This window comes from Xenopus tropicalis, chromosome 7 (genome assembly GCF_000004195.4).
Source record: "Xenopus tropicalis strain Nigerian chromosome 7, UCB_Xtro_10.0, whole genome shotgun sequence".
Classification (NCBI taxonomy): Eukaryota; Metazoa; Chordata; class Amphibia; order Anura; family Pipidae; genus Xenopus; species Xenopus tropicalis.
The window spans coordinates 108,847,700-108,991,878 of record NC_030683.2 but is presented as its reverse complement, the minus strand read 5'-3'; the positions used below and the strand labels follow the sequence as shown (position 1 = coordinate 108,991,878).

General features: G+C 41.9%; 5 protein-coding genes across 9 annotated transcripts; all 5 read right to left on the bottom strand.

The window, feature by feature from the left end:
- Positions 1–2,566: 2,566 nt before the first annotated feature.
- bcl3 (BCL3, transcription coactivator) lies at positions 2,567–43,766 on the bottom strand. 2 transcript variants are annotated; one of them, XM_031906017.1, is made up of 8 exons: positions 41,917–43,766; positions 19,625–19,799; positions 13,753–13,861; positions 8,692–8,887; positions 6,387–6,475; positions 4,797–4,874; positions 4,038–4,205; positions 2,567–2,734 (listed from the first exon to the last, which is right to left on the bottom strand). In XM_031906017.1, exons 1-8 carry the CDS (start codon positions 42,284–42,286, stop codon positions 2,594–2,596), a joined length of 1,326 nt encoding a protein of 441 aa, XP_031761877.1. In that variant the 5' UTR covers positions 42,287–43,766; the 3' UTR covers positions 2,567–2,593. The 2 variants fall into 2 exon arrangements, with proteins under 2 accessions (XP_031761877.1, XP_031761878.1); XM_031906018.1 differs by having other exon boundaries at positions 19,625–19,796.
- Positions 43,767–56,614: 12,848 nt separating this feature from the next.
- Positions 56,615–68,545, bottom strand: LOC105946065 (carcinoembryonic antigen-related cell adhesion molecule 16-like). The gene is made up of 4 exons (XM_031906425.1): positions 68,440–68,545; positions 64,252–64,599; positions 62,718–62,844; positions 56,615–56,758 (listed from the first exon to the last, which is right to left on the bottom strand). The coding sequence occupies exons 1-3, from the start codon at positions 68,459–68,461 to the stop codon at positions 62,729–62,731; spliced, it is 486 nt and encodes a 161-aa protein (XP_031762285.1). The 5' UTR covers positions 68,462–68,545; the 3' UTR covers positions 56,615–56,758; positions 62,718–62,728.
- Positions 68,546–81,578: 13,033 nt separating this feature from the next.
- On the bottom strand, positions 81,579–98,183 carry ceacam19lz (carcinoembryonic antigen-related cell adhesion molecule 19 like gene Z). Of its 2 annotated transcripts, XM_004912005.4 has the most exons (5): positions 97,926–98,183; positions 89,213–89,560; positions 86,500–86,624; positions 84,416–84,489; positions 81,579–82,978 (listed from the first exon to the last, which is right to left on the bottom strand). In XM_004912005.4, the coding sequence occupies exons 1-4, from the start codon at positions 97,972–97,974 to the stop codon at positions 84,436–84,438; spliced, it is 576 nt and encodes a 191-aa protein (XP_004912062.1). In that variant the 5' UTR covers positions 97,975–98,183; the 3' UTR covers positions 81,579–82,978; positions 84,416–84,435. The 2 variants fall into 2 exon arrangements, with proteins under 2 accessions (XP_004912062.1, XP_002942506.1); XM_002942460.5 differs by lacking the exon at positions 84,416–84,489.
- Positions 98,184–103,559: 5,376 nt separating this feature from the next.
- Positions 103,560–117,624, bottom strand: ceacam19ly (carcinoembryonic antigen-related cell adhesion molecule 19 like gene Y). 3 transcript variants are annotated; one of them, XM_031906457.1, is made up of 7 exons: positions 117,480–117,624; positions 113,516–113,866; positions 111,133–111,368; positions 108,097–108,237; positions 106,579–106,640; positions 105,916–105,948; positions 103,560–104,263 (listed from the first exon to the last, which is right to left on the bottom strand). In XM_031906457.1, the coding sequence occupies exons 1-7, from the start codon at positions 117,499–117,501 to the stop codon at positions 104,224–104,226; spliced, it is 885 nt and encodes a 294-aa protein (XP_031762317.1). In that variant the 5' UTR covers positions 117,502–117,624; the 3' UTR covers positions 103,560–104,223. The 3 variants fall into 3 exon arrangements, with proteins under 3 accessions (XP_031762317.1, XP_012813368.1, XP_004912060.1); XM_012957914.3 differs by having other exon boundaries at positions 111,102–111,368; positions 113,759–113,866; positions 117,480–117,623; XM_004912003.4 differs by having other exon boundaries at positions 111,102–111,368; positions 117,480–117,621.
- A 3,777-nt stretch (positions 117,625–121,401) lies between these two features.
- Positions 121,402–141,395, bottom strand: ceacam19lx (carcinoembryonic antigen-related cell adhesion molecule 19 like gene X). The gene is made up of 8 exons (XM_002942461.5): positions 141,133–141,395; positions 138,180–138,530; positions 134,617–134,892; positions 132,883–132,978; positions 131,593–131,669; positions 122,713–122,745; positions 122,470–122,499; positions 121,402–121,504 (listed from the first exon to the last, which is right to left on the bottom strand). The coding sequence occupies exons 1-8, from the start codon at positions 141,191–141,193 to the stop codon at positions 121,439–121,441; spliced, it is 990 nt and encodes a 329-aa protein (XP_002942507.1). The 5' UTR covers positions 141,194–141,395; the 3' UTR covers positions 121,402–121,438.
- Positions 141,396–144,179: the final 2,784 nt, after the last annotated feature.

Genomic DNA, 144,179 nt, shown 5'->3' with positions numbered 1-144,179 from the left:
ACAACCGGCTGAAATAGTATTTAGTGTTAAACACTCAGCAGGGTACCAGGGAATATCCTGATGGGTCCAGATGTTATTGGGCCTCCTGTTCACCCAACCAGTTGGCCTTGCATGCCTATATCATGGCTAGTGATGGGCGAAATGATTCACCAGACGTGGATTTGCCGTGAATTTCCATGTTTTGCCATTAGCAGAATTTTTTGCGAAATGGGCATCAAAATTTATTGTGGAAAAATTGTCACCCGTGTAAAAAAAATTGTCACCCGTGTAAAAAAATTGCTGTGCGTCAAAAAATGTAACAATTTTTTGGAAGTGTGACATTTTCAACATTTTGCACATTTTTCACTGTTTTGCAAACCTTTTGCCAGATTCGCAAAATGGGAAAGATTCACTCATCACTTATCATGGCAACTACTATTTCTGTGTGAGAACAAAGAAAAGAAATGGAGGAAAGGAATAGATGCAGGGGCGTAACTACAGAGGAAGCAGACCCTGCCCAGGAGGGTAGGGGGCTCAGTAAGGCCATGATTAATGAGCAATTTTAATATATCTTGGTAAAATGGATCAATTTACCAATTTTGTGGGGCCGTAAATTAAACTTGTTGTGGGGCCCAATGACATCTAATTACTCCAATGGATACATGAGAGTGTGTAAAGAGAAGAAACTAGGAGAATAGAGGGTGAGTGAGGAGAGGAAGAAAAAAGTTATGTATTGGGCAATATTTTATGAACACCTTATAGAACAATAGCAAACAGCACCTTCTTGTCCCCATTAAAAAAGCCTTTATTTGATATACATGGCTTTTGGATATAGCAATGTTTCAGGCCTACATCTGGCCTACATCTGAACACCTATAATTTAGTAACATTCTCATGGGGAAGCCCATTAATACCTAATCATCCAGGTGAAGCACTATGTAGGGCAGTTGCCCCCAGCAGGTCTGGTGAATTATAGTAACCAATCAGATGTTTGCTTTCAATGATCCCCCTACTAACCTGCTGATTGGCTGCTATGGGCTACTAAAACTTGGATCTGCTATCACATTCTCTGTGATGTTATTCGTGAGTGCAACCAAAGAACCTCTGCAGTTTCGTATTGTTCCGAGGGCATTGGGGGATTCCCCTGGAGCAGCGCCAGCAGCTCATTAAATAGTACGTTTGGCGGCAGCAACCACAGAATTAATCGCTATAGGCAGGAATGTACACGGCTTTGGGTACGGGTATAAAAAAAAACAGTTCAGGTTGCACCATATCCAGACAATGAACTGATTATGGAAAGACCATTCAAGTGGCTTGAACTTCTCATTCTGATTCTTTATTGCCTAAAGAACAATAAAAAAATGAGGGATAATTTTCCAAAACAGGGACTCCATGTCCTTACTAGGGATGCACCGATTCAGGATTCTGTTCGGGTTTAGGCCAAGATTCAGCCTTTTTCCGCAGGATTCGGACAAATACACGTGAACTGAATCCGAATCCTTGAATCATGTCACGTGACTTGAGTCACATAAATACGGAAGTTGAACATTTTTTTCCATGTGCTGTTCTCTTTATAATTTCCGTGGCCTAATTTATATATGAAATTATGGTTCAGATTCACCTCGGTATTCGGACAAATCTCTTACAAAGGATTTGGGGTTCGGCCAAATCCCAAAACAGTGTATTCGGTGCATCCCTAGTCCTGTATTCTGGCATTTTTTACGGATTTTAGGATAGGCCAAATAGTTTTTTCTGTTTAGTAAATCCAAACAACTTCTGGGCCATTGCCCTTTCATGCAGAGGCTACAGAGAAATATTATTGGGCGGGGGCGAAACACTCTAAATAAGCACAGAATTCTGGGATACAATATAAACACAATGGGCTATTAATCCTTGTTGAATGGCTCTTAATTTTGGAACTTCCATTTCCCTTCTAAACATAAAACTGGAGTTCATTTAGTATAAAAAATATTTATTTAAGACAAAAAATATTAAATAACGTTGTAAATGATAGTCATTGCATCACCTGACACACCACACACAGATCCGAAAGGGTTTTCTTTAACATGAATTGGATATAAAATGAATAGAAATACAATGCTCTTGCTATTGGTTGTAGTAGTGGAGTTGGTGTCCGTGCAGTTCTGGAGAGATTTCCTTGGTGCATTTTACAGGTGTTGGTACAGAATCACTGGCACAAAAGGCATACCACCTTGTGTGAATTTAAGGGTCACCTCAAAATCCTTGGGATTCAGATACAGGTCTTAGGAGTGGTGCATAGTGCTGGAATGGGCACTAAAGCCCCAAGAATTAGATAATTCGGTTCAGCAATGGAACTCAAGGCAGGATGGATGGGAGAACAGAGTTCCTTGTGGGTGGTGACCAGTCTTTTCCTTCCCTTTACTTGTTTCCCATGATTCCCACACTCTAATCCATCATTGTCTTTGTCACCATTAAATACCAGATAACAACATTTGATGGTGAACCCTCATCTAAAGGTCTCTCCACAGTGTTGGAGCCCCATGTACTTGGTGTGAGGTGGTCCCGCTGGATACATCAAGCCATTTCCAGGTTTTGAATGTCTTTCATATATGAAGGGGGATGAAAAGCTTCCTCATGTCGGGGGACTGAGCGGCTGATATCCTGGTGTTGCTTTTTGTGGAGATGAGGAAACAGCACTGTCTCTGTATTCTCCCCTGAATCTCTCGTTCATATCATGAGGGGAGGAAGATTTGCCCTTTACTATATCTGAAATCTGAGAAAAAAGAATCAGAAACAGTTGGTTGGTAGGAAGTTTTTTGACATTAGATGGCATAAAGGAACATTCTACCCTACTTTCAGGCTAATGATTTTGCTAATTGGTAACTTAGAAAGGGGTCTTTAGAAAGCCCAACCATGGTTAGTGCCAGGTTATTGCATAGAGGAATAATCATATGATATCTACCTGTACCAATGTGAGCAGATGACAGTTCAGTATGGGGGGAATGGTTTCTGGGGCACCATTTTTACCTTCCCAAACCTGGCAGACTCAGGTAGGATACCTGTTTATTAGGGTAGGGCTACATGTAGGAAAAGCTGTGAATATGAAAGCTGGTGGCAACCGGCTGATTTTCTCTGCTGTTCCGGTTATTCAGGTGCGGCAGCTCCGTGCTATCATCAAGTAGGGGAAGGGCCTTATTATTGGGCTGTCACTAAGTATTTTAAAATGGCACAAATTTGTACTCACATGGATTTTTCAGGTTTTTAGACAATCGATCAGAACCTCATAAAAAAAAAATTAACTTTTAGGGCTGCGGCAGATGGGGAGACTAGTCGCCCTCTCAAGGCAACTTCTGAGATTTCTGGGAAGTCGCGGTGCCACGTTTGCCATCCCACCGGCGATTTACATACTCGCTGGTGGGATGGTATTTTAGGGAGATTAGTCTCCCGCGACAAATGGGAGACTAGTCTTCCCGTCTGCCACAGCCCTTAGGCTAAAGACACACATAGGTTAAAAATATTGGAAGGCCAATATTTTTTTCCAAAAAGGGTGACAACCCTACTAGTGTCTCTTTAAGGTTTTTATTACCCTCTGACATGTTTAAAAGCCCACTCTGGTGCCTACCCATGCCCTGGTGCCTAATAATTGTATTTCTGGCTTCGAAAAACTGACCAGGGCAGGGGGGTTCAGACAGGGCATAAGGTCAGATAGAAGAGAAAACTGAACAACATGAAGTTGGGGGTGCACACTGTGCTACGTGATGCAGAATAGCTTATTCCCCAGTTACCATCCTACAGTTTTCATTAGCACAGGAAACTGTAGTTCTATTCAGCGTCAGACTGGGGGCCCTGCCGTGGCCTTCAAAACCCCCCCCCCTTCGGGGATCAGGTCCACAAGGGCCTACTGGGTTTTTTCCCGGTGCCCTACTGGCCAAGTTGTATTGTTTGGCTGCTTTGTGCCAGGGGAATCACCACTAAAACACTGTACATACTGGAACTTGGTCATTATGCCAATGGCAACTTTAGATGGGGAAATAAAATCAGAAGAATTTATTCAATCACAATTTATTTGTCCTCACCATTCTATCCTTTGCCACTGTCACAGCAGTATCATTGTGACAGTTCTTTACGGTACCATCAGCTCCGCTCCGCAGCAGTAGTCGTGTGATCTCTACCAGGCCTCGTCCGCTGGCTACATGCAGTGCTGTGTTACCGGCATAGGTCTGCGCGTTGACTTGGGCACCCCGCTGTAAAGCGACCACACAGTAAACACACAGGTTACTATGGCATCACACACACAGGTTACTATGGCATCACACACACAGGTTACTATGGCATCACACACAAGTTACTATGGCATCACACACACAGGTTACTATGGCATCACACACACAGGTTACTATGGCATCACACACAAGTTACTATGGCATCACACACACAGGTTACAATGGCATCACACACACAGGTTACTATGGCATCACACACACAGGTTACTATGGCATCACACATACAGGTGACAAAGCTCTCTAGTTACTTCCATAATACTTCCCTGCACACAACAATGTGCAAGGCATTGTGGGAAAGTTCTCACACTATTATTATATACAAATTTAGGGATGACATCACTTTTGTGAATTCATCCCTGTAGCTGAGGGTCAGTTGGTCTTATTTAGTAACGCTGGAAAAATCTGCCCCAGTGCACTAACCCATAGCAACCAATCAGCAATTGGCTTCAACCAGTCGACTGCAGGTAGAATGATGCTAAAGGGACACAGACCTGAGGCAGGCATTTTGCAGGCATTTTGCAATTTTGTATTATTGATACACTACACAGTTACCTGTAGGAGAAGGGAAACCAGTTCCTCAGAACCACCTTCCACTGCTTGGATCAAGGAACTGCGGCCGCTCTTTATATCCTGGAATAAAAACGTATATAGGAACTCACTATGCATGCTCAGGTGTTGCCATTTGCTGCCCTTTGTCCCTGTGTCACATCTAATGAGTAGCACTCACGGGTAGAGATCCGAGAGCTGCACTGCAGTCCCACACTCAACACTCCCACATATAACATGGAGGAAACAATAGTGTGATATAACAGTATCTTTACTATGCTCATAGGACACAAATACATTGAGCTGCAGTTGGTTTTAAATTGTAAATCATTATGATAACTATGAAGGCAAAAGAACAACAGCAATAATATGACTGGAGCTAGAAGGGTCTAGGGCACCCGTGGTATCCTGTAAGGGAGATACCCTTATCTATGGGTCTGACACTGAGGTATTGACCCCACAGTAAGTAACTGCGGAGCTTAGGTCTGCCCAGCTACCTACAGCATTGCTAATTAATTACAATGATTCATGAGCAGCCCAGCAGTGAATCCAACCCTAGACTGGTTACTGGCTACAGGGTCACCCAACCCAGCCTCTACTTCATTTGGGCCCCATAGCCCAACACCTACATTCTCATGGCCAAAAAAAAACAAAACTGTAGACCACTCCTCTATCCTTGTACAAACTTGGAGGGTCCTATGAAAAGATGTCAACTTTCCCTGTGTCATAAGGGTGATAATTTTTATACCTTATTTCATTTAGAGTGACATGAAATTAGGTTTAAAAAATCCAGAACTGTACCATTACCCTGCCAATAACATGGGGTTAGTTGACATGTCTACATATTAAGTTCTAACTCCTCTACAGTTGTATAAACAACAGTACCTGGCCACCCATCCTGGTGGGTTCGCTCCACAAGGAGGCTGAGTATGGGAGTGCTGTGCACACCAGATTTTTTTGGTGGGGGCCTAGCATGGGGTAGTTACACCACTGCATTATCTAGTGACACTACTTTAAGATCTTTAAGGTTCTCTCTCTTAGAGATGGCACATGGGGCGGCGTGATTTTGGCAAATCGCCAAAAAAGCCTCGTGAGGCAACTTCGGCGATTTGCCGAAATCGCACCGCCGCGTGTGCCATCCCACCGGCGACTTACATTTTCACCGGTGGGATGGCAGGTGATGGCAACTCCTGGAGATTAGTCACCCGCGAACAGGGAGTTTTGTCGCGGACGACTAATCTCCCCGTGTGCCAGAGCCCTTATACTCAGTAGAGGGGAAGATGGTGGTACTAAATAGGACACCTACACTGGCTTTTAAGAGTCGCTTGTGTGACTTCTTGAACAAACATAATATGCAGTTAGTTTAGTAGAGTATTGGTATATATAGTTTATATGAGTGAGTGCATAGTTAAGTCTGTATAAGTATGTGTATACTACATATATATGTGCTGCAAGTGTAGGGGTTGAATCCTAAAACTGGAATTCAATTCCACATTCTGAATAAAAAAGTATTTTTTGAAACATAAGATTATAAAAGTGTGTGTGTGTTATTGGTGCTGTATCGGTGCCCTATTAGAAATATTCTTGGCCTCATACCACAGTATCCACGTCTGCTCCGCTATCCAGTAAACAGAGTGCCAGGTCCTTGCGCCCAGTATTCATGGCCACATGCAGTGCTGTCATACCTGGGGGAAAGGGAAAATATCTCTATTATTTTATACAAAAAAGGAGGAAAGTCATAACCAAATGACAAGACAAAGACAGAGCAAACATGGCTCTCAAGGCACAACAAAGACCCAATCATTTTAATGGAAAGGAGTGCAGTAATATCTGTTCAGTACAATGACATGGTGGGGATATGGTGCACTAGATGTTTGCTCCATCTGCTGAATATTTGGAAATAACTAATGCTAAAATGACAGTAGCTCTGGTCACAGGTACATGAGGAGCCATGCAGCACAACACAAAACTGTACTAGCGGCACCCCATGTGGAATTCTGGCTCTGTATGAAAGAAGGATTGTTAAATTAATTAATTAAACATTTGCTGGAAAAAAATAAATGTCACCATGAAATAGGATGAATGTGCGCTACATTTGCAGCAATTGAGTCTTGCCTTGTCTGCCGTTAGTTGCAATTGGTGATCAGCAGGAGTGAGCCTGTGTGAGCATGAAGTGTGCATTTCTGGTAACAGACTGAACACTATCGTTTATGGTGCATTTCCCACAAACAGTGATGGTGTGTCTCAGCCTTCACAAGAAAAGCATTGTTTTCCTCCTTGCTATCTGGCTGCTAGTTGGGACATGCACTGTAGCACAGATATTTCTAGATCAGTCAGATGTTAATTGCATGGTGCATCCATTTCCTTCCCAGCACGTTCCTACACATCTAGGGCATGGGCCGACCAGGTGTGGGAGAAGGAAACATACTACAAGTTGCTTTTCTTACAACTGTACATCTGCCATTTTTTAAATTATTCCATTGTTTTAATATTAAATTAATATATTATTTTATTTAATGGGATACATAGATCCAATGAAAATACATTATTAATTTAGAATTTCAGACCTTTTAGTCTAGAAACCCTCCACTTTGGGAGTTGTGCTTCAACTGAAGGACCACAGTTTGAATAACACGGATGTTACTTCTTATCCCCCACTTTTGCTGCTGCTCTGTAGTGCCCCATTATTTGTGGGTGCAATAACAGTCACCCCCTCCAGAGATAGCTCAAGGTGAAGGCATTTATGGTTGCTGCCAAAAAGCTTATATTCTTATTTTACATTTGCAGATTACTACTGGTGACGTATATATGTATATATATATATATAATTACGACCTGGATGCTGGGTGCAAAAGTACAAAACGCAGGTGGAATCTGCCATGTTTTTGCACTAAGCACCCTGCATTCCACCCTAAAATTTTTATCTGGCATGAGGTAGAGAGTGCAGTCAGATGCAGGATAGAAATACTCCTCCTCAGTCAGGGGTCTTTGTATGTGACCGCTAAGGTTTTGTAGACTCCTCCCTATCATCAGGTGCAAAACTTCATTAAGTGCTTTTGCCATTGTGGGATTCAGCCCGTGCTCTGCAACTTGACCAGGTAAAATAACCAATTGCAAGGTGCAAAATATAGCTCTGTTAGGTGTAAGAAACCCTGCACTCACAACCTGCCATCCACCCACCACACCCTTTGCATGTAGTAACACAAGACATAGGCAGTGCAACATACAGAATGAGGTGCAAGTCACTGCACTCCATCATGAGAGCACAAACAGTTAAACCTCAAGGTGCAACATGCAGGGCAATGTGCAAAGTGCAGAAAACAAATCCAGAAGTTTGAAGCAGGATATAGATAAGCTCTTCGGGACAGGGACCTCCATCCTCTTGTATCTTTGACTCTTATCTTATTGCAACTATATCTTTTATTTATTTGTATTTATTGTTTTAACACCCTGTTTGTATTAATGTATTCTACTGTACAGAGCTGCGTACAGAAGTAGCGCTTTATAAATAAAGACATTCATACATACATTAGCCATTCTGGCTCTGGTGGCAATCTGGCTTGGGTTCAGGGGCCAAACACCTACAGCATCAAAATCGTTGTTTTTTGTAAAAGATGAAATGACGCAGGTTTCCTAGAACCACAGGTCTGAACAAAAAGTCCCTAGAACTCATTGTTAAGGCAAGTAATCCAACTGTAAAGTGCCCAACAACAAGCACGGACAGTAGAAAAGGAGAAGCTGATTAAGGGAAAAAGTAAAAACCCCCATTACTGGGGGGAAGCGGCTTGGATTTTTGAAAAAAACTAATGGAGGCCAATCCCTTGGGTTCCCTTTGTAACGTGGCAGGGGGCATGAATGTTGGGTTTCAGCGTGCATCCTTTTTCTTGATAGCGCTGCATACCCTGGTAATTTGTTGCCTCCAGGTCCCACTTTCTCCCTCTCAGCAGGATTTCCAGGCATCTCATGCTCTCGTATTCACAGGCGAGGTGAACGCAAGTCTGCCCATTGCGGTCTGGAATCTGAGGCGTGGCGCCATTTTCCAAAAGGAGAGAGACCATGGCTGGCTGATCTGTAATCACTGCAAGGTGGAGCGGGGTCTGAGATTGGGTGAAGGAAACAAAATCAGAAAGTGAATGAGAAGTAATCAGTTATAACTATACAAAGTACTATAAGTCGAACCTGTGCCCCCCTTTATTTGTATCTAGCATCTTCCAGCCCCCCTCAGCTTTAGCAACTTCAGGTAACCGACAATTAACTTTAATGCTGGTGGGCAGCATTCACAGGAGACTAGTTGCCCATGGAAACGAAAATCTATTACTGGTGATTAATCTCTTGGTTTACCAGTATCCTATACCACCAAACAGTGTAGGTCTCTATAAAAATATATTTCATAAACAAGCTCATATGTAAAACCCTGCTTCACGTAAATAAACCATTTTCATAAAAATATACTTTTTTAGTAATATGTGCTATTGGGTAATCCTAAATAGAAAACTGCCATTTTAAGAATTAAGTGCCGCCTCCTGGGATCATAGGATTCACAGTGCACACAAACAAGCCAAGGCACACATACATGCTAGGCCCCATCAGCCAATTAATGGGCAGAGTTCTGCCTTTTACTCCCACACTACTTCCTGTTACAGTTAGAGCTGCATTATTTCCTGTCAGCTGATCTCTGAGGGAGCACACAGCCCATCACTAAATGGCGGCTCAAGGGAAAGGATGTAAAAGGGCAATATTTACTGATATATATATTCCAGTTTGGCGAGATTCTTTAATAGGTCACTTAATATGATATAAAGTATCTGTTGGTTAGGTATTCATTCTGGGGGGTGTAATTTTCCTTTAAGGCCATGCTAGAAGGTGTTCAACTACATATGGACAATGCTTGTTGTACAAAACCCAATTACATAGAAACAGGAAAATGTGTAAGTAACAAAGAGGTGGAGAATTTCCTGCTGAGCAAAGACACCTGTGGGCTCCAGTCAAAGCCAACTCCTATATATATTTCACCAATGACATTTATCACTTTTTACTGGATGGCCCTGAACGTTTGGTTCTATGATCATGTGATCTGAGTCCTGGATGCCTAGTTGACTCCTGTAGATCAATACAATATATATCGTACCTATTCTATGATTTCTGAATGGAGGTCTCCAAAACCCTATTATTGCTCACCAGTTTCACCAGTTTCGGTGTTTACAGGGAAACCCTTTTGAAATAAAAAATAACAAAGTGGTATAAAGGTGATACCTTTATTGGCTAACTAAGATAACCATAGCAAGCTTTCAGAACATTTTAGTAGAGATGTAGCGAACTGTTCGCCGGCGAACTAATTCGCGCGAACATCGGGTGTTCGCAAGTCCGCAAGTTCGCGAACTTTCCGCATATGTTCGCAATTTGGGTTCACGTGGAGTTTTTCCGCTGCATTTTTTTCTCAGCCTAAAAACGTCGCACAAGCCACACATGACGTTTTTCAGCAAATCCCGTTTCCATGGTGCTTAGTGCGAAATAGCAAAAAACACCGCGTATTTCCGCTAGAATAGCTTGCGTTTTTGTGCAACGCTGTGTCAACAAAGTATTTTTCAGAGAAATTTTTGCCCTTGATCCCCCTCCTGCATGCCACTGTCCAGGTCGTGGCACCCTTTAAAAACTTTAAAATCAGTTTTCTGGCCAAAAATGGCTTTTCTAGGTTTTAAAGTTCGCCTTCCCATTGAAGTCTATGGGGTTTGCAAAGTTCGCGAATATTCGCGCTTTTTGGCGTAAGTTCGTGAACATCCCTACATTTTAGTTCCTTTTTCAAGCTGATCACCAGTTAAGGTGGCCACACGGTGTGATCTACTCTTTTAGTGAGGTTGCCGAACAAGTGGATCATCTCATGATATGCACCATGTAGGGTCAAACGATTGCATTAAATCTCCAGGTAAATGGGTGTTTGGACCGAGGACCATTTCAAAGAGCCGATGCGATCCCTAATCCAGCAGGAAAAGCAATCCTGCCCGATTCAAATCTGCCCAATATTAGGCCAGATATTAGTTGGGTAGGCCAGTCAGGGGTGCCCAGACACGGGCAGATAAGCTGGCGAATCGGCATCGGCAGCTGAAATTGGGATGTGTCTGGCCACCTTTACTGGTGGTTTTGAGAAAGATAAGCATTCTAACATGGTCATGGGCAGACTTGCTTCCAAAGCAAGTCCAAGGCAGTCAGACAGTTAGCTAATATGAGCCATGTTGTGTAAATCAGCAGCAAAATTATACATGGTAATGCTCAGGTCTTGTGTCGCCATGTTTTGCGCCAAGCAACTTGTTTATGGCAGCGGGAACTTAAAGTTGGGTCCAAATTTAAAGTGGCATATCAAAATGCAGACGGTTAGAGATAGCAATATACGGCCAAAGGTGAGGCAGATAAAAGGCAGGATATAAGAGAATTAGTGCAATAATACAATGTACCTCTAGATAAGGTCTCTTTGTGTCTGTTAAAAGTATCCTTCTGAGTGTGTGAGTGGTGCCTTTTTTTATGACTTCTAGCGAAAAATGGCTTGGAAGGAAATGCAGTGAGAAGAGAAAGGGGAAACCCCTGGCGCACATGATTTCCCAGCAAGGACATGCCTTATACAGAGACGTAACACAATATTTATGATGTTAAGAGCAGGAGTCACAGGGAGAAGTTACAGTAAAGCTAATGGGGAAATAGTGGCACTTAGCAGTGGCTTAAAGGGGAACAAAACCCTCCCTCCAACCCCAGGTCCCCTTGAAACCATAAGTCAGATGACAGTTCTACAGGCCTGTTAATAAGATGCTGCTTTAATACAAAATAACTTTGAAGTGAACTAAATTCTTTAATGAATGTACTGTATACTGAACTCATTTTCTTTCACTATGGAAAAATCAAGTACTTGGGTAGAGTTCCCCTTTAAATGTATTGTTTACTTTTAAATTAACTTTCAGTATAATGCTTTTCTGAGACAACTTGCAATTGGTCTTCTTTTTTTATTAAGTGTGGTTTTTAAATGATTTCTCCTTTTGTTCAGCAGCTGTCCAGTTTCGAATTTTAGCAGCTATATGGACGCTAAGGTCCAAAGAGAAATTGGAATATGAATATGAGAGCCCTAAAGAGAAAGATAAGTAATGCAAAGTGACAATAAGGATAAAATTGTTATTGTAACAATAGTTTTTTGGCTTCCGGGGTCAGTGACCCCCATCTAAAAGATGGAAAGAGTCAGAAGAAAAATGGAAATTAATCGAAAACTATAAAGAATAAAAAATGAAGACCAAGACATAATAAAAGTGAACTAACTCTTTAATGACATTGGAGATGTTATGAGGGTCACTGTATAAAAGGTAACTTCTAATGCACAACACTTGCATCACCTATTTCTTGCCCCCTCCAACCCTGAATGTTATGAAGTGCCACTCATTCCCCCTTCCAACTCAGTGCCGCATCACATTAAAGGGATTTTGTCATGGGAAAACATGTTTTTCCTTCAAAACGCATTGACTTGGAGACATATTCTTACTTTTCCAGGGGTCCAAGGCCATGTGACCTGAACTTCAGTTGCTCTTTACTGCTGCACTGCAAGTTGGAGTGATACCACCCCCTTCCACTACCTGATTAGCAGAACAATAGGAAGGTAACAAGATAGCTGTTACCTGACCCCATCATTGCTAAAAATGCTCCCATGTCCCACTTAGTGGTAGATATCAGAATAGCACTCAATAGTAAAACTCCAAGTCCGGCTTGGGACTCCTCCAGTTACATTGGAGCAAGAGAGACAATAGGTTTTCTGAAAGCAGTTCTAATGTGTAGCGCTGGCTCCTTCTGAAAGCTCAGACCCAGGCACAATGTACCGAGATGGCTCCTACGCCATCTTTTATTGGTTCTAAAATAAAATTTTAAATGGTAGAATAAATTATTTGCAATAAAAAACTATACCATAAAAATCATGGCTAGAATCCCTTTAAACACCATTTTCTCTGTTCTGCTCTGCCCAGGGGAAGGAGCACAGGAGCTACAAGAATGGTCAGTTTTATAGTTTTCAAGTCCCTGCTAACTGTCTGATTGTCAGGTTACTTAATAATCATTTCCATGGCGAATCAGGTATCTAGCAGTCAGGGATGTGGGAATTGTAGGCTCTTCTGCTCTCCCAGGGTGACAACGGACACATCTGTGTAAGTCACATTAAAGGAAAGCATGCTTAGCCTGAGCTATGGGGCTTGTACATAAAGAAAAGATGTTTCTTTTTAAGGTGTGAAAAGGGTATTTTACAGTAAGAGCTGTGCAGCTATGTAACTTTCTATCAGAAGTGACTGTACCGGCAAATGCATTAGACAGTTTCTAAAAAAGGATGGACTCCTAAAAGCAAATGAGTAAATACTGGCTTCCTGGCATTAAAGAGGGTCTAAATTCAGAAAAGTATGTTTAAATTGTGCTTCTCGTAAGCATTATCTGGGACCAACTACCTCCTGCTTGTATTACCCGCACTGTAGTAGTAATGTAAACTGCATGTAGCTGGCAGTTAAAGGGTTAAACTGGCAGTTCTGAAGCACGTATAAAATATGTAAGAACTTCTTGATCAGCTAGCGGTTCAGCTAGGCCTGGTTAATGTGAAGCTATGAGTTTACAGGATACACAAACTAAGGAGCAACACAAACAGTTGGAGGCTTGCCTGGCTGCACTTTCCCTGGAAGAAGGAACAGTGTTCCAAGTATAGCAAGATATAATCAGGAGCCATAAATGTTTTCCCTTTACAGTACAGACAAAATGCTTTATAGAAACTGCTCATCATTCATCCCTGTCCATGTGGAGCTTACAATCTATCACATTCACATAATACAACAGAGTTATTTTATCAGCAGCCAATAAAATCTGCCTGTATGTTTTTAGACTTTGTGAGAAATACCAGAAGAGTAGAGAATACCGAGAAGAGTAGAGGTTGTTATAACAGTTTAATAAAGCTACTTACCTGCCTGAGATTGTTAAGCATATCTAGATGCCTTGATCCATGAAGTAGGAGAGCAATCACCCTCTGAGCAGCCAAAATGTTTCCATGAACCACTGCAATGTGCAGAGCTCTGAAGGAAAGAATAAAGAGAACAAAGAGAATGTGATGGACCTGAATAATAACCAAAAAGTTCAGACAGTAAAAGGGATGAACAGGATGGAGAAACTATATGAAACCTCACCAACCTTCCACACCAACCCTCCAACCTTCCACACAACCATCTCCCCTTCAGCCTTCCACATAACCACCTTCCCACTAACCTTCCACACAACCACCTCCCCTCCAACCTTCCACACAACCACCTTCCCATCAGCCTTCCACATAACCACCTTCCCACCAACCTTCCACATAACCACCTTCCCACTAACCTTCCACACAACCACCTCCCCTCCAACCTTCCTAGACCTAGATCTTCTTGGAAACAATGGTTGATTGAGCCTCAAAGAGGACTTGAACCAAAAGAGTCTGAAACCATGAGTAAAAGATCAGTTGAAGACTATGGTCAAGGACATTGAAAGAGAGAATTCTGGTACACTGGGCTACAAACCCCAGCATACTTCTACATATTATCAAGGTTTAAAGCATACTGAAAGCTGTAGTCATGCAACATCATAACTGCAATATTGCACAATGAAAAATGTTCTCACCACTCCAAGTTCAACAACACCAATATAATATAAATAATGCTTCTATCAAGATCCAACCTGAACTATGTAAATCTAGTTCCATGTTCTTTGTTCCTGCTTCTGGTGTCAGAAGCATCAAACATAGTATTTATATCACCTAATAAGTATGTCCTCACTCTCAATGTTTGATTCCAGTGTAATATCATGAAGCCAAAATTATCATGAAGCCATGACAGTATTCATTTTCTTGGAGGTGCTGTGGGACAGTTTTATAGAAGGTTCAGATCCAAAAAGAGCAAGTGATATTGTAATTTATTGGGGGACCATTAGGCAATGGATGAAACAAAGGTGTAGGATAACAAAACGCAGAAACAAAGCAGAATATTAAGAATTAGCCAGAGAAAACAAGAAAACAATGTGGAACAAAAGTGGCAAACCTGTTCCGTAACCACAGCCGGACCTGACGTCTAATTTACAATAACTGAAAGAAGAATCAATGAGCACAGAGGAGAAATGTGAGATGGAGAGGAAATATGGTGGCAGCCAAAGTGAAGAAATAGGAAGGCTCTAGAAGGAAGAGAAAACAAGAAGGTGAAGGTGGGGAATTGTGTAACAAAGTGAATGAGGACAGTTCATCAAGGAAATAAAGAGATAATGTGGCTGTGGACAAAAAGGGGATGGTCACAGAAGGAAACCATGACCTGAATTTGGGTTAATGGTTTTCTCATGTGCAGACTGCGCCATCCTCCACTTACTGGGGTTTAACCAATGGGTTTACAATGTAGAGTTGTACACATAAAGCTTGTCTCGCTAAAATCTTCTAGGAAAACTTAATAACTACTCTAAAATCCACCTGCATGGAAAAAAAGTAAAAAGTGGCCAAAAACCAAAAAAACGATTGGTCTAAATATGTTGTATTTTTAACATTACATTTACCATACCAGGCCAGAGGGTTTAGCCATCAAACAGTAATGATCCAGGGCTTTAAAGTTATTCACAGTACTTCCCAATCAAAGTATCAGTGCCACTGCACATGCTCAGTGTGTTCTGCGCTGCTGTTAAGCTTAGGGGTCCTCCAAAATGATCAAAAAAACGAGGATACATCCGTCAAAGAAGCTAATGCTGCAGGGCAGATTGTTAAAGAATCCTTTCATTCCTTTTAAACAATTCTTTAAACCCATCAATATCTTTTTACCAGCAGCAGAGAGGGCAGTCAGGAAAACTGATTTAAACGTAAGATTGAAAACTACTGGAAACTGAATAACCAATGACAACATTTGTTCCAACTGCCACATTCTAGATTGCTGCCTGTCCTCAATGCCACCTTAATGCCGAACGATCTGTATTTCCCACCCTAGGCTTATACTCAAGTCAATAAGTTTTTCCAGTTTTCTTAGGTAAAATTAGGTACCTCGGCTTATATTCGGATCGGCTTATACTCGAGTATATACGGTAATTTCCTTTTTCTCTGTAATACTAAAACAGTACCTGTACTTGATCCCAACTAAGATATAATTACCCCTTATTGGGGCAGAACAGCCCTATTGGGTTTATTTAATGGTTAAATGATTCCCTTTTCTCTGTAATAATAAAACAGTACCTGTACTTGATCCCAACTAAGATATAATTACCCCTTATTGGGGGCAGAACAGCCCTATTGGGTTTATTTAATGGTTAAATGATTCCCTTTTCTCTGTAATAATAAAACAGTACCTGTACTTGATCCCAACTAAGATATAATTACCCCTTATTGGGGCAGAACAGCCCTATTGGGTTTATTTAATGGTTAAATGATTCCCTTTTCTCTGTAATAATAAAACAGTACCTGTACTTGATCCCAACTAAGATATAATTACCCCTTATTGGGGGCAGAACAGTCCTATTGGGTTTATTTAATGGTTAAATGATTCCCTTTTCTCTGTAATAATAAAACAGTACCTGTACTTGATCCCAACTAAGATATAATTACCCCTTATTGGGGGCAGAACAGCCCTATTGGGTTTATTTAATGGTTAAATGATTCCCTTTTCTCTGTAATAATAAAACAGTACCTGTACTTGATCCCAACTAAGATATAATTACCCCTTATTGGGGGCAGAACAGCCCTATTGGGTTTATTTAATGGTTAAATGATTCCCTTTTCTCTGTAATACTAAAACAGTACCTGTACTTGATCCCAACTAAGATATAATTACCCCTTATTGGGGGCAGAACAGTCCTATTGGGTTTATTTAATGGTTAAATGATTCCCTTTTCTCTGTAATAATAAAACAGTACCTGTACTTGATCCCAACTAAGATATAATTAATCCTTATTGAAGCCAAAACAATCCTATTGGGTTTAATTACTGTTTAAATATTTTTTTTAGTAGACTTAAGGTAGGAGTTCCGAATTACAGAAAGACCCCTTATCTGGAATACCCCAGGTCCCAAGCATTCTGGATAATGGGTCCCATACCTGTATATGAAATGGGTGGTGATTTATAAATAATTATAATTAATAGTGTTGGCCAATGTAGTTCTGTATCAGGGATCAGACCATATACAGTAAGCTATAATAACAATAAATAGCATGCAGAGGACATAAAGACGTGTTTGTACCACACAGATGTCACATCCGCTAAAAGAGAAACAACTGAGGGAAGGGGGTGGTTAGTTGTGCGTCATTTTTAGGAAGTTAAAGGGATTTCACAGAAATGTCTCTTACTATAAAATGAAACTTACTGGGGTTTGGGGGGAAGGGAGGGGTAAGCAGGTACCTGCATGAACAGAAGCAGCAGATAAAGGAAATGATCGGGGATCACATTGCCGTGAGAGTCATCAGCAGTCGCTACAAACTGATTCCTTTGTTAAACAATGCAATTTACTGACAACTGGGCAGGGCTGTCCAAATACAGGTCCGGCAGCGCCCCTCCGGGTAAATGTTCGTGTCCCTGGTTGGGCTTCTTTTTGGCATCATATTATTAATATCTGGCCAATGAATACTTTTATTATTGCTCCTATATGATACCATACTCCTTTGTTACTCGCCTAGGCAGACAAAGGAGTATGGTATCATATAGGGGGGATAATAAACAATAGTACAACCCTGGAGTAACAACTAATAGGTTAAATACTAGGTATGTGCTGCATGGCAGTGTACTCAGGGTAACTCAGGAGATGGATGAGGGTGATATAAATACATAGAGATATCAGTAGGCAGGGTTACTAAATCCCTTTCAAATCAGGAACGCAAAAAAAAAATCCAGTTGTTGGAATTCAGAGGTTACATTAAAAGGGAAAGCTGACTTTAAATAGAACGATATTCTAGTGTTATTGATGGGCCTGCTCTAGTGCTGCACATGACATTCAACCATAACCCACCAGGTCCCAACCCATACCTGACCTGGCCGCCATGCCACTTACTTATATACCAAAGCATGACATTGCCCACCTCAACAGAAGTGACAGGACAGGCACAAGTACTTAAAGGAAGAAACCTGAAGGTGTCGATATGTGCTGGGATCATAGCCCAGGAGTGCGACTTTATTACATTTACACTATTAGTCCTAATTAGCCTTTTTCGTGCCTTCAGCTTAAAATGCTGTCTAGTTGTCAGGGTCACTGATCCCCAGTAGCCAAAAGTCAGACTGACTGCAAGGCTGCTTCAATTCTATTGTTATTTTTAAATGAGAAGGAAAGTCATTTTGGCATTTTACTGCCAATAGATTTGCCACATTAGTGCCACCTAGAACACTATATTTATTCTGCAGAAAGCTTTACCATACCTGAGGAAAGAGGCCTAGAAGCTCCCTCCGTTTGTTTAAGGTTGCAGCTGCCATTTTAGCTTGTTCTTGGTAGCTTCCTGCTGCAGCTCTAGCCATTCCTAAGGGTGGGGGGAGTGAGTTTTTATGCATTCTTATGGGAGGGGGCAGCAGGAGCAGGAGAAGCCCCAAACCTGAAGGAGCCCTTAAAGAGAGGAAGTCTCATACCAAAGAATATTTTTCCAAAAAAGGAGACAAAAATCCTGTGTTTCTTTTGATAGAGGACTCAGTGCAGCGTTTCTGTGGGTGCTTATGGCTGTATTTACATAGACCTTTCTGATAAAGCTTACTTAGTTTTTACATTTCCTTCTCCTTTCCTTTTATTGCAAACCTGAGATTCACAGAACAAACAAAAAATAGAATTAAAAAACACACAAAGGGTGAAGGCAACTACCATGGGTACCATGTTTGTCCACTTTCCACCCTTGAGCTGTTGATGAAGAGCGTTATCCATTTCTACTTTATTTAATAACAGGGTCTTACCAAGTGTGCTTCCTCAGGCCCTATTCCAACCAGAAACATCCCTGGGCAGATGTACAGGCCTGGGGGTAAAGGGAAATGTGGGGGAAGTGTGTGACAAGGGAAGATTAGGGGAAGTTCTGTGGTCTAAGGTGAAGATGGTGTAGACAAGGAGCAGGAAGCCTGTGGTGACTGAGGAAGTATTGAAGGGAGCAGGAAGTTTGTGGTCTCAGCTAGATGATGGTGAGGAGAAGGTTTAGAATGGGGCTATGTGTGGTTTCTGAACTGCCTGCTAGGTGGTTTCTGTGTTTTTCCCCTTTTTCTCTATTCCAGTAACCTGCTGGCTGCCCCATTATCAGATGTCAGAGGTCACTCAGTCAGAAATCCAGCAGTCCCATTGGACTGAACCTGCAGCCTTATAGAGAGCTAGAACTTGGTCTAAAGCCACTAATGACGAGGAGCCTTGCCTTGTTACTGAGCATGCTGTACCCTCCAGATTCAACTGAACCACAACTCCCAGCACTGTGGCTTGTCAAACTCTGATTTCTCTAAGTCACACTAGCAACTTCATTCAACTGGGTTGGATTGCCATGCTTTCAAACAATAGTTAGAGCCCTAATAACATAGCAAGGAATTAGGGTAGCAACATTATGATTTACCCTTCTTCAGGCCAATCTTCTGCATTCAAATGTTCTGTACCTAAACAGCCCAAAGTCTGCATGTGTTGTGCTACAAATCAGTGTTATTATATATTATTTTATATGAAATCAGAAGACAGCAAGCCAGAAAAAGATTAATTTAAGAGACAAAATGCTGCAAGAACATAGCATACAATATATGAAGTTACAATAACATTATACAAATAACTGTAAATCAGATATAGAGGGCAGGGCAGTGCAAAAGACAGTTGCAGAGGAATTGTGGGTAGTGGTTAGTGACCACTTACGTGTCTCCATCCTCATCCGGCCGCGTGGCGGCAGCAATGTCAGCCTGGAGCTGTGTGTCTGCATGGAGCAACTTAGGGTGGTGGGTAGGTAGAATTCCGAGAAGGGGTGTGTTCAACAATGGAGGGGCAGGAGCAGCGTAAAGGGGTAAAGATGAGGGCAAATATGAAGCACCTGCTGAAATTACAACAAGGGCAAATTATTTATAAGACATGCATGGAACATACTCATTGTTACAATGCACAGAGATGAAAATAATTGGTATTTAATTTTCCATTAGAGGGCAATTAACCTCAGAAATAGCACAAAGCTGCTATACATTTCCCTTCCTACAGAAGTTCTGATCTTACTTGCCCCCCCCCCCCCCATAGCCTCTGATTACTGGAAGATCTACACCTGGAAACTTACTGGGAGTGCTCCTCTTGTAAGCACTTACATGAATTTTCTGTTTTTATGAAAAAAAAGAAGTGAAAGACAAATGAGCAAAGAGGGTATATTTTTTATTCTAGGGAGTAATTGCCCCTTTCCGTTGGCTCACAGATACGAACCAGAATAATCCAAATGTGTACACTGCAAGGCGCTTCCAACAAAAGCAAAAATGAATAACTGTTAATATTTAATTCATTCATGTTTAAATAACACGTGTAACCGAGCATATCATGCAAACATATCTCCAAGATAGAGATCACTAGACATTTTAGCAATTACTAAGGAAACAATTTACCCCCTACTGGATATTTTAAGGATATTAGAAGTCACTGAGAGGTTCTGTGACCATATAAAGGCACAAGGCGGCAAGCTGAGTTATACAGAGAACTCTGAGTATCACTCATGTATTATAAGGGATAATGTACCCCCTACTGTAAATGATAAGGATATTAGAAGTCACTGAGGAATCCTGTGACCATATAAAGGCAAATGGCTGCCCACTGAGTTATACAGGGAAATCTGAGGATCACTTATGCATTATAAGGGATAATGCACCCCCTACTGTAAATTATAAGGATATAAAAAGGCACTGAGGGGTTCTGTGACCATATAAAGGGACAAAGCTAATGAATGATAAAGAATGATGTATATTGGTAAGGGTGCATGTATTTTTCACCTTGCACTTGCTTTAAAATGAACCCATAGAGCTGTGATCCCCAACCAGTGGCTCAGGGGTAACATGTTGCCCCCCAACCCCTTGGATGTTGCTCTCAGTGCCCCCAAACCAGGGAGTTATTTTTGAATTCTTGACTTGGTGGCAAGTTTTGGTTGAATAAAGACAAGATTTCCTACCAAATAAAGCCCCCTGTAAGCTGATAGTGTGCATAGAGGCCCCTAATAACCAATCACAACCCTTATTTGGCACCTCCATGAAATTTTATGATGCTTGTGTTGCTCTCCAAGTCTTTTTATATTTGACTGTGGCTCACGGGTAAGAAAGGTTGGGGATCCCTGCCTTAGAGATTACATAAAAACCAGTTGCAAAATGACCTGGAATAACATTATCTGTATTACAACAAATGTCACATTTGGTTTCCATATACTGGTACAAGGGATAAACCAAAATCCTAATCAGTAAGCAGATCTACATCAGTCTAAGAAGCAAGTGCTCTTGCAGACTCTGACCCCTGTTTATCATGGGAAGGGATGGGGAGCCATGCCAGCGCTGGAAACCACCTGAATTTTTAAAGAGCCCCATACAATTCCAGTCAGCTATATTACTAGATAAAAACAGCAGCGCCAGGAATCCCCCGCCGTCAACACCCAGAAACCACACTCATCAATAAAGAAACCAGAATCACAACAAGATCATTTTAAAGAGAATAGAAGCCCCATTGAAAAGCAACATTTATCAATAAACAGTACATATTATATACCGAGCACAGAAAATTTCTTCTTTACACATTTTTATTTCTGCGTAAATTGGGAGGTGCTGCATTGCTTGTTCACCTCTACCAGGGAATGATCAATAGAACTCAGTTCAACAGCACCCACCAACGGAATGAATCTAATCATAAATACAGTGGGTCATTTAATAAGTGCAGGGTAGTATGCAAAGTGCAGAATATGGGTGCAATCTGCCATGTTTTTTGCACTTTGCTTCCTTGTAGCAGGTCTTGGCACTCCAAAATGGAGCCAAGAGACCAGCATTCGCAATACAGTGATGCCTGAGATCGGCAGCGCTACATGAGGAGGCATGTAGGTGTCCACCCAAGGGCATTTCTGGGCATCTGCCCACTCTGAGGCCCCCCTCCTCCTGCATTTAACTTTTAGAGCTTTGGCACAGGTTGAGTGGGATGACATTGCTAGTGCAGAGCGTGCAAATGCGCTCTATGCACTAGAAGAGGTTAAATTCCAATTTAAAAACTGGAATTTCAGCTCTTACCAGGAGCGGCTCTTTTCCACCCCTGGTAACCTGCTGGGTGCTGCTGTCTGAGTGGAGATGCTTACCTTGCATCATAGTAGCAGTGCCCACTGTCTCAGGCGGCTTTGCACCCACCAGCACTGCGCCTGGAACCTACTGGAGGGCGAGGTGCACCACATGCAAACAATTTTCTAAATATTGTAAGCTCTTTTGTGCAGGGCCCTCTTCACCTCTTGTATCGGTTATTGATTGCTTTATATGTTACTCTGTATGTCCAATGTATGTAACCTACTTATTGTACAGCGCTGCGGAATATGTTGGCGCTTTATAAATAAATGTTAATAATAATAATAATATATATGAAGCCTTAAAGCAGGGCAGAAACTAGGGGTAGACATCAGAGTCACTTGCCTAAGGCACCACCATTTTTGGAAAAGGAAGGGGGCGCAAGTGCAGAAAAATGTTTATTGTGATTTATTTTATGTTTTATTGTTGAAATACAATAAACTATCATTAACAGCTCCTTGTCTCTCCCTTCCTGTGTAATTTAGACTGCAGTGTTGGGCTGGCCTTTCTAGGGCCCACCAAAGGACATAACATTTAGCACCCACACATTTAGCTATAGATAAAGAGAAATGCTACAAATTCTGTATTGACCTTTGATGGAAATTAGAAAGGGGCTGATGTTCTAGACTGGAGACTACTAGAACATGGGTTTACAGAGAGATCCTGTGGTTAATTTGACAGGCCTGTCTATCCCTGTCTAACCCTGTATCTCTCACTAACTCAAACAGAATTGATGGGGTGTTAGCACCTACAAGGGGGGACACAGAATACCACTCTTGCCTTAGGTGCCAAAGCTCCTTCAGTTGGCTCTGCCTTCTGTAGCACCCATATAGCACCCATGCTTGTAAAAAAGAGTAATAACTTTAACTCATACAAGTTTGTGGCTTATATAAATACTCTGTTCTCTCCTAATATTTTACATTTACCAGTTGAAAAAGGTGCACCCAAAACACAGTAAAACATACTATCTAAAATCATTAGGACTACATAGCCTCCAATTATTCCAGAATGCAATGTACAGAAGGGGCAGCAATACTAGACAAACGACCCAGTGCCCCTCTCTTCAACCCGAGTCACAGCCCAGAAGTCTAACTGTACGTAAGGCAACAAACACATGATGGGGATATTTTAATGCCGTTCCTTACTGGCTTTTTATGTTATTTGTATTGGAATGCTAAGCCCAGTGCCATCAATGACTTATGGTTTGTGCCTCAAATTTCACCACTAGACACCTAACAAATGTAATTCATTGTATGCCAGATATGGTACCATACCCTTATTTAATAAATATGAGTAAATGAGCAAATAATTACCTTTGGTTATCTTCTATGACTCACTCTGCTCACTCACAACATTCATCCTTGGTTACCTGGTATTTAGCTAATCCCTATGGGTATGGTAAAAATGTCCCCAATAAATCAGCGGCTCTAAAAAAACATTGTTAAATTATACATGGCCGTGACCCAGTTTGATAATGAGTGCGTTGCTTTTCTATCCAAGTGACTCTGTTGTGAGATCAAGCCATTTGGCATGGCATTACATTATTTATTATAATATTTTATAAACAAGGTTTGTCGGGGGCGCATGCGCGGTCTGGAATGAGCTAGACGCAACTTAACTGAGCTCCGTCTCACGGCCTGGGTAAAAGCCGGTATCTGAGCTTCCTAGCACTATTTAACAGCACCGGACAAATAGATAACGGTGGTGGAACATAATGGGGAAAAAAAAACTTAAAGACACCACGGGTACGATGTCCCCATACCTCAGCAAATATCCCGGACCGACCTCGACGCAAGCAGCCCAAGATGGCGGCGATCGGGAAGAAAGAGGTACGCGCTTGTCCGCACCTTCATCCCCTGTGGCATCGGCAATGTCAGGCTCGCGTAGCCCAAGCCCTCAGCCCCTAATAACGCAAGCGACATTTCAATCGTCAGCTGAAGCGACTCCAGTAACGGAGGAAATTTTATTACAGCACCTAGCTACCTTAAAGGACTCTCTCACTGCTACTATAACGGCCACGGTGGCCCAAGCACTCTCCGCAATAAGAACCGATATTACAGAGCTAGGAGAGAGAACGGACAAAGTGGAAAATACCCTAGACGACCTGATTGCCAACTATAATACTTTGGTAGATGAACATAATACATTACAGTCAGAACACGGCCAGCTTAAGTTGCTATGCGAGGACTTGGAAAACAGAAACCGTAGATGCAATCTGCGTATTAGAGGAATACCTGAAGGTATTAAGCAAACTGAACTCAAAAATCACCTACTAAACCTTTTCACCATGCTGGTTCCAGATCAACCTCCAGAAGTATGGCGTATGGACAGAGCTCATAGAGCCCTAGGAGCGAGGCCACCAGATGCTAAACTACCAAAGGATGTTATTACCTGCTTACATTACTATGAAAGTAAAGAAAAAATTATAGAAGCAACCAGGAACTGTCAATCCATCGAGCACCAAGGAGCCACACTCCAAATATTTAATGATATATCAGCTATCACTCTGGCAAAACGGAGAGCCTTAAAACCACTTACACAACAGCTGCGGGATAATGGCATCCCCTACAGATGGGGATATCCCTTTAAACTAATTGTAATTAAGAACAACAGACAGTACATACTACAGGACCCAGCGCAAACCAAGCAGTTCCTAGCAACACTGGATCTACCTTCAAAAGATCATACATCCCAACTACCAGGACGAATACGGTCTACTAGAATGCAACCGGCATGGGACAAAGTTCCAGTGACTCACAAGAAGAGACCCGACAACGAGGAAATAGAACACCCTCGTCTACCCAGAGTAAAGGATGCAACAACGGCCGCTAAGAGAGACCCTCGAAGACATCAGGACGCCACCGGGCGCAGCAACTACCCATCCTAGGCCAAGACCGGCTCAGAAAGGAATATCTCACGTTTTAGGACACAGAACTGTCCAAATACAACAACCAAACCCGAATTGAAACCCCGAAACTAAACCTGGGGATTACACAACAACTTCCTCAGTCAGACTTTGACCTACAGGAGTTACTCCTAAAAGTTCAGAAGGATAATATCTAAGTGGAAACAGATACAAACAGGCATCTACCTGCCTCTAGCCCTCTTTGTGGGCAAAAGCAGGAAAAGAACTCCAATATAAGGGCAGATGAGTATAATATGCTTCCACGCTTCCTTCATATTACGGTTAATTTTTCTGGTTTTATACGTTATACTTTCATATGTTATTATTATTATTTTGGTAGTATTGTCAAACATAAACCCCTCATGTATTATGTGGTACTATTACAGTGTAAACTTAAATTTGGTAATTGAGATGCAAAACCCCCTTCTTAAAGGAAACCTCTATCCACTTCTTATACATACTAAGAGAGTTATTAACAACAGGACTAATGATTAATGTTATTACCCTGAATGTTAAGGGGACAAATTCCCCTTTGAAAAGAAGGTTAGTTTTTAAGGAATTAAAACAATTAAACGCAGATGTAGCGCTCCTACAGGAGACACATCATAAAAAAAGCGAAATTTGGAGACTAACACACAACGCCTATTCAAAACAATTCCATTCTTCCAATTCTCGCAAAAAAGCAGGAGTTGCAATTTTAATACGCAACACTACTAACTTCTCTCTTAAACATAAAGAAATGGATAGAGATGGTCATTACATCTTACTGAATGGAGTCTTAGAAGGTGTACCAATAACAATACTAAATGTCTATACCCCTAATCAAGGCCAGACTCAGTTTCTAAACAGAATCAGTTCTAAGCTCCAGAAATACCGAGATAACCCTATTATTTTAGGTGGAGACTTTAATTTAGCTGTTTCCCAGTTAAGAGATGTTTTAAGAACAAGAGAGACCCCACCACCAAAAGATGTAGAGATGTCTTCAAGAAAATTTAGGCAGGTCATACGAAAGATCCCGCTTCTTGATATCTGGAGAATAAAACACCCAACACAAAAACAATACACTTTCTACTCCCACCCCCATAAAACCCATAGCAGAATAGATTACATTTTTATTTCCCCCCAATTATGTCACCCTAACATTAGAGCTAACATAGAACAGATAACTTGGTCTGATCATGCTCCTGTTACAGTTAAAATTCCTTTAAAAGGCCTGGTAAGGAAAAAAACATGTCAGTGGAGATTAAATGAGAGTTTATTATCGGTTCCTGAACACATGGAACTATTAGTAAACAAACTAGAAGAATTCTTCCAACTAAACACAGAATCTGTACAAGACTTTGCTATAGTATGGGAAACTCATAAAGCCTTTATCAGGGGTGAGTTAATATCACTTGCAAGCAGATTAAAACGTAATAGAATGGCCAAACTAAGAACTCTTAAAGCTTCTCTACTTTTAGCAGAACAACAATTTGCAGCTCAGCCAACTGTTCAGAAATTGGCCAAAATCACTCAGCTGAGAAATAGTATCAAGGATATTCAGATTCAAGAAGTAGAGAAATCTATTCAATGGACCAAACAGAGGTACTATGAATTCGGAAATAAGGCCCATACTATGCTAGCTAATAAAATCAGGGAACGCAAAATATTGAACAATCCAATAATGATCCAAAACAAAGATAAAATAGAAGCTAACCCAGAAAATATATTAGAATGCTTCAGAACCTACTACGAGAATTTATATAACTTACCGGGGCATAGAAAGAACAACCCAGAAAAACACCGACAGGCAATCAAAGATTTCCTAACACAATGTGGCCTCCCCACCCTTACAAAAGAAGAACTAGATTCATTGAACATAGATATAACAGAGGAGGAACTTAGCGAAGTTATGAAAGAACTTCCCCCAAAAAAAGCACCAGGGCCAGACGGCCTAACATATAAATATTATAAGAGCTTCTTTAAACAACTATCCCCGAGAATGTGTAAACTATATAATAGCTATTTACAAGGCAATCCAATTCATAGAGAAACGTTAAAATCATATATTACAGTGATACCAAAAGAGGGACGAGACCATACAAAATGTGCTAACTATAGGCCGATCTCCTTGCTAAATTCGGATCTGAAGATTTTTACTAAAATCCTAGCGAACAGATTGAACAATATACTGCCAAGATTGATCCACAAAGATCAAGTAGGGTTTGTGAAATATAGGCAAGCAGGAGACAATACCCGAAGGGCCATTGACTTAATAGACATAATAAACAAAGAATCTACAAGTGCCCTGATATTAAGCGTAGACGCAGAAAAGGCGTTTGATCGCCTAAACTGGACCTTTATGTTCTCTACCCTAGAGGTAATGGGCTTCACTGGACCAATTGTTCAAGCCATTCAAGGTTTATATGCACAACCAACTGCTCTAGTGAAGTCCATGGGATTAACTTCAGGCCAATTTGCTATTAATAACGGTACAAGGCAGGGCTGTCCCCTGTCGCCCCTATTGTTTGTGCTGAGCATTGAGCCCCTAGCAGCCAGAATAAGAAATAACCCTGACATACGCGGAGTACAGCTAAGAGAAAAAATTTTTAAAATATGCCTTTACGCAGATGACGTTTTGTTTACACTGACACACCCTCTCACATCCCTTCCAAACCTACACCAGGAATTGAACTTGTATGGACTATACTCAGGCTATAAGATCAATAGTGATAAGACTGAAGTACTCCCTCTAAATTTACCCCCCACTGCCCTAAAACTACTTAAACTGAATTATAATTACAGGTGGCAAACAGATTGTCTTAAATATCTGGGCGTTTATATAACTCAGAGGTATGATATTCTGTATAAAACAAATTATGTACCATTATGGAAATCCCTGACAACAGACATAAATAAATGGGGGAAAATGAATCTCTCATGGTTCGGCAAGATGGCCACACTTAAAATGACGATCTTGCCACGGTTATTATACTATTTTGAAACTCTGCCAGTAGCGATACCCCGACCAGCCCTTCAAAGCTTTCAAAATTTATGTTACAGGTATATATGGGGAGGAAAGAGGCAAAGGATACGCAGACAGGTATTACAAAGACAACGCTCACAAGGAGGATTGGGTGTACCGGATTTTTATAACTATTACTTAGCAACGCAGAGTAGACAGGTAATTTAATGGTCCTCAAAATTTGCATACACTAAATGGATGGAGATAGAAAAACTAGCTCTAGCACCAATACACCCAAGCTCACTGATATGGGCGCAGAAAACCATACCACTGGATAAAATTGCACCTCGTACAATTTCATTCACTGTAAAAGTATGGTCTAAATGTAAAAGCAAATTGACCTCCTTTAATAGAACACCTCCACTTATTCCATTTTTATATAATGAGATGTTCCCATTGGGCCTAGATACGCATTTTGTCCAGCTTTGGAAACATACAATAGCATTCCAACTTATTCACCTATTTGACCCAATGACAAAGAAGTTTCTAGAGAAACAGGTTCTAGAAGAGAAATATGGATTAGTAGGCTTTCGAGAGTATATGTATTTTCAGTTGAGACATTATACAAAATCTCTTTGTGCTACAATGAAAGCTCCAGAACTCACTATATTTGAAAAATTGTGTATTAAGGTCGGAGAAAGGAAGGGACATATATCCCAAATATACAATATACTTAATTCATACCCAGTAGAGGAAAAACCTCACCCATATATGCAGCAATGGGAAAAAGCCCTGTCTACCCCTATTACTATGGAACAATGGGACCGTATCTGGTCTAATGCGGCAAAGTCCTCTATATGTACCACCATCAAAGAAAATATTTATAAAATTTTGCTCGGGTGGTACCATACACCTGCTCTACTACACAAACTGTTCCCAGATGTCATACCCAACTGTTGGAGATGTGATGCGGTACCTGCAACGCTTTATCACATCTTTTGGACGTGCCCAAAAATAGCCCCACTATGGGCCACAGTAAGCCAAGTAATTGTAAGAACACTCTGCTTAGATCTGCCAAATGACCCCTTGACCCACCTGTTGGGCTGCCCAGTCCAAGGGGTAGGAAAAAGAACACAGAAAATACTAAATTGTATTTTCACAGCCACTAAATGTTTAATAGCTGCCCACTGGAAAAGTCCCTCGCCCCCCTCCCTCCCAGACTTAGCTAATAAAATTGAGCAGGTAAGGAGGATGGAATATTTAACAGCCTTATCCCATGGCAGATCTTTGATAATAGAGGAAGACTGGTATATGTGGAGGGCTTACTATGCGGAAATACAGGGCCCAAACTGATAGAAATAATAAGGTAAAAATGGACATGGTCATGTCTAAGAAAGGGTCACAGGGCCTGGAGCAAAGGAATGACTGCAGCTAAAATCTAATTCAAATAAGCATAAAATAGGGGAACTAAACATACATTACATCATAACAAAAAAGAAATACCATGGGACACCTTAAATAAATGTATCTCTAATCCTGTACCACATATTGTTGTTACTGTTTTTTTACAAAAAGAACATGATAATTTGCTGGTTTATATTTTCTTAAGAAAGCATAATTCTGTACTTTGCAAGACATGTATTTGTATGCTTCCTTTTTTCTGAAGACAATGCACCTATGTTTTAAATGTGAAAACAAATAAAAATACAGTTTATAAAAAAAACAAGGTTTGTCTGAATGCATATATCTAAATATATAAAAAGTGCCCTGTGCTCTGATAAATCTGTCACACTTTACTGCTGAGCTGCAAGTTGGAGGTGTATCTACCACCTTAATAAATAGCATGGAATTAACAAGTTTCAGCTGAGTCTAGGGATGGAGGGAGTATAGGGGTGTATCTACCACCTTAATAAATAGCATGGAATTAACAGGTTTCAGCTGAGTCTAGGGATGGGGGGAGTTTAGGGGTGTATCTACCACCTTAATAAATAGCATGGAATTAACAGGTTTCAGTTGAGTCTAGGGATGGGGGGTGTTTAGGGGTGTATCTACCACCTTAATACTGTTACCTCGACACAACCCCAAAGTGACTTGTGCTAAGGAGGTATTTGCCTACTACCATCTATTCCATACTCTGTGCCTATATATTCACAATTGTGTACTGTATACTCTGTTGACCTCCCAGGTTATTACAGGAAAGTGCCAGTATCAATTTACAAAAAAAATGCAGCTGGAATCTGGTAGTAGGAGTAAAGGTAAAGAGATGCACACCCTTATCAATGTCTGAGCAATGCAACGGTTGTGCACTTAGTCATGTACTGCTACCTACATGTGCACTGCTGGAACAATACCAACTCCCCCAGTGCAGACCAGTCAGTGCAGAGTCTGGGTGTGATGGCTGCCCTTTCTGGGCATTCTGCCTGATATCCAGTAACATTCAGTCCAATACAGACTTCATTCACTGCTGGATTTTGTTTTCTGTGCCCATGGATAAGGATTTTTATTTGGAACAGCTGAAGGTCCACAGGTGGATTTTTGTTGTTTCACTAGTGGCTTCTGAAAGGCCTGCACCCGTGAAGATATAGCCAAGTTTGTGCTGACTCCTACATACATATCACTGGTTACTTATGCTGTGGCTACGTCTATTTCATTTAATGTGATAATGTACTGCATAGAAAGGTTTTATAAATGAGAAACAAGTTATTTGACCATATAAAGGCACAAGACTGCAGGCTGAGTTATACAGGGAACTCTGAGTATCACTCATGTATTATAAGGGATAATGAGCCCCCTACTGTAAATTATAAGGATATTAGAAGGCACTGAGGGGTTCTGTGACCATATAAAGGCACAAGGCTGCAGGCTGAGTTATACAGGGAACTCTGAGTATCACTCATGTATTATAAGGGATAATGAGCCCCCTACTGTAAATTATAAGGATATTAGAAGGCACTGAGGGGTTCTGTGACCATATAAAGGTACAAGGCGGCAAGCTGAGTTATACAGGGAACTCTGAGTATCACTCATGTATTATAAGGGATAATGAGCCCCCTACTGTAAATTATAAGGATATTAGAAGGCACTGAGGGGTTCTGTGACCATATAAAGGTACAAGGCGGCAAGCTGAGTTATACAGGGAACTCTGAGTATCACTCATGTATTATAAGGGATAATGTACCCCCTACTGTAAATGATAAGGATATTAGAAGTCACTGAGGGGTTCTGTTACCATATAAAGGCACAAGGCTGCAAGCTGAGTTATACAGGGAACTCTGGGTATCACTCATGTATTATAAGAGATAATGTACCCCCTACTGTAAATGATAAGGATATTAGAAGTTACTGAGAGGTTCTGTGACCATATAAAGGCACAAGGCTGCAGGCTGAGTTATACAGGGAACTCTGGGCATTACATACTTTCCAACATTTTGAACATGGCACGTGCAGCATGGCGAAATGTTTTGACCACACCCATTTTTACAAACACACCCCCTAAATACCACTCCCATTTGACTAAATTTGGCAGGTTATTTAAAGTTTGAAACATTTCTGGGGGTTTTGGGGTCTTGTTTTATGTGTTATTACAGTTTTGTTAAAAAATCTGAAATTGCCCTAAGCTGCAAGTATCAGTTCCTCCAAGAGACCTGTTTAGCTTATTAGTTACAATTGTATCTCAGTGCATGTGTGGCTTGTTAACTTTATGGGCTTTCTGCCGAAAGCTACTTATTTAATTAAATGTGAGAAACAATGTATCTAAGTGCAGGTGAAGCTCGTTAAGATTTCTGGGATCTCTGCCAAAAGCTACTTTTTAAGCACTCAGTGCAGGAGATCAAAGGGAAATAAAGGACTTTTCAGTAAGAATCTGGGACTGCAAGTTGAGCTGTCAAAAGAGGGACTGTCCCGCAAAAATTGGGACATTTGGGAGCTATGGAATTACTCATGTATTATAAAGGATAATGTATCCCCTACTTTAAACTATAAGGATATTAGAAGGCACTGAGGGGTTCTGTGACCATATAAACGCACAAGGCTGAGTTGTACAGGGAACTCTGGGTATCACTCACGTATTACAATGTATTATTATAAGGGATAATGTACCCCCTACTGTAAATGATAAGGATATTAGAAGTCACTGAGGGGTTCTGTAACCATATAAAGGTACAGAGTTGCAAGCTGAGTTATACAGGGAACTCTGGGTATCACTTGTATATTATAATGAGTAATGCCCCCCTGTTGTAAATAATAAGGATATTAGAAGGCACTGAGTGGTTCTCTGCCTTATAAAGGCACCAGGCTGCAGGCTGAGTTATACAGGGAACTGTAGCTTGGCTGTATTTATACACATCCTGGAACTGGAGTTGACATCTAATATCCTTATATTTGTACAGTAAGGGGTACATTTTATAATATTCAAGTTTCAATAAGTCATTTGGCACAAGTGACATCACTATGCACATTTACAGATTATTCATGGCTCTTGTTTATTGTATTACTGTAACTTGTACCTGATATACAGTATATCCTTATAAAACACAGCTGCCCAAAAAAATGTAAAATAAGCCTTTTACAATGACTGTAATTAACACCAAACAACAGAACAATACATGAATGGTATTCAGAATAAGGTGTCCAAAGCGATATAAGTGATTTAACTATAAAATGTAATTCTTTAGATAGGAATTTATGAATATAATATCCTCATTATTATCATTTTTAAATAATGATATTCTAATGATATTCTTCACTCAGACCACACACACAATATTACTCTATGCCCTGCAAATTGCAGTTTTTGTCCAATTACTTGTAGCCTATAGGTCATCATATATATATATATATATATATATATATAGAGAGAGAGAGAGGCAGTGAAGAACGGCACTCACAGGAGATTTCACATCAAAGACATCAAAAAACTTGTAGAAGCGTGAGATTCTTTATTAGTCCGACGTTTCAGTTCCTTCAGGAACTTTCATCAGGGACAGTTGATGTTATGTTTTTATACGTTTTTATAAGATATTATAAAGTTAATGTATGTTACACTGGTGGATGGTGATTGGTGCTACACAATGTGACGTAATCAGCTACACTTTGGCGCCATTTTGGGTTTAAGAGTGGGTGTGCAATTAATTTGTTCACTTTGAGAAAGGCTGTGGACATGGCCGAAACGTTAGATTGACGTTTTTCATAATAAACTCCACTATTTTTTCACTAAGTCCTGTGAGTGCGGTATTCTGTTTCAATTGTAAACATCTGTATTTTGTATACTGCACCCAGGCAATTTTGATATATAAAAAGACATGAGTGCCTGCTTCCTACCAGTTCTATATATATATATATATATAGAATACTGGACCACCTGAACTGGATCACAGTAGCGCTACACCTAGTAGTACAAGGAGGTCTTAACCTGGTTGTGAATATCTGCCTGTGTGCATTGTAATAAAGCAAAATGGCATCAGGGGAAGTGGCTACAACTATTGTGTAGAATAAAGCTAGGAATACACCATGAAATTCTGAATCAACATATTTTTCCCTTAAAATGGTACATTTTCTCAGTTTAAACTTTTGTTCCGTGATTTATGTTCTATTCTGAATAAAATATTAGAAGTTGGCACCTCCACATCATTGCATTCAGTTTTTATTCACAATTTGTTTAGTGTCCCAACTTTTTTGGAATCCGGGTTGTACATTTGACATACATAATTTTATACAAATCAACCAATAAGATATACAAGAGGTGAAGAGAACCCTGCCTAAAAGAGCTTACATGTAAAGATCTACTTGTTTGGCCCATGTTCATATCATTTGACCCCTGGACCAAAGATCAGATCATAATGGAGGCCTGTGCTGACCCATAAGAAGAGAATTGTATCAATGGGATGATGTTGTCCTCTCCCGTTTAGATATTTTAACCTGCCTGATAGATATCTTTAAGATGCCCAGACAGATATTGTTTGGGAAGGCCACTGGACAGGCCCCATACAACATCCAATAAACTGGCAACTTAGTAAGGAGTCAGCTTGAGGCCAGATATCAGCAGGAGAAAAATTCCATCTTGGCTTTCAGTATAGCACAACCTCAGTAAGATCCCTAGCAGCCTTCTATACCTATGAGTGCCTGTGACCTTCAGGCCCATGTACCAAGGTGTTCAGGTTTCAGATCGTTTTTACTAATCTATCCTCAGCAGACCTTTTTTTGCATAGGGACATTCCCTGTAGATTACTCAGTAGTGATAACATTTGCATATACAGATTCTGTGTTTTTTTTATCTTCAGAAAAAACCCTTTCTTTGATATAAAGATCACACAGATGCTTTTCAGGAGCGCAGCGTATTCACCGGTTACTGCAAAAATATATATATATGCTGCCAGCGATGCTAAGAGAAACCATGTGATTTTCTGTAATGCTCTGTTTTTGAAGTGGTTTTCTTTCTCAAAAGTCTTCTGTTGCATTAAACAGGATGGAGAAGCCTAGTAAACATGATGGGTGAGCACCGGGGCAGGGTGGGAGCTCAGAAGAGAAAACAAGTAGCCAATAACTAGACAAGGGCAGAACTACAATATCTAGGGGGGCTTATAATGGACCTCCAAGACATACACATATTTAATAGCATGGATGGAATATGCAATGTAAAAGGCAAACTGTGTATCATGAACCTGAACCAAAAGGCATACACCCTAATAAAAGAAACTCTACAAAATTTAAAGTGCTGGATTCTAGTCCTGCTTCTGAGGTGGCTTCCATGCAATGTCCCTGCACTATCCTTACACACTATGAACAATACCAAGGTATTTAGCTCAGAGGCAGGTTCCAGGGGATTCCCCAGTGAACCTCAGGGAAAACATATCACTTTTATGTGTGCAGGAAGATAAGAAGAATGAGAGGCTGCCAGGTTCTTTATTAATCAAAATTTTAAGGGGAGAAGAAGGGAAGCCCATTTGGACAGGTAAGAGTTAGGCAGCAGAGACACGGGCAGAGGAAGGATTGATACCGATATGATGAAGAAAGCTGGCCTTTAGGATGATCGGCCTGTGCTCTCATAACAAGACAACACCACTTATCCAATGATTTCATTCTGCAATTCAGGTAAAGTTGTACCCTACAGAAGGTTCCCTAGGTACGTTCAGATGAAGGATAAGTACTCTACTGCATGTGAAGACTAAAGGAGAATGCAAGTCAAAATGTAAAAAGCATACTGCCCAATAGTCCTCCTATTGTTTAGTAAAAACGCCACACTTTTGGCTCACCTAATCAAATATTTACTCAGTCACACTTACTTCACATTTTCTAGAACAGGCAGCCATCTCTAAAAAGGTATTCTCCCTTCCTTTCCCTCCTTGCTTCATACTGCACATGTGTTTCATTCCCTCCCCCCTCCCCTCTGCCAGATCCGCTTCTGATTGGCTGGTGGGCATGTGTAGCTCAGAACAGGAGACAGGATCAAGTTACACACATGCTCAGAGAATAGGAAGGCTGCCGCTGGCACCTACAGGAAGGGGAGAGAGATTTCAGTGATGTCACTGTAGGCTTCACACTGCTGTAGGCTGCCAGCACCATATCTCAGAGAAGCAAGCAGGGATCTGGGAATTTAGATATGCAGTAAGTACTTAAAAAGAATGCCTTTAGACTTACTTTTAATTTAAATTAACCTTTCATTGTCCTTTAAGCTGTTGAAACAAGTAAGAGTAAGGATTTCTTTCATTGGTAGAGATGTGGAAACAAGTAGGGCTCAATTTAGTCAGCTAGAACCCCTTAGGAAAGTATATTAGCATTGAGTAAAATTAGGAATGGGTGCCAGCATAGCAAACCTGGGTTAGTAGGTTAAGATGGGGACAGTAGGGCAAGCTGCTGACAGTTGGTGAGAGCAGTGGCAATATCTTTATGTTTCAGGGTGTTGACCACACAGTGGTATTTCAGCTATCGTTAAAGTAAACAGCTGTAGCGTGAAAGGTTGACCAGTTCATCTATATATGACTTATGGGGCCTACTCTTGTCTGGGTCCCATATAGCTAAAGACAGACCTGACCAAAGTTGAAAAGAGTATCGAACACACCGGACAATGGAGTCTGTTTAAAACACGATCTTTATTCCTTCATCTTTAAAAAACAAGGTGCCTGATGCGTTTCGTGCATTTAAGCACTTAATCACTTAATCTGCCTATGATTAAGTGCTTAAACGCACGAAACGCATCAGGCACCTTGTTTTTTAAAGATGAAGGAATAAAGATTGTGTATTAAACAGACTCCATTGTCCGGTGTGTTCGATACTCTTTTCAACTTTGGTAAAATCTCCCTTCAGCTGCGGGTTCGGGGCTTTGAGCACCCGGACCACCTCTGGACAACGGTGAGCACACATCTACTTTTTCTCTACAATCCTGCAAAATTTGATATTCATTGAGACTTGTCATTGAGTGATAGGCTCGGGGTTTTTACACCCGAGCCTCATCTAATTGCTTGGTACGTTAAATACGGTTTAAAGTTGCATAGGGTTATCTTTTGAGAGAAAAATAGGGCTTGAATCACCTCGAGTCTCCCTTTTCACATAAAGACAGACCTGGCCCTTAAGGTTCCAGGCATAGATGGTTTGTTGATTCTCCTGTTTAAACTACAAGCTGCTTCAGGGAGAGTTGGCTGTGTTCAGACACTGAGAGACTGTAAAACTGGACTGAATATGCATAGCATACATGTGTTCAACAAGATGTGTTGCAGTGTTTTTAGTAAGTGTGCAATTTGCATGTGGTTAAGCCTAATGATATATTCTGTGAGTTGCTGCTTCAGGGGGAACTACCTTGTACTACTAATAGATCACACTAAAGCGCAGACACCTTGCTGCTAAAAACCAAGGTCCCAGTATTTCTTTATTCCATGCCAGTGATCTTGGGGTTGCCTGGACTCGACAGATGAGCGCCACCTACAGTCCAGCATAGCCCCTGCAGCTGGGAGAGCAAGGAAAGCCACAAGGAATGCTCAGTATGGTGTATTCTATGACAATTTGCAATAGGTCATAAATATTTCCTTCACCAAGCAACGAGGCAGGGGTGTTAATGACTACTAACGGCTAAGAAAGCTTCAGTACAAAGATAATTATTATTAATAATAATAATAATAACAATATTCTAGCCTAAACCTTAAATCTGATTTCTGGCTGTGCTATTGACCCTGGCAACCCCACAGTATTTATAAATGTCATGTTACAGAGAGGAACAACAGAAAGGCAAATAATTCAGGAACCAACATCTGTTTGTTTTTTTTTCAGCAAACTGAAACCAAGTTGGCATTGGTGCAAAAGAATCCAAACAGTACTGAAACCAGTTTTTTTTAAAGGCCTCCATTGTTCACACCTATAAGCCTCTCCATTGTTTATACCTCAGATCTATGCTGCCTGCCCTATGCCCCCTGTGTGTGCCATACTCTGCCTGCCCTATGCTACCTATGTGTGCCATAGTCTGCCTGCCCTATGCTGCCTGTGTGTGCCATACTCTGCCTGCCCTATGCTGCCTGTGTGTGCCATACTCTGCCTGCCTCATGCTGCCGCCTGTGTGTGCCATACTCTGCCTGCTCTATGCTGCCTGTGTGTGCCATACTCTGCCTGCCCTATGCTGCCTGTGTGTGCCATACTCTGCCTGTCTTATGCTGCTGGTGTGTGCCATACTCTGCCTGTCCTATGCTGCCCATGTGTGCCATACTTTGCTTGCCCTATTCCCTCCTGTGTGTGACATACTCTGCCTGCCCTATGCTGCCTGTGTGTGCCATACCCTGCCTGCCCTACGCTGCCTGTGTGTGCCAAAAAGGAGCCATATGGATTTAAGGGTGTGGCTTAATATGACCTAATGAACTCTTTTCGCATGTGAATATGGTGTTAAAAATGTTTGTGTTAATATGGGTGTGGTTTAAAGTGGGTGTGGTTTAAAAAGGGAGTGGCCAAAACTGACTTCCATTATTGGCCCTCCACCACGTAGGCCAGAAAGATTTTGGACCTCAGTACTACAGAAGTTGGACAGCAATGCCTTATATAATATATCTCTCTTTTCTACATGAGCTCATTTACTTGGGTTTATGTAAAAAAAAATGCAAAATCCCTATCTGAACTGCCAAAAAAAATATAAATAGTCTGTCTGTGTGTTTAAACAGGACTAGTTCTTCACCCCCCAAAGGCTCACAGTGTAATATAACCCCTCCCTCACTTTGTTCCATTGTGAAGTGATAGGAACCTGGGTTTCATAGTGGTGCCCAGATTCTCTGTAAATCAAAGAGACGTCATGACCCAGACTTTATAATAAATTAAGGTGAGGAAGGGATTGACAGGTACCAGCCAGGCCACAGATAGGCTGTTAATGTTTAATATGTGGAAATATATAATTGGAGGGTAAACTGAGGCAAATATACAACGGAAAAAAATAAACCAAGACGGATATAAGGTCAGGGGCATTCAGAATGAGGCAAGCCATGCATCCCCGTGATTAACTCCTTCCTTCTATATATTACATAGCTACAACACAAGCTATTAACTCCTTCCTTCTATACATTACATAGCTATAACACAAGCTATTAACTCCTTCCTTCTATACATTACATAGCTACAACACAAGCTATTAACTCCTTCCTTCTATACATTACATAGCTACAACACAAGCTATTAACTCCTTCCTTCTATATATTACATAGCTACAACACAAGCTATTAACTCCTTCCTTCTATATATTACATAGCTACAACACAAGCTATTAACTCCTTCCTTCTATACATTACATAGCTACACAACGGAATCACTGAAGCTGAACACACAAGCTCAGATAATTCACTTAGAATCATTAGATAATTGCTACTAAGTATTTCATTAAACAAGAATTCTTATGGACCAATTAACAATTAAGTTGCACTTTTTCAATAACTTTATTTGCATGAAACATTAAATAAAGGTCATGGAACTCCCATGTGGTTTCTAATTTACTAATATTTTGCCTTAGAGCGCAGATAATTCTCTGGAAGTGGATATCCTGGCCAAAAAATGAAAATGTCCCAATGTTTCGGCAATAAGCCTTTTTCAAGAGGAATTGCTGAAACGTTGGGACATTCTCATTTTTTGGCCAGGGTATTCCCTTTCTGACAATTTTTGATTATGTTGTGTTCAACCCAGTGGTATGAATTCGATGAAAATATATGCTTTTATATATTTATATTGTATCTGCATTACTGTGTTGTACTGTGATATCTCTCATATACCTTTTATATAAAGAGATTTTCTTTTGAAAATACCACTAGTTTGAATTGTTCTTTTTTTAGAGTGCAAGCCCATCTTTTGAGTATTTTGAGTGACCTTGTATGGGGGCCATTTGTAGCTCTTTTGTACTTTATCTTATATAAAATTCTTGTTGCTTAATAATGTGTCCTCCATTGATCCCTATTGCTACAAAGGAACCAAGCCATTAATGTCCAGTTATAACTAATAACATCAGGTTACAGGTTATTTAAGGATCTGTGCATTATACAGTATTTCCTAGTGATCACATCCCTCTTCACATGGTTCTTCTCTGGTACTAACAATCCTAACATAGCCGGCCTATCTTTATGAATAAATTCTTCATTCATTGTTGTATCTTAGAGACGTTATTCTGGATCTACTGGCACCTCTCTAAGATTCCAGGTGAGACCACTATTAATACACTTTACTCTTAACCCATGTGTCTAAACCGATAGAGACTGGCGCTTTTTATTATCTACAAATATTTATTGGAGTTCGCCATGCAACTGCTACTATGGAAGGGAGAATAAGTTCCATTTGTATATGCTACAAATGCAAAATCTTTCATCTGCAAAGTTTCCCCATAAGGACAAGGCATAGTACGGTTCTATATAGCTTTCTTACATGGGCAGGCAAATATACCATGCTTAATAACTACTACCAAGTCTTTTATACACAGATAAAATGAATGTTCTCCCAATACACAACCCTGTTGTATCCCATAAAATAACTCCCTTTAAGCATGCACCACTGACAACTATTCTCTGTGTAAAAGCCTTCTGCCAATTCCTTCTCTGTATACAACTTGTATCCCCAAGTACCACACACACCTTCATTTAGTCAGCAGATATTTATATGGCACTATGTAAAAATCTATGGATCCCAATTCTATAAGAACATCATTGTCCACCTTCCTACTTGCTAAGCATATGTAGGTTGTGATAAAATGATGCTGATTTCTACTTTTTATGTCATTCCCCAGAATCTGATATTGAATGCGATCACTCAACAAAGCCAAATGACTACCCCGCCAGAGACACCAGACTTACAGGTCCGTAATAACCAGGCTGTATGTCATTTTCAAACACAGAGTTTACTACAGTAGTACAAGGACACCGGCAACAAAAAAGGGTGGATTTTGGTCACAAAAACACATACATTGGCAATTTATTGTCTTATTCTCTGCCAGTGTGAAAAACGCCCTGTGTGCCACTTGCCTTCCATTGGCTTGCTTTCAATAAATTGGCACTACGCAAGTAAAGAGATTCTATGCTCCTGCAACTCTTTCTTATCTCAAGTTCTTTGCACTTATAACAACTCTCTCCCCAAGTTTGTTGTGTAATCCCTTTCTTCCAAAATTATGCCTGTGTCTCTCCAGTGATACCTCTCAGCTTGTGTCTGTCCCTTTTCTGATTGAATACCTGTGCCTAAAGTGTGCCCAGTCTTGTGTTAACGTGACAGCACTGATACCTGGATCTGGCTTCTAATGTTTCACAGTCTTTCTATAGGAATGCATGTGCCCATGTACTGATGCATATATATATATATGTGTGTATATATATAGAAATAACATATATGAGTCAATTTATGAATTTATGCCTGGAAGTAGTACTAAGTCATTGATATTGTTGGGTAGCTTGTGGTGGTTTTGACACTGTAGGGTTGATTCACTAAAGTGTGTTAATTTTTATAGCATGCTTTTTTGCGTTAAAATAGACGCGAAAATTATGCATGATACGCTACAGTATTACCGTGTGCGTTAAGTTGCATATCGCATGCGTTAAATTTTGTGCTACCGCATGCGTTAATTTGCACGCAGAAATGAATACTAACGCATGATTCAGAAACACTTAGACGCGCTAAATATTAGTCTGTGCGAAAGTTAACACCTACTTGGGGCAGGCGGTAATTATAGAAAAGTACAGTTCATGAGCTTTTGGCAACACAATATGGACTTTGCAGTGGGATTTATTCAAGTCTGTGTTGGCCCTAGAGTGATGCAGCCTCCAGTTTGAAGGGAAATGGGCATTTTCAGTACAATAATTTTCCGAAAGTATTGGCATGTATGGCTAATATGGCGTGCGTTTTTTCGCACGCGGCAACTATTTATACGCGGTGCGTTGATTAGCACTCGTTCCATCAAATACCGCATGAAAATAGTCTTCGCGACTTTTGTGACGCTCACAAACAAATGAAGTGATATACCAAGCAGCATTCGGCTTCTATTGCTTTAGCGATACAAGAGCCTGGGTCATTCTTTAAAAGAGTGACGCACAGATAAAGGGTTTAGTTTAGCAAAGAACCTTGTACAAATCCAAACCCCTAATGTCACATGACCTAAAAGACTTGATCCACTCAAGGTGTTTTGTATTTTTTAAACATATGCAATTTTGATGATTGTCCTCAAATGTGAGAAATCTATTGCAAAGGGTTGAGGAGCCAAAGCAACCAATCAGCTATTAGCTTTTTATCGTCTACAAATAAAACAATTGAAGGAAATGCCTATTTTGTTTGCTGTGTTTTCTTGCCCAGTATTAGTATATGAGCCCCAGTGGCAGTTCCCAGGGTTTGGGGATATAAAGCATAATGGGGATATTCTGCATTAATAATGGGGAGAGGCTTGGGCCATTACATGAGGCAGAGAAAATGAAAGAAATCACATGTGTATTTTGATCAAATAAATCTCAAGCCTATATCTATTATTTCTTCTTATCTTATTGTATCTTATATAGTTCCTCCTTCATTCACCAATTCACCTCATCCTTTAAGAAAAGGGAGTTACCTTGATAATAGCCTGGCAGTGCAAAGGCCATACATGGAGGGTGGTACCTCTTTGCCCACTCTAAGCTCCTATCTGTCCGTTTGACAAAGTGCCCCTCATGTTCCAGAGGCGGCTGGTACCTTCGCTTTCGGATGGGGAGACAGGCTTGGTCTTTGCGCAGTCCCTCCAGTGACTCACTGGGGCCCTCTGCCGGCAGCTCCACTTCTTCCAGCTTCACGGCTTTCAGACTTTCAGCAGCCGCTGTCCAAGAGCGAAGTCCCGGGGGGCTGTGTGCGGCGCCCACACTGGCCAAATCCATTTTCCTGCGGGTACTAAGGTCCAAAGGAGAGGCCTCCATGCCTCCATTGCAGGGGCTTTTAGGGGTGCCCATTGGTCAGAATGGCTGTTCTTGACACCCCATGCAGATGTAATAGTCAGAAAGCAGAGGGCAAGTTGTTTCTGTCCTTCCTGTGCTTGCCCCTAGCTGCCCTCCTCTTGCCTCCAGTCACTCCTCCTCCCTTTCCTTTGCTTTACTGCTTTCCACCCTTTTGTCAGGCTCACTGCAATGTGTAGGTTATTTCTACCTACCTGTGGGTCCCTCCAGCTATACCACTCTGTTGGTCTGTCCCTCCAGCTATACTCCTCTGCTTGTCTGTCCCTCCAGCTATACCCCTCTGTCAGTCTGTCCCTCCAGCTATACCCCTCTGTCAGTCTGTCCCTCCAGCTATACCCCTCTGCTTGTCTGTCCCTCCAGCTATACCCCTCTGTCAGTCTGTCCCTCCAGCTATACCCCTCTGTCAGTCTGTCCCTCCAGCTATACCCCTCTGTCAGTCTGTCCCTGCAGCTATACCTCTCTGTTGGTCTGTCCCTCCAGCTATACCCCTCTGTTGGTCTGTCCCTCCAGCTATATCCCTCTGTCAGTCTGTCCCTCCAGCTATACCCCTCTGTCAGTCTGTCCCTCCATCTATACCCCTCTTGCTTGTCTGTCCCTCCAGCTATACCTCTCTGTTAGTCTGTCCCTCCAGCTATACCCCTCTTGCTTGTCTGTCCCTCCAGCTATACCCCTCTTGCTTGTCTGTCCCTCCAGCTATACCTCTCTGTTAGTCTGTCCCTCCAGCTATACCCCTCTTGCTTGTCTGTCCCTCCAGCTATACCTCTCTGTTAGTCTGTCCCTGCAGCTATACCCCTCTGCTTGTCTGTCCCTCCAGCTATACCCCTCTGCTTGTCTGTCCCTCCAGCTATACCCCTCTGTCAGTCTGTCCCTCCCTCTCAGCTATGTCTCAATGTACTGATTCTGCTGATACCTGTATATATCTGTCTCTCTGTCCTAATACCTATTTGACTATATCTGCAGTTTCATTTTGTGGGCTCTAATATGCGGTTCTGTAGATATCTATGTGCCCATATATTGTACCTGTTTAACTGTTCTGCCCCTGTACCTGCCACACTAATACCTGTGCCTCTCAGACACCTGCACTGTCAGCCTGTTCCCCTCATTAGGAACCCAACATTCTCCATCTCTTTGAAATGCCTTTTTCTTTTAGGTGTCTCCCCGCCACCCTATGTCCTATCAGATCTGTTTCTCCCTTCAGCCCCCAGTGCCTGAGCCTCCACTTCTCTCTAAGCCCAATGTGAGCCTTCCCTTAGCTAGAGACCCCCTTTAAATTCTGCAGCCCTGAAGCTCCCCCTCCATGTGCTAGTAGTTAACTTTGTAGCTGAGTTGCTTTCCTTGCACATTGCGCTGGCTTTTGCACTCACACCCCCTCCTCTTCATTTTTTCCCACACTTGTCTCAGGCTTTCCCGTCCCTTCTCACTCCCCCGGTGTCCCCCCTGTCTCTAAGCAGCAGCAGCAGTCTCACTCTGGCTGGCAGTTAGTAGGAAGCAGCTCTAATGCAGGGACTTCCCCTCTGTAAGATAACACACCCAGGTGCTTTTTTGCCCTGTTCCCTGAAGGTCCCCTCCCCCAGAGACAAGCCAGGAAGCCAGGAGGGGGTCACCCGGTTGTATAAACCGCTCCCTTTGACTCCTCCTTTAGCTTGTTTCCCTCGCCCTGTGACACATACACTTCATAGCATTTCCTATTACTCAGTTTGGCAAAAGCCAAAGATTTTTTTTTTTTTGCTTACATTGTGTTTGAGATAATTACATCCTCATTATATGCACTATTCTTCCAGTAATCTACCCTCCAAAATGACCTACTATGCACCCTGTACTTCTCCATATTACCCCCTGCACTACAATCCCTACTCCGAGCTCAGTCATGCCTCCCTACATCCCTACATAAGGGACCATTAAGGGAAATTGTGCGTAGCTGTGCTGAGATCTCGGCTGCCCCATTGGTGCCCCTTGCAGCAGGTGATTTGCCACCCATGCAGTTCCCAGCTCAGCAGGACATGGATTGAACACCCTGAACCCCACAGGTGCACTCAAGGGTGGACCTGTAAGAAATACAGCACTGGACATTTAAAAGAACTGATTGGCTCACTCATAAGCAGTGATAATAAATACATTCTGTGTGTGCAGATTTACAACACAGGCACCCCCCTGAATTAGATGGATTCTGTTCTCTAGCTAGCCTTGGTTACTGCTACCATGGCCTTGAAGACAGAGCCACCTGTTTGGCTGTAAGAGTTATTTGTTTTCTGTGCTGTGAAGAGTTATCTCTGTTCTCTCATTAGTAACACCTATACTCATACATTCTTATGTTGTATGCTCTTGTGTTACAAAGTCTACAAAAACCCTGTGCTGTCTTGGTTCTGTAGTTCTGACTCTTGGCTTTGTTCAGAACCCAAGTATGTATCAAATCCCCCCCACCCTGCACATACTTTGTTTTCTCTGTTGCAGCCTCGATTGAGGGGGAAGGTCATGGGGGAATGCTCAGGGTGTCAGGCTTGGAGCGGATCTGGGTTGGTGGGGACCCTATTGTTTTTTTCCTGGTGTCCCACCAGAGAAGTCTGACCTTACCCATAAATGTACCAGCAGGATCCAGGTGATTATTATTAAAGTCATTGGTGGGGCACCTTTGGGAAACACCCAGTCTGCAATTGACCTAATGAACAGCCTTTGGGGTGTTTGACCTGTTTGACTACTCAAGGCACCAGACAGAAGGGAGACAAAAGACTTGCCTTGATTCTTATATAAAAACTTGAAACGTCAATAATATGAGCTTTGTATATTTAGTGAAAAGTAAGTTGGTTCCCTTTTGTGTGCCAGTTTACCTTGTATTTTAAAGTAGGTGGTAAATCAAGGAAGCACTGTAACTGATAGACTTTATAGCCTGCCTTTAAAATTGTTGAGGGGTGTCCAGATGCGTGTGGTTGTGCCCTGCTAATGAAGTATGGGCATGGACAGATGTGGTGTGCACATTCTCTACAAAAATCCACCCCCCATTTTTCTATGTTGAATATTAAGATACTGACATATGGTTCAGATTGAGGTGGGACTGTCCCAAATAGCAGACCCCTCAAATTATCCCACTGCTACTATAGGCACCATCTCTCCCTACTATACCTGCTATCCCACAGCCCCAGTCCCTTCCCAGAGGCTATTATCCCCCCACTGCTACTATAGGCACCATCTCTCCCTACTATACCTGCTATCCCACAGCCACAGTCCCTTCCCAGAGGCTATTATCCCACTGCTACTATAGGCACCATCTCTCCCTACTATACCTGCTATCCCACAGTCACAGTCCCTTCCCAGAGGCTATTATCCCACTGCTACTATAGGCACCATCTCTCCCTACTATACCTGCTATCCCACAGCCACAGTCCCTTCCCAGAGGCTATTATCCCCCCACTGCTACTATAGGCACCATCTCTCCCTACTATACCTGCTATCCCACAGCCACAGTCCCTTCCCAGAGGCTATTATCCCCCCACTGCTACTATAGGCACCATCTCTCCCTACTATACCTGCTATCCCACAGCCCCAGTCCCTTCCCAGAGGCTATTATCCCCACTGCTACTATAGGCACCATCTCTCCCTACTATACCTGCTATCCCACAGCCCCAGTCCCTTCCCAGAGGCTATTATCCCCACTGCTACTATAGGCACCATCTCTCCCTACTATACCTGCTATCCCACAGCCACAGTTCCTTCCCAGAGGCTATTATCCTCCCACTGCTACTATAGGCACCATCTCTCCCTACTATACCTGCTATCCCACAGCCACAGTCCCTTCCAGAGGCTATTATCCCCACTGCTACTATAGGCACTATCTCTCCCTACTATACCTGCTATCCCACAGCCCCAGTCCCTTCCCAGAGGCTATTATCCCCACTGCTACTATAGGCACCATCTCTCCCTACTATACCTGCTATCCCACAGCCCCAGTCCCTTCCCAGAGGCTATTATCCCCACTGCTACTATAGGCACTATCTCTCCCTACTATACCTGCTATCCCACAGCCACAGTCCCTTCCCAGAGGCTATTATCCCCCCACTGCTACTATAGGCACCATCTCTCCCTACTATACCTGCTATCCCACAGCCACAGTTCCTTTCCAGAGGCTATTATCCCACTGCTACTATAGGCACTATCACTCCCTACTATACCTGCTATCCCACAGCCCCAGTCCCTTCCCAGAGGCTATTATCCCACTGCTACTATAGGCACCATCTCTCCCTACTATACCTGCTATCCCACAGCCCCAGTCCCTTCCCAGAGGCTATTATCCCCCCACTGCTACTATAGGCACCATCTCTCCCTACTATACCTGCTATCCCACAGCCACAGTCCCTTCCCAGAGGCTATTATCCCCCCACTGCTACTATAGGCACCATCTCTCCCTACTATACCTGCTATCCCACAGCCACAGTCCCTTCCCAGAGGCTATTATCCCACTGCTACTATAGGCACCATCTCTCCCTACTATACCTGCTATCCCACAGCCACAGTCCCTTCCCAGAGGCTATTATCCCCCCACTGCTACTATAGGCACCATCTCTCCCTACTATACCTGCTATCCCACAGCCACAGTCCCTTCCCAGAGGCTATATAGGTGTTGGTGCTATAGGTGCTGCTGTGCTGCCTGCATAGGCACTCATTTTTTCCACATCCTTATATTTGCTTCAGTGCTAGTCCTCAAAATGTGTAGAGCCCATAACAGCTACCCCTGCTTGAACCTTCCTGTTTCAACCTTGGTATAGCAAGCAGAATATAAAGTTTTATTAATATACTAATATATTATTAGTATTAATATTATATATATATTATTATTAATATAAAGGAAGAGCCTGCCCATACAGTACATGCATTACAGATACCTTAGAATAAATGCACAGCAACTTTATAATGGACTTTTATGAATATAAAACAATAGTGTCTCTCAGAGAAGCAAGACGCACTTTTTCTTTCCAAAACTCACCTTCACTTCTCGTTTCTGCCTTAATAAACAATACTGCAACGCTTCGTGGCCTGAAATCCCCGTTCATCATGCACACTTCCCCCTTCTGCTGAGCCTCATATCACTACCTTTTCTCAGTACTCACCAAGAAACTACTGTTTACCCCCTTCTGTCATCATAGAAACACATATTTCACCATTGCGATGACAATATCAAGCTGTACATTATTTGTTTTCAAATGTGGCATTACATTTAAAGGCATAGCGTCATATTATCTTCATGTTTCTTAAAATTTTACCTTTTTAAATGCAGCATTCTGGGTCTCATAGGTTAATCTGTCACTTTTATTTCTAAGCAACAGCGCCGTAAAATAAAAGAACCTTTTGGATCATTGTTAATGGCTTTCAAGTTCCATGTGAGGTATTTGCTTAGATCCCAATTTCACATTTGTATAAAGGAGATAGTGAGCAAAACACTCAACACTCCCCATGCAAATACATGGATTTCTCCAGTTTGGAATGTAAAGGTTCCCTATACCCTATCCATTTAAATGGTAGACTGGAAGAAGATAAGAAGAGGACCAGTTAGCAGCAGGAAAGACTAGCAAGATACTGTCCTCTATCAAAAGGGGTATAGATTCAAGGGAGGAAAGGGTTACTCTTCCCCTGTACAAAGCACTGGTAAGGCCCCATCTAATATATGCAGTGCCGTTTTGGTCTCCAAGATATTAATGGAATAGGGAAAGCCTAAAGAAGAGCAACTGCTCTAATAAAGGGAATGGAAGGTCTTGAGGAAAGCCTGGCTAGGTTGGGAAGAAGAGCTTAGGGGCCGTGGCAGACGGGGAGATTAGTCGCGCAAGACAAATCTCCCTTGTTGCGGACGACTAATCTCCCCAAAATGCCATGCCACCGGCTAGAATGTAAATCGCCAGTGGGATGGCATACACGGCGCAGTGATTTTCTGAATTCGTGGAAGATGCCTTGATGCCACGGGAGATTAGTCGCCCGTGACAAGGTAGATTTGTCACGGGCGACTAATCTTCCCGTCTGTTACAGCCCTAAAGCTGACAGTGGTAGTTGATGTTCATACCCTACATCTTACTGTCCAACATCATGGAGTTTTCAGAAAAATGACAGTAGTAATATAACGCCCACAATAATCATGCGCTGGCATGTATCTCCACAATTCCTAAGATGGGGTTGTCAGCAGTTTATTTACCCTACAATAATACAGTACATGCATCTAAATGAACTAAGATGGCCCTGCCCCTGACCAAAGGGTGGACCTCCAGCAGGTCCTTGAACTAAACTGACATCCAGCAACTTAAAACCATTTTGGAGGGGTCTTCCACCCTTCTTAGGACAATTGCCCTCCTCTCTAGAATGACAGGACTCATCCTTACTAGGGATATATCTTTTCCAAAGTCGGAGGGATGTGAATTAATTGTGGAAGTGATGAAAATGTCATGAATATCTCAACAACTTGGACTTGACTGGCATTAGAATTCAGCATCCTCTCAGAGGAAACAACTGGATTTTGGCAGTCATTTCAGTGGTATTTCGGGCAAAGTGGGTGTTAGCATAATATAATTAGGTAGCGTGAGAGAACCAGCTGAAGCAGAAGTTATGTATTAGGACTATCACAATGGAACATTTCTGCCAAAGCAAAAGGGGAAATCTGCTGACTGCACACTTGTATGAAAGTTCATTGCTACACTTGAATATTCTCTTACTCTGTACAAACAGATAGAGACCCCCTTTGCCAGCCCACACTACAGGCCTGGACCGAGAGTCGGATAGGCCCTGGCATTTCAAGTACACAGAGGCCTAAATAGCCCCCACCAGCCCAATAAATTGTCTATGGCATCTTACAGTCCTTACAAGCCTGGAATCCACAGATCCAGGCTTGCCTCTCTATCTGTGTTTGAATCAGTACCATAATCCCTCCACAGGCCTTCAGCATAGGCAGTTTCAGGTAGATCTGACAGGTGCACAAGTGAATCCATAATTGGATGATTCATTGGGACAGTCAGATCATCTAATTTCATAAATACTCGGCATCCGCCCTTCTTTGGAAGAAAGTACATTTATTAATGTGGTAGGTGAAGTGCGGCACTAAAACCTGCACCAGCCAACCATGACAGTATTGTGTAGAAAAGCTGTAGAAATGTCTGCTTAAAAGCTTAGCTAAATTATAATTTGCACAGGATTTGGCATCATCTGTCTTCTCCAGTAATATGCACACATGCCGGCAGCTTTAAACTTTGAGTGCTGTTTATTCCTCTCCAATAACTGTGTAAAGCAGTGGGTGTTGGTCTTTTTCTGTTCTAGTCCCTCTTGGAGGTACGACCTTTGGTCAGGACCCACTTAGTTTGTAGCAAGGTTACAGACATAGGTAAACACTAGTGTATTAGTCATTCAGTCATAGTTTCAAGAATATCTCGGACACTATATACGGTTTACCCCAAGTTTTATCCCAAATGAACCTTAAACAGGGCTTTCAGGTGTATCTAGGAGAGCAAATAGGCAATCATTTTCAGTTCTTACCCTACCTGGTCTTCAGGCTGGGTCCCACTGCCATTGCCCTAAGCTCCCCCAAAGGGCGTCACTCCCAAGTTTCTTAAAGTGCCCTGCAGTGTTCTCTTATAGCTTCAGCTAAGCATATCCAGATGATAATGTGCCACCAGAACCCTTCTCCAGAAAATACTGTAGGGATCATGTCCATAGTACTATACACTGCACACACTACAGTAAACACTGTCAGTCATTGAGATGAGTTTGGCAGCCCTGTAATATTCTCTGGCATGAGCTTTACAATTTCTGCCCATGGTCAAATGACTGCACTTAGATACTAGAGACAGTTGGCATTGATGAAGGTTATCCCCATGAAGTGACTGCTAGAAAGCTTATAGCGACTGGCTGGTGTACCAAGTGTTGCATTGCAGTCATATGCCTGTGTGATGGATGTCCAGCTCAGGTCATAAACCAGTTCCTGGTGTCACGGGAGACTTTCGCACATCTAGTTGCTGCATAACTGTATTCTGCACAACACGGTGCTTAAACTTGCAATTGACAAACCCAAATGCTATTGTAATGCCCGTCTTGTACTAAGAAGATGGTATTATTGGGCTTTATTGTTATTATTAAACAGATATAGGTGATGATCATCTGGCACAGATGAGCGTTGCCTCCTCACTGGTGTAACTGGGATGCCAATCTCTGGCTGCACCTTATTTGCTGAGTACACGTGGGCACGGCTGGACAGGATGTTTCACACCTCGCCAGACTCTACATTTGTTTGTTCCTTTGCCAATTAATAGGCTTAAAATTCACAGCAAGATCCTGAACGTGCAAAATAACAGGCAATGCTGCATTTCCTGGTATATCATAGTATTCAGATAATGCCATCTAGTGGTTGGCACATCCATAATAAGGTATTCCTAAATATTTGAAAATTCTCTATAAATAATACTACAGCTAGGGCTGCCACCCCATCTTGATTCCCATAATATTAATATGGCTGATAGATAAAAGTATAGAAAGGTTGGCATTTGTTTCCAGAGAAGGTGGCAACCCTAACACAGATTATTAAATATACATGTCCTTGCACCAGTTAAGTATATAGTCTGAGACCCCTACTAAATACACACATACACACTAGGGTCTCATACACCTATTAGTAGGTGTTTGAACTGCAGACCCAACATAAACAAAGAGAGAAAGTACAAATTCAATGCAGATGGTGCCCTGGTTAGCACTGAGCCCAATGCCAATCCAATTCACCATGTTTTTCACATAAATACCCCTATAATTCTTTGTACATTTTTACATTTTCATATATTAATTGCAAATGTTTCTGCTCCCTTACTCTCTTTGTTAAATCAGTCATAATACACTCCAAGCTGCTTTTTAACATTAATGGCCCTTTCAGATAAAGGGTAATTAATCCTGCCCTATCCTATAGGTACACTATGGGGCCTCATTGTCAAACAGCGCCAAGGTGTCAATTTAAAAAAAAAATCATCTTAAAACTGCAATTTTTCCCCACAATGCAGTACGTACCCCAGAAGTCCAGCATCTGCCAGTTGTATTCACGTTATAATGAGCATTAAATGTGCAGGGGCAAATGTAACATACAAGATTTCCTTATGCCTTGTAGACCTTAGGGCCCACCAGAGAACCTGACACCCAGGATCCACTCTCAAAACCATGAAATGTAAATAGTGACAAACGCTCCAGATACTATATACATACTTATACTAGAAATAAAAATGGGTGATGGGAATTTGTCTTTGATTGGGGCCAGGGGCATAATGTGGGATCCCAGTGCACTACCTGCAACCTAAGATTCCTTACCTGGGGCCCCACACACACTGTCTTTGTTTTAGTCTAATGGCAGGATTGCTTCAACACAAATAATTATGCATGCGTTTCTTTAGTAGAGGGACTGAATTAAATCCATGAACAGGGGCATTTGGCTGCCATGATCTGCCCCTCTGTACCTGCCCCTAGTTATCCTTGTCTGCCCAGTGTACTTGCTATCCTGCCTCTATGTTCTACTGCATGGTGCATGAACTCTGGCTGTATCCTACATCCTGTAGGCAGTGCATGGCTCAGGGGTATCCCCACAGCAGCACAAGGATCAGTAAGTGGACGGGGGATTTCTGGCAGAAAACATTATTTTCCTTTTGGTCCTGAAGACAGGAAAGTCATAAAATCCAGTGCTGAGTGATGATGACACCATGTCTGAGAGATTAGCCAGCAAGGTTCCCGCAGGCACCGCTCGCTTCCCCTCCAAAGATGCTCTTGTCGGCACATGTATGGCATGCACAGCTAGTATATGATTTCATACAGAACAAAGGCAGCATCTCCTGCCTACGCATTCTACTACAGTAACACAATAACTGCACAGGCGTGTAAGGGTGCCACAATAGTGCGCATTTATTGAAGGAAAACCAACATGTAAAGGGGCTCTGGAATATCCCAACAGCTATTCACAATATCTACCATTATCTGCTCATAGTTACACCTATGGATGCATCCTACACCTAGACTGGTATACAAAATAGGCCCTGGCATTTCAAGTACTCAGAGCCCCAAACAGCCCCCCACCAGCCCAATAAATAGTGACTGTCTATGGCATCTTACATCAGCCCCTCTGGCATTTGCCAGAATCGACAGATTGTCAGTCTGGGCCTGGATGCAAATATTGTATACATATCTATCTATGATAGGCGTAGAGTGGCCAGAGAAACTTGTGAGTACAGATTTTGACCCAAAATATCACCTCCCTACAGTTCACCTATTTATCCATAATTCTGGAAATTCTTCTTTGGCTGCCATATAAAGAAAGCTTGGGAAAATGTACCAGCGGGGCCAGCAACGGCTATGAAACAGCTATATTCTTCTTTTAAACAGCCCATGGCATATTACGCTACTCAAAGGGGGATTCCAGACACCCGTATCCATGCCTGCACTTGTCTATGAGATGATAAATGGCAGGGGGTGTAAGAAAAGACAGTAGATCCAACGACTGCTGGGGAGCCAGGTGTATAGGGAATTGGGAGCAGAGCTGGGTTATGAACAAGGTACTTGTTTGAGAGCAGAGCCAGGAGACCCCGTCATGCTCTATTGCCTATAATTTTTGTCATGTTTAGGGCCATGACAGATAAAGTGGCCAACAATACCTGCCTGCTTGCGTCCATTGGCATGAAAAATCCTGGGTCATTGTGCAAAAATGTGGAAAAAGGCATTTTCATGCAGCGATTACAGTATATGCAGGTATTTTTGAGCACTTTATCACCCACTGGACAGGAGATATAGGGTCCAGCTATATGGAGCAGTTGACTCCAAATTCAGATCTCCCAGGACAGTTCTGTATTTGCCTCTTGGGCGGCACTACACTGGCAGTGGAAAGATAAGGATTCACCATCATGCCCAGGGCTACATTCCCTGACTGACGCACATGTGTGAGCAAGCATTTCCCTGCCAGGCTGGCTCCTTTCCCAAGGTGAGCAAGAGACGGTGGCACTTTAAGATGTTGGGCAATCTCTTCTTGTGGGTGGGCAGCCAGCTGCTAGGTGGACCTGACTGGAAACTGCAGTGAGAGCCGGGCAGAGCCGCGATAGGCTACCCACATCCAACTGTGCTTCTGGGTAAGGTCCATTAAAGGACAAACATTGCCCATTTATAGCACAGACATAGACAAGAGGATCAATACGGAGTTCTAATATAGATGTAATATTTATTCAACTATCCTCTTTAGCCCACATTTAAATCAAGTGCCATATATAATTCATCATTTCCTACAAAATGAGTGGGATTTTCAAAAATGTTATATTTCCCATTAACTCATGCCTTGCTCTGAACCTTGCACAAGACTTTTAAAGGTAACCTTCCTTTCTAATAACAAGGGGGCTCATTTACATTTGGGAGGCAATACCGTGTATTGTGCTGCATTGTATAGAAGGTATGTGGGTGTCCCATGGCACACCCCAACATTGCTCATTATTTGGCGGGGTGGGGGGGAGCAGAAGGTTTAAGGTTGCTATAGGCAGCTCCAGGTTCACTTGCACAGCCAGCAGGCGTTAAGTACAGGGTTCCCTTTCATCTTTGCAGAGTGCAGCTTGCCATGGCACTGCCACTGGTGCCCCTTTGCACTCCAGCACTTGTGCTAATGATAGAGAGCTTTGCACCTGGAAGGAAAGGAAATGCTGGTACAGTAGGTACAGTGCCATAGTGCACAGGGAAGGGGCAGAGAGCAGAGACCCATTGTGCTGATGCTACAATAAGCGGGAGAGTAACATGTGACCCTGAAGCACTGACCTGTGAGCTCACAGTCTAATTGGTTTACTAAGTGCTTGTGATTTGGGCCAGTTATCTGGGGTGGGATAAAATATTTGGCAGGATAAAATATTTAGCAGGCTTGCTGCCTTTATACAGACATACAAAGTAACAGAGCCATAAACCATAAAGGGAGCGGTAAAGCACCTAGTTATGTGGCGGAGGAGATGGTGTCTGGGAAGTACTGGGGACTTTCTGACCGGGAAGAGGGGGGGTCAGTCTGATAGATGCACAGATAGGAGCAAAGGCTGGAGTCAGAGAGAGACTAAGGGAAGCTCATATGAGCACATAAATGACCATTAACCAATTAAGACATACAAAGGCTCATTTACTACAGGTTCAGGTTCAGGTTCAAGTTCTGGAGAAGCAAGGGTCCAAACAGCTCACACGGGTGCCGAAGAGCCCCTTTACTTAGGAATACTGACAGTTTTTTTTCTAAAAACACAGTTAAAAGAACTTCTCCACCAGAATCCTGCATTGAACACAAACAGATTTTTTTATACTTAATTTTAAAATTTCACATGGGGCTATTGCTGCGCTGCAAGTTGGAGTGATTTCAGCCCCCCCCCGAGCAGCCGATCAGCCAATCAGCAGAACAATGGGAAGGGAGCAAGATAGCAGCTCCCAGTAGGTATCAGAATAGCACTCAATAGTAAGAAATCCAAGTCCGGCTTTGGACTCCTCCAGTTACACGGGAGTAGGAGAAACAGTGGGTTAGCTGAAAGCAGTTCTAATGTGTAGCGCTGGCTCCTTCTGAAAGCTCAGACTCAGGCACAATGCACTGAGATGGCCAATATTACAGCTAAAGAAATACATTTGTTGGTTCAAGAATACAATTTTAAATGGCAGAGGGAATTATTTGCTATGTAAACAGTGTAATTCAGAAATAAAAACTACCATAAACAGTATCTCTTCATTCATCAACAGCATTTATAAGGTATATATATACAGGGCTCTCTTGAGGTAGTGCGCACGCCAGGGAAGACCATATGCAACCATGTGGCCCCCTATATATAAATGAAATCTGGAAGTGCAAAGAGTTTGCACAACTCCCAAGGGATGGGTGGACAATGGTGTGGATAAAGTATCACAGACAACATCAGATTATTATATTCATGTCTTTTTCAGCATCTTCAGTTAACACTACATATTTGTATGTTAATGTGTATTCATCTACAGACTGCTGGCCATTCATAGGGTTAGGGAACACTTTAACAATCTGTCTGTAGCCCCTAGAGATGAATGCTCAGCGCTCCTGATAATTACAATCTAGCTGCTTGGGTTTTTGCCGATAATATTTCTCACCAGTAGACAAAACATAATTCCAGTTTAGTCTCTCTGCAATCCACTGCTAAGAGCGACATCTAGTGGACGGTTTGTGGAAGAAGCCCAAGCACACCATTTATCATTGGTTGCGACAGGGCCAGTGAGAAAGAAAAAAGGGCACAGGGCAATGCTGGGATACTCATAGCCCAAACTTTAGAGAGGAAAATAGATGTAAAGCTAAACTGTGATATCACAACTCTTTGGCTATTGCAGGGTGCTGGGAATAGTTGTTTAGCTGAAACTTATATTGTACTGTCAGCACTTATATTGTACTGTCACCCACTGTGACCTACAGCACTTATATTTGCCTATTTGTATCTGTAAGTTACCCTCCCATATAGATTGTAAGCTCTACGGGGCAGGGACCTCTATCCTCTTGTGTCTTTGACTCTTAACTTATTGCAACTGTTACTGTATCTTGTATTTATTTGTATTTATTGTTATACTTTGTATTTATCTATTATCTTATTAACCCCCTGTTTGTATTAATGTATTATACTGTACAGCGCTGCGTACATAAGTAGCGCTTTATAAATAAAAATATACATACATACATACAACTCTAGAAAATATACATAAATACTAACATATCTATGACTATGAAGATTTTCATTCATTGAGGTCATGGTATAACTAGTATAAGTAAATCTAAAGCAACTGGACTTGCTAAGCAATCATTGAAGACATTTCACTACTCATTCGAGCAGCTGCTTCAATTCAACTAAAGAACTGAACAAGCTGCTGATGATACTAACATACCTGTATCTCTAAGAATTCTTCCTTAGGGGCATATTTACACCATCACCTATGGCAAACTCTTCAGGTCAACCAGCATTTACCTTTGATGCCATAATATTGTCTCTAAATATAGTCTACTAGCAAGCATGTGTTGTTATGGGTGTAGCCAATGGTTTAAATGAGATATGTCAGAAAATGCCATCAGTGTCAGTGACAGCTTTATAGAAGTTTAACATCAAAACATTAAACCCACCTGACGCGTTTCGTCCACAATGGATTTAATCATAGCCTATTGTAAGACCTTTGTGGACAAAACGCTTCAGGAGGTTTTAATGTGGAATAAAGGTTTTTCTATTTTCATCCAGTGTGTTAGCCTTCTACAAACGAAAATGGTGATTTCTTCCCTGGCTATGGGATTGGGGCATCAGCACAGGGATGATAACATCAGGATGGACACAGTAGAAGTTTGGATAATGAGCAATTTATTCAAAACTTGGAATTAACTGAATAAAGTATGAATGAATTAATGATATGGGTTAACAATGGTGTTCTGTTGGAAGTGCCCTTTTAACTCTTCTGGACTAGTGACCCATCTTCTCATTATATATTCTGAAAAACAGAAAAACAAAATTACATGTATTTCAGGCACCCCTAGGCCATCTTGTGTCCCCCTCCCCTCACCCTCTCTCAAGTGCTCACGCACAAACATCTCCTTGGCACTCAGGAGATTTAAACTACTATGAAAATCTCCCACATGCCCAGTCCTCAAATTATGGAGTAGATGCGGCTGGGCGGCATGCTGTCCCTTAAATCATGGCACCCTAGACCCAGGCCGTTGTGGCCTTCCCACAATTCCAGACTTCACAATCCTTCAAAAAATAAGGAGATTTTACTATATTGAAGTACACTAAATAACCAAATATAGACATATATAGATATGGCATGGTGCCAAGAGTTTTGTGAATTGCTAATGTGGTGCCGTTATTTAAAAAGGGATCCCGTTCTCAGCCTGAAAACTATAGGCCTGTTAGTCTGACATCAGTAATAGGAAAACTTTTGGAAGGGGTAATAAGGGATAGGGCACTTGAATACATTGCAGTTCACAATACTATAAGTTTGTGCCAGCATGGTTTTATGCGTAACAGATCTTGCCAGACTAATTTAGTCGCCTTTTATGAGGAGGTGAGTAGGAACCTCGATGCGGGAATGGCAGTTGATATCATCTACTTTGCTAAAGCGTTTGATACAGTACCGCACAGAAAGTTAATGATAAAATTGAGGAATATTGGCCTAGAACATAATATTTGTACTTGGATAGAGAACTGGCTGAAGGATAGATTACAAAGAGTGGTGATAAATGGGCCAGTGTTGTTAGGGGAGTACCACAGGGGGTCTGTCCTTGGTCCCCTGCTTTTTAACTTGTTTATTAATGACCTGGAGGTGGGCATAGACAGTACTATTTCTATTTTTGCTGATGACACAAAATTGTGCAAAACTATAAGTTCCATGCAGGATGCTGCCGCTTTGCAGAGCGATTTGATTAAACTGGAAAACTGGGCAGCAAACTGGAAAATGAGGTTCAATGTTGATAAGTGCAAAGTTATGCACTTTGGCAGAAATAATAATTATTATTATTATTAACATTTATTTATAAAGCGCCAACATATTCCACAGCGCTGTACAATAAGTGGGTTTTATACATTGGACATACAGAGTAACATATAAAGCAATCAATAACCGATACAAGAGGTGAAGAGGGCCCTGCCCAAAAGAGCTTACAATCTACAAGGAGAAGGGGTTGAGACACAAGGTGTGGGAATGGGCATGACAGAGTTGGGAGAGGTGGGGCACAGGGTATTGCTAAACTAGATTAGGGTAAGCTTCTCTAAATAAATGCGTTTTTAGAGATCTCTTGAAGGCAGAGAGATTGGAGAAAGTCTGATAAATTGTGGGAGCGAATTCCAGAGAAGGGGGGCAGCCCTTGAATGTCTGGAATGCGAGTGTGTGAGGAGGGAATGAGAGAGGAGTTGAGGAGCAGGTCAGTAGAGGAGCGTAACAAGCGGGTTGGATGGTACCTAGAGATGAGTTCAGAGATGTAGGGTGGGGCAGAGTTATGAACTGCTTTGTATGTGAGAGTCATTAGTTTGAATTTTATCCTGGATGGTAGGGGAAGCCAGTGCAGGGATTGGCAGAGTGGCATGGCAGAGGAGGAGCGGTTGGAGAGGTGTATGAGCCTGGCAGCAGTATTCATTATGGACTGGAGTGGGGACAGTTTTTGGAGGGGAAGGCCAATTAATAGGGAGTTACAGTAGTCCAGGCGAGATATTATAAGAGAGTGAATAAGAAGGTAGTACTGAAGGCCAAAAGAATTGATTAGTTTGCCAAGTGAGGAGGTATAGAGAGAAAATAGTAAGGGGCCCAGGACAGAGCCTTGAGGAAACCCGACAGAAAGAGGCAGGGGAGAATATGATTCCCCATTGTAAGAGACACTGAAGGATCAATCTGAGAGATAAGATGAAAACCAGGATAAGGCAGTGTCACAAAGGCCAAGAGAGCGGAGAGACTGGAGGAGAAGAGAGTGATCCACAGTGTCAAAAGCAGAGAGATCGAGAAGTATTAGTAGCGAGTAGTGTGTTTTGGCTTTAGACGATAGGAGGTCATTTGTTAGTCGGGTTAGAGCAGTTTCGGTGGAGTGTTGTTGTCTAAAACCAGATTGTAGGGGATCCAGGAGGTTATTGTCAGAGAGGAATAGCGTCAGTTATGTAGTGGATAGATAGGTCAGTATGGGTCTGTATGTGAGTGGATAGATAGGTCAGTATGGGTCTGTATGTGAGTGGATAGATAGGTCAGTATGGGTCTGTATGTGAGTGGATAGATAGGTCAGTATGGGTCTGTATGCGAGTGGATAGATAGGTCAGTATGGGTCTGTATGCGAGTGGATAGATAGGTCAGTATGGGTCTGTATGTGAGTGGATAGATAGGTCAGTATGGGTCTGTATGTGAGTGTATAGATAGGTCAGTATGGGTCTGTATGCGAGTGGATAGATAGGTCAGTATGGGTCTGTATGTGAGTGGATAGACAGGTCAGTGTGGGTCTGTATGTGAGTGTATAGATAGGTCAGTATGGGTCTGTATGTGAGTGGATAGACAGGTCAGTGTGGGTCTGTATGTGAGTGTATAGATAGGTCAGTATGGGTCTGTATGTGAGTGTATAGATAGGTCAGTATGGGTCTGTATGTGAGTGGATAGACAGGTCAGTGTGGGTCTGTATGTGAGTGTATAGATAGGTCAGTATGGGTCTGTATGTGAGTGGATAGATAGGTCAGTATGGGTCTGTATGTGAGTGGATAGATAGGTCAGTGTGGGTCTGTATGTGAGTGTATAGATAGGTCAGTATGGGTCTGTATGTGAGTGGATAGATAGGTCAGTGTGGGTCTGTATGTGAGTGTATAGATAGGTCAGTATGGGTCTGTATGTGAGTGGATAGATAGGTCAGTATGGGTCTGTATGTGAGTGGATAGATAGGTCAGTATGGGTCTGTATGTGAGTGGATAGATAGGCCAGTATGGGTCTGTATGTGAGTGGATAGATAGGCCAGTATGGGTCTGTATGTGAGTGGATAGATAGGTCAGTATGGGTCTGTATGTGAGTGTATAGATAGGTCAGTATGGGTCTGTATGTCAGTGGATAGATAGGTCAGTATGGGTCTGTATGTGAGTGGATAGATAGGTCAGTATGGGTCTGTATGTGAGTGTATAGATAGGTCAGTATGGGTCTGTATGTGAGTGGATAGATAGGTCAGTATGGGTCTGTATGTGAGTGTATTGATAGGTCAGTATGGGTCTGTATGTGAGTGTATAGATAGGTCAGTATGGGTCTGTATGTGAGCGTATAGATAGGTCAGTATGGGTCTGTATGTGAGCGTATAGATAGGTCAGTATGGGTCTGTATGTGAGCGTATAGATAGGTCAGTATGGGTCTGTATGTCAGCGTATAGATAGGTCAGTATGGGTCTGTATGTCAGGGGATAGATAGGTCAGTGTGGGTCTGTATGTGAGTGTATAGATAGGTCAGTATGGGTCTGTATGTGAGTGGATAGATAGGTCAGTATGGGTCTGTATGTGAGTGTATAGATAGGTCAGTATGGGTCTGTATGTGAGTGTATAGATAGGTCAGTATGGGTCTGTATGTCAGTGGATAGATAGGTCAGTATGGGTCTGTATGTGAGTGGATAGATAGGTCAGTATGGGTCTGTATGTGAGTGGATAGATAGGTCAGTATGGGTCTGTATGTGAGTGGATAGATAGGTCAGTATGGGTCTGTATGTGAGTGGATAGATAGGTCAGTGTGGGTCTGTATGTCAGTGGATAGATAGGTCAGTATGGGTCTGTATGTGAGTGGATAGATAGGTCAGTGTGGGTCTGTATGTCAGTGGATAGATAGGTCAGTATGGGTCTGTATGTGAGTGGATAGATAGGTCAGTATGGGTCTGTATGTGAGTGGATAGATAGGGCAGTATGGGTCTGTATGTGAGTGGATAGATAGGTCAGTATGGGTCTGTATGTGAGTGGATAGATAGGTCAGTATGGGTCTGTATGTGAGTGGATAGATAGGTCAGTATGGGTCTGTATGTGAGTGGATAGATAGGTCAGTGTGGGTCTGTATGTCAGTGGATAGATAGGTCAGTATGGGTCTGTATGTGAGTGGATAGATAGGTCAGTATGGGTCTGTATGTGAGTGGATAGATAGGTCAGTATGGGTCTGTATGTGAGTGGATAGATAGGTCAGTGTGGGTCTGTATGTCAGTGGATAGATAGGTCAGTATGGGTCTGTATGTGAGTGGATAGATAGGTCAGTATGGGTCTGTATGTGAGTGGATAGATAGGGCAGTATGGGTCTGTATGTGAGTGGATAGATAGGGTAGTATGGGTCTGTATGTGAGTGGATAGATAGGTCAGTATGGGTCTGTATGTGAGTGGATAGATAGGTCAGTATGAGTTTGTGTGTGCTGGGTTTACTTGGAAGGGTTGAACTTGATGGACTCAACTTATCAATCACCAATGATGATGGCCTACTTGGTTCTTACTGAACATAAAACAAACATTTTAACAAAAATATGCAATGAGTCGCATTATATATACATTTACCTATAATGCTAATAACCTATAGTTGAAACATCCAATAAATGATAGGGATGCACCGAATTCAGGAGTCCGTTCAGGATTCAGCCAGATCTATGCCTCTGGCCAAACCAAATCCGAATCTTAAAAATCATGTGAATTTTTTGTCACATAAACACAGAATGAAAATTTTCCCCATTTTTCTCAGATTTAACCCTTCCAAAACCTAATTAGCAAATGCTAATTAGGATTTGGATTCAGTTTGGTATCAGCTGAATCCTTTACGAAGGGTTCGGGGGTTCGGCCGAATCCAAAAAAGTGGATTCGGTGCATCCCTAATAAATAATACATAGTAACATAGTAACATAGTAAGTTGGGTTGAAAAAAGACATACGTCCATCAAGTTCAACCATAATGCCTATATATAACCTGCCTAACTACTAGTTGATCCAGAGGAAGGCAAAAAACCCCATCTGAAGCCTCTCTAATTTGCCGCAGAGGGGAAAAAATTCCTTCCTGACTCCAAGATGGCAATCGGACCAGTCCTTGGATCAACTTGTACTAAGAGCTATCTCCCATAACCCTGTATTCCCTCACTTGCTAAGAATCCATCCAGCCCCTTCTTAAAGTTATATAATGTATCAGCCAGCACGACTGATTCGGGGAGGGAATTCCAGAACCTCACAGCTCTCACTGTAAAAAATCCTTTCCGAATGTTTAAATGGAACCTCCCTTCTTCTAATCATAAGACCAATGTATAAGAAACTTTGAGTGGCTCACAGGCCTCAATTTTAACAGGGCCTTATCCTGCCTTGCCCATACACCACAGCTCTGATGACATCACCACCCATGCTCTGATCCCCCTGGTGACATCACAGGCCATACCCTGCTACCCTGCCCATGTCCAAAGTCATCAGAGGGGACAGATCAGATGCTGGTTTTAAAATGGTCCAAAAAGCCTAGCCCACGTTGGACACAGATTGGTACTGGGCAGGATCAAGTAGCCCACAGGTTGGAAAATTTGTGACTGGTTGTTGTTTTGGGATGAGTTGGATTGTGGAGGAATGAATATTTAGTGTGTGTTTGTGATTGGATGAGCCTGATATCAGAGGAAAGGCTAAGCAAAAGGCCTCCAAAACCAATGGGCCACTTTCCATTGTTAGCTTGGGCAGTTTCCTGTAGAATATAGACCTCACGGCTGTGTTTGTATTGGTCAGTGCTTTAGAACAGACTAATATTTAAAAGAGAATAAAGTAAGCATGAAATTAACTGGAGACCAGTAACCTTCTACTGTTGCAGCTTTATCCTTCATTAGACTCCTTCTCCTTTATTCCCATCTAGCAGTTATCAAGCAGGGTTTCAGATTTCATTTGAACTAAAATTCAAATCATGATTTGTTTTTTGCCTTTCTGGTCTCGTTACCAATTTTGTAATACTGAATCACTTACGTCTCTGCTGTTCAATTGTCTGTGTAGACAGGACTGCTATAAATGCCATTTCTTAAAAAAAACTCCCATAACATTACTGCCAATTCCATCAGGGACGTGAGCAGCCCAGTTTTGCATTTGTCTTCGCCTATAAAGAAAAGATGGAAATCACTGCAATTAATATAATACTTACACAGCAAGTTCTAATGTGCAGTGCGGAATAATTCATACGTTGTGAACAAATTCAGGCCCCAGCTTAAATAGTCTTTAGAACCTACATAGTCACTGTCTTTCCCTACATCGAGAGAGGAATGAGGTGAGGTATAAATGGTGGCAGACAATGTATGCAAAAAGACACCGTCCCATGGTGATATGTGCAATGGACTAGGTCCAAAAAATTAATTTCCTAGCCAAATAGTCATACAGTGTGTAAAATTAGGTAGATGGCTTGATGGCTGCTGTGGGCTTGAACAGAAAAAATGAATAAAGAAATATGCTGGGTGTAGGCCATGTCTGGCAATTTCCTGGATAAATTAAAGAAGTTCACATTTGATTTCTTGTTTGAGGGGTTATAGGCCCTGGGGCCAAACAATTGAATTATATTGGCGGCAATGGGTCAGTCGGTTTGGGGACCGCATTAACGAGCCGGTGTGGTCCCCAATCCGACTAGATTTTTAAACCTGCCCGATCGATATCTGGACGATTTCAGGCCAGATATCAGTCAGGCAGGCCCGTCGGTAGTGCCCATACACGACGGGGCGATCAGCTGCTGAATCAGTCTAAATGTCTTAGCAGCTACAATTAGTCTTAGCAGCTACAATCGGCCCGTGTATGGGGACCTTTACACAGCATGATAAATATACCTCCATGATTCACAACACTCACAAACACTTTTTTTTACTTATTCATTTTACCCTTTTGTCTGTTTATTTTGGCAGTGTAACTATTGGATCAGGTATTATGACCACAAATTGTCACATGACTTATTTTGTAATTTTATTGATTTGCACAATTTATGTGGTTTTATTGCATTTTTAACCCTGCATTATTGTTCCTGATCTATTTTTTAGCATAGCTTTACAGTTTGGTACTTGAATTATATATATAAAAATGTATAGTTTTCTTGAGTAAACCTAATGTTGGTGGAACTTTTGGCCTTGAAATCTAAAGTATGCAGCTTTCTGGAGCAATGCTTGGAAAATTTGGTAGCATAATGCTGGGACCTATCCAAGTCAAATCTCCATAAAACTATAAATATTTGGTATTGGCACATTCAGAAGACATGGGACTTTCCAAATCAGTTGTATTATCATGCATAAAATAATTTACGTTTCTGGTATATGTGTTTATATTATGGATAATATTGTTTTTTTTAGACATTTAGAAGCCTATATTGAAAGCTTAGGTTGTCCTGAAAAAAAAGATATATTGTTATCCTGGAGTCCCTCTGAGGAAAGGCCCCTAAAGTGAAAGAGAGCAAAATGTTCATAAACTGGCAATAAAAGTTCCACCGTGACCAAATCAGTTGGCAGTGAAGGGGTTAAGCACCACTTACTTTGCACAGTCAGCTCAGCTGAAGCTTGGCCCGGTGTGTCTGCCTGTACCTGTACCGTGTAGGTATTACTGTATTCTGTCTTAAGGTTTGTAATCAGCAAGGAACCATTTGGAAGTCCAATGGCATCTGAAAAATTTTTGGGTCCGGGAGCGCTGGGAGGCGTAAAGCTTACTGCATAGTTTATTATCTGGTTTGAAGCACTTGGCTCTCCTAGATACCAGGTAAAGCTGGTTATGTTCCCATTTATTCCACTGACACTGAGAGTGACATTCTTGCCAACCGATGCACAGTCTGGTTTCAACTTAATGGTAAGGCTGCCGGCAGCAACCATGCATAGAGAGAGGAGAACTGGAAAAGAGAAAGAAATATAGTGAAGATATTGGCTTTGGGGTTGTGTACATTATGGCAGGTAAACTTTTGCCTTTGTTTTGGCCCATTCAGTATCCTTTAACAACCAATCTGCAGTTAGTATTTATTGATCTAGTCTAGACAGAATAATTCAAGCAAACATCTGATTGGTTAGAATAGGTGACTTGCCTGCATTGCTTTGTTCAGAATGTTTGGTGTTTCTGCCTATATGTGTGTTTCTGCCTATATGTGTGTTTCTGCCTATATGTGTGTTTCTGCCCATATGTACCCATATACATTATGAGAATCAAGCATAATGCCCTTTGCTTACCCCTCCCGCTGCCAGACATAATAATGATGTAAAAGAAGGATGCCAGGAGTTGTTTTGCAGCAAACAGAACTGGTTTCTTGTCCAAGACAATCAAGGTAATGCAGGGGTATCAGTATTGACAAACATAGAATCAAAAGGTCCTAGATGCAGTAGTATCAAATGATGCACCACTGTGGAGAACCAGTTGGGTTAAGTACATTTATATCCTTAGGGTTTCCACCTAAAGTGGTCCAGACTTGAATCAGCGAGAAGACTCTATGGGGCCGATTCACTAAAAGCATGTGATAATTAAGTCCCGATTCATCAAAGTCATTTCGCATGCGTCAAGACGCATATCGCATGCGCAAAAAAACGCAATGCGTTATTTACTTCGCATTGCGTTAATTAGTGAATAGAAATAGTACTAACGCATGATTCACAAACACATATGAAGCATTAAACGCGCTAAATATCGCATTAGTCTGTGTGAATATTAACCCCTACATGGGTCAGGCGGTACTTAAAGAACATGGACACAACATGCACTTTGCAGTGGGATTTATTCAAGTATGTGTTGGCCCTAGAGTGATGCAGCCGCCAGTTTGCAGGGAAATTGTAATTTTTAGAACAGTAGGTTTCCGAAAGTAATGGCTACGTGCGTAATATCATGTGCTGATATCGCGCGCGGCGAAATATATCGCAGGCAGCAGGAAATAACGCACGCGGTGGAAAATAATGCAAGAAAACCACTCAATGCAAGTTAAGTAACGCAAAGAACATCGCTTCTTAATTATGACACGTGTCCTTTTAGTGAATTGAACGTTAAGTCGCAAAAAATAAGAAGCAATAAAAATTTTAACACATGCTATAAATAGCACTCGTTTTATTGACCTTTAGTGAATCGGCCCCTATGCCTGATACCCTTATCACTACTGCGGTCCCTTCACTAAGGCAGCAGAGCCTGTAAAGGAGAATATTCCCTGCTGTCTCTCCTGGTTGAAGCCAGAAAGCTGCTCTCTCTATCTAAAGCTAACTGTCTCACTTTCCTAGATAGTGCTATAACAAGAACTAAGAAAGGGGCATTTATATATATATATACAACATATATAAACAGAACTCATAATAGTTCACCAAAAGGGGACTCCACGGCATTTAATGCATTTCTATAGGAATTTAAGGGTATGTTTAGCAAAGGGTAAAAATGAAGTTCAACCTTGCATACCTGTCACTAATAAAACTTATAATGTAGCGTTCCCTCTTTAGGTGGATAGGTGGATTGGGGTGGCTAATAGGTGGATTGGGGTGGCTAAGCCGCCGCAAACCTGCCTGGTACCTGGAATATGATACGCGCACAAAATTTTCCCCCCATACCCATAAATGTCAACATGCCCGAAATTCACCACAGGCATTTGTGAGAATGCTGCTAGGGGATGGAAGAATGGGGGAAAGCCACCAAATTTGGGTAATTCCTAAAGAAACAGGAGGGGTTGACAGTTCTGATATCAAATTGTGGAAAGCATTCCTGCAAGCTCCAGTTCTAATGAAATCATCTGTGCTCTGATTGGATCTTTCTCTTTGTGGCTTTTCCAATCAAAGTGCAACTCTCTTAACAGGCAGTACAGTTAACCAAGTTGGGAGGGGGGGTAGTTATTACCAAAGGCACTGAAGAAAGGAAGACTGATAAGAAGGATTTGTAGGCTATAACACATGCCAAAGCTCCTCACCAACTCTGAACATTCACCGCAGATTTCATCCAACTCTTACAGGGGGGTGTCACTACCCACTGCCTTCCTCTCTATAAAACTAAGTAAAACACATTTAAGATAACTTGCCTAGGACACTATGCTTCAATACTCCATCAGTTTATACATTTTACTCCTCAGGGTTAAAAATATATTAGTTGGTGCAATGTTTGCTCTCTGTAAAGAATCCATGCAAACTAACCAGATTTCAGTTTAACCAGCACATTTTCAATTTAGAAATTGTGAAGAAAAAAGCTCCCAGTTAACACTCCACATCAGAATTAAGGGGAATAACTGTGAATGCAAATGGATAGAGAACCCGTTATGTGACCTCATTTGGAACCTCAGGGACGTGCATGTGTGAATTCTTTTGCATCTGAGCATTTTAGAGTGAAAAGCCCTCCCACCCGCACATCTGCACAGTATCCCTGTAAGTCAGTAGGCACTGTGAGGTAGTTGGGGAGGGGGGTTATTTGATGCCAGCAGAAAATATGCAAAATCTCATAAAAACTTTAGGTCAGTCTGTGTATGGCCCATCTTTAGCCTCCCCAAACAATAATTCAACCTCTGCCTATGGTCCCTTGGTGTTTTAGCCACTTTGTTTGTTACAGTTAAACCAATATTAAGTAGATACAGGTGTAGAGTATGTTATCCAGAACACTTGCATAACGCAAGGTTTATAGGAAAAGTAATTTCTCCACATTTTGTTGATTTTCTGGCCAGTCCTACCCTCACTTTAATCCGATTCATTAAAGGAAATCTGTTTTATTGTGTACGTTTTATTTCTAAATTACATTGTTTACATAGCAAATAATTCACTCTACCACCAATATTGTTCTTGAACCAACAAATATATTTTTTTAGCTGTAGGGTGTGCCTGAGTCTGAGCTTTTATAAGGAGCCAGTACTACACAATATAACTGCTTTCAGATAAGCTATTGTTTCTCCTACTCATTATGCTTTCAACAGGACCAAAGTAGCATATTAGCAAACAGGGGTTCTCCTGCTCATATATAGCTCTAGATAAAGCAAATTATTCTTGATTTTTTTTCATCTCTATAATGCTGAAATATTCTCCAGCCCTCAGAAAACCTGCTTTTTGGAAGGGTAAGGGTGTAGGGAAGGCAACCAGCAGTTCAGATACTTTTGCATACGAATGAGACACAAACTTTACAACAACATGCGGCACAAGTTTATTTACACACCCAGGTTCACAGCATACAGGTAACCACTTCATTGTTTCCAAGAGGCACACGTACATAATGGTCTATGCAGGCTGAGCACACCAGTAAATACTGTCCAGAGACATTCACTCAAGGATAGCTAGGCTGGGTTGTCTCACTTGTCTCCGATCTCTGAGGATCCCTGTTCCCCACCTATCCCAGCAATTTGGCACTCCCTACGGTACCCCTTTGCTATTCGGACCAGGAATTTTCCACTGGCAGACCTTTGGCCTAAAGCCCATCGAAGGAAAATGAAGAAATTGCTAGCCCCATATTTGAAATGACATATACAAAAATCTTTTTGCACTTTTAAAAAAGACTTTTTTCAATGGAAAATTCTGCTGGAGAAGTTCTATTAACTGATGCGTTTTTTTTAAAAAAAAAAAACTGTTTTCCCCTTACAGTGTTCCCTTATGATCAATTGAAATTGAGCTTCATGGTGGGACAAGGTCCCCTGAGCCAAAAGTCTGAGTACAATTTTTCTCGGTCTGTATAATCAGATTATGATCTACACCGAAAAGTGTTTTAATTTCATCATGTAGGGGGGAAAAAAAATCCCCATTACCTGTCAGTAGGTATCCCGTCATGGTCCTGTCTGGGTTTCTTCCCCGCACACTCAGTCTCTGCGCTGTTAGCTTGTCTGTGTCAGAACCCCACTGCCAATGTTTATATAAACAGAAACGGGACAGTATTTACCCAATCAATACATGGGCAAACATAAGGGAATGTCACCCCAGGTTGCCCACCCCTTAGAATCTCAACTGCCTACCTCTCTACAGCGTCTCTCTGTGTGAGAGGTAGGCAGTTGAGATTCTAAGGGGTGGGCAACCTGGGGTGTATCCATATACAGCATGACAGAGGTCAGAAGCTATGAAAAAGTGAATGTGGAATTTATTAGCAAGGTGTGATAACACAATAGCTTATGGTGCACTGAAGGAATAAAATGCGTCTGAAGGCCAGTGTTAGTGGCAAATGGCAGGCAGAGATGGAGTACGGTAATAGGGCCAGTAGTCGGGACAGACAGCTGGCAAGTGATGTCAAGGAACAGGCCAAAAATCAAACTGGGAGATCCACAAGAACAGGTCAAGGACAGGCATTGGAGTTCAGGAACTAAGCAAGGTAATACAGAACCAGACAGGGACTCAAGAACAAGGAATCAGATAGGGCATCAGGAACAAGGAATCACTAGAACAGGCTGGCATTATCCCACCCAGCTAAACAACTTAACGACCAAGCACTGAGCAAAGGTCAGGGGCAGGCTAATAAAGGGACTTAATAGAATAATTAGTGACACATGGGGCTAATGACGTGGGCAGAGGAAGGGGAGCAGACTGCAGGAATACAAAAAGTACAGAGAAAACCAAAAGGGACAGGTACTAACAGCCTTGAGTGGCTCAGTTGGGTAATGCACCAGCAGTCCGAAAAACAATCAAGGGATTGAATCCTGAAAGGGAATTCGACAAGGTTAATAATATTATTGGACCCCTTTTGGATCTATTATACACAATATCATTTGGGGGGGGGATTTATTAACATTCCAGGTTTTATCTTTTGTTAAAACCAGGACTAAACTTATTTCCACGAAGGGCAATCATTTACTAAAAAATCCAAGTTAAAAAAGCACAAAAGAAAAAAAGTTGTGGAAAAAAAACCAAGACTTTTTTGTCACATGAGAACCGTAATTTTGTCCTCTTGCCGCACAAAAGCTAGCATCAAAAACCTCTAGAAAGCCGTAAAAACCATAGAAAGATCTTCCGATTGTAAAAGGGACATCTGCTATTGACTTTGATGCGATATCGACAAGCTGTGGCTGGCGCAATTTTGCATTTGGAATTGTTGTATAATAAATTGAGACAAATTTGCTGATTTCTTTGGGCACCGCACATGTATCGATAAGCTGCCAACTTGGTCTCTTGGCAACTTTCATTGACTGGTTTATGCCCACCTTTAGTCAACTCTTATCTTTTTCTATGGAAAAACATTAAGTAAAGAATCAACAGGCAGCATGCCAACATGATTTGTGTAAACAGCAGGAACTGTATGAATAAGTCCCTGAACTGATGAACTGTCTGTTTATTTCTGTAATTCTCAGGTTGGTGCCAAAATCTGTACAAATACACAAAATGTAAAAGTCTTTTTTCTTAACTGTGCTTAGTACAGGGGTGCTGAATCCTGTGCCTAAAGCCTGGGGCTGCCATCACCCTGCATGTGTTGGTAATTCCAACTATTGGGTTGTGCCAAGAGACTCACACACTAATGTCAATTCAAAACCCCCTTGCTAATCCCAGCCTAGGGTGAGATTTGGGGTGAGAGCTTATTAGTGCCCTGGGTACCCCTGGAACTATAGCAGGGTGACTGTTACCCCAATGTTTCTATATATCTGTAACCTTGTTATGGGCTAAGGGGGCCCAGCCTGAAGGCCAGTTAGGGGGAGATTTGTGGTGAGTGCTTATTTGTGCCCTGGGTACCCCTGGAACTATAGCAGGGTGACTGTTACCCCAATGTTTCTATATATCTGTAACCTTGTTATGAGCTAAGGGGGTCAAGCCTGAAGGCCAGTTAGGGGGGGATTTGGGGTGAGTGCTTATTTGTGCCCTGGGAACCCCTGGAACTATAGCAGGGTCACTGTTACCCCAATGTTTCTATATATCTGTAACCTTGTTATGAGCTAAGGGGGCCCAGCCTGAAGGCCAGTTAGGGGGAGATTTGGGGTGAGTGCTTATTTGTGCCCTGGGTACCCCTGGAACTATAGCAGGGTGACAGTTACCCCAATGTTTCTATATATCTGTAACCTTGTTATGGGCTAAGGGGGCCCAGCCTGAAGGCCAGTTAGGGGGAGATTTGTGGTGAGTGCTTATTTGTGCCCTGGGTACCCCTGGAACTATAGCAGGGTGACTGTTACCCCAATGTTTCTATATATCTGTAACCTTGTTATGAGCTAAGGGGGTCAAGCCTGAAGGCCAGTTAGGGGGGGATTTGGGGTGAGTGCTTATTTGTGCCCTGGGAACCCCTGGAACTATAGCAGGGTCACTGTTACCCCAATGTTTCTATATATCTGTAACCTTGTTATGAGCTAAGGGGGCCCAGCCTGAAGGCCAGTTAGGGGGAGATTTGGGGTGAGTGCTTATTTGTGCCCTGGGTACCCCTGGAACTATAGCAGGGTGACTGTTACCCCAATGTTTCTATATATCTGTAACCTTGTTATTGGCTAATGGGGGCCCAGCCTGAAGGCCAGTTAGGGGGGATTTGGGGTGAGTGCTTATTTGTGCCCTGGGTACCCCTGGAACTATAGCGGGGTGACTGTTACCCCAATGTTTCTATATATCTGTAACCTTACCATAGGCTATGGAGGCCCAGCCTGAAGGCCAGTTAGGGAGAGATTAGGGGTTAGTGCTTATTTGTGCCCTGGGTACCCCTGGAACTATAGTAGGGTGACTGTTACCCCAATGTTTCTATATATCTGTAACCTTGTTATGAGCTAAGGGGGCCCAGCCTGAAGGCCAGTTAGGGGGGATTTGGGGTGAGTGCTTATTTGGGCCCTTGGTACCCCTGCAATTATAGCAGGGTGACTGTTACCCCAATGTTTCTATATAGCTGCAATCTTGTTATGTGCTAAGCGGCCCATCCAAACGTTGGGTAATGCACCAGCAGTCTGAAAAATAATCAAGGGATTAAATCCTGAAAGGGAATTCAACCAGGGTTAATAATATTATTGGACCCCTTTTGGATCTATTATACACAATATCATTTGGGGGGGGGGATTTATTAACATTCCAGGTTTTATCTTTTGTTAAAACCAGGACTAAACTTATTTCCACAAAGGGCAATCATTTACTAAAAAATTCAAGTTAAAAAAGCACAAAAGAAAAAAAGTTGCGGAAAAAAAACCATGAAAACCGAGACTTTTTTGTCACATGAGAACCGTAATGAACCGTAATTTTGTCCTCTTGCCGCACAAAAGCTAGCATCAAAAACCTCTAGAAAGCCGTAAAAACCATAGAAAGATCTTCCGATTGTAAAAGGGACATCTGCTATTGACTTTGATGCGATATCGACAAGCTGTGGCTGGCGCAATTTTGCATTTGGAATTGTCGTATAATAAATTAAGACAAATTTGCTGATTTCTTTGGGCACCGCACATGTATCGATAAGCTGCCAACTTGGTCTTTTGGCAACTTTCATTGACTGGTTTATGCCCACCTTTAGTCAACTCTTATCTTTTTCTATTTCTATGGAAAAACATTAAGTAAAGAATCAACAGGCAGCATGCCAACATGATTTGTGTAAACAGCAGGAACTGTATGAATAAGTCCCTGAACTCATGAATTGTCTGTTTATTTCTGTAATTCTCAGGTTGGTGCCAAAATCTGTACAAATACACAAAATGTAAAAGTCTTTTTTCTTAACTGTGCTTAGTACAGGGGTGCTGAATCCTGTGCCTAAAGCCTGGGGCTGCCATCACCCTGCATGTGTTGGTAATTCCAACTATTGGGTTGTGCCAAGAGCCTCACACACTAATGTCAATTCAAAACCCCCTTGCCAATCCCAGCCTAGGGTGAGATTTGGGATGAGAGCTTATTAGTGCCCTGGGTACCCCTGGAACTATAGCAGGGTGACTGTTACCCCAATGTTTCTATATATCTGTAACCTTGTTATGAGCTAAGGGGGCCCAGCCTGAAGGCCAGTTAGGGGGAGATTTGGGGTGAGTGCTTATTTGTGCCCTGGGTACCCCTGGAACTATAGCAGGGTGACTGTTACCCCAATGTTTCTATATATCTGTAACCTTGTTATTGGCTAATGGGGGCCCAGCCTGAAGGCCAGTTAGGGTGAGAATTGGGCTGAGTGCTTATTTGTGCCCTGGGTACCCCTGGAACTATAGCAGGGTGACTGTTACCCCAATTTTTCTATATATCTGTAACCTTGTTATTGGCTAATGAGGCCCAGCCTGAAGGCCAGTTATGGAGAGATTTGGGTTGAGTGCTAATTTGTGCCCTGGGTACCCCTGGAACTATAGCATGGTGACTTTTACCCCAATTTTTCTATATATCTGTAACCTTATCATAGGCTAATGAGGCCCAGCCTGAAGGCCAGTTAGGGAGAGATTTGGGTTGAGTGCTAATTTGTGCCCTGGGTACCCCTGGAACTATAGCAGGGTGACTGTTACCCCAATGTTTCTATATATCTGTAACCTTGTTATTGGCTAATGGGGGCCCAGCCTGAAGGCCAGTTACGGGGGATTTGGGGTGAGTGCTTATTTGTGCCCTGGGTACCCCTGGAACTATAGCAGGGTGACTGTTACCCCAATGTTTCTATATATCTGTAACCTTGTTATTGGCTAATGGGGGCCCAGCCTGAAGGCCAGTTAGGGGGGATTTGGGGTGAGTGCTTATTTGTGCGCTGGGTACCCCTGGAACTATAGCAGGGTGACTGTTACCTCAATGTTTCTATATATCTGTAACCTTGTTATGAGCTAAAGGGGGCCCAGTCTGAAGGCCAGTTAGGGTGAGAATTGGGCTGAGTGCTTATTTGTGCCCTGGGTACCCCTGGAACTATAGCGGGGTGACTGTTACCCCAATGTTTCTATATATCTGTAACCTTATCATAGGCTAATGAGGCCCAGCCTGAAGGCCAGTTAGGGAGAGATTTGGGCTGAGTGCTTATTTGTGCCCTGGGTACCCCTTGAACTATAGCAGGGTCACTGTTACCCCAATGTTTCTATATATCTGTAACCTTGTTATAAGCTAAGGGGGCCCAGCCTGAAGGCCAGTTATGGAGAGATTTGGGGTGAGTGCTTATTTGTGCCCTGGGTACCCCTGGAACTATAGCAGGGTGACTGTTACCCCAATGTTCCTATATATCTGTAACCTTGTTATGGGCTAAGGGGGCCCAGCCTGAAGGCCAGTTAGGGGGGGATTTTGGGTGAGTGCTTATTTGTGCCCTGGGTACCCCTGGAACTATAGCAGGGTGACTGTTACCCCAATGTTTCTGTATATCTGTAACCCTGTTATGAGCTAAGCGGCCCATCCAAACGTTGGGTAATGCACCAGCAGTCCTAAAAACAATCAAGGGATTAAATCCTGAAAGGGAATTCAACCAGGGTTAATAATATTATTGGACCCTTTTTGGATCTATTATACACAATATCATTTTGGGGGGGGGGGATTTATTAACATTCCAGGTTTTATCTTTTGTTAAAACCAGGACTAAACTTATTTCCACAAAGGGCAATCACTTTTTTGTCACATGAGAACCGTAATTTTGTCCTCTTGCCGCACAAAAGCTAGCATCAAAAACCTCTAGAAAGCCGTAAAAACCATAGAAAGATCTTCCGATTGTAAAAGGGACATCTGCTATTGACTTTGATGCGATATCGACAAGCTGTGGCTGGCGCAATTTTGCATTTGGAATTGTCGTATAATAAATTAAGACAAATTTGCTGATTTCTTTGGGCACCGCACATGTATCGATAAGCTGCCAACTTGGTCTCTTGGCAACTTTCATTGACTGGTTTATGCCCACCTTTAGTCAACTCTTATCTTTTTCTATGGAAAAACATTAAGTAAAGAATCAACAGGCAGCATGCCAACATGATTTGTGTAAACAGCAGGAACTGTATGAATAAGTCCCTGAACTCATGAATTGTCTGTTTATTTCTGTAATTCTCAGGTTGGTGCCAAAATCTGTACAAATACACAAAATGTAAAAGTATTTTTTCTTAACTGTGCTTAGTACAGGGGTGCTGAATCCTGTGCCTAAAGCCTGGGGCTGCCATCACCCTGCATGTGTTGGTAATTCCAACTATTGGGTTGTGCCAAGAGACTCACACACTAATGTCAATTCAAAACCCCCTTGCCAATCCCAGCCTAGGGTGAGATTTGGGGTGAGTGCTTATTTGTGCCCTGGGTACCCCTGGAACTATAGCAGGGTGACTGTTACCCCAATGTTTCTATATATCTGTAACCTTGTTATGGGCTAAGGGGGCCCAGCCTGAAGGCCAGTTAGGGGGGGATTTGGGGTGAGTGCTTATTTGTGCCCTGGGTACCCCTGGAACTATAGCAGGGTGACTGTTACCCCAATGTTTCTATATATCTGTAACCTTGTTATGGGCTAAGGGGGCCCAGCCTGAAGGCCAGTTAGGGGGGGATTTGGGGTGAGTGCTTATTTGTGCCCTGGGTACCCCTGGAACTATAGCAGGGTGACTGTTACCCCAATGTTCCTATATATCTGTAACCTTGTTATGGGCTAAGGGGGCCCAGCCTGAAGGCCAGTTAGGGGGGGATTTTGGGTGAGTGCTTATTTGTGCCCTGGGTACCCCTGGAACTATAGCAGGGTGACTGTTACCCCAATGTTTCTGTATATCTGTAACCCTGTTATGAGCTAAGCGGCCCATCCAAACGTTGGGTAATGCACCAGCAGTCCGAAAAACAATCAAGGGATTAAATCCTGAAAGGGAATTCAACCAGGGTTAATAATATTATTGGACCCTTTTTGGATCTATTATACACAATATCATTTTGGGGGGGGGGGGGATTTATTAACATTCCAGGTTTTATATTTTGTTAAAACCAGGACTAAACTTATTTCCACGAAGGACAATCACTTTTTTGTCACATGAGATCCGTAATTTTGTCCTCTTGCCGCAAAAAAGCTAGCATCAAAAACCTCTAGAAAGCTGTAAAAACCATAGAAAGATCTTCCGATTGTAAAAGGGACATCTGCTATTGACTTTGATGCGATATCGACAAGCTGTGGCTGGCGCAATTTTGCATTTGGAATTGTCGTATGATAAATTGAGACAAATTAGCTGATTTCTTTGGGCACCGCACATGTATCGATAAGCTGCCAACTTGGTCTCTTTGCAACTTTCATTGACTGGTTTATGCCCACCTTTAGTCAACTCTTATCTTTTTCTATGGAAAAACATTAAGTAAAGAATCAACAGGCAGCATGCCAACATGATTTGTGTAAACAGCAGGAACTGTATGAATAAGTCCCTGAACTCATGAATTGTCTGTTTATTTCTGTAATTCTCAGGTTGGTGCCAAAATCTGTACAAATACACAAAATGTAAAAGTCTTTTTTCTTAACTGTGCTTAGTACAGGGGTGCTGAATCCTGTGCCTAAAGCTTGGGGCTGCCATCACCCTGCATGTGTTGGTAATTCCAACTATTGGGTTGTGCCAAGAGACTCACACACTAATGTCAATTCAAAACCCCCTTGCTAATCCCAGCCTAGGGTGAGATTTGTGGTGAGAGCTTATTAGTGCCCTGGGTACCCCTGGAACTATAGCAGGGTGACTGTTACCCCAATGTTTCTATATATCTGTAACCTTGTTATGGGCTAAGGGGGCCCAGCCTAAAGGCCAGTTAGGGGGGGATTTGGGGTGAGTGCTTATTTGTGCCCTGGGTACCCCTGGAACTATAGCAGGGTGACTGTTACCCCAATGTTTCTATATATCTGTAACCTTGTTATGGGCTAAGGGGGCCCAGCCTGAAGGCCAGTTAGGGGGGGATTTTGGGTGAGTGCTTATTTGTGCCCTGGGTACCCCTGGAACTATAGGAGGGTGACTGTTACCCCAATGTTCCTATATATCTGTAACCTTGTTATGGGCTAAGGGGGCCCAGCCTGAAGGCCAGTTAGGGGGAGATTTGGGGTGAGTGCTTATTTGTGCCCTGGGTACCCCTGGAACTATAGCAGGGTGACTGTTACCCCAATGTTTCTATATATCTGTAACCTTGTTATGGGCTAAGGGGTCCATCCAAACGTTGGACTAGAATACATTGAAATGGAAGTTATAAGTAAATACACCACTGTTTGGTGAATAAAATTTTGCAAATATATGCACTAACATTTATCTGTACATGTTGCCTCTGTCATTAGGTTTAATAATTTATCGCTTTAATTTCTTTGATTGCCCTTTTCTAAACAGCTTTGATTAAACATCAACTAAGACATTCTGAATACATTTTAATTAACTGAGGATAAATTTTATTGGCATTATTGGCAAACTGATAAGCACTTTCTGAAAGAGAAACAGACTGTAATTACAGTGTATATAGCGGATAATAACCTAACCCCCTCTGGAATGTACTGTACAATATAAAGATATAAGAATTGACCAAGTATTTCTATGAACATATAAAAACATAAGCAGCGTTTTTATATAGGTCATGGAACCACAAGTTCCAGCTGCTTTGACAGGAAGCTGTAATTGGAGTTACAATGGCAGTTGCAGAGGTGAGTACAATATTTTGTCTTATTGTGTTGCCTTATTTTGGTGGGAGAAAAAAACCCATAATGATTAATGTATTAATTAAAGGGATTCTGTCATGATTTTTATGGTGTAATTTTTATTTATAAATTACACTGTTTACATAGCAAATAATTCACTCTACCATTTAAATGTTATTCTTGAAACAATAAATGTATTTTTAGCTGTAATATTGTAATAATTGGAACATCTCAGTGCATTGTGCCTGGGTTTGAGCTTTCAGAAGGAGCCAGCGCTACACATTAGAACTGCTTTCAGGTAACCTGTTGTTTCTCCTACTCCCATGTAACTGGAGGAGTCCCAAGCCGGACTTGGATTTCTTACTATTGAGTGCTATTCTGATACCTACTGGGAGCTGCTATCTTGCTCCCTTCCCATTGTTCTGCTGATTGGCTGCTGGGAGGGGGGTGGGATATTACTCCAACTCACAGCTCAGTAGTAGATTCAAACTGCGCCTAAATATTTCAGATTAGTCATTCGCCCTTTCTCCTAAATTAACCCTTGTTTCATTCCTAAAATATGAAAATTACAGCTCCAGTTGGCACAAAAACGCTTTCCTTTTTGACAAAATTAGAACAGGATCTAATAGTGCCAAGCATAGTTGGCAACTATCAAAAAAACTCTTTTTGTTCATGGGCATAAACCCTTGTGCTAAATATTTGGAGAGTCTGGTGATAGCTGGTACAGCATGCAATCTCCCCAAAAAAACAAACTTTTCTTTTCAAACTTCCCTTGGAGGAGCAGTGCCGGATTGCTTGTTCTAAGGGGGTGGGGGTATGCGCGGCGCGCTGTGTGCGCATGATCTGGCGATGGATGTGCCAGTAGGACAGGTACTCCAGCCTTGAGTATAAGCAGAGGATTCCTTTTTAAGCACATTTTGCGTGCTGGAAAACTTGCTTATACTCGAGTATATATGGTACTTAGTTTTTACCTTTATTTCTCCGCCGACTTACATTTTCGCCGGTGGGATGGCAGGTGATGGCAACTCGGGGAGATTAGTCGCCCGTGAACAGGGAGATTTGTCGCGGGCGACTAATCTCCCCATATGCCAGAGCCCTTAGGAGCTCTGTGTGAAGGGTGAAAACACACTGAGCTACTAGTAGCAGCTACTTTTTCAAGGCTACTAAACTCCAAAAAATCCCCTGCCATAGACAATACTGAGAATTGCCTCTGCTAAAACACACAGAGAGACAGTTATCAGTAAATGATCAGCATTTTCTTTTTTAGTAGCCATGACAAGTAGCAGCTACTAGTAGCTCCATGTGTCTCCACCCTAAAGGAGAACTAAAGCCTAAGGGCAGGGGTACATGGGGAGGGCCCTTGAGAGGAAACTTCGGGCGACTGCGGGACATCGCAGCAACGTGTATGCCATACCACCGCCAATTTACATTCTAGCCGGTGGGATGGCATTAAGGGGAGATTAGTCGCCCGCGAAAACGAAGATTTGTCGCGGGGCGACTTATGTCCCCGTGTACCCCTGGCCTAACTGGTAAAGAAGTAGGCTGGAAATGTTGCACATTATGTTTTAGACTTCTGTACCAGCCCCAGGCAACCACAGGCCTTTAGCAGGGAAGATCTGTGCCCCCAAAGATGCCCCAGTAGCCCCCAGTCTTCTTTTCTGCTGATTTCCTGCCCATGCTCTGTGCTGCTGTCGCTTACCTGAGCTTAGAGACAGACTCAAAATACATGGAATATAAAATGTCATGATTTTAGATTGATTAGTAATGTTCACGTTATATGGCAGCTCAGAATCTAGTGCAATTAGCATCAGCATTGAATAATCCCCACCGCTGCTCAGAGCTCACTGAGTATGTGTCGCACTTCTAACAAAATCCAAGATGGTGAGCTCCTGTGACACCTCTGAAGTACTAGATCATTACTACCATAGAGATGCTGAACCTGTTTATAATATATGGCATTTTTAACCATATTCATTGTTTGGGTTTACTGTAGATCTCCTTTACTGTAAATCCTTGAACTGTGTAATCTCATGGTTTTCAACTGTAATCTAATGTTTTCCTAGTTAAACATTAAAACATTTCTACACTTTGTTTTTTGCAAGTTTAACTAGATCAGCTTCCACCAAATCCATAAAGATATTGCAGCTAAGATCTTGTGTGTTAAAGCAGGGCTTCCCAACCTTTTCAGCAGCACGGCCCGGTAGGAGGCAAATTTTTTTTCACACGGACCGATGGGGGCGGGGCGCGCCGCGTAATACATGCGACGCGCTGGGGAGGGGGGGGGGGGGTGCGCTGCGGCCCACTGCCCTGCTGTCCACGGCCCGGAACTGGTCCGCGGCCCGGCGGTTGGGGACCCCTGTGTTAAAGTAATTACTTCCGATGGTATATTAACCATATCCAAGACACAGGCTTGTTCTTTAAATGTGAAGAAGTTGCTGAATTATCCACCCACACCCTTAATTTGTTCCTGACAGGTGTTTTGATAACCCTGGAATGTCCTAAGGGGCGGAAAATTCAGAATCATCTAATATAAAAATAGGTATCATCTGTGGAATCATTAGAAAAGGAAATCTTTTTATCTATACGATAATTTTTAAAATAGGCCATGGTTTCTGCCACATGTACACTGTATTATTATAATCCGCTTTATCCTACAGAAACTTTTAGTTTTTCTCTCCAGTGTTTTCAAATATTGTCACAAATTCTGATCCATCCTAATAAAGGCTGCCGTTGTTTTATCACATTTATGTAATTTCTGTTGTTTCTCGTTTATTTCATCCCTTATTTGAGCAAGGGAATGTTTCTTGTAATCAACTATCAAATTCATTAGTTTTAAACCAACATTTTGTTAATATTGCATCCCATTTATGTGCAAAATCAGAATTATCCCTTGCAAACATAGCATATTTGTTTATCCTAAGGCCTCGTGGTATACGGCCAACTGCCATATACTATTTCATAGTGCGTTTCAGAGTTCCCCAGTGTTAACAGGCATACTTGCGCACCCCTCATCAGGAGTCAGGAAGGACACAATTTGCACCCATATGGAAGCGCAGGTGAATGTTTAGATGCAAGTACCTTGTTGAATTCTGTCAATATGGACTCTCTTTTGCATCTGTTTTGGAGCACCCATAGCTTTTGCTGCTTTCCTTAATCACATTTTATGTCTTTAACTTATAAATGGTGTGTTCTGATGTCAGAAGATCTTTATAAGGAATTGTGCACCCCCCTTTTGTAAATTGTAACAATATTAGAGGGCACCAAGCAGTTATTTAGGTCATAGAGCTCTGGGATGACTTTTAATCTTGAGAAAAGCTTATCTCTAAATCAATTTCAGACAGGGAAACTCTATGGCCATCTATGAGAAACATCTGGAACTGAATTAGAACAAAGTTTCCCTGTAGTTCTAACAGCAACCACTAGGTGGTGATGTGCTGCAATTACTGGCCGGAGTCCAGGTACACTAAGTTGCCAGCTCAGGTGGTAGCTAGGGACCACAGAAAGGAGATTGCCTAAGCGAGAGGGTATTCTTGGCGAGAGTACCAGGGAGAGTCCTAAGAGAGGGTCTCTTGGCGTGACTACCAGGGAGACCTCTAAGAAAGCATCTCTTGGCGGGAGTACAGTGGAATAGGCCTAAGCCAGAGGGTCTCCTAAGGGAAGAAAGGAGAAAGTACCTGAACCTGCATATCATAATACTGGATACTGTGTGGATACAATAAAGAAGTTTATTTGGTTATTCAGCACTTCCAGTCTCCTGGTCAATTCCTCAAAGAGTGGATCCTCAACTGCCTGGTAAGCAACCACCCCAAGGGGGGCAAGGTCCCAGGAGTTGCAGGGAGTCCCTATGTTTGGAGGACTACACAGAGTAATCTAAGAGAAAGGACTGCGTGTTAGAAGTAAAACAGTAGCCAAAAGTGGGCTACACATGTCACCCATTATTTGGTACAATGCACAAGTTTCAAAGAGTCATGTGACTCAAATTACATCGCCAAGCACCGTTCATAATGGTATATGATTTATAACGGTACGCTGTATGGATGGTATCACTAAGCATGACTGATAAAGAGATATTTTACAGGACATTTATTGCTCTTGTGTATTATAGATTCTACAGTTTGGGTCAACCCCAGACCAATCTGTAGATCAGAATGTTATATGCTGTTTAATACAGGGTTCTTTCAAAACTTTGGCATTATCTTGACCTTAATTATGGATCTTGAGGATTTTGTGCTTCTGGTATGAAACTATAACCATTACAAATAATAAGCTGCTCCAATAGCATCGCCATGACACACCTAAGTGCACCAAAGGAAACTGGCCTACAAGCTCAGGACTGCCAGGCATTTTAGCGTGCGTAGGAACTGCATAGACCATTTATTCGGATCAGTACACAAATATCAGCTAGTAAGCAGGATCTGCCATTTGTACTGTACATGGATGATTTAGGCATAGAAAAGACCACAGCACATCAAATATTTTCTTAAAAAAGAGGCTTTGTTCTGGAGCAATAACTGTTCATGCAACAATATGAATTCACTTTATAAAACAAACATTCCAACAGGATTATAATAAATATAAAGTGTTGAGAGGAAAACCACCGTTCCTCTAAAACCGTTGTTATTGTCACTTTGAGTGCAAATCCTATTTCTTAGCAGATTATAAGGTTCCATATGCAAAGGACAGAAGCCTCTGAAGGCACAATGTACCATATTTATAAGTAGGGTTTAGGATGCAAAGGGAAAAGATACAAAATCTTAGTAAAACATACAGCATAGGGGCTATGGCACAGTGAGGTTTATTCATCCATGTATTTGCATTTCTAGCTAATAGGCACAATAAATAGCACCATCATACTGGTTTTTACTAGCTCATAACTAAGAAAAATCTTTGGAGACCCTTAAGATGCTTAGAGATGAAATTGGGAATCCGAGTTGGAATTCAAGAAAAGTCAATATTATGAATATTTATTACAGCCCCCAGCCTACAGAAATACGATAGGTCCCCAGAAGAAAAAGTAGTTTTCAATGTTGAATCCCATGAGAAGCAAATTTGATCTAATGTGTTAAGAAAAATATCAGCCAACAAATCCAAAACTGATTTCCCAGCTTTTCCCAGTTTTGCTCTGAAATAAATTTTATAAACCTACCCAAATGTTAGTATATGGATATTAATATTAGGACGGAATGTTAGGGGATGAAGTAGAAGTTTCCCGAGTTGTCCCTGGTTTTGACTTTCTGTCCCTGTTCATTTTGGTCCAAAAAAATATCCATGGTTTTTAAATCGGCCAATTTCATACAAATTAAAAAAGCAGCTCTCCATGCCTGTTCTCCCTCTATAGCTTATAGCTACTGGAAAGGTGACTAAAATCCAAACTGTTTTGTTCTAAACATGACTATTACCCTTGCCATATGTGGAAGGCATGGCACATCACCCTGCTTTTGACGCTTAAAACAAACCCCAGTGACCAAGTGTTCCTGGAAATTAATTTTTGGTTACCAAGGTTTCTAGGAAATCATATCACACATAGTTCACCGCAAGCAATAAATAATAGTGACCTTATAGGCTGCCTTTCCATATAAAGAGGTAAATCTCCTAAAGGTTACTGTGGCATCTGTTTTTGTGAACGCCATTTGCACCACTACTGGCCACTCAACATCCTGGTTCTTATCCACGCTGACATTTGTTCTCTCCCGAGCGGCCCTCTGTTTGTCACTGGTGCACGCCAGATGCGCATCTGATATTTTCAATTTTTTTAAAACTTAGAATTAACCAACAAAACTTGAATCAATTAATAACATGGGTTAACGATGGTGTTCACTCAAAATGTCACTTTTATTCTTCTGGACTATTTATCCATCTTCTTATTAAATGTTCTGCAAAACAGAAATCGGGCAATAAATAATTAAGTTATAAAACAGAAAGAGCTAGTAACAGTAAACATGGAGAAGCTTAATATACACACTGATACACTCTGTGGCAAAAAGAATGTAAATGCCTCCCAGTCCAAAATATGATTTCAAAACCAAGGTTATTAAAGTGAAGTTGGTCCTCTCTTTGGTGCTATAACTCTCTACTCCAGTGATCACCAACCAGTGGCTCGGGGGCAACATGTTGCTCACCAACCCCTTGGATGTTGCTCCCAGTGGCCTCAAAGTGGTTGGTTATTTTAAATTCCTGCCTTGGAGGCAAGTTTTGGTTGCATAAAAACCAGGTGCTGCCAAACAGAACCTTCTGTAGGCTGCCAGTCCACATAGGAGCTACCAAATAGCCAATAACAGCCCTTATTTGGCATCCCCATGAACATTTTTCATGCTTGTGTTGCTCCCCAACAATTTTTACCTTTGAGTGTGGCTCACAGGTAAAAAAGGTTGGGGATCCCTGCTGTACTCTACAGGGAAGGCTTTCCAGTAACATGCAAAAATATTCTGCTAAATGAAAACCAGAGGGGTGGATGATTAAATGAGCACCATTCCCAGGTGGGCTAGTACCACATACTGGACCCACTTTGCTCCTGAATTGGTGAAGTATGAGCAACCCTGTCAGGTGACTAACCCTGTTCATCAGTTGTCTGGGGAGAGCAGAAAGCTGCAGCACAAGTGGATAGGTTGTGTTTTAAGTCCATCAAGTTCAACCCTTCCAATTGAAGCCAGCACACACAATTGATTTGCAATGTATTCAAGTACCCTATCCCTTATTACCCCTTCCAAAAGCTTTCCTACTACTGATGTCAGACTAACAGGCCTATAGTTTTCAGGCTGAGAACGGGATCCCTTTTTAAATAATGGTACCACATTAGCAATTTGCCAGTCTCTTGGCACCATGCCAGAACTCAACGAATCCTAAAAAATTAATTTGGCAATCACAGCGCTAAGCTCATTTAATACCCTGGGAATCCCATCTGGTCCTGGACCTTTATTTCCTTTTACATGTTCAAGTCTCTTTTTTAGTTCCTCCCGAGTGACCCATGCGTCAGTAGCTAAATTACTAGAACTGGGCATATTACAAGGGAAGCCTTCATTAGCTGGCTCCTCAGATGTATAGACAGATGAAAAATAACAATTCAGAATTTCTGCTTTTTCCTTGTTCTCATCAACCAACTGACCCCCCCAGTGATAATAAGGGTCCCACCCCTAATATTTTTTAAAAATAATTTTGGATTCTTTTTACTCCTAGCTGCAATATCCCTTTCCATCTCTATTTTAGCTTGCCTGATAGCTTTTTTTGTTGCTTTATTTGCTTCCTTGTACCTGATGAAAGTCCCTGCTGTCCCAGCTAACTTGAATGCTTTACAAACGTTTTTTCTTACCAACCTCGACACTAACACTTTTATTCAGCCATAAAGGTTTTGCGATGCCTCTCCTTGCTTACAAGGGGATATACTGACCTAAGAGAAACAAAATAACTTTTTCAGAAATCGCAGTTATAAATATGTCAATTTAATATCTATGCTAATTTAATGTATGTTTGGACGTTTATATAACAATTATTTTCTGTTTCAGGATGATATTTTATTATTTGTAAGAACCTGAAAAATGGAATACAAAAGTTTTCGTATTATAAGATATGGTTGGTTGATATGATATGGTTGTCTCACCAATCAGACCAACCGAAAATTAGCAAAGCATTAATGCTGACTTCAGATAGAGATGGAATTCTTTTATTCCTACCTGTATAACTCACGATTCAGCTCTTAACTTTAGTAGAGAAAACTAACATTTTTTTGTAAGATTGTAAGGGTGAAGACACTTTTTGTTAAAAAAAATTGCGGTGACTAATGTGCGCGAAATTAGTCACAGTGATGCAATTAAAGTCTATAAGGGAAAAGTTGCAGCGACTAATTGCCCCATGTGTCTTTGCCCTTACTAAAAGCAGTAGACTGGCAATTATTCTTAGCAAAAATTACAAAAAGTTTATAAAAAAAAGTAAAACATTTTAAACGCTAATAACTGATGCAGCCTTGATCTTGCCTTTTATACTGTAGATGTTTTTGCACAGCAGTCAACCAGTAGGTTGTCACTTCAAACTTGATTTTATTCATCCATTTAAAATCATCGCACCTGACGCGTTTCGTGCAAAGCTGCACTTAATCTTACACGGTTTAAATAGGAATAAGACAATTCTGTTATAAAACACTTGTCACATATGGATCAATACAATGAGTAATGACATCCTAAGCTAACACTTAAGGAAAAGTTTTACGCACTGATGAATAAAACGATCCACAAAATAAATGGTTTAAAGTTGTCAAGAAAACAAAACAGCTAATATAAAAAACAGAATTTAAACCATTCAGATGACAGCTACCCAATAGAAACATTTCTTTGGAATGACGGAACTAATTTTATAGATGTTTAAGAAGCAAACACAAAAAAAAAATTTGGACATTATTATTCTTCAATGGACATCAGTTCAGTGTATAAAGATCCTCAAATGTATTTTTCCTCAAACTTTATAACGTCCCGTTATTAAGCCAGAACGCTATGAGTAATGTTTCACCAGTGGCGATCTGAAGCTTTTACAAGGAGAAAGCATTTCTAGGATATCTGTCAAATTGTCAAGTGATGAGTGAAATTTTTCGACCAGGCATGGCCACAGACCCCCAATGTATTTTGCGCAAAACAGTTGCTGAAAAAAGACGCCCATTGACTTCAGTAAATTTTTCCCAAATTCGCTCATCGCTATACATAATACATAGCAGTTCTTTTTCTTGTAATTATGATCTTCTTCAAAATAATATATACTGTTTATATAATGTAACATATTTTTAGTTTTTAAGGGATCCCTAGAGTTTTAGACCTAAGAGTAGAGCATTTTTAGCACCAAAGAAGGAGCAGCTGGGTGTTAGAAGGGTTTATGGTGTTAGGATGTCTAACACCCCCAGTAATGAGGCTTTATTTGTCCTGTTTATTTTATCCCTGCTTCTGCAATGCTTGCACTAGTGAAACCATTCTAGAAATTGCAGGGAGAATTCCAAGTCCCAAATCCTTTTCCTGGATGTTCAGCCTACCATATTCCCTTTAGTTCTTGCATGCTGGAAAATGATCAATAGTTGGTAGGACACAAGTGAACTCTGTGTTTTTTTTCCTACTCTGCCTATTCCCCCCCCCCCCCCCCCCCTGTGACATCACCACCCCACCACCTCACTTCCCTTATCCCAATCATCTTCAACATCAACGGAGGGGACAGGTTGTGTTCAGGTTGGGCCAAAGACTGGGGATGTTATACAATTGGGATTGTCATACAGCTTTATACCTCATTAGGCTCATTATCTTAAATGTGCTACTACCCATTGCCAAGCAAGATTTCATATTTATTTGGCACTAAAACACAGATCATGATTTGTTCTTGAACTTTCCTGCAACGTTAAAGATTTTTCCCATATTGAATCACTTACTTCTCTGCTGTTCAAATGTTTGCATATAAAGTAAGCTGCAGCTGCAATTAGGGCGACCCCTACAAGAACTCCAATAACAATGCCGGCAATTTGACCAGGAGTGAGCCCACCAGAGTCACAGCTCTCTATCAAAACAAAATCAATATAATTAATATAATACTTACACAGGAAGTTCTATTGTGCAGACTGATGTTAGATAATGTGTTTTGCCAGAAGCTGAGATAAAATCTTCTGGAATGGGTTGGTGTCTGTGTGTGGTTTAAAGAATAAGTAAACGTTTTTTTTTCTATCAGTAAAATTATTCTAAACAGCCTCCAGAATTACCTACCTTTGTCCCTGAATTCACTCTGACCTGGCTCCTGATTTAGTTGAAGTTGAATTCTCCTGCTCGTTTCCTTTGCTTCCTTGTGTAGACTGATGCCCCGCCCCCACTTCCTGTTCAGTTCCCTCATCACTTTGGCTACTGTAGTCGAAGTCCAGAGCCTTCTGCGCATGCCTGGGGGCAGCAGGAGCCAGTCTGTGCATGAGCAGGGTTTTTTTTTTTTTTGATGAGGGAACTAAACAGGAAGTGGAGGCGGGGTTTCACTCTGCACAAGGAAGCAAAGGAAACAAGCAGGAGAATTCAACTTCTAAGTAATTTTACTGATGGGAAAAAAAAAGGTTTACTTATTCTTTAACTGTCCATTCTGAATTTTATTACATTGTTTTCTAAGGGACCCAGGGTTTGTGGTTTTATAGGTTAAAGGGCACCCAAATATTGCTACCCCAAACATAGGTGCAGGCTTTAATAGAGCCCACACTCCTGTTGGGGGAAACAATAGTTTTTTAAAAAAAAAAATTGCCCCCTACAGTGCTAGGCTGCCTGCACCAGGAGGGGACTGTTTTTATTTTTCTTAATTAAAAAACTATTGTTTCCCCCAACCAGAGTGCAGGCTCTATTAGCCCGCACCTCTGGTGGGGGAAGCTATTTTAGCGTGATAGGTGCCTTTTAGGCCAAAGACACATGGGGCGATTAGTCGCTGCAACTTTTTGAATAGTTCCCACGACTAATCCGTGCAGCGAAAGTAGCTGCGACTGGCTTATTTAAAAGTTGCGGCGACTAATCGCCCCGTGTGTCTTCGACAGTTTTATGAAAGATTACAGCCCTAGGTGTCCGGATTTCTCTCACTAGGTGGTATCCTTAGGGACTAGATTGTAATTCAGTCGAGCTTTTGGGAAATCACCACCCTTTCATTAGTTGTTCTTTTCAAACAAAAATAAAAGCTTTAATTATTATTAAGTAAACTAATAACTAATCAAGTACAGTGCACTTGTCATGAGAAGTCCAATGAAACAAACTATGATTCTGCAAAAAGCCCAAACTCTTTGCTCCTTTATCTGCTGATGCTTGATACTCCAACTGGCAAAGATCATTGTCCAGTTTTAGGAAGATTGAGTACAATCTGAGGAGTTTAAGATGGTCCCATATGGTCGAAAATCAAGGAAATTGATGGACAAACTGTGTGACCAAATCTGGGTATGTATAGCGAGATTTAGCTTGATATTTTCAACCCTCGCTTAACTGCAATTGACGGACAGGCGGGGTTGCTAAGATTAATATATTTTTTATCATAACTTGTTTGGAGTGAAGATTCTCCTCCAATGAAAACCCAGTTGACATACTGGGCCCGATTCACTAAAGTCCGAAATAAGGAGTGCTATTTATAGCATGCGTTAAAAATCTTTTCACTTCTTATTTTTCGCTCGATTCACTAAAAGGACACTTGTCATAATTAAGAAGCGATGTTCTTGGCGTTATTTATCTTGCGTCGACATATTTTCAAGCAATATATTACGCAGCGCACAACATATTACGCAGCGTGCGATATTTTACGCAGAGCGCAATATATTACCCACGTAACCATTACTTTCTGAAGACTACCGTTCTGAAAATTTTGCGCTCTGCGTAAAATATCGCGTGCTGCGTAATATGTTGTGCGCTGCGTAATATATTGCTTGAAAATATGTCGTCGCAAGATAAATAACGCCAAGAACATCGCTTCTTAATTATGACAAGTGTCCTTTTAGTGAATCGAGCGAAAAATAAGAAGTGATAAGATTTTTAACGCATGCTATAAATAGCACTCCTTATTTCGGACTTTAGTGAATCTGGCCCACTAACTCCAAAGCTGGACACACACATGAAGATCCTTTTTTTTGGCAAGGTCAACAAATGAGAAGATCTATAACCTTTTGGCCACCCTCAAGCTGATATCGACCTCCAACTGCAATATCAGGACCATATAAGCTGGCCTGTGCAATCCGTGTCCGATGTGATTTCAATTAATGGGCAAGCAGTCCCAATGCCCCATACACAGGCTAATAATTTGCCGATTGGGCCTTGTGTGGCCAAGCTTTAGCCAGTGTCTGCAGTCAGACTGTAAAAGCCCAATGATTTTTTCTAGGGTAAAGTTATGTTTCAACTACCAACTAATATGAACTAATCAGAAGACAGCATTTACTGATGTATTATTTGAAAGCAAGCATCTTATTGGTTGTCATGGGTTAATGGACCTAGAGAAAAATGTACCTTTGTTATTACATTACCTCATTGGACGATACATCCAGCACATAAAGTAACCTTTGTAACTGAATACAGATACAGTGATGTCTACTGCATATATGGAATATGACTTAATGTGATCAAGAAAATAGTTCCTTAAGGACCACTTACTTTCCACAGTCAGCTCAGCTGAAGCTTGGCCCGGTGTACTTGCCTGTACCTGTACCGTGTAGGTATTACTGTATTCTGTCTTGAGGTTTGTAATTAGCAAGGAACCATTTGGAAGTCCAATGGCATCAGAAAAGTTTTTGGGTCCGGGAGCGCTGGGAGGTGTAATGCTTACTATATAGTTTATTATCTGGTTTGAAGCACTTGGCTCTCCTAGATACCAGGTAAAGCTATTTAAGTTCCCATTTATTCCACTGACACTGAGAGTGACGTTCTTGCCGACCGATGCACAGTCTGGGATCAACTGAATGGTAAGGCTGCTGGCAGCAACCATGCACAGAGAGAGGAGAACTGGAAGAGAAAGACAACAATAGTAAGTGGATTAGAGAGGATACAATGTTGGCATAACTGTCGGTCAGCATTAAATTACAGTTGTACTCGTTTTGGCCCATATGGTATCCCTCAACAACTAATCTGCAGGTAGCACTTACTGGTCTAGTGTTTCTAAAATAATGCAAGCAAACATGTGATTGGTTAGCTTGTGTTGGCTGTTTGAGTGTATGGCTTTGCTCAGAATTTTTGGTACCCATTAAATATAAATTTAAAAATACATTCAAAAAGGTCAGTTGTTTGTCACCAGCTCAGACTGTTCACAAATGAGGAAGAATTTCATTTTAGAAACATGTTCCTAAATTTCTGACAATAAAGGGTCATTACAGGCCCCACCTTAACTGATTCCCATCTGCCCCACTCAAGTCTATGTAACCTCTTTTTCAGCTCAATAGGTGCCTTCCCGGACTAGTACCAGTAGAACATGGGTTACACTGCACGCGCTTACCCAGAATGAGCCTTCGCTAAGTGGAAGAGGAAGGTGAGGGTGTTGTGCAACTACACCTCTCTTCCTGCTATGCAGAAAAATGAAAACAGAGGGCGCCAGAGGTTCTTGCAAACAACAAAATAATAAGTGTTTATTTACCACCCACAGGGTTACTCACAATACAGCTTCAGAGGCCAGTGGTACAGTCTCACATACAGAGTGTAATACAGACGGAAACTCCCCTGCGGCAGACATAGTGGATCCCTCAGGGAATTCTCTATCCTGATTCCCTATTCACTTGGATCCCTACACTACAGGCAAAACTCCAAACTGCAACTCCTATGTAGGAGCTCAGAACTGTTCTTTCTAGCTCGACCCTAACTGCCTTACACCCCTAGAGTGGTACTATAAAGGGAGCTACACCTGCCACTATCTAATGCCTCAGTCACGGGGCCCTGTTCCCTGACTTCACTGGGCCTGGGCCCATGCCCTGGGCTCACAGCAACATCCACCCTGCTCCTCGGGAGAAGCAAACAGGAAGGTGACACTCCTTTCCCAGCACTATACCAGAGTGAGGCAGGAAGTGGTCACCATACCTGCTAGCCAATAGCACACATATGTTAATGAACTCACTTAGATACATTCCCATCTGCCCAGCAACTAAGGGAACTAAACCTGTAGGGATTTAAAGCCATAGGGGCCATTTAACCCTATGGGTCCCTACATCTACATCAACTCCTCTCAGGGTTAAATTGTACCTAGGAACCCTAACACTTGTATTTCTATAACCCACTCTCTTTCTACATCTAAAGTAGTTCAAGGTGGCCAGTGTCATTGTGTCTGTTAAACCCCTGCTTCTTTCTTTATACTCCACCAATAATAGGGAAAAGTGGTGCAAAGCATCATGTTTTAAGGACCCTCGCATTGTCAAATTGCAGCAAAATGCAATTCGATAGTAAGCTCTTAGGGTCAGGGACATCTAAACATATTTCTTTGCTGTAAGTCTTGTTTGTTAAATTATATGTAATTGTAAAACACTGCAGAATTCACTGGCACTATAAAAATAAAGGATTAGGATGCAATTTGATTTTTAAACAGCAGACCAATAAATGCTACCTACTGATTGGTTGCTATGGGTTACTTGCACCTCTTATTACATACCCCCCGCAACTTTTAAATATGCCCCATAGCTTTAACTGGTTGTTCACTTAATGTTTATCCTGATAAACAGATACATTGAGACATAAAGGAAGTGTTCTGCCGGTGATTCATAATACTAATACCTAGTGTACCTAGCAAGTTACATCTTGTTTGGGGAAAACCCATATTGTAATAGTTTCACAGTTAAACTCCAGGAAGGCAGTAGGTTGTCAAAAAAACAAGTTACGGAGGATGCAGAAAACAGCAAAGTTAATCCTCTGACTCTTAAATTCATTGCAGAATTAGGACCTATTTCTTTTGGTCATTTCACCTGATTGAAGGGATGTTCCAGGGTAAAACCCAGGGAATTTCATGAATTTGGGAGCAAAACTCAAACACTACATGGTGTAGAGTCAGAGTCAAAGGATTTATGTACGTATTTGTGTAGTCGGAAGCAATTTTGAGTACCTGGAGTGGGAGTTGGTGGTGCCATAAACTAAGGAGTCAGAGTGTAAGTTGAAGGATTTATGTACCAACTCCACAGCCCTGCCCAAAGTGCATATCTATCAAAGGGTGAAAAGAGAGCTCATCACTGTTCACCAAAGAGATTGCTACAGCATTCTTTTAATTTATATACTTATTGTACAGCGCTGCGGAATATGTTGGCGCTTTATAAATGAATGCTAATAATAATAATAATATAGGATGTTATCACCTATATATCACTAAAAACCCTATATAAGTGAAAGAAGCTATAGAATCCCCTTCCGGTGAACAGTGAACCTGAACCCTCTTTTAACCATGTGCTAAATATGCCCTTGGTGTTTCGACCACTGCCTTTGGTACAGTTCATACAAAATTCAAAATGGCTACAGGTATGGGATCCTTTGGCCGGAAACCCCTTATCCAGAAAGTTCCGAATTACGGAAAGGCCATCTCCCATTGACTCCATTATAAGAAAATAATTCTAATTTTAAAAGATTATTTCTTTTTCTCTGTAATAAAAAAACAGTACCTTGTACTTGATCCCAATTAAGATATAATTAATCCTTATTGGAGGCAAAACAAGATACATATTTAAATTATTTTTAGCAGATTTAAGTTATGGAGATCTAAATTACAGAAAGATCCCTTATCCAGAAAACCCCAGGTCCCAAACATTATGGATAACAGGTCCCATACCTGTATGGGATCCATTATCCAAAACACTTGGTAACAGGGGTTTATTCGATAAGTGATCTTCTCACAATTCAGAACAGCTTTCCTTAAAGCGGTAGTTTACCTTTGAAATAACTTTTAGTATGACAGTTATATTCAGAGACAGTTTGCAATTGGTCTTCGATATTTATTCTTTTACATTTTTTAGCTTTCTGTTTAGCACCTGTCCAGTTTGGTATTTCAGCAACTATCTGGTATTTTCCCAAGCAAGCAGGCAGTGGTTTGAATAATATAGTAAGGGAACTGAATAGGTAGGGAAATGATAAAAAGTAGCAATAACAATAAAATTATAACCTCACAGATCAATAGATTTTTGGCTGCCGGGGTCAGTGACCCCCATTTAAAAGCTGGAGATAGGTAGAACAGGAAGGCATATAAGACAAAAACAATTGTTATGGAAATTTAGATACCAGAGGTCATTTGGGGTTCCATGTGATTCTGAGCAAGACAGAATAATTAAAGGACTGGGAGGGTTTTTATACCCTTTACACAAGCACGTAATACCAAGGCTCTGCAGAAGGGAGCTCAGGGAGTACCTGTAGGAGTACAGCAAGCCTTGGGAACTGAATGGGAGTTTCCAGGGGTGCGCTTGCTGCTGGGCTCTACAACAGTAAAACAACAACACAGTACATAGTTACTGATGTGAGCGGGGGGGTCTGTCTGTTCGAGCGGGGGAATCCAAGATGGCGGCCGTGAGAGGCTGCGGGACACAGCTAAGTTAATCCCAATTTTTGGGAGAAGTGACCATTATTTTAAAAAATAAATTTGGCGTTTTGCTATGGGCAAGGGGGCTCTACACTATGTTAGGGGCTACAGTAGTAGCCTTTCCTTGCTCTTTAAGGCTACTGAATTATTTTAATACTGTATGTATTCTTATTTTTAAAGAGGAAGAGCAACTCAGTCAAAGATAAAGGATTCTACTATAAAAAGCATGCCGGTATGTGGAGCTTTCTGGGTAACAGGTATCCTTGTTATGGACCAATCCTACTCCACACTGGACTCTGACCCCATACACCTGCCTGTAAATGTGTACGATGAAGAGGTTGGGGTAATCAGTAAGAAATTTCTACAGCTTTAGGTTAATTTGTTCCTAGGAAATGAAGCAGAGCAGCAGGCAAAGCTAAACATTTACAGGCGGTGCCAGGGCCCAGGAAATGATAATTAGCAGAATCCGCAATAATAGAGAGAATTATATACTGAATAAAGCCACAACCAGGATGTTGAAAGGATTTTTCATGTCTGAGCTTCAGTTTTTTTTCTCCCTATTTCCCTATTGGGTCAGCGCCAGTTTTCAGGGTTTCTATTGTCTCTTTGTGATTTGTTGTTGTTTCTGTGACACTTTGTTGGTAAGTCAGCTATCCAGTGGATGCCCCCTGTGCCAGCTGGTTGCTATGCCTACTGCACAGCCAGTATAATCTGTCCCACATACTTGCACCACAGCCTTTTGTCAGTATCATTTCGGGGTAATTATAAATGTACACGTAGATTTAGCACAGAATGTGCCATGTTGCAGTCCTACAACCCAATGTTCAGTCTCTCTCCATCACAATCTCTTCATTCTTCTGGATCAACTAGCAGTTAGGCAGGTTATATATGGGCATTAAGGTTGAACTTGATGGATACATGTCTTTTTTTCAACCTAACTTACTATGTTAAGTTTTGCAGTTGCTGCTGCACTGTACTTTCTGATTTGCTGGGCAAAGCAGTTATAAAGGAGCATAACCAACGCTCTACTGTCCATCCTGATATGTTGGGAGGCGCATAAGATATATGGTACCTTCTGACCGTACAACCCAGTACAAACCCAAGATTCCAACACATGTGGATTCACAGAAAAAAAAATATATATTTTGTTCTTGAGTTTTAACCCATAGCAATCATTTTAATACTCTCTTCCCAGCCTCCTCCAGATGGACTTATTTTAATAGCATTTCCAACAGAAGCACAGGTCAACAAACGTGCAGAGCTCATATAATCAGGGCCGCCATCAGGGGGGTACAGTCGTCCTGGGCCCGGACGATTTTAACTTTAAAAGGGGCCTGGCCGTGCTAAAGTTTTCCTAGTAGCTCAGGCCCCCTTTAATCAATTTCGGGCCCTGTCATTGGTGGTCAGGGGGTGATCCTATTGGTCGCGCCCCGTGCGTACATGCACGCCAGTACACACGGGGCGCAACCTTATAAAAGGGCCGGCACTCAGAAGTGCAGAGGTGTCATGAAGCAAGTACCTTGCCGGGGGAGTCCGAAGCCGCAGCTGAAGATGCTGCCGCCGCTAAAGACGCCGGAGGAGCCGAACTAGACGCGAGGGCTGTGCTCTGCTGGCTACCAATGTACTGGGGGGGGGGGCACAGCTGGCTACCAATGTACTGGGGGGGCACAACTGGCTACCAATGTACTAGGGGGGCCCTGCTGGCTACCAATGTACTAGGGGGGGAACTGTTGGCTACCAATGTACTAACGGGGGCACTGTTGGCTACCAATGTACTAGGGGGGCACTGCAGGCTACCAATGTACTAGGGGGGGCACAGCTGTATACCAATGTACTAGGGGGGGCACTGCTGGCTACCAATGCATTAGGGGGGGCCCTGCTGGCTACCAATGTACTAGGGGGGGCCCTGCTGGCTACCAATGTACTAGGGGGGGTCCTGCTGGCTACCAATGTACTGGGGGGGGCACTGTTGGCTACCAATGTACTAGGGGGGGGCGCTGTTGTCTACCAATGTACTAGGGGGGGGGCACTGCTGGCTACCAATGTACTAGGGGGGGCACTGCTGGCTACCAATGTACTAGGGGGGGCACAGCTGTATACCAATACATTAGGGGGGCCCTGCTGGCTACCATGTATTAGGGGGGCCCTGCTGGCTACCATGTATTAGGGGGGCCCTGCTGGCTACCATGTATTAGGGGGGCCCTGCTGGCTACCAATGTACTAGGGGGGCACTGCTGGCAACCATGTATTAGGGGGGCCCTGATGGCTACCAATGTCTCATGTCTGTGAGTCCTTTGTACTGGTGGGAGGGGGGGCCCAGAAAATTTTGTTGTGAGGGGCCCCGTGATTTCTGATGGCGGCCCTGCATATAGTGACCTTCTGAAAGCACACAATATTGTCAGGAACATTATCATAAGAAACTGATTTATATAGCACCAGCAACTGATTCAACACATGGATAAATAGTATTTTTCTTGTCCATTTTTTAGAACTTTGAAACCCAGGCAAGGCTTACAGAACCAGATAGCCACCATCATGGGGGGGAAGGGGTGTCAGGCAGTCAAGCAGCCCCATCAACAAGGGTGGCCTGGATAACCTCAGAAGAGAACTGGGTCACCCAATAAAGGGGTGTAGTGCAGTCAGACAGGTGTAGGGGAGCCCTGCAACTACTCATGGCAACCCTAAGGTCAGTGTCTAAAAAAAACCTTTATGCCATGTCCTCCTATCTATGATAGGCCTTACTGAAGAAGGTCCAAGTATCATACTGCGGCCCTCTAGTTAAACTACATGCCTTTACAAACCCCCCCAGACAGAGTTTGGAGCTATACTACAACTTCAGATGGAAGGCTGCAGGCTCAATATTGTTACCTAAGTACCATAAATAACAGTGGCACAAAGGGCAATTCCCCATGTGATTTCCAGTTCATTTATGGAGTATATAAATCCATAAATATCCATACATAAATATGGAGTATATAAATCCATAAATATCCATAAATGATTTAAGAATCTTGGTCCTTAAAGGAATCTTTAAAACAGAGAATGAAAGGAAGGTATGGGAGTACAAATTAATGAGAACTTTCAACTCTCTGGAGAAGGGACTGAACCGGGCCTTGAATTTATGGTGAATTATATAAATTAAGAACTGCCTGCACCCAGCCATACACATTAAGATTTGCTCGCTTGGCGAGATCACCAAGCGAGCGGATCTTCTCCTGATATCCCCACCTACGGGTGGGCGATATCGGGGAAAATGTAGGCTAATTCGATCGTTTGGCCCTGGGGCCAAACGATCAAATTATATTGGCGGCAATGGGGCAGCCAGTTCGGGGACCGCATCAACGAGCAGATGCGGTCCCCGATCCGACTGAATCTTTTATCCTGGCCGATCGATATCTGGCCAATTTCAGGCCAGATATCGGTCGGGCAGGCCCCTCGTTTCTGCCCCTACCCGGGCCGGTAAGCTGCCGAATCGGTCCAAGGGACAGACCTTTAGGGCTCTGGCACACGGGGAGATTAGTTGCCCACGACAAAACTCCCTGTTCGCGGGCGACTAATCTCCCCGAGTTGCCTTCACCTGCCATCCCACCGGCCAGGATGGGATCGCCGATGGGATGGCACACGCGGCGGCGCAATTTCGGCAAATCGCTGAAAAAGCCTCGCGAGGCAACTGTGTGTGCCATCCCACCGGCGACTTTTTCGCCGGTGGGATGGCAGGTGATGGCAACTCGGGGAGATTAGTCGCCCGTGAAAAGGGAGATTTGTCGCGGGCGACTAATCTCCCCGTGTGCCAGAGCCCTTACTTCTCATTATTTACCCTAATTTATATCAAGCCACTTTGATCCACATTATCCTGTACCTTATCTGTTTGTCCCTTGCAGGCCCCCATTTATATGACTTTGTTAACACCTTCCACACAGATAGATATTCCTTTTTTCTGGTTATTTGATCTATGAGCTGAATGTTGTATATATATCAGAGAGCACCTCAGCTTCATTGTAATCAGCTTGAAAAAGGAACTAAAATGTTCTGAAAGCTTGCTATGGTTTTCTTAGTTAGCCAATAAAGGTATCACCTTTATACCACTTTTGTTATTTTTTATTTCAAAAGGGTTTCCCTGTAACATTTTGACTGGCTAGCACGGTACATCACCTTTTCCTGCATTTGTTACTATACTGACGAGTATAAACCGGAAGCTGGCATAAGGTCTGGGTAGAGCACAGTTTTCAAGCAGTTATGGACATATTTGAACCCAAAAGGTATTAAAATAAAAGCACTTACTTCTATATTACATTGTTTTACATGGTTTTGTGCATTGTAAAAAATCATGGTATATAACATTTTAATAAGACGGAAGCATTTAGACTGTAAGCTCTTATTCTGTGCCCGACACATGGCAGGTAAGCTCTGTTACTGACAATTATACCAACTGGTTGGCACCCCTGCCTGCCCTGTTACTGCAATGTACAATGCCTCCTGCTTGGTATAAATTCTAATACACACACATGCACACAACCTGCCCTTTAAATAGAGAAAAAATGATTGGGAGAAGTCAACATTTGTGTTCAAATTCAATCTGTAAAATAATTATGTCTTTTTGTGCTTTTGTAAATGATTTCCATTTGGTACCACTGGGCTCCTTCCTTAATTAAAGTTTTCAATAAACAACATAAAACCCCCGCTTTAGTGACAATAAATACTGCATGAAGTAGAAAAGCTAAAGAGGAGGGAAGGGACAGATGTATCGGGGAAGCCATAGCAGGGAGTGCCCAGCTGTTTAGCTGCGGTGCGGCACGGAGTTACCCGGCCAGCTGCAGCCACTAATGTCCCCTTTACCTTTAAGCTGATAGACCCTCAGAGAGAGAGCCCCCCTGCTGCAGAACATGGCGCTGTGGGTTCCGACCCTGAGCTGTTGGTTCCGAGTCTGAGCTGCTCAGGAAGCGGCCGGAGCTTTACTTTCGCTTTGAGGCGCCCCCCCCTTCTGGGAAACATGGGCGGGGCTGTAATTAGCAGCTTACTGTTCCTCAAACTGCGGCAGAGACTGTACAGCCATAACCTGCCGTGTTACAGTAGCCTTACAGAGAGGGGACACGGCCATTTCATTACTGCGGGGCCCATACCGTGTTATGAGGGGCACACAGCTACATAACTGCATTTAAAGGGCAACTGTACCCTGCCTATTATACAAATGCTTTAGTGGCAATTAGCACTAGCATGGGCGTCCGCAGAAAATTTTCCAAGGGGGGGCAAGTAAGCTAGTATCATCCTGCAACAGACAAATATATATATATATATATATATATATATATAAATATATATTTTTTTTTTGCAGGATGATACTAGGGGAGGCTAAAGATGGCCCATACACAGACTGACCTACAGCTAATGTGACACTTAGTGGATTCGCTGCTGGCGTATAAGGTTAACCTCCCAACTACCTCTTGCCGTTCCCACTGACTCCCAGGGATACTGTACAAAAGTGCGGGGGGGGCTTTTTTGTTTTTACCCTAAAATGTTTAGTATGTTAAAGTATTTATACGCGCATTTCTGTGAGGGGATCTGCAAACATTTGTGTTTGTGATCAGGGCTAGTTCGCATTCAAATTCACTTTTATTTTTAATGGTTTTTCAGTTATTTAGCTTTTTGTTCAGCAGCTCTCCATTTGGTATTTCAGCAGCTATCTGGTTGCTAGGGTCTTATTTACCCTAGCAACCAGGTAGTGGTTTAAACAAGAGATGGGAATATGAATAGTTAAGGGGCCTACTTGGAAAAATAAGTAATACAAAATTATAATAATAATAAAATTGTAGCCTCACAGAGCAATATTTTTGGCCCCCATTTGAAATCTGTATAGAGGCAGAACAGAGGCCTGTGTATAGTACCTGGGTATAGTACCTGTGTATAGTACCTGTGTATAGTACCTGGGTATAGTACCTGTTTATAGTGCCTGTGTATAGTACCTGGGTATAGTACCTGTGTATAGTGCCTGTGTATAGTACCTGGGTATAGTACCTGTGTATAGTGCCTGTGTATAGTACCTGGGTATAGTACCTGTTTATAGTGCCTGTGTATAGTACCTGGGTATAGTACCTGTGTATAGTGCCTGTGTATAGTACCTGGGTATAGTACCTGGGTATAGTACCTGGGTATAGTACCTGTGTATAGTGCCTGCGTATAGTACCTGCGTATAGTACCTGCGTATAGTGCCTGCGTATAGTGCCTGCGTATAGTGCCTGGGTATAGTGCCTGCGTATAGTACCTGGGTATAGTGCCTGGGTATAGTGCCTGGGTATAGTGCCTGCGTATAGTACCTGGGTATAGTGCCTGGGTATAGTGCCTGGGTATAGTGCCTGCGTATAGTGCCTGGGTATAGTGCCTGTGTATAGTGCCTGCGTATAGTGCCTGGGTATAGTGCCTGGGTATAGTGCCTGCGTATAGTGCCTGGGTATAGTGCCTGGGTATAGTGCCTGGGTATAGTGCCTGTGTATAGTACCTGTGTATAGTACCTGTGTATAGTACCTGTGTATAGTACCTGTGTATAGTACCTGTGTATAGTGCCTGTGGGATGAAATCTGCAGCAAAAGTTGAGAGTTGGTTTTCAGGTAAAGTTACAGCTGCAGATTCTTCTTTTCAGTCTTCATTTGTTTCCAGTTTGCAAAATCTCCCGATCCCTGTGTGCATCTGTGCTCTGATTGGTCAATTTTACTGTCTGTCAAGGAAGCTGTGCTCTGATTGGAGAATCCACAAGAAGAAAGATCCAATCGGAGCACAGCAAAAACGGGCTTGAGGAGACAGTGCAGAAAGTAAGGGTTTTTTTGCTACTTTTCCAGGGGGGGGCAAGTGCCCCCTCTTGCCCCCTTCTGTGGACGCCCATGAGCACTAGTTCAGTAAAGAACAGTGGGAAAACATTGTGGTTGCTACGGGGCTGCTTGACTGTAATGTTGTCCCTCTGTGTAGCCCCTCTATATACTGCCTGATATAATGTAATGGTCCAATTTTGTTATAACACTTTAGAACAGTGGTTCCCAACCTTTTTTGCACCACAGACCGCTTTCAAGCAAGACAATTTTTCCAAGGACCGGGGATGGGGGGTGCGGCGCAACTAGTGCTAGTTATAATTACATATATTATGCACTTTACTATTACCAGTAATATTATTATTATAACATACAGCTTAATAAAGTACTTTGGTCCTTGTCGTAATCAGTAGAAAGCTTCCTGGGCTCCGCATAGCTATTGTCATGGCTGTGTAACGCATCGGGGAGTTGGGATCACAAGTAATGGGGAGCAGAGGTGGCCCAGTTCAGCACAGCCCACAGCCTGGCACCAGTGGTTGGGGACCCCTGCTTTAGAATATAGTCTTTAAAGAAAAGCAAAGTTCTTCTGCATCATCTCCCCACTTAGATGGCATAGTATTGTGTCTATAGGCCCCACCAAAAATCCATTGCTTTTGTGCTAAAAATGGCCACAGTTATTAAGCTTTATGTTATATAGCTGATTTATTGCACTTTACAGAGATTATACACAGACACAGATTGTTTGGCAGTCACCCTGATTTGCACTTCTAACGTTCACCCCCATCACCCGCAGTAAGAACCCAGTCACCCACTCTCTTTAGAGCAGTGGAACATGGGGAGATTAGTTGCCCCACGACAAATCTTCGTTGCCGCGGGCGACTAATCTCCCCGCAATGCCATCCCACCGGCAAGAATGTAAATCGCCAGTGGGATGGCAGACACGTCTCTACGATTTGCCGAAGTCGCCCAAATTTTCCTCTCAAGGCAACTTCAGCAAATTGTAGCAATGCTAGATATGTGATCAATATAAAGGGGAAATAAAAGTTGTGTGCTTGTCTATAGACATCCCTGTACATGTATATACACAGCAAGGATGTAGTTGCAGGCAATATTGACATTGAACACTCTGTAACTTATGCATTATGGGTAAGGGCATCATGCATCTGCACTGCCCTTGGCTTTCACAGTTGGCACTCTAACAATAATTTCCTGAGAGAGTTTGTTTCATGCATTTTTACCCAGTGTAACCTGCAACAGCTTTACCTTTAACTCTGTCTTCTACTTATTGCCATCCCTAACGAAAATTACATGATCATAACAGTGAGGATAATGCAGGAAGGGAAGGGGATCGGTTCAAGCTAAACAGGGCAAACAAGGAAACTGAAGCTACCTGTCCTTGGGAGGTAGATAATCAGATTGCCAGAGTTTAGCTATTTCTCCTGCATAATGGACTCCTGCATAATGGACTCCTGCTAACAATACAGTCACAACAAAGGAAGAAGGGATGGGGTCAAGAAATAGCAAAAACTATGTATTTTTCATGATTAAAACAATAGACAAAAAGTATGTTCAGCACAATCCCTATTCTTTGCACTTATGCTGAACAAGGGGGTGAACTACTCCTGTAATATTTAAAGGTAAGGTACATCCTAAAAATAATATGGGGTGGAAATATTGTATTTTACATACTGAACTTACTGCACCAGCCTAAAGTTTCAGAAACTCTGTAACAGTAATGATTCAGGCCTTAAAACTTGTCACAGGATCCTCCCTTCTTGGATTTTGTTAGGAGTGTCAGTGGCACTGCACATGCTCAGTGCATTCTGAACTTTACATCACCAGCCTGAAATTTCAGAAACCTTATAACAGTAATAATTCACATGATCTTTGCATCTTGGATTTTGTTAGATGTGTCAGTGGCACTGCACATGCTCAGTGCGGTCTGGGCAGCTGTTGAGAAGCTAAGCTTAGAGGTCATCGCAAATCATGAAGCCAAAGATAAGGGTTGTGTGCTAAAGGAGCTGATGCTACAGGGCTGATTATTAATTTCTGATACCGATTATTGTTTTTCTGAGCTGAGAATCTAAATTAATTACTAATAACCCTAGTATTGTAGCTTTTATATTCTATCTATGCTGTATATTGTGAGTTGGTCCCTAAGCTCAGGTGACTGACAGCAGGAACACAGAGCATCACCATAAAGAAGATTGGGAGATACTGGGTTATATTTGAATTCACAGATCTTTCCTGCTAAAGGGCCGTGGTTGCCTTGGGCTGGTACAGAAACCCAAAAACATAATATGCAGAAATTTTAGCCTACTTCTTTGTAAAGCATTAGTGCTCCTTTAATAGAAAAGGCAGTTCTTGAGGGCTTCAGGGATTAAGTACATGACACATGATACATACAGCTATACTTTGGCCACCAAATCCCCCTGATGGCTTACTCCAGTAGACCATGGGCAAATAAAGGTTCCACTTAAGAAGTTAATATGAATTCCAGCTGCAACAGGTTACCCTGTATAGCTCAGGGCTACAGTGCTCACACCATACTGCTGGTAATGCTTAATAAAGTAGCTCCCCTTAAGCAGAATTGTGGGATGAGTCAAAAAAACAGGGGCATTCTTGAGCCAATATCTACAGTCCTGAGATGGTGCCCAGCCCCATGGAATAAGGGTGGGAGCTAAGCCTAGTGCTAGCTATACCTCATTCACACTCTGCCCTGGTTTAGTCTTTACTAATGCCCCACGTCATAAGAGAGAATGATCCACTTCAGGCCTATGAAGGCCTTATTTCCTGTTATTGCCTAATTGCCTAATACCTTATAGAAAAATAGCAAACAGCACCTTCCTGTCTCCATTAAAAAAGCCTTTATTTGGTATACATGGCTTTTGGTATACATGGCTTTTGGACAGCTCTGCCTAAAACCACTTGACTCACATCTTACATTATTCCTTAGGGGGAGTCTCCAAATTCAGGAATATCACCACCTCCCTTTTATGCACCACAGGGGTCACCTGATATCCATGCATCACTAGTGGGGCCATCTTAGCTCTCTCACGCAATGGAAACACTTAGAGGCAGATTTATTATGTTATGTGCAGGCTTAATCTCATAAAAATGGCGACAACAGCGTCAAATCTGCCATTCTGACCACATAAAACACGCCTTGATAAATTTGCTGTTTATTTTGCACAGCGTTTTACACTGCTTTTTCGTAATTTCAGTTTTAAACATCATTATAAAAAGGCCCCTAACTGAAAGGAAGGTTCCCAGACATTATAACATGCTGCCCTTACTACATATAAATACCCAAACGAAGACAGTTTGTTCATAAAGAAACGCTTTGGTCATCTGTGAAGTTTCAAAACGAATTCAGGAATTTTTTCAGGAATGAAAATTAATTTCTCAATTACTTCTCAATAGCACAATTATTACCCAAATCATTACTCCACCTCTGATCTGGCATGGACCATTACATTTAATGGTGAGCTGTGGTTTATCTATAGTTTCCTACATTTACTGACATTCACAGAATTCTGAGGAATGTTGCTCACTCCCCTGAAGCTGCTGCTGCACTAGGCAGTGGGCCATAATCTCCTACATCCAATACAAATCAGTAAGCATTGTTACTGTGAGATAAGAAACATCAGTAGACAAAGAAAACAACTCCACAGCAGTTTAAAAAAGTGTGTATATTTATTTTTAATAAAAAAAAATCAATTCAGTAACAGAAATTTGTGTGGCACCAAAAGTGTGTACCAATGAAACTGAAGTATTTAAGAAAGGGGCATTTTGGTATAATAAAAATATTCCCATTTACAAACAGATAATAAATACACTCATTACATATCCCTGGCACTTTAATAACAAAGCTTAGCATATGAAATGTTCACAGCAAGGGAGTCCATGGTAGCATCTAATCATACATGAGTAGGGTAATTACCCAACCTTAAACCCTTCCCATCTTGACCCAACTTTAAACAGTTTTTTAAAGCCCTCCCTACTCCCTCTGATGGTGATGCTATATTGGCCTGAACCTGCCCAACCTGTGGGTTTTTTGGAATCCAGACAACACTAGTGGAGTCTACTGTAAAGTTCTCCCACATAGGATACCAATGATATAATCCGATTGTAATACGGGCCTACAGAAAATGATTCAGCATCTTAAATCCTGCCTGATCGATATCTCTTTAATATTAGGCCACATATAGAATGGGCAGGATCTCCAGAGGGCCCCACGCCCCTGGTATAGTCAGTAGCAGACAGTAAAACATTTATGGCAGGTAAGATATTGGTGCTATGAGGAAATTGCGCAATATCTATATACTATTAGTGTGTCAGCTCGCTGTATGTATCCTGCGTTGGGTATTCAAGTCCCTGAAAAAGATTCATATGTTTCATTAGGAATCATTTATAGCTCAAATGTCTTTTCCTAAACTAGCATGGTAAAATCGCTGACCTTTTCTTGGTAATAGGTCTGACCCTAGGTCATGCAATTACTGTCCAAGAAGTGCATTAATTAACACCTACACTTGTTCCGTTCCCTCTTTCATGGGCATCAGGAGCTTAGCTTGTTGTACAAACTAACCCACTACATGCTGGGGTCTGTTTATGTCAGGGACCAGGGTGTCACATCCTCCATTCTTGCAATAAAAACAATCGGGACAAAGAGCAAGTTCTAATTGTAATTTGAAAATATGTGCAGCAGCTCTACACATTGTAGACATTGACATTTGTTTCCAGTAGCCATGTAGGCCTCTTAGCACTCTAGCTTGTATGTCCTGGAGGAGTAAATTACCCACATTGAATATATATGATGGGGTGGAGGTGCTTTTGGGCACCTTGAGCTTAAGCAGACCAAAAATGTGGTGCCAATGGGCCCTGGCATCATCCCCTATATTTAGTTTTATTGTATCACGTACAGTCTATGGCACGTGGGCAATTTCTGCCATTCTGCCACCTGTACAAAACATTTACTGATGTATTTCTGAGCAGGAATCGATAGACATGGACTGCTGCATTTACAATGGGGGCACATTAGAATTTTTAAGGGTTTCTGATTGTTTTCAATATACAGTTTGTCTGTAAACATCTGTAAAAATAATGTTGTTGGCGGATGTTGGGATGTGGATATTAACTGTATCCAAGTTGTGAACCAGAACCATTTGATATAAATCAGATCAAGCCTTGTAGCACATGGAGCAAACATCTGATTAAATATATGGCAATATTATAAACACAACTGCAATTATAAAGTGCTAAAATGCAAGCAAAACTGAGCACTCATTGATGACATTAATTGCATTTATTGTACTTGCACCAGTATGCACCAGAATGCACTTCTTGTGCTTGTGGGGAACGCTAAATGGCCCCCCTAATGTGCTATTGATGCTATTAAACCACTAATAATTTATTGTTGTTGCCATCTTTGATGTGGTGTTCACACTTTTGAAGTATGGTACATCACGTATGATCTAGAGGCCACCTTTTATGATACACTGCCTCTAAGTGACTGTATGATCCAGTAAGTTTACTTGCTTGACCACAGTTGTTAAAGCCCTTGTATAAACCATCTCTGTAAAGGCACCATATTCTCAGTTTGTTGCTTATCCCTGCTTGGAATTACTAGAAGCCTGTTATTTGTGCCCTCTATGATCTCTGGGATGTTCTCGAATCCCCCTGTACGTTATACCCACCCTGACCTCTGGTCTTCTTTCGAATTCTATTTGGCCTGATGCCTACCCTGACCTCTGGTTGTATTCTGGTTCTGCTGCCTACTCTGCACTTGTGATTGTAATGTATCTCCACCCTGGCAACCCTATAGGAGGTGGTTCACTAGCACCCAAAATGGACATAATTTAACACCTATACTTGTGCAGTTCCCAGCTCTCTTGTGGAAATCAGGAGCTTCTTTTGTACAAGCTAATGCTCTGCACTAGGGTCTGTCCATCTTACGGACCAGGGTTTCACACCACTGATTCATTTTGGATTTATGTTTTAATAAATGGCTTAGAATTGAGATAACTTACCATGTATGGCAGTTCCTCTTTTGCAGGCTGAGCCTAAAAAAAAAAAAATAGAGAAGGAAATACATTTCCTTTCATGAAGCATTGCAGGAACTGAATTCATCAACAACTAGGGGTAACAGAGTGGTTAAGCAAGGGTGGAGACAAGTAAAAACAAGTAATTTGTAAACCAGTAGAAACATACATGTTATTAAAAGTTCCATATAAAACAGCAAAATGTATTTTTTTGCTAGTGCTAAAACAAATATTTTAATATTTTATATGGTTTTGTTCTTAAGTTAAACAGGGCAAACAGGATAACTGCAGCTACTCCATGTTTGGTCCTTGAGAGGCAGATAATTAGATAACCAGCATATAACCACCGCTCTAGCCCTTTGTTGTGACAGTTTTGTTAGCAGGGGGGATTATTTGAGCTCAGAAAAACTAATTCTCTGCCTTGCAAAGAGCTAACATTGAGGTTCCCTGTTTGCCCTGTATTTCTCAAGCAATAACAAAAGCCATAGTTTTTTTTGTGATTCAAACTATAGGCAACAATTCTGTTTAGCACAAGCCCTATTCATTGCACGCATGCCCAACAAGGGGAATACTGCTCCGTTAGGAGACAATAATAATGAGAAGCATCTCCACAAAGTGTTACATGTATGGATTTGAATTTGCATTGCTTACCATTGTAGCAGCATAAACATTATAATATATTCTGTATGAGTCCTGTCCCTCAGTGGGTTGTTCTAAATTTGGGATAAAACAATCATTTTAAAATACACAATATTATATATTTTCAGGCATTTACAACATACGTATCTGGTTATTTTAAATTGTCATTATGAAATGAGTAAAGTTACATCTTAGAAACTAGAAAGGGAAGTTTGAGAACAAACTTCATGTTGGGTTGAAAAACGTGAAGTCACTGAATGAAATCTGATCTGTTATGAATCTGCCCACTTTTTCTAACCTTGGACCACAGTTATATAGTAAAAACCTCTGTGAAAAGTTTGGGGACCCTGATTTTATTAGTGTCTGAATGGCAGCACTTAAAAATTTCCCCACTGAAAGTCAACGAGTGACATCTGATTGGCGGTTGGTGGGTCCGCCCACTTTTTCTAACCTGGAACTGCAGTTATGACTTACTCTGCAAAGTTTAGGGACCCTAGGATTAATAGTTAAAGAATGGCAGCAGTTTAAATTTAAACCAATAAAAGTCAATAGGTAAATTGTGATTGATGCTTGGTGGCCCTGCCCACTTTTCTAACCTTGAGTGGAAGTGACCCAGTGACTAATAGTGGGCACTGTGGAATAAATATTGTGTGAGAATGACAGCATTTTAAATTTAAACCAATAAAATTCAATGGATGAAATCTGATAGTGACCCAACCCACTTTTCCTATTTTTGAACTGCAGTCCCCCAGTTACCAACTCTGCAAAGTTTAGAGACTCCTGAAGCTGGTATAGATGTGGGTCGCAGGTCGGTTGCAGGTCTTATCTATAATTCTTATTTCATATTATATTATCTATATTTTACTGCTCTAAACAGTTTCTAAATATCTTCTTTCTACCCCCGCCCACTTCTAATGATGTCACTTCTGGTTTGAGAAGCAATAGGACTTCCTGTTTAATGGCAGTCAATGGGTTGTGGATCAGGTTACGTGTAAGGCACTTGCAAGTCGGGTTCAGGCCCGGTTTAAAAAATTGGTTCCATGCAGGACACAAAAGAACCCTGGAATGAAGGCTCCTTTTGCTGGACGCAACATCAAGGCTTCTTTAGAGGGTTCCACCAACACATGCTCTGGAGTCAATGTTATTCAGACACAAATGCAGTAAAAACATGCATTGGAACTAGTGTGCAATTTATCTATATGGCTGACAATTTGCTTCCCGTGATATGTAGTTAGCACCCACTAAGGTGCTGGGAGTACGAGAACAAAAACCTCATTGTGGGTACAAAATGCACTTTGCATGGAGAGTGGAGAGTTGCTTTGGTAGACAAGCCCTCAGCACTACCTTAAAAGCACTTTTTTGTTCCCTCATAGATTCAGTTTGATTAGAAAAGCATTTTTCATTAAAACTTTGGCAAGCATATGGAGAGATCTGGAACTTAAACAACAGAAAAGTTTTCTCTTCAAATTGAACGTAGCACATTGTTCCAGTAATAAGACCTTTACTCTGGTTAGGCCTAAGATTCCTCACCTTTTTGGACCTCTCTCTTGGGAAGGATATATTTCTTGTACAGCAGAAACGTTGTACAGATGATGAGCGCAATGCCTGCAATGGTGCCGCAGATGATCCCGGCCATAGAAGCAGCACAGTTGTCCATATGAGGCTCATTATCTGGAAGATTAAAACACAGACTAAAGCTGTCCACATACGTGTAGATTTTTAATAGATCTTTTAGTTATTGTACAACCAAGCTTATCTTGAAACATTTGTTTAAAAGTACGATTTGCCCATCAATGGAAATGACCATTTCAAGCAATATCATCTAGCTCAGTGCTGTCCAACTGGCGGCCCGCGGGCCGCATGCGGCCCGCGACCCCCCTCTGTGTGGCCCTCCACCTGTCTGGCTGCTTTGATGGCTTACTCTTGTGTAAGCTTTAAATGGTATCAGTACTGTGATTAACTGCCCCCCCTGCATGGTTCTCACCTCAGATTCAGGCTGTAATCAGGCTGTATTGTTTAAATATGTAATCCCCTGTGTTGTTCACACCTTTTAATCTCTGCATTGTTCACCCCCTGCAGTGTTCACACCTCAGGCTCAGGCTGTAATCACCCCCATTGTTCCCCTGTTCACACCTCAGGAGCAGTAGAAACCAACAAATAATCCCTGCACACTACAAAAAGAACATATACTGAGGTGGTACTGCAATTAAAAGGTTTTTTAATATATAGTTATTGTGCAGACTGTAGGAGCAGTGCCAGCATTGTGTCACTGTAGGCTGCCTGTGTGTTCCATACAGGCAGCATAGGGCAAGCAGATTATGGCATACACAGGCAGGGTAGGGAAGGCAGAGTATGGCACACACAGGCAGGGTAGGGAAGGCAGAGTATGGCACACACAGGCAGGGTATGGCAGGCAGAGTATGGCACACACAGGCCAAGTATGGCACAAACCAGCCAAGAATGGCACACACAGTGAAAGTATGGCACACAGGCAGGGTAGGGCAGGCAGAGTATGGCACACACAGGCAGGGTAGGGAAGGCAGAGTATGGCACACACAGGCAGGGTATGGCAGGCAGAGTATGGCACACACAGGCCAAGTATGGCACAAACCAGCCAAGAATGGCACACAGTGAAAGTATGGCACACAGGCAGGGTAGGGCAGGCAGAGTATGGCACACACAGGCAGGGTAGGACAGGCAGAGTATGGCACACACAAAGGCAGGGTAGGGTAGGCAGAGTATGGCACACAGGCAGGATAGGGCAGGCAGAGTATGGCAGGTTTTTGCTGTACTACAACCATTAATATGGTTATCATGTGATAACATGGGTGTGGTTTCAAGTGGGTGCGGTTTCAAAAAGGGGAGTGGTCAAAACTGGCTTCCATTATCGGCCCTCCACCACGTAGGTCGGAAAAATTCCGGCCCTCGGTACAACAGAAGTTGGACAGCACTGATCTAGCTGAAGCCAGGAAATCTACCTGCTTGGTCCTGCAAACAATTGGACAATCAGCAAATTTTATTGTTAATGCCGACATTTTTCAAACCTGCCCTGATTTTTTGACGGATGCTGGATGAAGAATCGCTAGATGTATGGTTGTTTGGTGCCCACTAACCTTACAATAATTTGACATATGTTGTTAAGGAGAAAAAAATCTTTACATGTATGGCCAGCTCATGGGCGGTTGCCTGCTTTGTTTACTTATTTTAGAAACTCAAAGCCTGTTGGGGCATCTGTAACTGCTTTAAAAATTGGCATGTTCAATACGTTTATTGTTGCACCACTTTAGAAGTGGCTAAGCCTACAGAGACCACTACTGATTTTTTTTAGAGGTGCATTTAGCACATTTCTCACTGTGTAAATTTGCCAGTTGCCTGCCATCAATATGTTCAAGGTAAAGATTCCAAAATGCTAGCTGCTTGCCAGCTACTAGCTCCAAAACAATTTATTAGAAATCCAGATGACTTGAAGCAGAAAGGCTGATGTAATTATGTTTTTGGTGATGAGCAACTCTGTCCACTTCGCAGAAAAATTAAATTTTCCCGTCGGATCAGCCAAATGTTCGAATTATACCAAAATCCCCCACCCTCAGTGGCCATATTGGTGGAAAGATCGGATCAGCCAAATGATCGAATTAAACTGAAATCACCCACCCTCAGTGGCCATATTGGTGGAAAGATGATCGAGTTAAATGATCGAGTTAAACTGAAATCACCCACCCTCAGTGGCCATATTGGTGGAAAGATCGGATCAGCCAAATGTTCGAATTATACCAAAATCACCCACCCTCAGTGGCCATATTGGTGGAAAGATCGGATCAGCCAAATGATTGAATTAAACTGAAATCACCCACCCTCAGTGGCCATATTGGTGGAAAGATGATCGAGTTAAATGATCGAGTTAAACTGAAATCACCCACCCTCAGTGGCCATATTGGTGGAAAGATCGGATCAGCCAAATGTTCGAATTATACCAAAATCACCCACCCTCAGTGGCCATATTGGTGGAAAGATCGGATCAGCCAAATGATCGAATTAAACTGAAATCACCCACCCTCAGTGGCCATATTGGTGGAAAGATGATCGAGTTAAATGATCGAGTTAAACTGAAATCACCCACCCTCAGTGGCCATATTGGTGGAAAGATCGGATCAGCCAAATGTTCGAATTATACCAAAATCACCCACCCTCAGTGGCCATATTGGTGGAAAGATCGGATCAGCCAAATGATCGAATTAAACTGAAATCACCCACCCTCAGTGGCCATATTGGTGGAAAGATGATCGAGTTAAATGATCGAGTTAAACTGAAATCACCCACCCTCAGTGGCCATATTCGTGTAAAGATTGGTTCGTTGGTGTATGGCCACCTTTAGATCCCAGTTATGCAAAGCAGAAGTGCTTAGTACTAAGTCATGGTAAGAGAAACCTGATACATGGATGCAATTCAACATGGGGCCAAAATTCTTCTCTACATGTTGAATAATGCTATTATATTTGCAGTTAATAAGTGTACTGATAACAGGTTGTGTTACTCACAATTCACTACCAGTGTAAAGATGTCACTCACACTCCTGCTGACAGTGTTCTTAGCTTCGCACTGGTACTGTCCGGTATCTGAGAAAGTAATGTTGTGTAGGGTTACAGTCCTGTTGTCTGGAGACAAATCTGCTCTGGAAGGGAGACTGCTACTGTCTTTGCTCCATGAGATACGCTCCCAGTTGGCTGTTTCACATATGAGGGAGATGGTCTCATTTACCTTGGGGTGAGGGGAGGAACATCTGATCACTGGTTTAGTGACAGGTTCTGAGGATTAAAAGTCATGGCAGGTTAAAAAAATTACACAATAGACAGAGGGAAGAGCATGTTATAAAAACTGTGGGCATCATATAGAATAATGAAGGACACCTGACACTGCAGGACTGCAAATTAGTGTTTATTGGCGTGTTCCACTACATGTTTCGGGCAAAGCCCTTTTTTTAAGTGAACAACATAATATCTGCTCCAGGGCACTCAGTTAGGAGCCTGACCCCAAAAAAACATTTTTAAAGTCCAATTATATTTTATACATGGCCCAGGAACAAACAAGCAGTTAGTCTTCCACCACAATGTAACTTTAAAGAAAATACATACCAAGCACAATACAATTACTGGCCATTTTAACTGATACCTATTTTCTACTGTACTGTAAGCGGCTTTAGTTTGCAGGAGATCCCAAATGACAATGCTAACACCATGCCTTGAGGGTACCGGTTATATTCCATCAATGGCTTGTACACTGGACTGTAGTTAAAAGATTCTTTATTCCAAATTAGACATAAGAAAATCTACCTGACGCGTTTCTTCCACAAGGCTATACAAATTTACAACTGCAACAGGAAGGTACATCATGGCCTCCATTATATTTTAACCCTCAAAAATGGAAAAAGGGTCAACACCCATTATTATCTAATCAAGAGGATAACATTTTCTTTTCTTTTCCATTCCTTGTTTTTTTTTTTACTTTCATATTATTCACTACATTTAAATATAATAACATAATCCCATATGTTTTTATTTTTAGAATATAATTACATGATAGACTTAATAGGAAAGTGCTTCAGACAAACCAACTTTTTATTTTTAAATTAATTATTTCTACATTAGAATTGTGTTAAACATGTGATATGGAACAATGAATTGAGCCCATTAGGTGACCTTGTATTCAGGTAAAAATTCAATACTTTCTTTAACCCTAATGCTACCATTGCATTCCTCCATCAAATGCTGGACCCGGGGTATGCACACCCAGGTCAAGAAACATTTGGAGTAAGATCATAATAATTTCAGCTGAGCCACACTTTATTTGAATATTGAGGGATTCCAGGCCACCGAAAAAACCATATCCCTCTTTGACTTTTGAAAAACAAAAATTGGTGAGTTGCAGTTGAGCTAAACTCATACTGTAATTATAATAATCATCTCTGGCAGAGGCCAGGACATGGGTTACCCTTGGGGGTGTTGGAAAAGGCAGAACACTTCTATGAATGTAACAGTAATAGCAAAGTCTTTAATAGCCAAATAATGGGAAAATTATGATACCATACAAAGATGTTCTTTGAGACTTGATGCTTTGATTTAACCTTTTGCCAGTGCCCCCTGAAGTTCCAAGCTTATTTCAGCCCCCCCCCCCCCCCCACATAGCTCATGTAATGGTTGCAGATATAGGAAAATGTTGGCATACCGGTCATTCAGTCATAGTTCCAAGAAAAGCTAGGACTCCCTAACTGAGCTTTAAGCTGGGTTTTCAGGTGTATCTCGGTGAGCAAATTGCCATTTTCTAACCCTAACTGGCTTTTATGACAACCCTCACCACTGTTCTAATCTGCCACAGGTGGGACAGCCCCACAGATTGGGAATCAGTGTTTTAAGCAATTCTGGGGTCATAAAAAAATCCATGGAGTGCCCCCTTCTTCTTGTCTATATTCAGCTGGATATCATTGTCTCAAAACATTTCAACAGTAATAGGCCAAATGGCATTGGTATGGGGTAATAAAGAACTAAATAGGGCAATCAAGGTATGATTGTGCAATTGATCAAAATATTTAACTTATTTCCAGAACTGTCTTACAGTTTCAGTGCCTTAAAAAAAAATTTATCTTTTACACATATCTTTTAAAAATGATGGGTTAATGCAATAAAAGTTGCAAAGTTTGCATCAAGCCTAATTACCCATAGCAGCCAATCAGATATTTGCTTTTAAACAAGTGATCGGTAGACACTGGCTACTAAGTTGTTGCTATTTGTTACTAGACACGCTGCAGACTTGCAGCTAATCATATTACCTAATTTGTGAGTGGTAGTTGGGCCTAAACCAGTATGGAACTTTGTGTGTGCATATAAAATTGGTTGTGTTCTCTGGAGGCATTTTGCACTAGTGCACATCTGGAAACTACAAAATAAGAATTACTTACCATAAACAGGCAGATGAACGGTTAATCTTTCCATACCTCCTGTAAGTATCATCACTGTGTACATCCCCTGGTCTGTATGAGCAAGGTCTGAGATATGTAAGGAGCCATTTGGGAGCCCATGGGCCCTAGGGAAATACTGAACACCTGGTAATTGCGGGGGGTTAACATTTGGATTGTAGTGTAAGATTTGGTTGGCAGCATCTATCCTTGACCCTAAATACCACCTGAAGTAGCGTAATGTACCTGTGATTCCTCTGACATTCAAGGTAACAGACTTATTGACCAATGGATGGCTGGGGATTAGCTGAACATCAGTTCCATAGCCTGACTCCATCCAAAGACTGATGAAAACTGAAAGAGAGAAAAAAGCCCACGTCAGAAAAGTGTTAATGTTAAAGGATGCCCAGCCTATAACTGTAATGCCAACCACCCCTGCCAGTCTTGTTCAATAATGTAGCCCAGGACAGAAGCACAGATCTTCAGTGCACCACTGCCAACACAGTAGGGGGCTTGTAAATATAATAAAGATTTAAGCTTTACATAAGGTCCAGTAAACCACTGTGCCAGTCAGAAGCTTGCCTCCATACAGCCGACTGGCACATTTCCCCTGCTGATTGGCTTCTATACGTTATAAGAACTGGATTGTAACCCTTATTTATTTAATTCTATCTCTGCTCTCCTTACTCTGTATCTGTTCCCCTGCCAAGGCAAAGCACTACTCTGCTCTCAGGATAAATTCTAATATTCTGCATGTTTCTCTCTGTCTGTCTGTTTGTAAATATTCTTACAAGAAGTCACCATGTTTTCACTTCTGAAACCCTAATATCAGCACCGCAAGAACCACAGACACATGACGTGAGTCTTTTGTGGTTTTATCAGCATATCAACAGCACTAATAGCCATTAAAGAACATCAATGTCATTCCACTTTTCTTCTGCTTTCATTTCTCTTTTAAACTAATATATTTGTATTATTTCAACACTTGTACACCCAAACACATGAAACTAAAGTCGCTGTGCAGTTCTAATGGGGGTCTCTTTGCTCCATGTTACATTTTTCTATGTAAACAAAAGCATGGATCACACAGCCAACCAGCAACATGAGATAATGTAATAAATACATGGTCTTATATTTGCTACTTGCAAAGCAAAGCAGCAATCAGCTGGAAGATTTTGCTGGTCGGCTGATGAAAGCAAAGAACTGATTGGCTGCTATGAGTTACTAGATGAGGGCAAACATACAATTTCTATTTATGTGGGCATAGTAGATTGGCAATGTCTGTGTTGCAAGACACTTAAAGGGTTAAATGAATGACAGAAGAATATGTATCATTTATAAGAATGCACAAGTGCAAAAATTAGTTGCAGTGCAATTTATCAAGCATATATATTCTAGTGCAAACCAGCAGGGTCTTGTCTACTGACATATCTAACATCGTCAACAACATATAGGGGGTCATTTAAGAAGAGCCCAGACAAGTTTGTCATTCATTAAGCACTTGCGCTTGGGGCCTTGCTGCACCTTGTGCCTGCCATAGGGCACTTGGTAAGTACAGGGCTTCTTAACACTCTGTATTTGCCGGCACCCCCACCTTGTGCATCTGAATGTCGTGCAAGTTAGGGGATGGGCAAGGGGTGATGAGGGGACTCCCCTTATGAATTGACTGCTGCACCGCTAAATGCAATGTAAGGACCTCAAAGTTTGGAGAAACATGGCAGCTTGCTCCTGTATTTTGCACTTTGTTCCCTGCCCCTTTGTTAGTAATTGAGCCCTATAATACCCAGATGCTGGATAGTGAATTATCACAAGGATGCATACTATGAGGCTTTATCAAAATCATTACAGTTTGCAGCATGCATATAAACGTCTTGCTACACAGACATCAATACAGGAAAAGCAACTATTTGGACACTATCAAAACATTCCTAATGTATTTAACCATGCTTTACCTTCCTCTTAATATGTCCTTATATATATACAGAGTGAGCATCTGACCACACCAACATCCCTTGCTAACAGGAACAGCTGTTGAATTTGCCACATGCATTAATAAAAAGCAGAATATATCAATGTACCCTTTTATAGGGGAACTCCGACTTCTGAACAAAAATGTGTTAAAAATATCTTCTTAACACAGAAACCCCTAATATACCTATCACTGTAATCTGTTCCTTCAAAAAGTATGAATAGATATCATGTTATATGCTGAATTCCAGCTGCAAAACAGTTCTTCCCTTTCTGCATCATTTGAAATCCTGGCAGGGGAGGAGGGACCAAAACATTAATGTTACAAATTGTAAAAAATTCTCCACAGCTTACAGACAGCATGCAGGAGCTACATATCCCACAATGCATTGTAATGTTCCTTTGGAGGATGCAGGCTGAGGATGGTTGACTACTGTTACATTTTTTTTTGAGTCTCAAAGAAGTCAGCCAGATCAGCAGGGGAAAAGGGGGCTAGGTTTATGGTGGCCATACACAGTATGATCCGCTCAGGTGGGTGATATTGGGCTAATTCGGACGTTTGGCCCTGGTATAGGTGGCTGGTTTAGGCGCTGTGGGTTCCAGATCCAATGGAAAAAAGATCTGCCCGATTTCCAGCCAGATGTTGGTCGGGCAGGCCAGACGCTCATGCCCATACACAGGGGAAATAAGCTGCTGAATCAGTCTAAAGGGCCGAAAAAGGGTCCGTGTATGGCCACCTTTAGGTAACTGTTCTAAACCATATCATTACATTAAAAATCATGAAAAGGCTGCATATTTTTTAAATTGATGCATATTTCAAAATTGTTCCAAATTATGTTTACTTTTCGAAAAGCTTACGCTGTGTTTGGGTGGAGTTTCCCTTTAACAAAAATAATACAAAACAGTACAAAAGAAGTAGTCTGATCTGTGCTGTACAGATGGAACATAATCTTTTTGGACATAGCATGGTGCACAGAGCGCACAACAAATTATATTTCAGTAGGAATATGGTGGGACAAGGTCACCTAAGCCAAATGTCTAGATCAGTGGTTCTCAACCTTCCTTTTTGACCACGCCCCCTTTGTGGCCACGCCCCAATTGCTACACCCCATTTTTAAAATAGTTAAAATAGTACCCACGATGGCCCAATAGACAGCACCCCCATACAGTGCCCCCCATACACAGTGCCTCATTTGCCCCCATAAACAGTACCCCCCCATAGACAGTGCCCCCAATTGACCCCATAGACCATGCCCTCAATTGCCACACAGACAGTAGCCCCCATAGAAAGTACCCTCCATACACAATGCCCCCATACACAGTAGCCCTCCTTACACAGTGCCCCCCATACACAGAGCCCCTCCATACACAGAGCCCCCCATACACAGAGCCCCCCATACACAGAGCCCCCCATACACAGTGCCCCCCATACACAGTAGCCCTCCTTACACAGTGCCCCCCCATACACAGTACCCCCCCATACACAGAGCCCCCCCATACACAGAGCCCCCCCATACACAGTAGCCCTCCTTACAGTGTCCCCCCATACAGTGCCCCCCATACACAGTACCCCCCCATACACAGAGCCCCCCAATTGCCCCCATAGAGAGTACCTCCAAATTCCACGCTCCTTATTCGGCTCCTCGTACGGCGGCGACAGGACCTTTTATAAGGTTGCGCCCGTGCGTACGTGTGACGTCACACGTACGCACGGGCGCAACCTTATAAAAGGAACTGTCGTCGCCGTACGAGGAGCCGAATAAGAAGAAGGAGCCGCAAGAAGAGACAAGCGCTCCGCTGCAGCCAGCGCGTCCCGCTGGCCTGGCTTGTTTAATGAATGTTCTGCATTTCCGTAATGCGGGACATTCATTGAACAATCCGGGACAGCGGGACGCGCTGTAAAAACCGGGACTGTCGCGACCCCCAGGTTGAGAACCGCTGGTCTAGATAAAACTTTACTTCACCTGAAGTGAAAAAAAAAATGTAGAATCCCCATTACCTGTGAGTAGGTATCCCCTCATGCTAAGGGTCCAGTCTGGGTTTGCAGAACCCGACGCTGTGACAGTTGCACCAAGCTGTTAGCTGCCTGTTTGTCTATTTGAAATAAACCTTTCTGCTGTCTCCGGTCAGAGTCCCGGTGGGAATGTTTTACATAAACAGAAACTGGACAGTATTTGCCCAATCAATACATGGACAAACACTAGAAAATTCTGCCAGGTTTCAGCAATATCACTATAGTTTCCATGCCGTTGCCCCAGCTAGTCATGTGCAATATTAAAATTGCAGCAGAAATAATATGATTTCCTCCGACGTCTCACAACATTTATTATACATAATTTAATTTAGCGCTTGGTTTCAAAATATGCATAGAAATTAGATTTTACAAGAACCTACAGTAGATGTTGTAAAGCTGTAAATGCGACATGTACACGTGTGAGTGTATTTCCATGCAGGAGAATACCATCGTCATAAACATCTGAATTGTCACACTTATTGGCTACAAAGAAAGTACATATAAATATTCTAACTTGCTAAATCCTTTCTCATATTCCCTCTTTAGACAGAGAATAATATTGCCTGAGATGTAAGGGAATACACAGGCATCCCCTAGGGCTCCTTATAGCTGGTACTTTATGCCTATAACCTACGTATAATTGCTGTATCAGTGGTATCTGCCTTCTTAGACTGGTACAAGATATCAATGCTAAATTTCCCTTTCTCTTTATGGAGAGGTGTAGGTCTCCATTACACATTTGTGTAGACCCTACTTTTTGGTGAGGGTTCTTTTTGCAGCCTCCTCCAAACCTTCGAAGATCAGTTCAAGATTCTTTGTATTAATTGTAACATTTTGGTGGGGGAGACAGTTTGACCAAAGTTTATTCATTACCGAGTTTAAGTACAATGCATTGTGGGCTATGAAGTTCCTGCATGCTGTCTGTAAGCTGTGTAAGTTGTTATAATTTGTAACATCAGTGTTTAAGTCCCTCCTCCCCTGCCAGGATTTCAAATGATGCAGAAAGAGAAAAACTGTTTTGCAGCTGGATTTCAGCATATAATAATGGTATTTATTCATACTTTTTGAAGAAATAGATTACAGTTATAGGTATATTAAGGGTTTCTGTGTGGGTCTTCTTAACAATTTTTGGTTTGAAAGCTGGAGTTTCCCTTTAACTCAAAGAACTATAACAAAAATGATCTCAGAACAAAAAGAGACAAGAATGTTCTTAATCTTCTTTTCTTCTCTGGCAAAATCTTCATCTTGCCATCCTGGTGCAGGTACTGTATATATGAGCAGAATGTTTATTTATACTGTATTTATTAGTTTCCAGTGTGATTGGGTTTCTCTTAATACATTCTACTAATTCTCAGTTTAGTTGTATAAATAAAGTGTAGTACAGCAGAGATTCCCGATCCCCCCCCCCCCCGCAACCATGGGGTCTGCTTCCTCTATAGTTGGATCAATAGTATGGGCCACTGCCTTTTCATTTAATGAGAAATCAGTTAATGGATATAATGCAGGGGTCCCCAACCTTTCTTACTCGTGAGCCACAGTCAAATGTAAAAAGACTCGGAGAGCAACACAAGCACCATAAAAGTTCATGGAGGTGCCAAATAAGGGCTAAGATTGGCTATTAGGGGCTTCTATGCACACTATCAGCTTACAGGAGGTAGTAAATCTTTTTTTTTCAACCAAAACCTGCCACCAATTCAGGAATTCAAACATAACTCCCTGGTTTGGGGGCACTGAGAGCAACATCCAAGGGGTTGGTGAGCAACATGTTGCCCCTGAGCTACTGGTTGGGGATCACTGATATAATGGATACTAGTAAGTAGTCGTTTGATGCATCAAACAGAAGTAAAACTTTTCTTTTTCAGGATACCCAAAGCAATCCCTATGTTCAGTTTGATAAACAAAGTCTGTCTCTATGGGAAAATCTAGACATATAGGGCCTGATTCACTAAAGTGCGCAAAAATTTGCGCGCGATTCACCTTAGTATTATCGCGTGCGATAAATCGCCATTTTCGCATGCAGTATTTCTCGCGCTAGTTTTACCGCATGCGTTAATTTCCGCGCTGAAAAGAATACGATCGCATGATTCACTATAACTTTTGCGCGCTAAATATCGCATTCGGCTATGCGAAAATTAACTCCTACTACAGGCAGGCGAAAAATTATAGAAAAGTACAGTAAATGATTTTTTTGCAATAAAATATGGACTTACAGTGTTATTTATTCAAGTCTGTGTCTTTTTACTCAATTTTACTAAAAATTAACTCCTACTACAGGCAGGCGAAAAATTATAGAAAAGTACAGTAAATGAGTTTTTTGCAATGTTTGCAGTGTTATTTATTGAAGTCTGTGTTTCCCCTAGAGTGACGCAGCCGCCAGTTTGCAGCGAAATGTTTTTTAATACAGTCATTTTCCGCAAGTATTGGCGTGTATGGCTAACATGGCGTGCGTTCATTTGCGCGACTATTTATATTTGGCTACAAGTGATGAAATGTTTCGCCATGCATGGATTTGCAGCGAATTTTTGGACGTGCGTTGAATTTTTTTGCGGCGGATTTTTTCATGCGTTTCGCAAAACAATCCGCCAATGGCAAAACGCATGAAAAAATTCGCCACGCAAAAATTCAACGCACATCCAAAAATTTATACAAGCGTCAAAAAATAATAGTCACGGGCAACAATTTTTTTGCCCGCGCAACATTTTTGCCGTTTCGTGGATCTTTCGAAAGATTTGCTAATTTTTCACTAAAGATAACCAGAACACATTTGCTCATCACTAGTGGCTACTATTTATAAGCATCTACTATTTATATGATTCCATTTATATGTGGCTAATATTTATATACACCATTTATATTTGGCGACAATTTTTATACACTATTTCTATGCTACCATTCATATGCGGCGACTATTCGCGTGCGTAATTTAGCGCATGTACCGGCAAATACCGCATTGAAATAGTCTTCGCGAGTTAAATAACGCATGCAATATCGCGCGTAAAAAAGCGCAAGTATGCTTATAGTGAATCGTGCGAAAAATCGCCAAAATTAAGACGCGGTAAAATTTATAGCGCACACTAAAAATAGCGCACATTTTATCGCACTTTAGTGAATCAAGCCCATAGAGTATTCTTCTAAAATTCCATCTGGCTAATCAAATATTTACTGTAATACTGAATGTTGTTTGTGCCACCCTAATGTGGTTGGATCTTTCACACCAGGAGGTGTGGGACATGGGTGGTTACATTTAATTACTGATTGCATTCTCTTTATATGAAGCACAATGATGCCTTTCTGAAATACTTATTGGATTTGACTTGACTGATCTGATGAATTGATGTGATTCATTGTGGATGTAAAAAATCATAATGACAATGGCATAATTCTTGTGCCTTATAGGCCTATATCCACTTTATTCCCCCTATTGCTACACAGCAGCTTCACTGATATAAATTATTTGAGTTTCTGGAGAACATACCGCTTTAACTAGTGAAGGATGTACTGTTCTTATGTTATATGTTGATGCACAGAGGAGTCTTTCATTTTTTGGTGTTATTGCTCTTTTAAATTCCTTGTTAAATAAGTGAGGAGCAGCAGCTTTTTCACTAGCACATTTGTATCCACCTTTTGCCAGGAGAAGTCATACAGTGGCTCATTTACTATGGAAGGGGTACAAGTGCCCTTAATGAGAGCAAGGCAGGGATGTGCCAGGTGGCACCTACATACCAGCTATGTGGCACCCCACTAGTATGCAGGTCTAACAGGTGCTGGCAGTGTTTTTGGTGCCACATTCCCAGGCACTCTATTCTGAGTTACTCCTGTAATTGGCACAGGAACATAAAACACATATAACATAAACAACTTTATAATCACAAAACTAAGGATAAAATGTACAGCAAGGAGGGGATGCTGAGGGTGCCATGATATAACAGCTTTATTAATATGAATTATCCATGTCTTGTCCCTCCTATATTAAGGTCACTGTAGGTTTGATTTGGCCGATCTTGGAGCCCCTGCAAAAGTGAAACTTTATAAATCATTTCCCAAAATTTATCAGTGTCTGAAGCATTTAATCTTATCTACAGGTCTTTAAAAGATATGCTGCTTTAAGCTCAGGCTCTACTGTGTAATGTTATAAACTTGTGCACTGCATAGGGCATATTAGGTGGGAGTTTGGTTTGTATTATGGTGTATTCTAGGCAGAGATCCATAGAATCCTTTCATTCAGCTGAATCAGAAATCGCCCAAGGTATATCAGGGATAAACGAAAGCAGACCCTTTTTGGGCAAGGATGCTAGCCCACGGGAGGGTGATTAGGTGGGCCTTCATCTAAATTCAACATTGAAAAAAGCACGGCCATGGCTAGAGCCTTCCCCTGCTGCCATACTGGATTCTGACCCCTTCTAACATCCTGCCAGTACTTTTCAACCAGTTGGTGAAACCAAAGCCTCAGAGCCCTGTTCCTCAGACCCAACAAGCAGCAAGGGCCTCAATACTTTCACTTTGTCAAACAATTGCTTGTATGCAGTTGTTTGCATTTTACTGGGTCCTGCTGCTTAGACCGATGTTTCAGTATTTTTCCCAGAACTGAACAAGGTTGAGCTTTTATCTGCTGAAAGCAACATCACACCTAAAGGTCCCCATACACGTGTATGGGCACTTCCGATGGGCCTGCCCGACTGATATCTGGCCTGAAATCGGCCAGATCTCAATTGGGCAGGTTAGAAAATCTAGTCGGATCAGGGACTGCATCGGCTCATTGCCTATGCCCATCATTATAATTCGATCGTTTGGACCCAGGGCCAAACGATCGAATTACCCTGGATTCTCCCAATATCGCCCACCCGTAGAATATTGGGAGAAGATCCGCTCGCTTAGCGACATCGCCAAGCGAGCAGATCTGCCACTGTATGGGGACCTTAACTGTATATCTGTTCATAAGTGTTTGCTCTGAGCTATCTGGAGGGAAAGAGCTTACTGTGTATCCAGAGTCCACCGTGCTGTATTCCTAAAAAACAATAAAAAGAAAAAATGGATCTACTGTATATGAATGTCATTCGCCAAGCAAAGCAGGGCACTGATTCGCTTATTCTTTCTCTTTTCTACAAATGTATGTTTTATTTGTATTTGCAGCATTTTGCAGCATCTTACCCCCACATGACTTCATTATTAGTAATGAGCAAAATTGTTTACATTGAATATCTGTAGGGAAACAACCTACCGGGTATGAAGGTCCCTCTGTGGTGTTTTGTCCCTGAAAGAATAAAGGGATAACCGGAATAGTTTGATATGTTCCTTTCTCTTTAATAAACATGTTTCTATGTTTTGTGAGCAACACAAGCACCCACTCTCTGCTAATCCTTAACACTCTAGGTAGAAAGGAACGGCCTTGTCGATCACGTAAAGGTAAGCGGGTTAAATGCAGACTAACTGGTCATTTTCCACTAAACTAAACAAAATCAATAGAAACCATTAAAAATGATTAATGCAGTGGTCAAAATTCCACATTCACTAGTCTCACTGCGCATGAAACTTTATTTAGGTGTGGCGCGCCGGGAAGCTCATAATTGGTGCTCACTGCAGGGATATCCCCTGGAAATATCCAGTATTAATCAGAAAAAGACTTATTTTTATTCTCAGAACGAGTGTCTTGCTTTATATGGCTCAGTCTCACTGTGCAATGAACAGTTTTTGGGGCAGACAAATTAATTAACAGCTAAAAAGGCATAAAGGTGTTTATAGGAGTGTGTAATTTATATACTGTGTGTATGTGCAATGTAACTGTGTGTGTGCAATGTAAGTTTGCAAAAGCCTTTTAAAAAAGTGAGTATATGGAAAGATTAGTATGTGTAGAAAGTGAGTTCCGTCGGGATCACAAATAATGTGACCATAAAAAAGACTGCCATAAAGCTTCTTTAGGAGTTGAGGGGGGTTGAGAAGAATTTTAATGTTCATGGGTAATATTCTCTGGGGGGGATAAATCATTTACGTGGCACTCTTTTGGTGAGCCGTGAATGAAAGCAATAAACCCGCATCAGTGCCTTGAGGTTTCATTTTAAAAAAGGGAAAGGCACCGACTGAGCAGGATCAGAGCAGGAATTGGAATTCCCCATGGTTACAATTGTTTCATGTTAATAGCTAAATGGTTATTTGTAATATTTCACACAGACGTACGTGACCAGGCGGGCAGCTGTAAGGCTTAACACATCAACTACACAGTTTCTCGCTAACTCATGCAATCAAACCCCAAACAGCCCCAACCCACCTAAACTTAACAAACTGCCACCACCGCGTTTAAAGGCCGCAAGCACCCAAGTCTAAAGGTTCTATTGCACACTGACACTTTACAGAGGCAAATCGTTCCAGACTTCCTAGCTACGCACTCCCACAGACAGTGCAAGTTAGTCTACAGACAACACAAAACTTTCCTGCCAGCAAACAAAAGGTTAAGAAGACACACTTTCCTTATAACTAGCAAGGGGTTAAAAACATATTTACATACACACTCTTTTTAAGGCATAAAGGTTCAATAGAGCACAAAGAAAAAACTTATTAAATGTTATATTTAATAATCCAAAGTGGACAGTGCATATGTTATACAAAAACAGTGAATGTTACAAAAAGACATACATGTTGCAGAACAGTTATGAAATAAAAAGGAATAGAAATGCAGAAACCTACATACATCACCAATTGAATGATCCTATGTAATTCCTGTTTCCGGGGGGACAGAGAAATAGCGACATATACCTCCCGAGCAGCTCGGTCCCCAAAGGCATATATGTTCCCAGCTGTCTGGGCCATTGATATACAGTTCACAAGGTTCACACCCCCAGTTTACAAAGTTCACACCCGCATCCAATGAGAAAGGTGAGGGCGGGTCACTATTTGGTTACGGGCTGTCCTGCTGACATTTTTATTTTCCAGCTATCCTTAAATACTTATGGGTATTGACCAGAATTATAGAACCATGTGCATTATGTGGGAAATGGAATTCTCTTTTCATAGACACCAAACACATCAGGCCTAACCCATGTTATTCTGGTTTTATCAGAATATGAGATAATCCCACAATGGATCATCATAACGCGGGAGGGTTTGGAGTCTGTGGGGAGCCCTAGCTACAAGCTAATGACTGGGCACCATGATTTTTATTTTTAGTATACGGTATTTATTTTATGGGCCCAGAGAAATATTAGCTAACAATCTGCTAAGAAGAGACAGACCCCACTGTAGCACAGGTAGGATAATTTGGTTACCCTTTTGATTAATTCTGGCTCTTCACACCTCGCCAGCCAGCCCGACTTCAGTGTCATTTAGGGGGTATTTGTGAATTACCCCCTACCGTGAGGGGTTTCCTTCAATTGTGGATTCCAAGCAGACTTCTAAATTGAAAACTTAACCCTTTATGGACTTTTTGGGACCTAACTGGTCCAGCATGACAGTTATTTGTAATATTTCATCCTAATCGGGGTGGACATCTTTCCTGCCCATTTCTTACTATTATAAGGGAAAGTGAGATGCTGTGTAACTCGCACATTAGTGCCTAATAGCCAGGCACAAAATTATTCCCTCACTTTATGTTCTGCTTGAAGTTCCCTAAGGGAAAATTTCTTACCCAATGCTAATTTTATCTGTATATAAGGATGGGTGGCACCTAGGTAATTTAACTCTTTTACTGCCAAGCACGTATGGCATACGTGCTGGCAGTAAAAGGGCTTAAACGCCAACGACGTGTCTCATACGTCGTTGGCGTTTAAGCGCTGCCCTCTGCAGCGGCGGCATGTGCCGCCGCTGCAGAGGGCTTCTAACAATGACAGCCCCCCTGGGCAATGTGCCAGGGGGGCTGTCATCAGGGTCCTGCGAGCCGATCGCTCGCAGGACCCTCCAGGAAGCAGCAGACGCGATTGCATCGCATCTGCTGCTTCCTGCTTCCTCCCTCTCCCCCAGCGCCGGCCCAAATGAGGAAGGAGGCGATCGGGTCTTCAGGAACAGGTAAGGACTTTTTTTTTTATTGCATTTACACACTTTTACACACTTATACACACATTTACATACATTTATACACACTTACATACATTTACACACACTTACAGCACACATTTTAGCATTTTTTTTTTTTTTTAATTTTTTTTTTTTAATTTTTCACACTTTTATACACTTATTTACACTCATATACACACTTACACACTATCACACAACTTTTACACATGTACACACATGTATACACAAACACTTTGGTTTTTTTTTTTTTTTTTTTTTTTTTTTTTTTTTTTCATTTTACCACTTTGTTTTTATTTTCTTTTACCTAAAAACTGTTTATTTTGACAGCGTAACTATTGGATCAGATATTCTGGCCACTAATTACACTGTCATGTAACTTATTTTGTTGTTTCACTGATTTGCACAATTTTTGTGGTTTTATCACATTTTATCCCTATATAAGTGTTCCTGATCTGTTTTTAGCGTAGCTTTGCCAGGTGTAACTTTGGTGTACAAAAATAACTTTACCTATTTTGAATTCATCAGAATGTGTACTTTCCAAAAATATATGGTTTTGTGGGGGTCTCTGTATAGTTAGGGGAAGTTTTGGCACATAATACACTGACAGGGGGCTCTGTGTGCAAAAGCTGAGCTGGCAGGCGAGAAATCCTTATGCGCTATTTTCATTTAGGGTTCAGTACATACCGCAGACTTTGGTATATCTATGCATATTGGGCATCAAACTGTTCAGTAGGCCTCTGGTGTTCCTATTTGGGGTGACTTGCCTTTGTACGCAAGAAATTGTGTGAGATAAATGCGACAAATTGCAACATTTTTAGGCAATTTTCTGAAATGTCATAAAAACCAATAACTTTAGGAAAGCTCTGCAGATTGGTACTTTGGTGTAGAAAGGACTCTTTACCCTTGTTGGATTTGTCAGAATGTGTACTTTCCAAAAATATATGGTTTTGTGGGGGATCTGTATAGTTAGGGGAAGTTTTGGCACATAATACACTGACAGGGGGCTCTGTGTGCAAAAGCTGAGCTGGCAGGCGAGAAATCCTTATGCGCTATTTTCATTTAGGGTTCAGTACATACCGCAGACTTTGGTATATCTATGCATATTGGGCATCAAACTGTTCAGTAGGCCTCTGGTGTTCCTATTGGGGGTGATTTGCCTTTGTACGCAAGAAATTGTGTGAGATAAATGTGACAAATTGCAACATTTTTAGGCAATTTTCTGAAATGTCATAAAAACCAATAACTTTAGGAAAGCTCTGCAGATTGGTACTTTGGTGTAGAAAGGACTCTTTACCCTTGTTGGATTTGTCAGAATGTGTACTTTCCAAAAATATATGGTTTTGTGGGGGATCTGTATAGTTAGGGGAAGTTTTGGCACATAATACACTGACAGGGGGCTCTGTGTGCAAAAGCTGAGCTGGCAGGCGAGAAATCCTTATGCGCTATTTTCATTTAGGGTTCAGTACATACCGCAGACTTTGGTATATCTATGCATATTGGGCATCAAACTGTTCAGTAGGCCTCTGGTGTTCCTATTTGGGGTGACTTGCCTTTGTACGCAAGAAATTGTGTGAGATAAATGCGGCAAATTGCAACATTTTTAGGCGATTTTCTGAAATGTCATAAAAACCGATAACTTTAGGAAAGCTTTGCGGCTTGGTACTTTGGTGTAGAAAGGACTCTTTACCTTTGTTGGATTTGTCAGAATGTGTACTTTCCAAAAATATATGGTTTTGTGGGGGTCTCTGTATAGTTAGGGGAAGTTTTGGCACATAATACACTGACAGGGGGCTCTGTGTGCAAAAGCTGAGCTGGCAGGCGAGAAATCCTTATGCGCTATTTTCATTTAGGGTTCAGTACATACTGCAGACTTTGGTATATCTATGCATATTGGGCATCAAACTGTTCAGTAGGCCTCTGGTGTTCCTATTTGGGGTGACTTGCCTTTGTACGCAAGAAATTGTGTGAGATAAATGCGACAAATTGCAACATTTTTAGGCGATTTTCTGAAATGTCATAAAAACCAATAACTTTAGGAAAGCTCTGCAGATTGGTACTTTGGTGTAGAAAGGACTCTTTACCCTTGTTGGATTTGTCAGAATGTGTACTTTCCAAAAATATATGGTTTTGTGGGGGATCTGTATAGTTAGGGGAAGTTTTGGCACATAATACACTGACAGGGGGCTCTGTGTGCAAAAGCTGAGCTGGCAGGCGAGAAATCCTTATGCGCTATTTTCATTTTGGGTTCAATACATACCGCAGACTTTGGTATATCTATGCATATTGGGCATCAAACTGTTCAGTAGACCTCTGGTGTTCCTTTTTGGGGTGATTTGTCTTTATCTGATCTTTATCAAGAAATTGTGAGAGATAAATGCGGCAAATTGCAACATTTTTATGCGATTTTCGAAAATGTCATATAAATCTGCAAACTTAGGAAAGCTTTACAGCTTGGTACTTTGTAGCAATAAGAAATATTTACCCATTATAGATTCGGGGGGATGTGTATTTTCCAAAAATATATGGCTTTCTGGGGTGAATGTACTTTTTTTGTAGCATTATCCCACATAAAGGATGTAAATGTGTTGATTTTGCAGGAGCTGAAATGATAGATCATATGGGGGTATGTTCCCATTGGGGCCCCTACATGCCACATACTTAGGTAAACCTATACATATTGGGCATCAAACTGTTCAGTGGACCCCTGGCGTTCAAATTTAGGGTGTTTTATCTTGGTACCTAACACTATGTGGGAGATAAGATGCTGCAAAGTGGAAGCTTTGAGGGGATTTTTGGAAATGTCATCAAAATTGCTAACTTTAGAAAAGCTGTGCGGCTTGGTACTTTGGAGTAGAAAGACATGGGTACCCATTTTAGATTCGGGGGAATGTGTACTTTCCAAAAATATATGACTTTCTGGGGTGAGCGTACTTTTTTGTAGCTTTATCCCACATATAATGATGTAAATGTGTTGATTTTGCATGAGCTGAAATGACAGAAATGACAGTATATATGGGGGTATGTTCACATTGGGGCCCCTACATGCCACATACTTAGGTAAACCTATACATATTGGGCATCAAACTGTTCAGTGGACCCCTGGCGTTCAAATTCAGGGTGTTTTATCTTGGTACCTAATGCTATGTGGGAGATAAGATGCTTCAAAATGGAAGCTTTGAGGGGATTTTTGGAAATGTCATCAAAATTGCTAACTTTAGAAAAGCTGTGCGGCTTGGTACTTTGGAGTAGAAAGACATGGGTACCCATTTTAGATTCGGGGGAATGTGTACTTTCCAAAAATATATGGCTTTCTGGGGTGAGCGTACTTTTTTGTAGCTTTATCTCACATATAATGATGTAAATGTGTTGATTTTGCAGGAGCTGAAATGACAGAAATGACAGTATATATGGGGGTATGTTCACATTCGGGCCCCTACATGCCACATACTTGGGTAAACCTATACATATTGGGCATCAAACTGTTCAGTGGACCCCTGGCGTTCAAATTCAGGGTGTTTTATCTTGGTACCTAATGCTATGTGGGAGATAAGATGCTTCAAAATGGAAGCTTTGAGGGGATTTTTGGAAATGTCATCAAAATTGCTAACTTTAGAAAAGCTGTGCGGCTTGGTACTTTGGAGTAGAAAGACATGGGTACCCATTTTAGATTCGGGGGAATGTGTACTTTCCAAAAATATATGGCTTTCTGGGGTGAGCGTACTTTTTTGTAGCTTTATCTCACATATAATGATGTAAATGTGTTGATTTTGCAGGAGCTGAAATGACAGAAATGACAGTATATATGGGGGTATGTTCACATTCGGGCCCCTACATGCCACATACTTGGGTAAACCTATACATATTGGGCATCAAACTGTTCAGTGGACCCCTGGTGTTCAAATTCAGGGTGTTTTATCTTGGTACCTAATGCTATGTGGGAGATAAGATGCTTCAAAGTGGAAGCTTTGAGGGGATTTTTGGAAATGTCATCAAAATTGCTAACTTTAGAAAAGCTGTGCGGCTTGGTACTTTGGAGTAGAAAGACATGGGTACCCATTTTAGATTCGGGGGAATGTGTACTTTCCAAAAATATATGACTTTCTGGGGTGAGCGTACTTTTTTGTAGCTTTATCCCACATATAATAATGTAAATGTGTTGATTTTGCAGGAGCTGAAATGACAGAAATGACAGTTCATATGGGGGTATGTTCACATTGGGGCCCCTACATGCCACATACTTAGGTAAACCTATACATATTGGGCATCAAACTGTTCAGTGGACCCCTGGCGTTCAAATTCAGGGTGTTTTATCTTGGTACCTAATGCTATGTGGGAGATAAGATGCTTCAAAGTGGAAGCTTTGAGGGGATTTTTGGAAATGTCATCAAAATTGCTAACTTTAGAAAAGCTGTGCGGCTTGGTACTTTGGAGTAGAAAGACATAGGTACCCATTTTAGATTCGGGGGAATGTGTACTTTCCAAAAATATATGACTTTCTGGGGTGAGCATACTTTTTACTAGCTTTATCCCACATATAATGATGTAAATGTGTTGATTTTGCAGAAGCTGAAATGACAGAAATGACAGTATATATGGGGGTATGTTCACATTCGGGCCCCTACATGCCACATACTTGGGTAAACCTATACATATTGGGCATCAAACTGTTCAGTGGACCCCTGGTGTTAAAATTCAGGGTGTTTTATCTTGGTACCTAATGCTATGTGGGAGATAAGATGCTTCAAAATGGAAGCTTTGAGGGGATTTTTGGAAATGTCATCAAAATTGCTAACTTTAGAAAAGCTGTGCGGCTTGGTACTTTGGAGTAGAAAGACATGGGTACCCATTTTAGATTCGGGGGAATGTGTACTTTCCAAAAATATATGACTTTCTGGGGTGAGCGTACTTTTTACTAGCTTCATCCCACATATAATGATGTAAATGTGTTGATTTTGCAGAAGCTGAAATGACAGAAATGACAGTTCATATGGGGTATGTTCACATTGGGGCCCCTACATGCCACATACTTAGGTAAACCTATACATATTGGGCATCAAACTGTTCAGTGGACCCCAGGCATTCATATTTAGGGTGTTTTATTTGGTTACTTTATGACCTGTAGGAGATAAGATACTATAGACTAGAAGCTTTGAAGCGATTTTTAAAAAAAATCACAAATTTTGATAAAAACCAATAACTTTAGGAAAGCATTGCGACTTGATAGTTTGGAGTAGACAGACAGTTGTGCCTATTCTGTATTCCCCAGAATCTGTTCTTTCCAAAAATGTACAATTTTCTGGGATAAACCTTCTGTTAGTGGAATTTTGGCCTTGAAATCCAAAGTATGCAGTTTTTTTGGAGCAGTGCTTTGGGAATTTGGTAGTGTACTGCTGGGAGTTTTTGACCTATACAAGTGAGAAATCTCCATAAAACTATATATATTTGGTATTTGCACGTTCAGGAGACATGGGACTTTCCAAATCAGTTGTATATTCGTGCATAAAATAATTTTTGTTTCTAGTATGTGTGATTATATTATGGAAAATTTGATTTTTTTTGCATTTTTAGACATTTAGAAGCCTATATCTTGTTACAGAATTGGAATTACACACAAATTCTACCATATTTTGAAAGCTTAGGTTGTTCTGAAAAAAACGATATATTGTTTTCCTTGGTAAACTAAAAGTCCCCCCGAGGAAAGGCCCCTAAAGTGAAACAGTGCAAAATGTTCAAAAACTGTCTGGCAATACAAGTTCCGCTTTGACCAAAATGGCTGGCAGTAAAAGGGTTAAGGGGATTAATAACACTTGAGTTTTTGTTTATTCCTGGAATCCTTCAGCCTGTTTAATTTTCTTGGTAATGGTGCAGAGCTTTATGGGGGTCTCTTTTGTGGTGATGTTATTTGTGATCCCGATTGGGAAGGCAGGAAAGCAGATGAATGCATAAAGGCCTCAGTACACACTCCATAACCCAGTAGAAGTGGTTAAAATAGTAGCCTTATTCTAACATTAATCCTCCTGACGCGCTTTTACTGCGTTCCAGATATTTGACTGTCTGTTGCTGCATTGTAGGGATAGATCCACAGACAAACACTCACCCTTGTTCCATTGTGATTGTGTGCAGTTCCATCATGTCTATTAGCTTGTCCTGTTGTTTGAACTGAAACATATTTATCTTGCAAGAATGAAATTAAGGAAGATAGGAAGAAATAATTGCAGGTTTAAGTCAAAATTAGTCAGAGACTGCAAGAGGCACCATTCGCCGGGAAGCACCAACACAGGCCAATACAGAGAAAGCAGCATTGGCGGGGGGGGGGGGGGGGGGGGGCAGTAAGACCCTAATTAATGAGCAAATTTAATAAACTGTATCTTGGTTTGGGGCCCTAAATTAAATTTGATGTGAGGCCTAATGACATCCCATCACTGGTCATATTATCATGGAATTGTTGGGTTAATTTACATTACTGCAGTTAGCTATTTTTTTTACTTAGGGACAGATTTAAGAACCATTTATCATGTTTTACAAGTGTTAATGATGATCATTCAGATTTAACCATCTCCTGCAGTGCAAACCCCCTTGTAAACCCTTGTAAACTTGTTTTTTAAATCAATGCTGCTAATTTCCAGGGATTCCTGGGTTGAGCATTAGAGCTAAGTGCTCCTAAGTGAGCTGTAATGCTCCATATCAGAGAAAGAAGTTCTCCTGCTTGAAGCAGTGCAACATATTTTGAAGAACTGACTCATCTGCATCCCTAATGTGTAGGGTTGCCAACCAGCTGGTATTTCACCAGCCTAGCCGGTAACCAGCCAAGGCCAGGGCCAGTATTACAAATTTACCAGAAATGTAACTGCCGGTAAATCTGTAATAACTAGTCCTCTGGCCTCGGAAAACCCCCAATCCGCCTCTGAAACACCCAGCTCGCCTCACTTACCAGGTTGTCCCCATACCCCGCACTATTCACTATTGCTAGCTGTGGTCAGTGACATCACAACTCCACCCCCATCACACCATGACCCCGCCCCTGGCATAATCAACCTGCCCTCTCATAGACACGCCCCTACCCTGGGCAGTATTAGAAACTACAAAAGGTGGCAACCCTACTAATGTGCCAGTTTGTGTATGTAACTAATGTGCCAGTTTGTGTGTGTAACTAATGTGCCAGTTTGTGTGTGTAACTAATTTGCCAATTTGTGTGTGTGACTAATGTGCCAATTTGCCAATTTGTTCAGCACTTACCAGGACCTCAGGAATATTTACTAGACAGGAATATGAGGTGGGGTACCCCTGCCCTAGGCAATCGGCACATGTACAATTGGTGCATTTACGGCTGGGGGCCATGCCTAGGGCACCGACTTACCTGCCTGCCCTTATCTCACTGAAAGGATACTTCTCATTAACAGTAGAATTATTGCAGAGAGGATCAGTACACTTCCCACAATGGCGACACAAACACCTGTACAACTACACGGCTCCACACAGACACCTGTAAATAGAAACAACACAGTATATCTGGGAACATTCACAACCATAAAAACCTGCTGGTACTGGTGTCACACAGCACAATGCCACAGGGGAACACTGAAGGGCAAACCTGAGCTCGTGGGTGGGGGTACCTTGGCATCTAGCACGCCGTTAGCACAATTCCTCCATCCACTGCTACAGGCTCATTTCCTGGCAGTCTGAAAACCTTGCAACCTGTCAGGTAACCTTGCAACCAGCTGTCCTCTATTCTGCACCAATGCTTGCACCTAGCCACTGTAAATAAGCCACACAATCTCCTCTTACAGTGACCCAAAGTGTATAGAGTTGCCACCTTTCTGGTTCTGACCTAGACAGCCTGTTTTTTTAAAGGGCTGCTTGGGCCAAAACTGGGCAGAAATCCTCGTTATTGTGCCTGGCGGATGCAGTAACCCCACCCCCGACATCATCCTGCGGCCAGAATGTCATCACATGATGATGTTGCTTAATGAAGTCAGCGGTTTTTATAATTAGTGATGCACACCGCTGACATCATCATGCACTCCGCTATGTCCGGGTTTATAACCCAGCAAAGGTGGCAACCCTAAAAGGGTACCAAGCTAGAAGCAAAAGCATGCGCCACATTTGTGTGTGTTGGAATGCCCTGTCACCATGTCACAGCCCCACCCCTGATGTCACCAGCCCTCCCACATGACATCACATCCCTGCCCACTGACATCACATGCCCCGTCCAGCATTTAGTCCACCAAAAGGTGGCAACCCTAGCCAGACCCCACTGACAGACAAATGTGCTCTCTGAATGAGCACTGAAGCTGGCCATACACGTGGCGATCTGACGACCGATGGTCGCACGAAACATCGTCAGATCCGCCACACACCATTCAGGGCTGAATCGGCAGGTAAGGAGGTAGAAACAATAGGATTTCTACCTCCTTCTGCCGATTCAGCGCTGAAGGGAGATTTTGATTAGACGCCTTCTATGGCGCCCGATCAAAATTTTCCAACTGGTCCGATCGGCAAGTCGGCCGATATCAGCAGCTTCCTGCGATATCGGTCGACTCGCCGACATACCATACACGCACCAAATATCATACGAAACGAGGTTTCGTACGATATTATCGGTGCGTGTATGGCCACCTTAAGGGGTGCGCACATTACTGCTCTTGTACTTCTCTCCAAGGTCATATTAATTAACCCCCTCATATATATCTCCTAACTTTGCTTGTCTTTTTCCTTCATAGATTCTCCTTCAGGTTTTCAAGGCTTAACCAACCTACATTTCAAGTAACCAACCCTTTAGTGACCATACCTTTTGATAAGACTGCATACAAATTTCCCCAAAGTGGGTTCGTTTGCAGTTTTATCATGATGAAGCAATACTGTTTGCCTTTTCTGGCATGTCACTGAGCATAGTTGGGAGCCAGCAGCCTCACTTTTGTGATGTTACCAAGGACCAGTCTATAGCCACCATACTGTAGGCACCAGCAGACACCACATTTCTCCACAAATACAATCAATACACACAGTATAGACTCTACACTGAGCACAGTTAATACTGTATAGTTTATATGTACAGTTACTGTGGGTATGTGTATAGTTACTGTAGGTATGTGTATAGGCATCACAATGAATTGTTACTTACAGTATAGGGACAGTGTGTAGGGCTCACTAATATTCTTGCTGACTGGATTCTCTGTTTCACACTGGTACTGCCCAACATCTGATGGTATTATTCTGGGAATAGTCATAGTTCTATTATTTTCCCAAAATTTGACTCCAGAAGGAAATGGTCCATTGATTCTGCTCCATGAGTATCTTTGTATCTCTCTGGAAGTGTCTGAATCACAGGAAAGAGTGACTTCTTCATATTTCATTGGCCGCCGGCTGGCTATTTTGATCGTTGGTTTGGCCAATGGCACTGTAGATAAAACAACAACAACACAGGGACAGGAGATGGGAGAAATAAATATATTAATGTGATTTACACTCTACAGCAGTCACTAATGTTCATGTAATACAAAAGATCCACGAAAAAAATGTATTTATAAAAGTGCTTCTTTATGTCAGCCGTTCTAATGAGTGATTTCATATGGATAAAGAACTTAAGAACACTCAAGCGCAGAGGTTTACAAACTGTGGAGCTTGCTTGGACCAGTGGGAGGGGGGCAGTGGGGTAAATACCAGGTAGAGTTGCCACCTACTGTAGCTGGTATTTAACTGTCCTAGCTGGTAAATCACCAGGGCAAGGGCTTTACTGTCAATGTACTTGCAGGTAAACTTGTATTAACCTATAAACCACACCCCACCACCTTCTCCATACTGATCAGGCTTTATACTCACAGGCCCACCTCATTTTCCCACCCACTCCATCCATTTCCCTGCCCATTAGCCAATGACATTCACTCTTTCACTGTCTTGTCCACCCATTTCCTGTCCCTTACGCTATAGCTCTGGTCCCAAATGACATTACGGTCCTCCCCCAAAATTAAACCTGTTATTAAAAACGTGGTAGCCCTTATACCAGGGGTACCATGAGGCACCCATAAGCAACCTAAAGCATGCCTATAGCTCGGTACTTACCTTGTTTTGTAATGGAGACTAGGCAGGAAACAAATGTCCAGCTTGTATAATAATGGCAGAGATGCGTTAAAGGATTTAATAACCCTTGCAAAGTAACCCAGGGAAGTTTGTGTTACATGTGCTTTAACATTATCCAGATTTGTATAGCCAGTTAGCTACATTAGGGCTCCATTTGGTCTTAACTAGAGGTTCTTGGAAAGGTGGGTCCCTGAGAAAGCTGTTTTTTTAGACATGGTGTGTAGCAGCACAGGGAGCTTCCCAGTCAAGTACTGAATACAGCATAGGTGTGTGGAGTTGTAAAAATATACGTATTTCATAATACCTAATGTGTAAGAGGGCCTTATAGGTTATGTAGAGGTAGTTCCTCTTTTCTACCACTAGATGGAAGTGTAGTCACTTCAGACAACTGTTAGAGGCTTAGTGATGAGTACCTTTTTTTAGCAGGTATGGTTGTACAGGTATAGGACCCGTTATCCAGAATGCTCGGGACCAAGGGTATTCCGGATAAGGGGTCTTTCCGTAATTTGGATCTCCATACCTTAACTCTGCTAAAAAATCAGTAAAACATGAATTAAACCCAAAAGGATTGTTTTGCATTCAATAAGGATTATTTATATCTTAGTTGGGATCAAGTACAAGCTACTGTTTAATTATTACAGAGAAAAAGGAAATCAGTTTTAAAATTCTGAATTATTTGATTAAAATGGAGTCTATGGGAGACGGGCTTTCCGTAATTCAGAGCTTTCTGGATAACGGGTTTCCGGATAAGGGATCCCATACCTGTACTGAGAAATTCTGCCATAGGCGGATTTTCCATAAGGCTAGGGGAGGCTAAGCCTCCCCAAACCTGCTTGGCACATTAAAAAAAACAAAACAAAAAAAAAAACCTCACTCCGTTTCTGCACTGTCCTGGAAAGCTGTTCTTGCAAGCCCGTTTTGCTGTGCTCCGATTGGATCTTTCTTCTTGTGGATTCTCCAATCAGAGCACAGCTTTCTTGACAGACAGTAAAATTGACCAATCAGAGCACAGATGCACACAGGGATCGGGAGATTTTGCAAAAAGAATCTGCAGAAGAATCTGCAGCTGTAACTTTACCTAAGAACCAACTCTCAACTTTTGCTGCAGATTTCATCCCACAGGTACTATACACAGGCACTATACACAGGAACTATACACAGGTACTATACACACAGGGTACTATACACACAGGTACTATACACAGGTACTATACACAGGTACTATACACACAGGGTACTATACACAGGTACTATACACAGGTACTATACGCAGGAACTATACAGTTCTAAAGAATCACTAGCTGACATTAAATTGTTTTTTTCCTAACCTGACATCTATAATAATTTATAATCTATCCCCTACCCTAACAGATGGAGGGTGTTAACTCTTTCCCTCTGAAAAAGCTCATTGTGTGTTTATATATTTGTTGTTGTTTTTTGCACTTACTATTTTTTTTTTTTGTCATTGTTTTGTTCATTTATAGTAAGTTACAGTGGAGCCAATGTTGTGTATCAGTGCCAGTGTTATAGTGCCAGGGCCTGAATATCTGCCATCTGTACCCACTGCTTCTCACTGTATATAATGTGCTGGGTTTGTAAATACGGACTGCGTCTCACTGTATATAATGGGGAGTCAGTACCCACTGCCTTTCTTGCTATAAAACTAACATAAACACATCTAAAGGGGTGGTTTACTTTTAAGTTAACCTTTAGTATGTTATGAAATGGCCTATTCCTAGCAACTTTGCACTAGCGATCTCACCGCCCCCGGACCCGCTCCTGCGCTCAGAAGGTAAGCGCTGGGGAGCGGGGGGGGCGGCATCCAGGAGCCGCCTCAGGAGGCTATATGTCCAGAATCGCCCTGTCTGTGAGGCTACAATTTTATTATTATTATAATTTTGTATTACTTATTTTTCCAAGTAGGCCCCTTAACTATTCATATTCCCATCTCTTGTTTAAACCACTACCTGGTTGCAAGGGTAAATAAGACCCTAGCAACCAGATAGCTGTTGAAATACCAAATGGAGAGCTGCTGAACAAAAAGCTAAATAACTGAAAAACCATTAAAAATAAAAGTGAATTCGAATGTGAACTACCCCTTTAAGCTAACTGATCACAAACACAAATGTTTGCAGATCCCCTAACAGAAGTGCACGTATGAATACTTTTACATCCTAAACATTTTAGGGTAAAAAAAAGCACCCCCCTGCACTTTTGCACAGTATCCCTGGGAGTCAGTGGGAACGGCAAGAGGTAGTTGGGAGGTAAATTTTTTACACAAGCAGCGAATCCACTAAGTCTCACATTAGCTGTAGGTCAGTCTGTGTATGGGCCATCTTTAGCCTCCCCAAACAAAAAAGTCACCCTCCGCCTATGAATTCTGCATTTCATCACCGTAAATATTTTTGTAAAACATATTTGCAGTGACACTTTTCATTTGTGAACAAAAACATCCATAGACTTAAATGTGTTCTGCACACAAAAGGTCAGGCCATAGATTTCCATGTATCTTGCATGGAAAAAAAGTTGGTGCGATAAAGTAAAACGAACCAGATTTGCAGATTTGCTCATTACTACTCGGGTTATTTATTCCTGCAAGTCACTTACCATATACAGGTAGGTTAATAGTTTCTTGGGTTGAACTTTCTGCCTGGATTTGCACTGTGTAATATCCTCTGTCTGTAGTAAAGAGTTTTGAGATCCTTAATGATCCATTTGAGAAGCTGCTGGCTCGAGGGAAGTACTTTGGCCCTTGTGTCTCCACAGGGTTCGAAGTTGGATTATATGATAAAATTAGGGAGGAATTCCAAATGGCTGAACTACTATACCAGGAGAAAGAGCGAATGGCCCCGCTGACCCCACTGACACTGAGGGTGACAGGCTTATTGACCACTGGATATTTAGGAATCGCCTGAATTTTGATTCCATAGATCAGATTTATCCAGACACTGAAGAGAGCTGAAAGAGAGAAAGAAATGAGGTTAATTCAGATGTGAATTGAGAGACATAAGAACCTTCATTTTAAAGAGACAATACACTATTCTGTATAATACATAGGAAATAATGTGTCCCCTATTTTAAAATATGAGAATATTAGAAGTCACAGAGTAGTTCCATGAGCGTATAAAAGCCTAAGTGTCATGATACAGGCCTGTAAGGGTTAATCAAGCAGGCCAAGGTATCCTAAAAATCTTCCCCAATGTGCCAGAAACAGATATATAACAGGCCTCTGATCACTAGGGTCTGGAACCAGCCATGTGTAAAGGCCTCACAACCTGGAATGCCCAGCTCTAATCCCTGGCTGATAAGAGCCCTGCCATCAGGGCCGGATTTCCCAATCGCCCCCGGGTGCACGCCCCCCCCCCCCAGTGCGCATGCGTGCAGAGGTGGGGTTTTGCGCGCTCATGTGCGAACAGCGGGTGAGGGGTGCGCGCATGCGCTGTAGGCAAAATCATGCATACGGAGCAGTGGGGAGAAGTCCCCACTGCTCCGTATGGGGACAAAACTTTTAAAATTTTGGTGCGGCGGGGCGGCATGCCGCCCCAAGTTTTCTGCCGCCCTAGGCCCGGGCCTTTGTGGCCTCTCCACAAATCCAGGCCTGCCTACCTGCCATGTGAGGGAGTGAAAGCCCACGTGGGGGTGAATTAGAGGTACCAAAACCTGAGTATATGTTTCATTTAATATGCCTGTCATACAAGTCTAAACATGACTGGCTTTGGGCACTCGGTTTGTCAGATAGGAACATCTGGGCAGGGGTAGGTCACACAGTAGTGATGTTTAGTCTGTATGGGATGAGTGGGATCATTTAGAATTGATGACTTTAATTTTATCTTTCTATTATGTTCCCACAAGGAGTTATGGACATTTGTATCATTGGTCCAGTCCATACACTCAGTCCATACACAGGAGGCCATAAAACTCACACTGTGTCCTGCTAATGGTGACTCCCCTTGCATTCCTGAGGGAGGGGGGAGTGTCCAGTTACCTGATCCCCTGCAAACTGGGATAAATAGTCAGCTCTTCTGACTATACGTTGATATACTTTGGAGGACCAGTTTCGATTGGAAGTTTATCCTGTGGTTTCCCCTTGCCTCCAGGACTAGAAGGACTCTGCTTGGTACAGTATAGGACTTCTATGTTTTTCCCTTTTATTTTAAAACTGTTTGTACTTATTTTATCGTATGTAACATCTTGTTTTATATATGCACTGTTATACCTTTTATAATATTAAATATAAAATGTAATCAGTTTGTCCTTGATGCTCTAAAACGTACCTTACCTCTGAGTGTGTAACTGTGTGCCATAGCCCTCTGCATGCTGCATGTTGATTAACCCTATGATTGCTGGTAAGGAGAGTGTGTGTCTGTCAGTTCTTTACATTAACCCTTTCCCTACCAGTGTGCTTGGCATCTCTCATCACCAGTGTAAGAAGTATGAGAATGGTGGCAGCAAGTTGTGTATGAGTTTGTGAGTGTTGGTTGGACTTTGGGGTGCTGTGACGCTAGTCTGACCTGTGTGCCAGGGGTGTGAGACTGAGCAGGGGACCCTCTGGATGCCCACACTTAAAGTCACGTGCGTCTGAAGTGGCGTAATTATGACACTGAGCTTTTATACAGGTAATGGAACTCCAAGGTGACTTCTAATATCCTCATATCGCATACCTCCCAACTGTCACGACTTTAACAGTTCAGCCCGCAGTCCCGGATTCTTACTGAAAAGTCCCACATTTCCCCTTTGATCTCCTGCACTGAACGCTAAAAAAGATACAACGTTTCTCAAAATTAATTAGATAAGTAGCTTTTGGCAGAAAGCCCAGAATACTCAACCCCTGCACTGAGATACAATTGTAATTATTAACTGGGACTTATATCTTAAAGGGCAATTTCACCTTTCTTAGTGAAAATGTAATAAAACACAAAACAAGACCCCAAAACCGTCAGAAATGTGTTCAAACTTTATATAACCTGCCAAATTTTGTAAAATGGGTGTGGTCACAGCATGGGCGTGGCCATAAAATTCTGCCGTGCTCCACGCGCCATTTCTTTTTGTACCTCTTTACATTTTTCAAATGTTGGGAGGTATGAAATTGTACAACAACGGGGCACATTATATATTATTACCCACTAGTTACATCACTGAGTGCTGACTGTCTTAATGACATCCCATTTAAAAAATACATTTATAGTATATTCAGGTATTATAGCTTTCTATGTTACATTAAAATGCACAGTAGTGATGAGCAAATCTGTCCCGTTTCGCTTTGCCGAAATGGCAAAAAAATTGTGAAATGCGGCAGCACACAGCTTTTTTTGATGCCACCATGACTTATTTGACGCGTCTGTGACTTTTTGTCCCTACAAACTTTTGAGGCAGTTTTGCAAAAAAATTTGCAGATGGTGAAAACCAGAATTTCACAGCGAATCCATGTATGGCGGAAAAATTCGCTCATCTCTACAATACACAGAACTCCTCTAACAGCCTTATAAATGACAGTAGGGGATCCATTGCCCCCTATATATTGTACAGAGAGCACATAGAGGAGTAATGTAAGTGCCTGTACCTGTGAGCAGATATCCCCTCATGCAAAGGGCCCGGGTGGCTGTTACTCTCTCTCTGGCCATGGTGTCTCTCTCTCTCTCTCCGTCTCTCTAACAGTAAGGGGAAGTCTTCAGTCTTTATATCCTGCATTTTAACCTGGTGATATTCTTACTTTTTCTGTCACAACTGGTGGGAGGGTTTGAAGGCATTCTACAAACTTCTCCAGAATCCAGCTAATATGCAGTTCTGCAAACAATATATGATATTGTAGGGCTGGCTGATTTATTGGCAGTGTAACAGGGGAATAGGGGAATCACACTGCTGGGGAGAGGGGGGGGCAGAATTGTAGCAACTCAAAACATCTAAAGTTTTGTAACACTAAATTGATGCAGTGACTGGAAATTCTAGTTGCGCCACTTATGTCAGTATCATTGTATAACGTGCATGGATTTTCTCCGGGCCAGGGTCCCTACACAGTTACTTGGGGTCAATTTATGAGCAGGCCTGGATTTGTGGAGAGGCCACAAATGTGTGCTCCCATACGGAGCAATGGGGACTTCTCTCCATTGCTCCGTATGCAAGTTGGCCCACGGCGCATGCCCGCTTGCACCGTTCGCGCATGCGCACTACAGCTAGTCACGCGCGCATGCGCACTCGGGGGGGGGGGAGGCGTGCGACTGGGGGCGGCTTCTGGGTGGGCGGTTTTGAAATCCGGCCTTGTTTATGAGCACTCAGCGAATTTCCACCTGGCCAGTAATCCATGGCCAATGGCAAATCAAATGTTGGCAATTATTGCTGTCTAAGTGCAAATTTTCTCAATAAGCCCTACTTTCTGTTGCTCCACAAAACCCACACCTGATCCTATCCTAATGCATTGGCTTTAGCCCAAACCAGCCCAACTTGTGGGTAAACCATGGGCCCATGGGTAGGAGCACAGCCTTTCCGTCACTACAGCAGGTAGGTTGCTTGGTTGCCATTGGTTATTGTCAATAAGGATGCACTGAATCCAGAATTCGATCCGGCATTTGGCCAGGATTCTGCCTTTTTTGGCAGGGTTAGGGAACCCTAATTAGCATAATTAAGATTTGGATGGTTAATGTCGCCTCATAAACTAGCATATACTAATTAGGATTCAGATTCGGTTCGGTATTTGGCCGAATCCCTTAACATCCCTAATTGTCAAGATACAAAGTTGCCTTGTATTGATAAATTAACCCCTGTAGTTTAATTACAGTTGAACAGTTAAACAGGCATAAAAAATATGTTTTATTAAATACAAAATGTATAAAAAAAACAAGACGTTCCGTGCACTTTGCATTGCAATGTTTTTCAAAGTACAATACTAGACAATACTAAAGGCAGGAGGGAAGGGGGGTGGATGGGAGAGAGGGCAGCTCAGTGGCAACCACCATGGGCACACAGGCACTCAAGGATCTCCCCAGGGGTCACAAAGTTTAAAAGCAAAAAAGACTTTATTCAAAGCTACATTAAAACATGAAACTTCTCTATAGACCCTACGTGTTTCATGCCCTAAGGGCACTTAATCATGGGCAGTTCAATGGCCTGAAGCTTTATTTACACACACATAAAGGGACGGATGGGGGAAGGAGAGGGGTATTAGCCTTTTTTTCCCAAACCAAATGACCTCATGATGAGAGAAGGAAGCACAGGAATGGGCCAATAAACAAAAAATGTGGTGATTAAAACATGTTTTGTCTTATTTAAAGAAAAAGCATCTCATAGATAGCCTGTTGTATTTTGTGCAAAAAAGGACACTTAATCATAGACTCAGTATGGGTGCCTTGGAACAGTGCATAGAGGACCAGATCTTTAAATGATGCACCCCCTAGACCAGATGGGAGCTGCCCCTTACTCAGCAAACTTGCGTACCTGTCCATTGTCCTGCCACTATTTTCACCAGAAAGTTGTCCCCCATCAACCCCCACACTGTTAAAAAGAAAGAATGGAACTGGGGAATGCACTGGGTGGGTGAGCTGTCAAAGCTCTTACCCTCCCTAGGCCACCTTGCCACCCTATGGTCTGGGCCTTTGAAGCCTTCCCATAAATCCAGGCCAGAGTCCATAAAGTACTGTATGGTATGTAGGGAAGTTCCTGAGCACATTTCAGTGTTTTATCTGACATCACTCTGACTCATAGAGCATTCTGGGACAAATATACCATCATAGAGCATTCTGGGACAGATATACCATCGTAGAGCATTCTGGGACAGATATACCATCGTAGAGCATTCTGGGACAGATATACCATTGTAGAGCATTCTGGGACTGATATACCATTGTAGAGCATTCTGGGACAGATATACCATCATAGAGCATTCTGGGACAGATATACCATCATAGAGGATTCTGGGACAGATATACCACCCCTCCTTTTGTTTATCTATCACTGTGTCACATTGGTTAATACAGGTGCCATTGGGCAAACACAGGCACTGAGCACTCAGCAGCAGTGCTTACAAGCAAAAGGCCTATACATAGGCTGGTGGATATTATGGCTTATCCCCCTTTGTGATGGACCTGTCATAAACACTGGAGAAATTGATCTGATTTCTTTCTAAAACCTCAGTTCAATGGGTTAAGGACATATTCAAGGTGTGTCTGTATAGAGAAAAGGAATTAGGTATAGGTATATAGGTATAAGTACAGGTATGGGATCCCTTATCCGGAAGCCTGTTATCCAGAAAGTTCCGAATTGTGGAAAGGCCATCACCCATAGACTCCATTACAAGAAAAGAATTCTAATTTTTAAAAATATTATAATAATAAAAATAATATAATAATAACAATAATAATAATTTTTAAAATAATTTCCTTTTTCTCTGTAATAATAAAACAGTACCTGCACTTGATCCCAACTAAGATATAATTACCCCTTATTGGGGCAGAACAGCCCTATTGGGTTTATTTAATGGTTAAATGATTCCCTTTTCTCTGTAATAATAAAACAGTACCCGAACTTGATCCCAACTAAGATATAATTACCCCTTATTGGGGCAAAACAGTCCTATTGGGTTTATTTAATGGTTAAATGATTCCCTTTTCTCTGTAA

Coding starts and splice junctions, on each gene's coding strand:
- bcl3 (XM_031906017.1), bottom strand. CDS start 42,286: ATGGGCACCCCTAAAAGCCCCTGCAATGGAGGCATGGAGGCCTCTCCT. Junction 4,875..6,386: donor GAGCAGACGTGGATACTGTG/GTATGAGGCCAA, acceptor TTTTTATTCCAG/GATATAAAGAGCGGCCGCAG. Junction 4,206..4,796: donor TGGTTTCCCTTCTCCTACAG/GTAACTGTGTAG, acceptor GTCGCTTTACAG/CGGGGTGCCCAAGTCAACGC.
- ceacam19lz (XM_004912005.4), bottom strand. CDS start 97,974: ATGTTCTGCAGCAGGGGGGCTCTCTCTCTGAGGGTCTATCAGCTTAAA. Junction 86,625..89,212: donor AGCTGAGCTGACTGTGGAAA/GTAAGTGGTCCT, acceptor TTGTTTTGATAG/AGAGCTGTGACTCTGGTGGG. Junction 84,490..86,499: donor AACATTTGAACAGCAGAGAA/GTAAGTGATTCA, acceptor TGTTTCTCTTAG/GTCAGTATATCCCCTTGTAA.
- LOC105946065 (XM_031906425.1), bottom strand. CDS start 68,461: ATGACGGGATACCTACTGACAG. Junction 64,600..68,439: donor GACGGGATACCTACTGACAG/GTAATGGGGATT, acceptor TCTCTTTTCCAG/TTCTCCTCTCTCTATGCATG. Junction 62,845..64,251: donor AGCTGAGCTGACTGTGCAAA/GTAAGTGGTGCT, acceptor TTTTCTTTATAG/GCGAAGACAAATGCAAAACT.
- ceacam19ly (XM_004912003.4), bottom strand. CDS start 117,501: ATGAGGGGATACCTACTCACAG. Junction 105,949..106,578: donor ATGTTTATGCTGCTACAATG/GTAAGCAATGCA, acceptor TTTTTTTTTTAG/GCTCAGCCTGCAAAAGAGGA. Junction 104,264..105,915: donor AAGAGGAACTGCCATACATG/GTAAGTTATCTC, acceptor AATCTTTTTCAG/GGACTTGAATACCCAACGCA.
- ceacam19lx (XM_002942461.5), bottom strand. CDS start 141,193: ATGGCCAGAGAGAGAGTAACAGCCACCCGGGCCCTTTGCATGAGGGGA. Junction 138,531..141,132: donor GAGGGGATATCTGCTCACAG/GTACAGGCACTT, acceptor TCTCTCTTTCAG/CTCTCTTCAGTGTCTGGATA. Junction 121,505..122,469: donor CGGTGGACTCTGGATACACA/GTAAGCTCTTTC, acceptor TCACTTTTGCAG/GGGCTCCAAGATCGGCCAAA.